Genomic DNA, 126,880 nt, shown 5'->3' with positions numbered 1-126,880 from the left:
CACCGCCGGCTTTTCAACTTTTTCCCTATGCGGCCTCGTTTCCTTCTCTTTGTTGTCCATTTCCTGGTCCGGGACAACAAAGACCATGTCACAACAATGGTATTGGCGATATAATGGATTTGATCATGCTGCGATACCATCGTTGTCCAAATATGGTCAATCTTTCCTTTCGACACAAATTGATACGATCGGTCTGTCGCCACATCATCTGCACTATTTAAAAAATTCAAAGTGTTGAAATTAGCTTTCCCACGAATCTCTTCGCTCTGCCTGAGAAGTGTCGTAAAAGTCCACCAGTCCACCAGTCAATTTTTTTTTCTTTCTGTTGTGCTTTTTCTTTGGCTTTTTGGTGACACTTGTGGGCAGATTTGCATGGCCCTGCCTCAATTTCATATTTTCCACAAGATGTTGAGTTCAACCAGAGCTAATTCTCCAGTATAACCCCCCCACCCACCCACCACCACCTACAAAATGTGAGGTACATTTTACGCCAGCGGCGCCCCACGGTGAGGATCGGCACTCAGCCATGCATCCTTGAGCCCACTCACACGCACACGCACACACACACACACACACACACACACACACACACACACACACACACACACACACACACACACACACACACACACACACACAAAATCTATCCTTACTCACTTAGTTCAAATACAATTACCCGTCTTTCATCAGCAAATCAAACCAGAGCTGACAATCAAAATGAAAGTAACCTTCGCGCACGCAGCTCACGCTACAGCCGGCCTGTTAGCCACGAGACGTACGGAGCTATATTCCGGCGCCCACCCCGGGGATATGCAAATGAGGAGGACCTCCCGTGTGACTTATCTTGCTTTTTATCATGCAAAATACCTTGGCCTGATAAGCGAGGGGGCTCTTTTGTGAGCAGGTTATCTCATTTTTTTTTCAGTTAACTTTAGTCAAAAGATGTAAGAAAAAAAAATCTGGTGAGTGTAATTACAGTGTAATTACAGTGCAACATCAGCTTGTTTTGAATTACGCGTGCACATCTAAAAGCGCTATTGAATAATGAGGCACGGGATATGATTGGAAGTAACATTGGGGGAAAAAAACAACTTCTCCTTACGTCGCTTCTCCGTTTCCGAGCATCTCGGTACGTCTTTGTGTGTCGGACCACCCAGACGGCACCCCGGCCCTGGCGGGCTCCAGCTGTTCCCCTGGTGTAGCTCCAGTTTGTGTTACTTTGTTTTCGCATTGGCTAAGGTTGAAGCAGCAGCACCCACCCCCCCCCCCCCCCCTGCCGACACCCACCCGAGCGACCCACTTTCTCCGAAGGAAAATCGGGGGAGCTTTTGTGTCCCGTGCAGGTGCCTCGGCTATGGGGGGTATTCAGCCTGGGACAACCCTCAAACAAACCCTCCCTCACCATTCTTCCCCCACCTGTGACAGGTCTTGACCCACATGAGATCAGACCTGTCACCCCTTAGCGTTCCAAGCTTTTTGTGGAAGCGAACCGGCGGCACACTCCAGACCAGTCCGGTTTTGGCAGCCAGACGGTGCAATTTGGAACAGGTCAGAAGCTCAAGTGCCCGCCACGTACAGCATGATGCGGCCGAAACCGTCTCGTATTGGATCATCACAAAAAAATGACAAATTCGACTCACTCCCGCAAATTGTGAGATTTAGTTATGGGTGGCTTGCGGCGTTACATGGTGAGCCCGGGTAAGCTTTTGAGGGTGCACAGATAGCGTATTGTACTTTGTCACTTAAAACCAGAACATGATAAGCAATTTTGCTACAAAAACAGGACTTGACCGACAATAAAAGTGAGAGTGGGGCTATATTGACAGGTTTACCTTCCCCAATTCATTGCAATGGACCTGGCATGGTATGTACTTATTGGGTTCCAAAGTGTTTTTAGTCATCGGTTACATAAATCGAGATGGAGCTGAACGAACCAGTGATTGAAAGCCACTGTGAACTGAAAATAAATCTCTTGCGAATCGGTCACACCACAGCACTAATTGAAATGCAGTTTGATCAGAGGTGTTATGACATGACTCCTTCTTGTGACTGGCAAACAAGTCGGCCCTGAGCTTGTAAAAAAGTACACTGGGACAGTTCAGAAAGCCACACGTTTTGTGGCCCATTAACATTCCTACCCAGAAAGCCGGTTTAGTTCTGTTGGATTTGTTTTGATAACCGCAACAGTGACAAAAATTGTGCGAAACGATACTGGACAAATGTCATGTACATCAGAAAAGACTTTTAGCATGTTTCTTAACTTTTCCGGGCATGACTTTCTTCTTGCTTCTGATTGGCTGTCACAGCCTTAGTGGTTGTGATGCTTGTGATATATATATATATATATATTTTTTTTGGTGTTATTTCAAAATTAAGAGTCTCCGTGGATGACTTTAACGACGCGAAGTGTTTGCGGTCATAGCCGGATGGATGCTTATATCCCGTATTAAACTCCCAAATTGCCTTTCAGTCAAGCATTAAGTATATTAAAAAAAAAAAAAAAAGAATCAATTTTCCAAAGCACATCACATGTGTTAATCCTGCCTTGTTATCGAGCACATCAAAGCCAATTTATCCCGATTTAACATCAGTTCTCAGCCCGGCCAAGAGGAAAAGCACCGGCGTATGAATTAATGATGCGCCCCCCCCCCCCCCACCCTAGCCCTTCCTCCCACCGCCATCTTTATTAATACTAACCTCCCTGCTTCCACAAAAATGAGTTTCATCTCTCTCTGAAATGATGCAAGAAAACTTCATCAGATTGCCTGCAGATTAAGAAGAAAAAAAACACAGTTCTGAGGTAAACAACCTCCCCGCCGATCATATTAATTATCATTACTTTCAATTACGACATCCAGCCAGGGCCTGTCAACTTCCTGTGGAGGAGACGCCACCCACCACCACCGAAGCCGTCACCCCCCGCCCCCCGGCTAATGTCCCGGCGACCCCGCTGCAGCCACTCTGCCGCCGCCAAACAATTGTCAAGATAAAAGTTCCTGTGGAGACGCCGCCGAAGCCATCAGCCCCGCTTGCGTCGCTGCGCCATCCCCGCAGCCACGCGATCCACAGTCTGCCGACAACACAGGAATGCTGTCAAGAGGACCTCTCAGTAGACCGAAGGCCACAACTCACTGGTGCCATCCCAGCTGACGCCGTCACCGGCCCCTCCTCTCCATGCTCTTCGACTCCCGACATGAAACATCCATTTCAGTCATATGAAATATGGAAAGGCTCCTCATGAATTGTTTATGCGCCAGTGCCTGCCGGGGACGTTTTTTTTTTTTCTCAGAGTTAATATCTGTCCTGAATTGTCAACCACACTCCTGTCATCAGGTCATAAGGTCTTGAAAGCTTCTTTCACACCAGGGCTCTGCAAAAATAGTCGCATCTGACACAGTGACACAGCATCCCGCGATTACATGACGTCAAGTGGCACGTATGAAAAATCGATCCGACGGCAACAACAGGGCAGGATTAGCGATTGTCGGGTGTCAAAGTTCACCCTCATGTCCCACTGTTTCGGTAATCCCATTACACACACATCAAGTGGCATCTACACAAAGTTTAGCAATAGCAATACACCCCAAAAAATACAAACCGTACCAAGCAAACAAATAGCACCACTTAGCGTCAACATAAATACGTTCATGTGCTAATGCGCGGCGCAGTTCCGGCGTGCCGAGGATACGGCCAGAAAGCCGCCGGTCAGACTTTGGGGTTTTTATATTTCCTCATTATGTGATTGATGGCGAGCAATACGAGCACATCGGAGAGGCCCACTGACCCAAAGTGCTTCACTGCAACTCGTGCGGTCATAATGGAGCACTTGGGAGCGCAGCACTTGAAAAATGATGCCGATATATTATTCATCTCTTCCTCTTGCGCCCACCCCACCATTAGCGTATATTGCCGAACAGCAGCTGAGAGAGAATACCAATGTTGCACCTTCTATCCGCGGATGTCTCTTTCCCCCCTAACCACCTGTGTCCAGCAATCCAGCATGCGGCGAATGCATGAAGCTAACCTCGTCGTACATTTTCAAGAAAAGGTCGTGTACTGCATGTTTGACAAAAGTCATACGTTTCCGAGGGGGGGAGGGGGGAAGTGTAGATATTTTGAGGACAAAACTACAGCACAAAGTAAAAACCTTATTCCTGGCAATCTATCTATCTATCTATCTATATATATATATATATATATATATATATATACATACTGTATATATGTATGAAGCCTCTTTCCTCAATGAAAAACGACATTTTTCAATAGAAAATATAAAACATTTTCTTAAAAATATGGAACTTTTTTTCTAAAAAAAAAAAACAACAAAAAAACCCAACCTTATCCTCAGTGATATTCATTATTTCGCCTTTACAATGTAAACATATACACCATATATTCAGTGATAATTTTACAGTTTAACCCCAGCGAGTCCCAGGGACTCGCTGATCAGAAAAGTATGAGTCCCATTATGCATTTAGAGTCACAAATTTTGGATGGATGGATGGATGGATGGATGGATGGAATAACGCAAACAACAATAATATACATTGATAATAGGTTTATTTCTTATAAACAAATGCTGCAAAAATGTAAATAATTCAGGCAAACAAGAATTGCTGAGAAATAGGTTCTTACTTCATCCCACGGTTCAGTCTTTGAGTTCATAAATTCTCCTCTCTTTACTCTGCTTCCAATGATGCAAGGCTTTCTCAAAGTCAACTTACGATCGCAAAAAACTATTCAACTTGAGCTGCTTCCTCTGTGATGTCTCCACAATAAACTTTTGCAACAGTCGTTCGCAACACTTGTTATAACGTTACACAACTTGGCAATCGTCTGCTTTCCGTGAGGTTGAAGGCCGATCTCGCCAATCTCGTCACGCGAGATTACTTAACGCGAGATCAAAACAACAATGGCGGCGATTCTCAAACTGTGACACTGCGTTGCTGGAAAAAAGATGTACCGTAGGTTTTTTTTTTTGTTTGTTTGTTTTAACTGAGAAATTTCCTTGCGTCCCAAAAACGCACATTGTTCGGAACTGTGCGTCCCGCAGGAAAATTATGTGTCTATGACGCGGGATGCAGAGGTAACGAGATGACTGTATATAGATACACCAAGTCAGCGAAGGAAGTTGCCTATATGCCGCACCAGTATGTGTCTGAGTGTGTGTGTGTGTGTGTGTGTGTGTGTGTGTGTGTGTGTGTGTGTGTGTGTGTGTGTGTGTGTGTGTGTGTGTAAACAGCCAAGTGAGATGGGGGCATCAGGAGTCCGTTTTCTTGTCTGTCAGCTTGTGATAGCGATTCCACCGCAAGCATCAACTACTTCTCCCTTTCACTCACACACACACACACACACACACACGAGCACACACACACACAGACCTGCCAATTAGAGAGGAGCCTTCCTTCCGAGGGGCGTGGTCATCTGGCTGACCGTTGTCCAATCAGGCGTGACCTTTCCGGTACAAGCAGCCAGCCAATTGCTTGCGCTCCAGATCCCACCGAGCCGCCAGGCTGCTGGGCTAGAGGGGCTGGGCTGCACACGGCAGGACCAACTGTCTCCACACATGCTCGCTCAAATCTGCCCATTTAAGGACCCACTTCCCTGGCCAAAACGACCGCTTCAAACCAGGATGGCGGACTTTCTGTGGCTCTTCATCCATGCGTTGTTGTGACTTTTTGGTGGGCTGCTCATGATTGACATGGCTACCAAATTTCATGCTGTTATGGCAAACTGGCTTTGGGGGCTGTATTTTTCAGGATAATTTGGGAGGCAAAAGTTCCAGTTTGAAACGAAGCGTCAGACTTTCTGGGCAAGTGTCCCTGAGACTTTTTTGGGTGGCTCTACTCATGACAGACACGCTGAGCAAATTTTAAACTGTTCAATGAAAGTGATGTCAAGGGGTGAATTTTCAAAAACCTTTCCCACCCACATTCAATGAGGAAAACACATTTTGGCAATTTGGCAACGGCCAACTGTCTGGTGTAACTGACAAAATCCTTTGACGTAGCACATCTTCGAAGGACAATAAAACTAGCTCCCCGTGGACCAAAACTGACATTGGCTCGCTGACAATCAGCCATTTTGCCAATTCCTGGCAATAGATACCAGTAGGTGCCGAATTAGGTAATAAACGCCTGTGGGGTTGTTGTCCCCTCGCACGCAAGAACACTGAAGCAACACAGGTGCCACAGGTGCGCTAAATCCTGGACGGTCACAAGCCATTAACCTCTTTTGTTTTGGACATAAAGAAGGTTCAGGTACTTGTCCCCACACGAATCACGAGCACGCTATTTGTTTGGCCATGGATGAAAAGATATCCTTTGTTGATTTACTTTGGGTCGAAATACTTTTACCTCCCATCCTGTGGCAGTCAAAAAGCTCCAGAGGAAGTGGCTTGTGAGTCAGTGTCGGTTTACTTGAAGCTACTCGGCAACGGAGGCTCTGGAAGTGATTAAGGCTGTCGGGGCCGCCTTGGAAGCATTACCCACGTACACTGAACCGGCCGGTCTCGTCGTTAGCCGCCTTTGATGAGCCGGGCGGCTCATCAAACAGCAACAGCAAGGGTAGGCTAGCGGATGCTAATTGGCGTCCAAATGTTGATCGGAACAAAGGGGATAAGATGGCGTTTTTCTTTGTCGAGTAACATACGGCACATGCGGAAGCCACGTTGTTATTGTCGTGCCTTGATGTGATTTACCGCTATTGTTCTTCTCGACCAAAGGGCCATGTGTGTGGGGCGAGGGATTGGTCGCCAAGGAGCCCGATATGCTGACATTGGCTGCTATTCTGCTGCATGCCGGCTAACTCTGCGGTGATGTTAAAACCCACGACATGATGTCGAAGTATGCTTTTCCTTCGCAAAAACCATGAAGCTTTGTGGTTGGGTGGTCGTAAAGACATGCGGATGGAGAATCTCTGCAAAACATACGCCAATAAGAAAAAGATTGGGGGGGGCGGTGAAGAATGTAATTTGTGTAGAAATTACATATGAATGCCAAAGAGATTAATCCATTGAGTTGTCGGAATGGATTTAATCGGTCAAGAGCTGTCCAAGGTTCTTGGGTCCGTTTTTTTTGTGTCTTTTTTTGGGTGAGGCAAAAGCATGTTCGACCATTGATGAGTAAGGACACAGTTGCTGCAATATACCGCCCTTGCTGGGTTCTGTGTGAAAGGGTACTACAATTCCCCAGTTTTGCGGCTATTGTGCATTTGACGCCGTCGTCTCCTTGCAACAATGGCAAAGTGCTTTCTAAGGAAAAGCTCCCTAATGGAGGACACACTAGACAATACTGTACACCACTCTTTAAATTCAAATTGCGTCATTGGAGCTTTTTTTGTGGAAGGTCGGCCGCACCGAGGCCCCCTTTGTGCCGTTTATTACGACAGACACGCTCGGAACCCCCCCGCCCCCACCTCCACCCTACCCCCAAGCCCTTTTGAAAATTCCAGACAAAAGCCGGCTCGAGGCTTTTTGACACTTCTGCTGACGCTTCCTTGAGCGCGGCGCTAATTACATGTGGCGCGTCACACAACACTCTAATTGTGGCGGCGCTATAAATAGAGCGGCCTGTTGTGAAAGCATCATGTCGGCGGCGTTGTCGTGACAATCCGTCGATTAGATCCCCTTTGTTTTTCCAGAAAATAATACATTTACTATAAATATGAGTGAGTTTGAAACAGACTGTTGACATTTGAGCCCTCACAATATTCTCTCTGCCTCGTGCAGCCGACTACAAAGATCCCCAGTGTCCAAATGACGTCAAAATACATGTAATGCCAACTTGTTGTTATTTCAAATATTTTAAGACATGAGACTATGAATGGGAATTTTTGTTCCTGAGAGGCTCTAAAACGAATCCCGTTTCCTGGAAATTGTGACAAAATACACTAAAAATAAACCTGCAAGCATCTGAATAGGATCAGGGCGAATTGCCTCCAATGAATTCAACAAGGCTTGGAATTTGTCTGAAATGGGGGCTTCGAAACCAAAATGGCCAACTTCCTGTTCAATCTCCAGCATGGTGTTGATAATGTTTTAGGATTCCAAGAACTGCAGGTAACAAAAAGATTTATTTACAGAAAAGCACACCAAAAAAGTGCGAACAGAAATGGCAGGTCACAAGGAGCCATGAAAAAAAGCACTTGCAAAAGGCAAGGTAACACAAAGAATAGTGATGTTACAAATGGAACTGGAGTCGCGAGTCATATGCAAAAAATCATCATCAGGAAATCATATGCAAAAAAAGGAATCGACTGAGCCCCAACGCAGTCAAAATGATTTTATTCCTTAACAAAAATCAATAAAATACACCATTCCCTCTATCCAATGTGTGTCCCAGTTACACAAGCACATCAAGTAACTGAACTTACAACTGAAAAATATATGGACAAAACTTCCATTATTTTGTGCACAGATTTACTGGTTTGTTGCCTGTTAACCACATAACATCTGAGTTACATCAAATGACCAGCAGATGTCAGCACTACTAAATGAGCTATTAAATGAGGCCTCGACTGATCAGCCGTTTGGCGAAGCAATTGGCCCAAAAGACTCGATACATTCACAGGGCTTCATCCCGCCATCACTAACGGAGAATACAAACGAAATGACAAGGGTCCAATTTACTAAAAAAAAAAACAATAGAATCAAAAAGCCTAAATCATACCAATTCTTACAAAATGATTAACTAAGAGAGAAAAACTATGAACGAGATTGAGAGGTCTAGAAAACAACACTTGAGCATAAACAGTGAGCAAGGTCAATAAACCGACAGTGACGAGGCAGCTTGGCAGTCCTTCAATACATGGCAGGCTTGATTGGTAAATGTGGAACAGGTGTGCCTGCTGGAGGGAAACGCCCTCCACTCTAGCTGGGACTGAAAACAAAACCAAACACAACAAACACACAGACATGACACATGCGTCCTCGATACTTATTTATGATGTACATGTCAACCCAATTTCATGTTGATAGCTGAAACTGACATTAGGGGCTAAAAAAAACCTGTTCTCAATAAGAGTAGCCAAAGCTTTTTCTGTTGTCATCCACAACTTCCCCAGAGACACAAAACTCCTGATGATTCCCTGGTTTACTTTAAGAATTCCAGCCATCGGGCAAACGTGTCTGCAAGTTAGCAAAAATGAAGGATGAGGTGGCCAAGTAGGAGCAGCACAATGTACATTGAACTGGAGTAAAAAAAAAATGTGGCAAAAACGGTTTGACTCATTTACATTGTATTTCTTTGTATTATTATTCTATGTTGTTAGAATATATATATATATATATATATATATATATATATATATATATATATATATATGAGAGAGAGAGAGAAACAGTGGATAATACAACACTACCAAAAGTAAAATTCCCACACTGAAGCCATTCATTAAATTGTTAGCATTTAGCATGCATACAGAGAGAGAATGAGTGTCCCATGCCGACACAGTTTCACGCGATCCCTCCGCCTCAGTGAGACTGGCGAGCTCCTAATGATAGCTTTGCCCTGGGCCACAGACTAAAATCAGGGCTTGCTGGGTAAACCCATTCGGTCCCACCACTTAACCCACGCTCTCCCTGTCAAACAACCCCCACCATCACCTCCCGCTGCCAAACACTAAACATCGCCTGTGCATTCATATGCAAATTGTACGGGATCCCCCGACCACCACCCTTTGATTCGTGGCTCTCTGGAAATAACCGGTGGGGGGAAGGGGGTGGGGGTAAATTCGCTGTTACAGAAAATCTAATTACTGGGTTAGCCTGACACAAATGTGACTTCAAACGCACACCTCATAGTCCAAAGGAAGTGGTAACAAATTGAATGTGTAGCCCGCGAAAGCGTGTCATTCACTTCAAACTGAGACATGTCTCTCGTTTCGCATCTGGGGGAAGAAAACAGGCAGTCAGCTTCATGTTCCAGCTCAGTTCACAGTGCATAGACACGAGCGGTCACACAGGGACACACCAGGGTTCACTGCTGAGCCCATTCAAACTCTGTTGCTAATCAAACCAGCGGTACCTAGTGTGGCACGTCTTTGGAGCATATTGTGAAGGCAGGATCAAAAGAGATCTGACAATGGGTAGAGATGGTGACTTTCACCGCCATTAGCGTTCTGGTAGACTCTTGATATGGTGACCCCTCAATTTTAGATTGACAAACAAAACAGACACCTTGAACAATTAGGGTATCAGTCAACGCTTGACAGGTGGTTAATCCACAATGTTGTGAGCACCCATGCTTATGCTGTTAACCCTTTCAGGGACAGCGGTTACTTCAGTGGATAGCTTATCATGTTATCAGGTTACAGGATGCATGAAAGGGTTAAATTCCACTCAACAAAATACAATTTAAGACAGGATCGCATGACTGTTGTGTTTCGAAAAAAAGAAACGTGCACCAGCCCCGCCACCACTACATCAACGCTTGGGAGAGTAGCCAGCAGTTCTGTGATCCATGAAATGGGGAGTAAGCGCCGGAGGCGCGATGTGAAAGCTATGATGGATGGCAGGGATCAGGTAGCCGCTGGATATGAGCTGGGCTGAAACTAACCTGGGTGAAAACAAGTCTGCGCTCGACCAGGCGCTACCACAGACCTTTGGGCCAGGACGCCATGCGCACTTCCGGGTGGCAAGAGTCAGTGCCATTTTCCGACTATTGGAACAAAGCCGGCTGTGCCATTTGAACGAGGCGGAGCCCATTCACATGTGAATCCCCAGCCCGCTGTGATAAAAACACATTTGACACACCTGATGTAGAGGGATAGCGCTCGACTTTGAGTTTCCCAAACGTGTTCACGAGACGTAGCATGAGGCTGCACATACAGCTCCATACGCACAAGTACGCACAGCGCAGCAGCACTTGAGAGCTTCGCTAAGTGAAACAATGTGCTGAGTCCCATAATGTGCGGGGCTCTCCTTTGGATTCTGGCACGAGGAAACGTGACTGTGGCGTGCTTACGTGGCGCTCTAATGGCCTGGGAAAACAGGAAATTGCGGCCTGTCTGGTCACATGTAATGTTTACGCTCCGGTCACATTTACAGTGTGGGCTCACTCAGCGCCCACTCATTCGTCCGTATCCAATCACTTTTTTTTTTCTTTTTTCCTGGCTTTGCTTCCTCGGCTGGTTTGATGATGATGTGGCAACAAGCGCATAGATTCTAGGTTTTGGAGGGTCCGATTCTGTCCAGAACCTTCCGGACGCCTAATAGGATCAATCAAAATTTCAAGTAAGTGACTGACCAACAACCCCACCAAATCATGAATTAGACAACGAACTGAGCTGGTGAGATTGCCAGTGGACCGGCATCCAACTAACTAATGAACGAAAGAAATGGGATGGTAATTGGCCAACCGAAAAACCAACCAGCTAACCAACTAAATAACTGACTAAACATTAGCTAATGACCATCCAACCGACCGACTAATTAGCCAACTCATCCAACAACCAATCAGTTGTCTGACCTGGGTAACCACCCATCCAATCAACTGACTAACCGACCGATCATTGAACCTAACCCAACCAACCAAGTCGTCCAGAAATGAATGTACAGTGGTACCTCTACTTACGAACGTCTCTTCATACGAAATTTTCAAGCTCCGAAACGCCTCAACAGGAAAATATGGCCTCTCGTTTCGAAAGAAATTTCAAGAGACAAAAGGTAAAAATACAGTATGGCCTGCTACTTGCATCTCCGAGTTTCCTGAACGCAACATACTTTTAGCTGCTTTGCCATTGGCTGCTACCGAGCATCATCCTGGCATCCCATTGGCTAAGAGGACCTCTATCGTATGTGTCTATGCGTGTAGAGAGATACATAGATTGATACAGTACGTGTCTATTCAGCATCCTCGTCATTCGCCCCTTGGGCGTTCCGATAGTTTTCCGTAGATGTGAATCACCCAGAAAAAGTGTTCAGCAGTCGGGCGATTGCTCACGATGTTTGCCTTGGACATTTTCGAAGAATTGTTAAAAGCCGACAAAAGCAAACGCCCTGCCAACAAAAGCAAACATCCTGCCCCAAAAGCAAATTCTGAGAGAGAGAACATGAACTAAAGAAGGCAAAAAACGATGATGATGCACCTGAAAGTTGAATGACCGTCATTTTCATTCTTTATTCTATTGTTTTTTACATGATGCACAACTCTCATTTATTGTGGAATGATGTATTTGTCACATGTATTTGTTACATATTTTGATGGATGTTTATGCTTCAGGAAACATTTTTTTCTGAATTTTGGGGGGGCTTGGAGCGAATTAGAGCATTTACATGGAAAACGCTCGTCTACTTAAAAAATTTTCTAGTTCAGAAATTTCATCCAGAACCAATTAATTTCGTAAGTAGAGGTACCACTGTACTAAAGAATCAATAATCCAAGTAACTGCTGACCTCTTACTCCTGAGCTCGCTAAATGCCCAATCATAATATTGTTGAATTCCAATCATGTTATTAGCACAAACATAATCAATGCCTCCTATCATCTCCAGGTGAGTCAACAAAGGACGCGTAGAGAAGAACGTAAGGAAAGGACGGCAAGTGCCTTTTGCATCCCGTGTTTGTCAGTCGGCGTGTGTTTGTGTGTGCATGCGAGAGATGGAAACCCCCAAAGTTGGCCCCGTGACAAGTGACCACCCCCTGCCCTCCTGTCCCCCCCCCCACCCCCCCCCCGCACTCTCCTCTCCACAGAGGAAAAAAGGCGACCCCGGGCAAAGAAAGGAAAGAATGGAGTGAGCGGGGAAGGAGGGAGAGTCCAGCTGTAGGCAGCACAATGCGAGCGGGAACTTGGCACCGGCTCAAAGGCGCCCGGAGCCAGTGCCTCCCACTGAACCAATCCCCCCCGCGCCCCCTCATCCGTCCCTGACAAATGAAAAGCGTTTGGTGTTGAGGAAGGAAGGCCTGACGAGGGGGAGGGGGAGGGAATGTTTCGGAATCGGCAGCTTAATCCCAATGATTACACCCAAAATAAATACAAGTTATTACTACACACACGCCGGCGGCCAAAAGGTGAGATATTATCAAACACTAATTATTCATAACCTCACCAACTAGCTAGCCAGCTAACTAAGTACATGATTAGCTAACTAACTAACTAATTCAAATGATCCTCATTTGGTCTGTTGCGATTACGGCGGACCAGCCAGGACCAGGCATTTCATGCTGTGCTGGTGTTCATGCTAATGTGGCTCTTCTTAACTCAGTAACTAGCTAACTAAATGGCCAAACAGCATCGATCAACTACCAAAATATGACGGAGCTAACTAAACAACCAAACCACTGACAAAGTTGCTAACCCAGTAACCAACCAACCACTCGACAACAATTCAAAAAGAAAAAAAAATCTACTGTATGACTACTATGGATCTAATTAACTTAATTACTAACCAAACAAAGTCTCTGATTCACCAACAACTAACTAATCAATTAACTAGCGACACTCTAGGTCAGGTGTGAAGTAGACTTGGCCAACCATCCTTTGAGTAAAACTTAGGGCTAAAATTAGTTCACGCATAATTTCATTTTTTTTATGCATTGCATGGCAATGCAATAAACTTCAGCTGTTCAAACAGACTCTTCACAAAAACCTGGCATTCAAACAAGGGTGTACAGGCATTTACTCCCCACTGTGCCTGTCAGAAAATGTCAACCATGGCAATTTGATTTCCAGTCTATGATATGCTGGATTTAATGCAGCACATGGGCTGAGTCACCAGACTTTCTAGACAGTAAAAATAGACCAGTGGAACATGCACCGAACATCTGTACATCCCCCTTTTTACCACCGTGTGAAAGGGAATACTCTGCCAATGGGTGAGCATTTCACACACACACACGCACGCACACACACACATGCACACACACGCACGCACACACACACACACACGCACGCACACACACTCACATTCATTCCAGCACACTCCCTCAGAACGCCCATCGCCACCCCCTAAACTCTCTCTCTAAAAAAAAAAAAAAATGAGTCAGTGTGTTTATGCTCAATGGGATGATCGTCTGCACCGGGTGACTGTCTGCGCCGCGTTTTCCTCAGATGATTTAATTACACTCCCATTTACATGCGCAGCAGATTTCCAGGAAATAAACGCGTATGCGGCCACTTACGACCCTCCCAATTTATGGCCTGCATTTTGAGCGTTTTCAAAGATGGAAATCTTAAAAAAAAAAAAATCTGTTAAAATCAGCTCTCGAGAAGTGAAAAGGCAAAATATTCTCTCTAGCTCTGTTCACACCAATAAAGTATCCTGATTGTAGAGAAATATAATTCCGACGAAAAAAAATGTCAGGAAAAATTAACAAACACTACATGGAAAAAAAAGAATGAATTAAAAAAAAGGTGAAAATACCAAATTGTTGAATCGAAGAAAAAGAAGACAAAAATACACCTAAAATATTAAAAAAGAAAATGTGAAAAAACATCAGACCTTAAAAATGAGAAATTCTAAACATAGAAATAATTGTAAACAGCAAGTTTGATGGCGAGAAGCCCACGTCCTTTTGTAACGCCCTTAAAGTAATGACTCTGACTTTATTGTCTCACATTGTACTCGCACATTTCCTCTGCGCTTGAAAAGAAAAGAAAAACGACAGCCAGCCTGTGGAACAAACGCTTGCCCTGACCCACAAAAAGAAGACCAAAGACACCATCAGGACCAGCGAAAAATACATAAATAAAATAAAATAAAATAAACGCGTTTCTCAAGTTAGACTGCCGCACTTAATTATTTGCAGCTATGGAATCGCGCTCGCAAGTCTCTCAGGTGATGATTTCAGAATTGTTCACACATTGCAACACACACTCAGAAATCCAACAGGAAGCTTTCTCAGACCTGCATCTGCATCTGTCCAGGCTAAAAAAAAATGCAATTAAAAGAAAACTCATGAATACATAGAATATTTGAAACATCAGATAATACGCAAATGCTTGATTACTTTTTTCCTATGGAAACAATACAAAAAATCAAATATAAAAATTGAAGAAGAATGCCGAAATACTGGATGAATATATCCATTAAAAAATGTACATATAAGAACAAAAAATACATACAGAGTAGAGAGAGAAAGAGAGAGAGAAACAATGTGAGGTGCAAAAAAACAAACACTCACAAAACAGGAATTGCGCATTTTCTTCCATTCTGATACGTTGTTGGTGTCCCCATACTTTTGTCCTTGTCAACTTTCACCTAACTTCGGAAACCCTTCCACAATTCCCACAAATTCAAATTTCCTCCAATCTCGTCGAAAGAATTCTCACAAAGTGAGCCAAGTCCTTTTTGTGCCATTTGGCTTCCTGTGGTCGTCCCGATATGAATGACCCACTTTCCGGGGGAATTTACGCGAGGGATAAAGAATCCAATCGGGAGCGGCGACAGTGTTGTCGCTGTGCTAATGAGCAAAGGCAATTAGCGCTGATTAAACGGCAGATGAACGGCACATTTTCTCCCTCGATGTTTTTACTTTACCAGTCGTGAAAATATGCCTGGAGGCTTTTTTTAAGGGGCTACAGAATCAGGAAGAAACAACTGTCCTACAAAAAAAAATAAAAAAATAAATGATTTTTTTTACAATCATAAACAATAACAAAATATACTATATAAAGGATGAAAAACCCACAAAATGATTTTGAAAAAAAAAAACAACTAGGATAACTCCTACCGTGATTACAAATAAAACTGAAAACTGTTTTTTTTATTAACTCTGATAAAAAATACACAATGATATATTTAAAATTATATAACTCGGGCAAAACAGGAGAAAAAAATATATCAATTATTGGACAAAAAACGGCATAATATTTAGCAAAATTACAACATTGAGAAATCTGTTTAGCAATATTAGAAATAACATACTGTAAGTAAGGAAAAATGTTGTATATTAGAAAAAGACCTAAATGTTTCAACAACAAAACAACAACAACAACAACAATGAAAAATCGCAGACAAAATCCAAACTAACATTGCCAGTTTTTGGGGAAAGAGCAACAATGACAAATGCAAGCGGGAACTTAGCACCGGCTCAAATAAAATGCAAAAATATGTCAAATATTTCTGGGGTAAAAAAAAAACAAAAACAATACAAAAATATTTCAACAAAAATATAAAACGTCACACACAAAAAAAACAAAACCTGAAAATTATTAAACTAGGAAAATAAAAAATATCTAAAAAATAAAATACAAAATGTGACAGCAAATATTTAAATGTTACATTTGAAATACACAATGTATTAGAGGGGAAAGAAATGACAAAAATACTCCACAAGTAGAATTGTTTTTTAAATTGTTTATTTAAAAAAAGACATTAGTAGAAAGTGATTTTAAACAATTCTTGGCAAGAAATAAAAACCAATATTAGTAAAAAAATGTAAACATGTAATTTTTTAATCAAATGTTAGCGTATATTATTTTCCATCACGATATTGTAACTACTTATACATTTCTTATTGTTACTATAAGATATAATTTTTAAATTTCATCATAATGTATTTAATATTTTTTGCAAAAATGTATTTCAAATAGTTTTGTATTTTCAGATTTCTTTTCTAGTATTTTAATATATTGGGTTGTTCTTTTTTTTTAACCATTGACACATTTTTGTTCTACAATTTTTTTCCCCATTGTTTTCGACAAAATTTCTTATTTTCACTCCAAATGTTCTTGTCACAACATTTTTGCCATTTATTTTGTACCAATTTGTTATTTCTGCAAGTGTGTCCTTGTGTGGTGTGCGCTCCAAACCCCCATGCTACCGACGCTGCACAACACAGAGATGCGCCGTACTCCCTCTCTGCCAATTAGGAAATGCCGCCTGGCATATCATTGGCTGACTTTTACACTCATTAATTGCACCTAATTATTTCATTTTGGATTGATCCGGCGGCGCACCCACTCTGTCAATCCCCCCCTCCCCGCTCCCTTGCCGTCACCTCCTGGTCCTCCCGGGCTGATCAAAGGGAGCCATTTTAATTGGAGCCTTTTGCAGGCTAATTGTTCCCTCTGTTGTAAATCAGCCGCTGTTAGTGTGGCCGTATCCTTGCTAGCAAATCGTCTTGGCGCTTTCGTCTGGGACTCACCCCAGTTGGCGCACCCTCCGCACATGCATGCCTAAATAAATTTTATATCTAAAATTGTTGAAGCCACGTATCTTCTACAGTCACTTCTACAACCACCCCCCAAAAAAACATCCTTCATAAAGTTAGCCCATCCTAACAAAAAGAAAATATTTTATGACGCTACGCACCCCTTTTACACCCTTATATGCTCAATAGAAAGAATTGCAGCACACCCCACACCTCAAGTTACGCACCCCCATCAAAAATGTGACATACTGGTCCCACTCAAAAATAGAATTTCCCACATTTGACCCGACACACCCACTTCTAAAGCACCCAAATTTGGCACACTCCCCGGGAAAGGCTTTCCCAAACTTTTTGAAGCAACAGCCCCGCTTCTATTTTGCAACACAATCCACACAGGTTCAAAACAATTATTTTCCCAAACTGAGACGTACACCACTTTTATCATCCCCAACAAAACTGGAGTCCCACCCCACGCCCCTCCAAAAAAATAAAAATAAAATAAAATAAAGTGTTTCCCTTCCTTTTTAAGCCACGTACACCACTCAACATCACTGCAAAGTTGGATCCCCCATCCCCCTCCCCACAAAAAAAGACATTTCCTTCGAATCCTAACAAAATTGGCATAACTCCCGACAATCGCTTCTAAAGAAATTGTTTCCCAAATTTGTTAAGACACCCTTCAACTTCCTGACAAAGTTGGTGCGCACCCCCCACTTCTTTTCCTAAATCCCGGTCGTAAAAAGTAACCAAAGACGGTGTCGGCGAGGCTGTGCGCTGAAACGTTAGCCATGTCCGCTAAGCTTGACATCAATCAACAACTCAGCGCACCCCCGATCGCATTTCACAGATTAGAGCGCTGACGTGAACGAAATTGAGCGGCGAGGAGTTCCCAGACATGTTTTAATGCGCGGCAGCACACGCGGCGATTGAACAGCTGCTGTCCAATGCCCGACTACGGGTGACTCCACAGGACGTGTCGCGCTGCTTGTCGTCACGCACGACGGCGGCGGCGGTTTTGGGGTCCAAACGAGCGACCGATCCGGATCGCTTTACGCTTCCTGCCGGTCAGCCGGGCCCCCCTCCTCTGCCCCCCCCTCCCCTCCCCACCCTAAAAGTTAATCCCCGAAACGAACTCATGCGTACCCTCAAAGAGCACTTTGGTTGCCTTTCATTTCCAAGTCAAAGTCATTTCAGACTTGGTGAGATCGAAACAGGTATGAGCTTCCAAAGAGCATGCGCGTCTTAGTGGATTGCCGTTTTTGTCTGCGCTCTTTCAAATCGAGGTTTTGCTCATCTGCGCCGTTTGAAGTGACTACACAGAGGTACCGAAGAACGCCTTCATTGTCTCATCGACTCCCCTATGAAAGTTTGCTGTTTACATACGGAGACCCTCCCGCCATCCGGGTGTGTGGCGGCCAGCTCAGGGCGCTGCAATGGTGCCCCCACCGTGGTCCTATCGATCGCATTGAAGAGGAGCTACTGTTATCTTTTGTATGCTCCATTTCGTTCTCGAACATTTGCATCGATATTCTACTTTTTTTTTCTTCTTCTGTATACGAATGAAATGAAATGACGTGCGAATAGGTGAACTGCAAATATGCTGACGTCCACTGTTACGGTAGGGCCGCAAAAAACGCGAACTTGGATGGAATTGAGCAAAAGCAGTTTATTAATGCAAAAAACCCCCCCCAAAAAAACGCGAGGCCGCCAACCTATAACAAATGACGCTGGTTACAATAACCCGGAAAACAAAACAACCCAAAAACGCTTGATAATATAAACGGACATAGCTTGTCGTGAAAAGACAAGAAGATAGCCAAAACGCGAAGGATACAAAACCGAGACGAAGCTTAACAACAAAAATACTTACAATGACGAATGCAAAAACAAGGCGAGAAAATATGTGGCGCGAAGGAGGGAGATCGTCTACAAAATTCAACACTTAAAGACAAAATCATGAGCAAGGCGAGGAATAATCTGACAGAGACTTGGCAGCTGGGAAGTCCTTCAATACTTGTCTGATTATGATTGGCAGCAGGTAGACAGGCCGGAGGGCCGGCCCTCGTCTGCCACCTGCTGGAGACACACCAAAACAAATTTGTGACATCCACAGTACATACGGAGAGACTGATTGCTAGATTAATTGAAGAAACCGTTTTCAGGATCATCATCAGGCTCCTACAGAGCTTGCCGATGAACTGATCGGGCACGGAAAATCCTCCTGGATCCCCCGCACCCTGCCCACCACCTTTTCCAGCTACTCCCCTCAGGCAGACGCTACAGATCCATGCGCACCAAATCCAGTAGACACTTAAACAGCTTCTTCCCTCTAGCCATTAACTCCTTAAACAGTCACTGACAAACACTCTTGTCACTCTTCTTGTACTACAAATACTGCTACTGGTTACTCTAAAATGGTTCAATGATTTGTTGTTTACGATGATACTAATGCAGCGTGTTATACCGGAGACAAATTCCTTGTGTGTTCTACATACTTGGCCAATAAAGATGATTCTGATTCTGATCATTTGAGCCGGGTGTGTCGTAACAGGGAGAGATGGAAAACATGTGACTTTGACACTGTTTGGTTGAGGTACTTCCTGAAATTTCACCCCCAAAACCCAACATGGTTTACATTTTGGGGGAAGTGTGTTTCGGGAATCGGTGGGGGTTGCTTTGCTTCTACCTAGCCTCCATTTTGCATCCCAGCACTCGACCCCTCCCTTGGGGTCCCATGGAGAAAAAAAAGCAGTGAAATTGAATGCGGGGGGGGGGGGGTGTACTCAGCGGCACAATGCGGGGAGTGTTGCATTTATCTCCATACGTCAACCGAGCTCTCGCTTGAGTTGACGACACACTGATGGATGCTCAAGGGCAGCTGCTGTTTTTGGGTGGACAAAAACAATCTGGTTCCAACAAACCCAATCCCTGAAAGAAGGCATTTGCGATTTGCGCATATTTCGATTGTGGTCTTGTATAATCTCAAAAAGTGACACACGGATTGGCAAAGGCTGAAGTTCATTATGAGGTCATGAGGGTTTTGTATTTTATGGCAACTCATTCAACTTTGTCACAAAATCTCATGCATTTTTTGACTGTGAGTTGTTCAAATTTTGTACCAATTAGGCAAAATCTCAAAGAAGTCTGTCTTGGAAGCAAAATTATTGACTTCCTGTTACTTTTTCTGGCATGGCTTCTCAAAACGTTTTTGTGGGTCCACTCATGATATCCAAGCCAAACAAAAATTGCTAAGGGAAACTGCTTAAGGATGGGATTGAATTTTCACACACCCACAAAATCAATGGACCTAAATCTTCAAATTATAGAATAAAAAAAACACACACACACAAAATCGAAACACGATGAGGCTTTATGTTATGACCTAAAACGGCGGCCACGAGTGACTCGTCCATATGGCGGCCCTTTCCCACCACTCCGACCTCCTCGGTGGCTCGTACGGACCCAAAGTATTTGGAAGCAGGAAGTGAAAAGCACACCAGAGCCCGTCCACATCTGGATCCGGGCGGCCATCGCCGACGCTCGGCCCGCCATGAAAGAGAAACGTCGAGGCGGACCAAAGAGAAATGAGCGAGCGTCAACTCCCGGGGGGAGATGAAGCGCTCTTTGTTTCGCATGGGACGAGCCCCACGAATGCGGATGCGAGCGCGGCCATCGGGGGAGCATCGAGTGTTACGTCGGGGAAAGTCCAAACTGCTGCGGTTTTTGGATAGGGGCGCTTAAAAATCTGTCCTTAAATGGACCACAGCTGGCTTCTGTATCTTGGATCCTCCAAAGGCTCAAATGGATTATCGGTTGGGAGGGAAAAGATCAGGATGTTTGATTATTATTATTCTTTATTTATTAGTTTTTTTTAAATCTCATGTTTTCAGAGTAACCCTTTCATGCACAAATAATGATAACCTGTAAACTCATAAACTGTCCACTGTAGTGACCGCTGTCCCTGAAAGGGTTTAAAAAAAATATCTAAAAATATGGAGATACTGTTCATGCTTTTGAATGGATAGTGACAAGTACATTTTCATTCCATTTAATCTTACACGGGTTTGCCTTTCTAGACTGAGTTTGGGTTTCAAATAAGGTTGAGGCTTTCAAATGATCGTTTCAGAAAAGAAATTCAGATTAAGGTGTCATGCCTGGGTTAGGGTGTTGCGTTGGGGTTTGAAGTTTCCCAGAATAAAACTCAAATTTGGACTGAAAATGATATGAAATTGTTTTTGTTTTCCACAAAAATGTTTTGGGTTTTTTTTTTGCTCCATTAATTTCTCTACAGAGTCCTTGAGGTCAAAGGTCAAGTCATTCGTGTGATGCTAATGCACTGTATTAGCCCAGGGCCATGCATGCATGGATGGGTGCTGGGCTGGGGGGCCGGGGGGGGGATCACTGTTTCAAATGCAAATGCAACCCCCGCACCTCTTTCTTCAATTTCCCCACCAAAGAAAAAAAAACTTTCCTCGGTGGCAAAGCTTGTTCAAAAAAAAAAAAAAAAAAAACCCAGAAAGCGTGAGCCCCTGTGGCTTCTGTAGAAAAGCGTGAAGAAACTCCCCTCCCAGTACACTTGGTTTCACTGTGTCATAGGAAGGACAGGTAGTAGCGTCAGCGCATGTCAACTCAATAGATCTCGCGAGATTTTAGTTCAGTGAGGATCGTGAAGTCGGGTTTCAAGTCTAGGTCAGGATCTCCGATTATGAATCCAGCCAGGGTTTGGCATTCCAATAGGCTTTCAAACCAGAAGTAGGGTTTAAAATAAGGGTATCAAACCAGAGATAAGGATTCATATTCGACCCACTTGAGCTGCCAAGCTGGTGTTCCAAACAAAGTTAGGATTTTAAATTAGGATTCCAAGCCAGGGACAGGATCGGGCATTGAGTTGTTTCTTTTTTTTCTGATTTGTATTTTACGCTCTCTAAGTTGTTTGAACACAAAACGTTACTTCAAACAGGGCCTGCACCAAGAAGGACTCATGAGCACGCACACACACAGACACACACACACACATTGAGTATCCTTTTTATGAGTGTCGTGGGAGGCTAAGGCCTGAGAATCGCTGCATGTTCTCATCAAGCAGAAGAAAAAAAAAAAGAAGGAAAGCGAGCGTAATGGAAGAAACAGACAGGCACGCGTTCGTGCGTGTTGCCCTTGTGTCATCATCAGACCGCAAAAATGTTCAAATGGACGACCTCGACTTTGTTTCCTCAGGAAAAGCCAAGCGACATGTCGGGCCTTCGCGCCGTCTTTCACGTTTGCTTTTATTTTGTAGGAGTTGTCATTTCCTTTTGTGGCGGAAGCTTCACTTCCTGCCTCCTCATCTCCACCTGCGTCACGATTGCCGGTGAACGAATATTCCGTCCGTGTCCTTCATCTTTCAGTCTCGTCTTCTGTGTCAATTTATTCATTTGAGAAAAGTCACTTTGCCCGTGCATCAGTGATCACTTCAACTCATTTGTCATTTCCTGCCCGTCTGTATTCAACCAATCTACCTGTACGGGGCGAGTGTATGGTCGCCATTGCGACACAGCTGTCATTAATCAGAAGCATGTTGCTAATATGCCGACAAGTGCTTTGACCCCGAGCTGACTATATTCTCATTGCATTGTCTGATAATCCCCCCGCCCCCCTTTTCTCCAGTCGCCTTCGCGCACTCACACTCACACACACACACACACACACACACACACACACACACACACACACGCACGCACAGGCGGCATGTAATTGCCTCACTGACAATGCATTAAAAATGTACTGCTTAAGTAATCATGGCAGATCAGATCGGGATAACATTTCAATTAGCTCGTCGTCGTCTTATCTTTTGCCGCCTGCGTAGAGAACAATTAAAACGGCACGGTGACAGCTGCTCGTGTATGTATCTCATAAATCGCCAAATAGTGAAACACACACACACACAAAACGAGGGCCTGGAATTTGTAAGAAGAAATATTGCAGCAATCACTTCAACCTAAGAGTTATTGTTAGCCTTGTTTGTAAGCATTGGCGTTCATTCATTGCCCACACTTTGAAAATCGTGAACCACCCACACTGCGGGGCTGTTAGCACTGTTTGGACAGTTTGACAGAAAGCTACCGACACGTGCGCGTAAACACTATAAATCAAGGACGTCTGCGCAATGACGTAGTGCTCCACGATATTTTGCAGCATCATGCTACGCTTGCGCTTATCGCAGTGGAGTACAACTTGGAGATGACAACATAACAAGTCTGAAGTGTCGAGAATTCAATGGAGGAAATTCGCTGACTTTTTTTTTTGATAGCGTAGCATGTAATCCGGCCCAAGATGGCAGCCTTGGGGTGGAGGAGTTAGTTGGCTACGCTTCAACATAACAGCTGGCGCTTCATGCCACCGCCGCGGCCCCTTACTATTTTTTCTCCAACCCACCCGTAGTTTTTTTTGGGCTGTCCCGTCTCCCCACTGCCGCATCGCCGTGCATTTACGCTTGACTTGTAGCATCTTTTGTCCAGCGACTGGGAGGGGCTTGTGTTTTGTTTTGGTTTAGGGAGCGGAGTGGTTGGGAGGCAGGGCAGTTCTCTGGCTCTGGCTTGCCGTTATTCTTCTGCCAAAGAAATGAGTTTGGGAAAATTCAGTCCCCAAAGCCAGATTCAAGCGGCAATATGGAATTTGGGAGATATGTCTATTATGAGCAGACCCGGAAAAAAAAAGTCTCAAGAAGCCATTTGGCTATTTTAAAAGGCCCGGTAGATTTTTCTTGTCTTTGAAAATTCCGTCCACCAAACCATTTCACCTCAACAGCATACAATTTGGCAGACCATAAGACTCACAAAAAAAGTCTCCAAAAGCCATGCCCCCCAAAAATAGATTTAGTCTGCCATAAGTTTGAAGCATTTTGTGGTCACTTTAACCATTCCCAGAGGGCCTTCAAAGCAAACCCGTCCCACAAATTTTGTCTACCAAATTTGTCGGCAGTCGTCTATAACGAAACCCTGACTGAATAGTGAGTCATCACTTTGCCAGGATGTCATTTTTACCATCATTGGTTCCAATTTAATCGCAAACGAACACAACTTTTGAAGACAATTTTGTCTTTAAAGGACATCTGGAAAAAGTCCAAAATAGCCTGCTTCAAAAGCCAAATGCCAGACTTCCTGTGTCTTTAGTGGGTCTGGTCATGCCGACCAAATTTTACATGGAGCTGACTTCAGGGGGGTAACATTTTCAAATTTGCATGAATGGCCGAAATACTCTTTGAAGCACCACTTCAAACCAGAATTGGCAAATTCAAGTGTTTTCAGGCACGGCAACTTTGTAACTATTTTGAGGAGTCTACTCATGACTGACATGCAAAACAATTTGATGCTGCTAAATGAAACCGGCTTCGAGGATGAAATATTCAAACACCTTTGCAGTTAATTGGAGTTTTGCGGCTCGCGGCCGTCAAACAGCTTCAGGTATATGCTTCAAAATTGGTCGCAGTTGGACAAAACGGCGAGTCAGGCAAGGAGTTGTTGTTTGAAGGACACTTGGTCGGAGTGCAGAAAAAAAAGGTTGTCTCGCAAATGTTGAAAACAGGAAGCGACGAGAGGCCGCTGTCAGTGACAAAAGTAATTGGCGAGACACAGACGTTAACTGCAAAGGGAAGTGGGAGGAGGAGGTGGGAGGAAGCACGTTTGATGGGCCTCCACATTAAGAGTGCAAGCAGACTGTAAAACGGTGGAGACGGCGGGACGCCATAAAAAAAAGGAAAAAGAGAGAGAAGCCGGGGACAGTCGGACAAAGCTGTGCACTGATCAACCACGCGCGCCACATGCTAACGTTCCTTTCCTAGCATGCGATCCGTCCCCAAAACACCGTGGGCAATTCTGACATGGCTAAAACAATTTTTCCACGGACAAGCCTGAAGAAATCAGACGCCAAGTTGTCTTTACTACAAAGGCGCAACGATAATTCATCTACTTTTTACATAAAGTGTAACATAAAAACGATCTACTTTTTGAACAGTTCGTTCAAAACGGTGATGTGTACACGTCCCGTCTAATGCTCAGTGTGGCCACCTAGTGGCCTGGCATGCGTGTTACACTCCTGTAATGTCAGAGCGGGAAACTTTGTGTGTGTTTTGTCCTCCGTTTGATTGCAGCGGGCGAGGGGGGGTAAAGAGCAACAAGCCGAATCAGCCCCCCGAAGCGCCGCGTGTTGGCCATTGCTGGGGGGATAAGGCGGGGGGGGGGTTGTTTTTTTTTTCCCAGCAGCCCCCTTTGTGGTGTAATCAAAGGAAGTGACGCTCTGACTGCGACTCCCACCAGCACCATGGGTTAATGGCTAATCAAACAGGAAGGCTGCCAGCCACACCATCTGACCCCCCCGCCCCCCACCCATCCCCCAGTCCTTCTCTCTTTCTACTTGATCACCTTTTGCACTCAATCATTTTCTCCATGTGATGCCTTCAAGTGCTCTTCCATGAAACTGTGTCCACCCCCCCAGTCCAATTTTGCGAGTTTTGCCATGAGGTGAGGTTTGCGATCCAACCTCCCAATTCCCACCCAAGCCCCCCTCCCTTTGCTTTGTGGAGAGCAAGAGGCCAGAGGTGAAGGTTTAAAGGCTCCCTGGTCCGCCCCCACCGATCTTTTGAAATGCCACATCCCATCACGTCCCGCGGAGCATTTGGGGGAACAATCCCAAAGTCTTCAAACCTTCAAAACTTTTGAGTGTACAAAAATCTTCAAAAGTATTCAAATAAGCTAAAAAGTTACCATTAATCACACTGGTGATACGATAAACCGATTTTTCCGATTGTATATGGAATGTATGTGACAAAATGTAACATTTTTTTCCCCCAGTATTTCCAGTTATGCAACGTTGAAACGAATTCGAACAAAATGTGAAAAACGATACATTGCAACTTTCCATATTTTCAGTCGCGCAAGAGTCAGCCCACCCGCGGCTGCAATCTGCATCCCATTAAGGCTTCGCGAGAGGACAACTTCAGCAGTGCCGATTTGAAGCCATTGTGCGTTCTTTAATAACAACGCACTCCATAAAGGCCACGTTCCGAACGCAGCGGGAGTACATAAAAGTCAATTGGACGCCAAGAGTTCAATCGGCCACGGGAACAAACGACGTCAGCGCAGGTATTTGCTCTCGGCGCTTTTCTTTTTCACACGGCCTACTAAAGGTGGAGTTTTCCCACATGTCTGCTCCGTGTAAATGGCACCCATACCAAATGGGCTTTCCCGCACAAAAGCAAAGCACTGATGTAACCGGTGGTGTTAAAAGTTATTCTTCCGATAATAAATCGAAGCTTCCGAAATAATGTTAACCGTCCAATAAAGTACCAAAAAAAAAAAAAAAAGGAAAAAACATATCCCAGCTGAAATTTCTTTTTTCGTTAACCGAATGTCGTCTTTTTAGGGAAGGCTAACCTCGATAATTAGCTGCTTGGGAATCTCAAACAATGCCCGCTCGTGGGTTTCATGCATCGTTCCTTTGTCCAATCCAGAATAGAAATTATTTTTGTTTTTCTGCCGTTCATTTGAAAACTTTTTAAGTAAGTAGAGAAAAGCAGGCGTCTTTCTACTTGAAATTTCATGCACCCCGTGGGGGGCGCTCACCATAAATTCCACATCCAGTGCATGCAGCATTTTCGGAATCCCTGCTTCCCTGCGTGTTTGTCTTTTTTTAATGCGGGTTACTTGCATAAAGGCATCCAAAATGATTAACTTGAACTTTCCTTCAACGAAAGGAAGACTTGAAACCATTCCAGCTTTTCCCTTTAGGAATGATTCATCTCGGCTAAAACGCTGACAGCCAGATGAGGCCCGGGCAGGAATTGGGGTTCACAGGTTTTGGACAGCACGACCTTGATCAGTGTGAAAGGGGTCAGGGGGGCGGGGGCGTTCCCAAATAGCTCAAACTATCCAGATGAGCACCTCTGACCTCGGGCGTGCACCCCCAACAACCGGCAAGTGAAGGAGAAGTTGCCTCTGGCTTAGGGGGACCAAACCCCACTGTTTTGGGGCTGGGGAGTGGGGAGAGGATTAAGGTACACACACACAGCCTCTCCATTTTTGCTTCCCTTCCTAACAGGCAATAAAACACGTTGTGCCTCAATAACGGCCCAATCGGGGAACCGCATCACTCAGACACTGTTTGGATTCGTAGCCAATCCCAAAGTCAACCTGCCGTCCGCCAGCTTGCCTGCTGACTCGTACTCGGGGTCAAAAACAACAATTTAAATGTCATGATGCCGTGTCTAGCTGAGGAACTCCAGAGAACTGGCTAAATATATTTTGTACCTGTCAGAAAAATGGAACTTGGCCAGTCGAGCTGTAGTCTGCAGACTGTGAACAAGTTTGACTCAGGAAACAGAATACAGCGTTAATGGTCGCGGTTCCTGAGAGGCGACGCCACGCAGCCACCAGATGGATCACCTGGCAAAACGCCCAGAGGGGGTGACCCCAACAACCATTGACAATCGCCACTGCGCCATCCCGTGTCTTGGTTGACGAGCCGCTGGAACAAGGCAGACCCGCAGTTGAGAGGTAATGCCTGACAGGCAATGCCCTCTTCAGGAGACATGGAGTATGGAGCTCGTCTCTGTGTGGTTCCGGAGAGGTAGAAAGACACACTTTGATGGGGGGGGGTTTCCCATGGCACCGATCACTGCAAAGGACCTCTACTTTGGTTGAGAAGCAAAGCAGTGGTCTTCCATCCTCCAGAAACGAGTAAACCCCAAGTTCAGAGGTGGTCGTGTCCAAACCAAAATGGACACGAATCCATCAAAATGTCTTCCTGATGGCTTGAACAATCAGACATGGACTAAGGAGTTAGAAAAGTTTAGAAACCTAACAATGGTAGAACAAGTTTAGGATGATTTATCGTTGATTTCAGTGACACCACACCATCTGCTGTATTTTCTGCACTATAAGGTGCTTGGCCTATTTTAAAAATGTTTTCATCAATAGGGCGCACCACATCATAAGGCACATAGAATAGAAGCTACTATAGTGGCTGCAGTCACGCTATGCATCCACTAGATGGAGCTAGGCGGAAGGGAATACAATACGATACAATACAGTGTTATTTATATAGCGCTTTCACAACCGCTGCAGCTGCAACAAAGCGCTTTACAGAACATTTAAAATACCGTATTGGCCCGAATATAAGACGGTGTTTTTTCCATTGAAATAAGACGGGGGTCTTAGTGGGGGTCGTCTTATATTCGGGGTCTAGACATTATACCCATTCACGACGCTCGATGGCGCCAGATATCATTGAAGCGAATGCTGAACTTGACTCCCCAGGCCAAAGTGAACCCCTGCCACGAAGAATAAAAATAAAACTAGCGGTACCACTAACAAGAAAAATAAAACATAGCGGTAATAAAGAAAAGAGAAGAAAATAATAGAAGAGATAACAGAAAATGGAGAAACGTAGCGACAATCTGGAGAAAAGTGGGTGGAAGATCGGCCAGGTTAACCGGCAGCTGAGGAGAAGTTATGATGTCATTTACATTTCAAAAACCAGAAGCCATTCTTTGACGAATGTGATTGCACTTTAGTTTACATATTTAAATGTTCAGATATTAAGATTTGAATGAGGCAAAATAACATGCTTTTTCTCTCAAATATATTGTTAGAATCATTTGTTTCAGATGCACTGTAATTATTTTCTGTATGAAAATTCATTTGGTGTTCAAAAAGTCTTTTTTCAAACTTGAGTCTTGAAAAAGAGAGGGGGTCGTCTTATAATCAGGGCCGTCTTATATTCGGGCCAATACGGTACTACGCCCAAGAAATCAGAATATTGATCCATATAGAAGGTGCATTGGATTACAAGGCGCATTGTCGGCTTTTGAGAAAATCGAATGCTTTTAGGTGCGCCTTATAGTGTGGAAAATACTTGGAAAGTGATGTCAATCTTCCCATGCCCCCAACATGAAAAAGAAAAAAGTTGAGCAAGGGATTGGGGGCTCTGCTTCGAAGCATGTTTGGCACACGTGTTTCCCAAACAGACATAGTCTATGTTCACGGGAGCTTGCCAAAATCCCTGCCAGTCGTCAAACTCTCATATTTTTATTGCGCACCGCAGGCTGGAGAGTGAAGACGGGTGGTTGCAAGGGGGATGTGGAGGGGGAGGGAGAAGTGCAGGGGAGAAGGGTGGGGGGGGGGGGGGTGGGGGGGCGTATTTTCCAAAGTGTGGTGCGAAACCGCAGGAATGCGTCGGGAGGAGAAACGGGCCTCGGAATCCCTGACACGCGGCGCAGCAGCAGGTGTGAAAGAAGCCACTTGATTTCCTCGGGTGATGGCAAGGAATCAAGCAAAGCAGCCATTTTGAGCCTTGATTACAGACACTCGAGGCGCGCTGAATGACGTGTTGGCCTGATTAGGGAGTGCGGCGTGAAAGAAGTGATTTGTGTGTTCGCACCAGATTTGGGAGGAAATTGCCAGTTACGCATTCTGCCACAAACCGGGCTAATGTCGCCTGCTGACAAGGCTGCATTGTGCAACCGCTTCACACCATTTATGCTCAAAATACTCACTTTTGTACTGGCAGTCACTGCTGTAATGATCAGTGAAACAATTTTTCAAATAAATGTGAAGCACACAGTGATAATTTTATAGTTTGAGCCCTGCAAGTGCCAGGGACTTTTTTTTTTTTGACTGAGAAATTTCCTTGCGTCCCAAAAACGCACATTATTTGGAACTGTGCGTACCGCGGGAAAATTATGCGTCTAGGATGCGGGACGCAGAGGTAACGAGATGGCTGACACATGACAGCAAAGATAAACATCTTAACCTCTCCTTTTTTTTTTTTAAAGGAAACCTTAGTCTCCTTTTTGTATTGGTGACTGAAAAATGCAGTACAGTAAACAGCCCGAGATCATGTTCCAGACCAATTTTGGGTACAATTTAGCACAAACATATATTAAAAAGATCTATATATATATATATATATATATATATATATATACTGTATATATATATTTTTTTAACCAAATCAAGGAAACACCCAAAACACACACTTCTCTACTAATTACAGTCCCTGAAAATTTGCACATTGACAAAAGCAGTGCACGAATGCAGTTTTGCCACCTGCTAAATCCTGTCGGCACACAATTAACCCTTTAAGGGACAACGGTTACTCCAGTGGACAGTTTATCATGTTATCAGGTTACAGGGTGAATACGAAACGAAAGGGTTAATAGCAGCTACATGCTAATGCCCGCGTAAATGTATTCAAAAGCGGCCGCCGCTTGCGCAAATAGCCGCGCGGCAGCGACGCAGGTTTGACCCTGGGCGAAAGCGCGGCTAGCCTATTAGCGGCGAGCCCGCCCACTGACGAAAGATTACACGTGTCGGCGGTGTACGCCGACATCCATTTTACATGAGTTCAGCTGACCGCCTGGCGCCTTTCAAGGTTGCTCGCCTCACTTAAGCAGATTTAATTAGGCCAATGTCTTACGGGGTTAATCATTTTCACCCCTCCCGCTCTCGCATGCCGTGTTTGCCTTAAACACACACGAGCTCGCGCGCTGTTCCCTGCCGTTTATCTTGAATGAATCCTTGAAGCAACTTTGTGTGATTTAGGGCGCAGAGTGGAGGGTGGGCTCCAGCAGGCCCAGGTTAAGGTGATTAATTAATACGCATGTGGCTTCATTAGCGGGCGAGCCACTTTCATCTATCAAGTCAAGTCCAGATGCATTTACTTGTGGGTACTATTATGCTGCCAAAATGTTTCGGGTGCTCAGACGTGACGTGTGCTAGCGTCACTGGACACCAATAGGTGGACTGCGGGGTCACGTCAGGTCCATTTGAAAAAATAAAATAAATAGGTGCTTCTTAAATTGTCTCTCCCCATTGAAATGAATGCAAGCGCGATGAATCTGTTAAGTGTCCCAAAAAAACAAACAAAAAAAAAAACCATTAAAAATTTGGTGTTGAAGTGACTTTGCTTCATTTGGTAAAACCAAATCAACTTTAATTTTATCAACTTTAATTTTATTCTCGTTTACGCTGACTCCTAAATTCATTCAGAAGTGTCAAATTTGTACACCCCAAAAATGTTTGCGAAGTAAAACAAAAACTGTACTGCAATTGAGGAAGAAATGCAATCACATTGCCAAGGATGAAATTTAATATTTTATATTTACTGTATATTTTCTTTCATAACAAAATAACATTTACTGAATTGGCATTTGTAACCTTTTCCGCTTTAAAAAGATGGCAGATAAATTTAACAAGTCAATCGAAGTCATTTTTAAGTAATTTATTAAGTACATGTGATCATCTAAAATACATGAAATTAATCAAAACATTTCAAGTCATGTTTTATTTGCCAAATTTGCGACGTAATGCATGGCAAAAGTCACCACTTTCCTGGGGCACACAACTGTGAAGAGGGATTTTGCTTGTCATGTTTGTTTTGTTTTCAGCCCCAACTAGAGTGGAGGGTGTTTCGCTCCAGCAGGCTCACCTGTTCCGCATTTACCAGTCAAGTCTGCCATGTATTTAAGGACTGCCAAGTTGCCTCGTCCCCGGTCGGATTATTGACCTTGTTCGCGGGAGTGCTTCAAGTGTTGTTTTCTAGACCTCTCGTTATTCATAGATTCTAGTTTGTAAGTATTTTTCATGATTGCTTTTGAGCTTTGGCTTCATGTGATTAGCTTCTTGACATTTAGTTTGTTTATTTTTGGTGTTTTCCGAGTACCTTACCTCGTGCAAGCACTTTTGTTGATGCATTGTTTCTTCTGGCTCCTTGTGACCAGCGATTTTTGTTTCTTACGTTGTCGGGGCGCATTTCTGTCAATAAATATTTTGGTTATTGCACTTTGTTAGAGACTGCATTTCTGGAATCCCAAATCATTATTTGGTCTGGTCCAGAATCGGACAGTGTTGATCAATAGCAAAAACAATCAAATGAAAAAGGCATGTCATGTTTTTTTTGGACTCCCACTGAGACGATTCCCGCTGACTTTCCTTGTTTCCTTCTCTGGGTTCATCAATAAAAATCAATATGGCGGCTTAGTTTTCCGTGTGCATGCGGACGTGAATGGACAAGTGGCGCTAAGCCCTGCCAGTCACATGCTGTTTGTCAAGCTTTGTCAGCAGACAAAAAGACAGAGCCCAGAGGTGTGTGTATGAGGGGGGGGGGGGGGGGGGGGCTGCAAGGTGAACATGCAAAGGCAGTGAGGATTGGGAGGGGGGCAGGGGTCATAGTTTGTGGGGTCTCCATGGCAATGATGTTAGCTAGCGAACACACTCAGAGCCCCCAGAGGAGAGTGACAATGCGAGAAGGCTGGGAGCTCAGCAGCCACACTGCATTCAGAACATTTATCACACACACACACACAAAAAGAACAAAAATCCAGAAGTCAACAATGTATTGTTTTATATTACTTTGAAAAGAATTTGTAGCTAATTTCCTTGTTTTGCTAGTTGAGTAGTTTGCTAGTTTTATTTTTTCCCCCCAAATATTTTGATGTCCAATTATTAAAAATAAAATGAGACCATTTATTCAGTGAGTGCCGAATTTCAAATACTGTCTCCCTGAACTCAACTTCCCTGCCAAGTCTGAAATATCATTTTTCACCGTACAACCCTTCAATTGGCACTCCAGCCGACTCTGACATGTGCCCCCCCCCGGCCCCCACCACAATGTTCCGGCAAGGTATCCTTTCTTTTCCTTGATTGTGTCAGAGGTCCTATTTTTTGTTTTTGTGGGTAGCGCTAATACAAGGTGCCCCCTCAGCCTGATTAGGAGCAAAGGCCAGAGTTGAAAGTGCAAAGGGCGACCGACCCCTTATTGCCATGGTAACGTCACAAGCGGAGGAACCAAGGGGTCCATCGAGTCACCCCATGAAACAATATCGAGAGGAGTGTGTGTGGGACTCGGGGGGACTTCACAATAGATCTAAAAGGTCTGCACACCCCTGTTGAAATGCCATGTTTTGGTGGAAAATGAGACGAAGATCAATCATTTGAAGCCTTCCCCCGCCGCTAATGTGACCTATAACCTGTACAACTTAATTGGGGGGGGGGGGGGGGGGATCAAGAGGGCAAGTAAAAATAAACAAGGGAGAGAATGTGGTTGCTAAGTGTGCACCCCCTCTTGCAACTGCGATGTGTCCATAATGAACCAATCACATTCAACTCAGCACACCCCTGGTACCATTTCAAGTTCATCCCATATAAACTTAAGATGTGCTAATAGTCTTCTCACTATTTCTTTTTTTTTTGCAGGGGTGACTACTATTGTGTTTCGTTCATATTTCATTCGTGATCCGCTCCATCTTGAATAAGCACCCAGTTCTAGATGAAGAAAAGCATCCCCAAAACATTGAACTGGCGTGCGTAGACTTTTTATATTCGCATTTTATTTCCATATGCTACTCCCGAGTGCGTTTCAACGCCGCCTTGCATCTTGAGACTCAACTTTTGTAGCTTACCCGCCAAAACGGCTGTAGAGCAACAACAACGCACTCCTCCACCTTCACCCCTATGGTCCTGCGGGGGAGAAAAAGATCTGCAAAGAAAGACAAAGAAAAGAGCGATGACATTGGCTTTGATAGCTTCGACAGAGACTCTCTTCATCGACACACACAGTGGGGGGGAGGTCATGCAAAAGCCTCGACGGCAACCACTTCCTGCACACGTGCACACATGGAAATATACGTGTGTGGGGGGGGGGGTATACCCATCAGATACACACGCAGAGAAAACCACACTTGGAGAGATCAACGAAAGAGTAGCTGATTGAATTTCTAAAATAAATTCTGTTGATTGGTGAGTTAGTTTGTTCTAGAATTCAAAAAGAAAGAACTCAGTCAGTGAGTCGGATACAAATGCAAACAAGACAATAAACTTTGGGTGCCGTTAATTAACTCGAGTTAGCTTTCCACAGTGCAGGAGGCCCACTGGGCGTTTGTTTTGCGATTGCGTTGTGGCCCTCTGAGGTCACACAATCGCGATCTCTGTAGTTTATTTATAGGCATTGGAAGTGTAGACAACACAGATACCGTTTTTGTGGACTCAAGGAGCCGTAATCCTGCCAGAGACGTTCTGTTTGCAGCCCATGTGTTAGCGCTACACAGTGATGTCACCACTAACAACGTGAGACTACTGTACAGATATTTCATTTTCAAACTGATCAACAATAATGGGTTTTGTTTTGTTTTTTTGCAAATAATTATTAACTTTGAGTTTTATGGCAACGTCCCAACTTTATCGAAATTAGGTTTGCACCATTTTAGATATTAGGGACAGGATCCTTGGCTCTTTCCGCTTGTCGAACATGTCCTCCGCACACCGTCCGCCAGACTCGTTAATGTTTAATGCTCACTCAGGAAGCAGACAGACCCCGCCATTGGCCTCACACATGTACGCGCGCACACCACCCCTCCTTCATCCCCCTGGCAACACCATCCTCATTACCAGCCTGAGAGTTGACCTCTTACCCCATGCGAGACCAGATGGCTGGTGTTTTCCTTGAGAGGGACAAGCAGGACCCCAGTGAGCAGGCCGGAGTGGCCGCTGGAGTGCTGCTGAATCACAAGCGGCCTGGAGGGCTTTGGGCATCAAAAGGGTCCGACCAGGATGAGGAGGGACGTGGTGCGATTAAAGCAAAGCAGACATGTCGTCAATGTGTCACTGTGGGAAACATAAAAGGGTGTGAAGGTGAGAGAGGGAAGAAAAGTAGAAATCCCCGGTCCCCTTTAATAGCTTACTTTTATGTTGCAATGGCACCCTGTAGTGGTCAGCTATCAAACTGTCACGAACACAACAACTGTACAGTACTGTATACGAACCACACAGTGTGTGCTATACCGCCGAAGCACAGGTGAGCATTACTGCCGCACCAGAAACTTAAATACGACATTGTTAAGTAAAAATTCAACAAAATTTTGTTTTAAAACATTTTGTACAAGACACGGTGCAAAATGAGAGCACGTTGACCTTGCGTGGCATTTCGGCCTTACTCAAATGACAAAAGCAGGGGAGTCATCCGGAAAAAAACCCCTAAACTTGTCTCTTCGGACTAACGTCATCAGGTGGCTATTTTCAGTTGTTGTTGGCTGCTGTTTGATGACGCTAGTTTAGTGCGACACTCGTTTAAGAGGACTACAACTCCCAGATGACTGAACTTCTCCTTTTCCGCCGAGCGGCCATACAGTACTGTACTGTAATTTCGAAATAAATACATTGAAAAATCAACCGCCAAAGTCTCGTGCATTCAATTACTTTGCAACAACGAAACCTAATGACAATTTTAGCTATGATTATCATTTGTTTTATGAACGGAAAATGTTTTTCAAAGCTTTTTCGTGGTATTGTATTTTGTTAACGAAATTGTTTTTTTCAATTTTAATTTGAGTTATTCCGTTAGTTTCGTTTACTAAAATGACACTGGATACAAGTTGATGTCGTGATGTTTCTACCATTGAAGGATCATTATATATTGCTAAATTCGTCAAAGGCAGCCCAACTAAACATTCTACACATAATTGTGAGTAGATGCCTTTCACGAGACCAATAATAGTGGTTTGGCTCCCCTTAAACCGTTCACCTTTTGTGGACCCCAAACACAGTCATCATTAGTCATGGAATCGAGTTCAAGTTAGAGGTAGTTATCACTTTGTCATCCGGAAGTATCCCGACGCCTACTGTTGGCAAAGATAATGAAAACGTGTGTTCTGTTGAAATGACAATCCAAGTAAGGAAACACACGAAGCTGTGAGACATTTTTTAACCTCTTGGATGGAAAATTTTACGACTTCTCAAAGTTCTTTGTATGATGTAAGTGTATAATGCTAATGTCGTGATGTGGTTCTTAACTCAAATTGAACAATCACTTGATTCATGACACATTAATAGTTTTGTGGTATGCTTACTTGTTATTCTCTTGGACCACTTTTTGGTCTTCATCCAACTTGTCTTTGCTTTGTTTGATCGTTTATTGACACATGCTGGCGAATCTTGTAAACTGCATCCACTTGAGCTACGAAAAGAAAAGTGGCGTTGGTGCACTACCATCAGTTGACCACGGCATAGCGCCATGTGCTTAATTATGATATTTTAAAATTCCGTAAACTGTAAAAAACTGTCGCAAATCCAATTCAATATAAAAATATGTACGATCTTTTACAATTTAAAACTTGTAACAATGTAAACCATAATATTATTAAAATAAAGTAAGAATAATGTGAAATTATATCCCTGTTTGTATATTTAGTTTGAGTCATTCATCAGTACGTGGCAATCTGCCCAATCATCAGCCGTTGTGCTCGAAGGTCGTAAAAACAGTAGTAACGTCAGTTGCTTGAAAAGATGACTCGCAAAAGGACAACAAACACTAACTACCATGAAATTATTCTGAGATTATTTTTCAATTTCGCCCGGTTATTTCCTGAAAGTAAGTACTGTAAACGGCGTGAGTAAGTGTGTTGCCGTAAACTAAAAACGAAAAATGCTGCGTTTATGAACAAGAGTAATTAGGAAAATTCACGTTTTCGCTTGCGTGGAAGTTTTTATTATTTGGTTGATTATTGTTTTTCTTCTGTTTCAGAGAATTTAAGATGTTACTGTATCGAGTGTATATCTATTCAATGCATGATCATGGACACGGCAATTTGATTTTTTTCTGTGAGAATGTAATAAACGAGTTACACTGAAGGCAGCTTTTTTTCTGGAGAGCTGACGTCATTTCAAAACTTAAACCAAGTGTTAAACTCCACACCGCGAGTTGCGCTTCACCTTTTCTGCAGGAAAGTCGCCTTCTCAAAGGCGGAGCCGAGTTTCAGTCCGATTTTTTTTTTAAAAAAAGCTTTTGGGAGCGGAAATAATCTAAAGAAACACACCCGAAGGACTTCATTGCATTTGGGAGCCCCCTTTTCAGCGGGCACAAGTTTTCCTTTCCTCATCTGTTCGTGTGTGTTTTTAAAACTACCAAAAATGAACCGGAGCTTTAATCGGTCTCAACCACTGCGGAACGTGGATCTTAACGCCGTGGAGGTGAAAAGCAAGGTGGGCGAGATTGAATTGTTTGTTATGATCGAATGTTTGTTTGGCGTTAAAAGCCAAAATGCGATAACTTGATTCCCGAGTAGGCGGAAAAAGTGAGAAAAGGTATTTGCACTGGAAAGCCTATTTTTTATTCCTTATTTGACATACTGCATTCATTTTTCTTTTTTGGCGAATTGTAACCTGATTTCGAGCTGGGGAATGCGAATATATAATTTTCCAGAATTTAGGGAGTATTTCCGTTTGAATGCCATGTGTCAAATTATTGTACATTGTGTTGAGTTCAACCTTGTTGTTTTGGACGCTGACTGACAAAAGAGATGAATCGTGAAAAATAACCAAATTGGTTGAGGGATTATCGATTTTTGTGCCGTTGAATCCAATGTTGATCGTTTTTGTCATCGTGGCGTGGCTGAAGCGCATCCACCGTATCGTGATAACAACTGATATGGCTGGCAAAAAGCACATTGCGCGTTTTCTCCGGTAAATCAATATTGTATGTCTATGATACATATATACATTTCCAATATCACGAGCTTGTCAAATCGACCGTATTGTGCTACATCTGATCATCAGTATCACACTCGTGATGAGATAAAAATTAACAGATCTCTTGCCATTATTACTGATTGTCACAATGATGATACCACAACAATACTCTTGTTCAAATATTGCGGAAATTTGGCTTTGCAATTTCTTCAGTTCCTCTGATCCATCATGTTATCACTGGTCAAATATCAAAGTATTCAGTTTTATTCAATTAAAATTACGATCAAATAAACTGTTGTGTTCGGTGGGATGTTGATGCCATGACTTTGATTTACGTAGATTTCCAAAAACAAGTGATTGTTAGGACACATCACTGGAACCCAACTGATTCATTTTATTTATTTGATTTAGTAGAGGTGGCCATCGCAAAGTAACTCGCCCTTCCATATGATTATGGGTGGTTCGTCGCAGAGTACACACACACTAACATTTTTTTTAGAACATGAGACGATACACCCTGATAGTTATGTAACTGAATATCCACCATACCATATTGTTGTGATACTATTCAGAACCCCCCACCCCCAACAGTATCATGTCACAGCAAGTGCACAATCGTTGATATCTTTGGAGAAAACGCATCTTCAAAAACACTTGTGAGGAGGTGCGCTTGACCTCCATCCACCCAAACATGGACTCTTGCATGCAATTCCAAGGCAATGAGGAAGCTGCTTGACAAACTGGTTTGTTGGAGATAAAAGTGAATCTCCATCGTAATTTGCCATGAAAAACGGAAGACAAGCCCGCAGGGGGCAAACGTGCCTGAACATGACGTGATGAATGTTCAACTGAAGGATGCATCACTCCCAGGTGTTACATCACCAGCCATCCTACATTCGGACTAGTTTACGGCTATGAAGGCTGTGATGTGATGGATTCAATTTTTTTAACCTCGAATGGTTTTTAAAAAAAAATACAATTTCAGACTGTGAGTTTTCTTTCGTGACATAGATCTCACCTGTGCTTTTTGTCCAGTAACTCAATTAGAACAAGATCCCCCGTATTGTGATGCCACTGATATCATTGACAAAATATTGTGTGAATATTCCATCATGTCTCATGTATGTAGTCGATATAGAAAAATGTCACTGTCATATTGTACAGGGAGTTTTCATTTACTTTGTAGATAATGGTTTTGTTGCAATAGTATGTATATCTATCGTACTACCATTGGTATCGTCTGAAAAATGTCAGAATCATATTTTATAAGTGATATGTGTAGGAGGAGATGTATCATGATACCATTGATATCCTTGGAATGTGTGTGTGTGTGTGTGTGTTTGTGTATAAATTGGTTATATGATTCTTGCGTAATTGTGCAAACAAAATAGCACTCATTTTATACTACTCCTGTGTCTCTTCTGTTCTTTTAATGTTAGCTTGTTCCTGTAATGGTGCATTATTTTGGTTTAGCGAGGCGTGCCTTTGTACCTCAACGTGACATCTCTCGCCTTTGCGCCAAGGTCTGTGAGTCACATGATGACCTGGCCGAAACCTTGTGGCTTGTCTGTTTGTTCTTGTGTGCGTAAGACAGCTCAAAATGAAGCTCCTTGATTGTTCAGTTAACTCGGGCTGAAGCAAGTTTATCATAAAGTGTAAACTAGCTCATTTTTTATTTTATTGGACTTGTCTCCCCTGTTTTTAAAAAATATATATATATTTATTTATTTTAAGCCTGTCTTTCAATCGTTTCAGTACGGCGCCGAGTTCCGCCGCTTCTCGGTGGACCGCCTCAAGCCAGGCAAGTTCGAGGAGTTCTACAAGCTCATCCTGCACATCCACCGCATCGCCAACATGGAGGTGATGATCGGGTACGCCGACGTGCACGGAGACCTGCTGCCTATCAATAATGACGACAACTTCTGCAAGGCCGTGTCCACTGCGCACCCTCTGCTGAGGATCTTCATACAGAGACAAGGTAAGGTCCACGAGGAGCTATTGTGCGGTATGCTGGAGGAAAACCTACAGTACATGACATTATGTGACTGAAGGAAACTCTGTTTAGAAGAACAATATTTTGCCAAAGATTTTGTGGCCTAAAAGATTGATATCATCTACTACACGGTGAAGCGCTCAGTTAGCACGCGCTACAGTTGTCAAACTGCACCGTTATCATAACTTGATCATGGTACAGTATTTTGACACTATATCGCAGGGGTGTCAAACTAATTTTTGTCACAGGCCGCATTTTAGTTACGATTTTCCTTGCAGGGCCGTTATGACTGAAACCATATAAAGAAGTCAAGAATAAAGGTTCCTTTCACCTATTGTTTAAGTTACTGTAATGAGGGTTTTGGTAAAAAGAAAATGCTTACAGTATTTATTACAAATGAGAATTTTAAATTTTGGTCGAGGTTTTAGCAAGCATCATAAGTTGCCATCTTTGATTTGCTTTCGCGGGCCACAGAAAATGATGTGGCGGGCCAGATCTGGCCCCCGGGCCTTTGGTTTGACACCTGTGCTATACTGTATCATGATCGATGATGACACAGTATGACATTTAGTCCGACCCCTCGCATGGCCATTGCTTTTCATTATTTAGTTTTGATCGTACAAGCAGTCAACGTTTTAAAAGAAAACATTTATCGCATTAAATGCATCTTGGCTCGGAATAGCTGCGCTGGACCAAAGTCGAGTTTCCTGTTGGAATATTTCCTAATCCAATTACGTCGGGCCTTTTTGTTTACCTCATCTGAGACTTCGTGTGTGTGTGTTTGTGTGTGTGTGTGTGTTTAATGCCCTCTGATTGGCTGGATGTTTCTGTCTGCCCAGTTAAGCCCTGTGTCTTATCCAAAGGAAGGACACGCACGCACGCACGCACGCACGCACAACCCCATAGAAATCAGGTCATTGAGCAAAGCTTGTATCCTGGCATACCAGACATTACTGCAGGACAAAAGATGGGAATGAAAAGCGAGCCTCCCTCCGTTTGCGTGCGTGTGCGCGTATATATAGACGACACCCCATCAGCCGAGTGGGAACTACTCGTCTTATTGCCCACCCGTTGATTTCGACGTTACAAAATAAAACAAAACGTGAGTGCGAATGGCGGCCCACTAACTAGCCTGCCAACGAGTATGCAAATGAGCCCCGGTATACCAATGTGCCTAATTAATATTAATTTTCCAGCACTCTCAAAGCTAGTCAGTCAGCTGAAACTACCACACAATGTGCAAAAGTTCTGCTTCGACTTTATCACTACCGTTTCTTTCTCACACACACACACACACACACACACACACACACACACACAGCGACCCAGCAAAAGTACAAGTAGCATGAGAGCGGTCCACTTTTTCGGAGACGCTGAAGAATGCGGAAAGTGTAAAAGCCGTCTTTTGACATGTCGGAGGTGGTCTGCACGCCAACCCTGAGCCCATTGTGATGACCTGGACGAGTGGCACTGGCTGACACCGCCATCTCACACACACACGCACACCCCTGATGCATGAGGTAGTCATACACTTTTGGCACACACACACACACACACGCACACACACACACGGGCGTGCATGCCTCTTTGTCTAACAATGCAACAATGCGCTGCACTGACGACTCAAGATGCCCCAGCGTCCTCCGTCACTGTGACATCACAAAAGAAATTGGGACCAATTGGAAAACATGCTTACTGGGCGGTCACTTGTCCAAATCAAAAAAATAATATTTTTTTTTCTTTCACATGGTGTCAAACACTCCAAACTTCAATCTGTTTCCCGCTTGAGATCACACGCTTATCTTCTCGTCTTTCATCAAGAGGGGATGCCATTGTTGGGGAGATCAGAGGCACACGCGCTGGCTAAAAGGATACCTGTTGCTACCCCGCGGTGGGGGGATAATGGAAGACAACAAAGAAAGCGCGTCAGTGGCTGATCAGACGGTGAGCCCTGGATAAAAGACCGTAGCTGGCTTTTTACAGCTTTGACTCACTCAAAAGCCCAAAAAAATCCAAATACCTGAAAGGTCTACTGAAGTACATTGTTTTTTTACTGTACTATTCCAAAAATGGCCCTCACGGCTCATAGGTTTCATCTCCTCGAGTAAATAAACATTCCTAGCCTACATTTCCGGCTATGGAATACTTACTTCCATTGCTTTGCTTTTTTTGCGATGCAAAACATGTTGCTTTGGGTAACCAGCGTAAAAAGGCTAACTAACCTTTTTCCCCTGTCTGCGTGCTTGTTTGCATGCATTCACGAGCACGTCCGCCTCAACTTTCAAGTGGAGCCAGTCTGCGTTGCGCCAAAAAAGGAACACCGGCGCGATGCCGCCGCCCCATACGCGCGTCAGCCGCAAAAATGTTGCGGAGCGCTAAAATGACGTGTTGTGATTGCTGGCTTGATGAGGAAGAGCTCAAATGGTGAGAAGAGTGGCACCGTCACAGCGGGATGAGCAGGCTCTTTGTTTTCCTGACGCATTTCGTAATTCATCTGGCTAAAAGAGGAGCGCGTGACGCCTTTTGCGTGAATTTGTCGACGTTGTTGTTCAGTTTCGATGACAAATCCTGTAAATTGGGACGTGGCCGTATGAGGGCGGGCTGCCTACGTTTGTTTATTTTGGGCCAAAATTAACTGGGGACAGGAAGCTAATCTAACCCAGATCCATTTGGCCCAAAGGCTTCCTTGCTCATTGCGGCAGACTAAAGGCAAAAAAGGTGACATAAATGTGCAGTTTTCACAGTAACATGGTCCAAATATACAGTAGTTCCCCCCCCCCCCTCCCCGTCCTCAAAAAAATGTACCTGCATGTGTCAATAATTGATATCTTAGAACGGGGGTCGGCAACACGCGGCTCCAGAGCCGCATGCGGCTCTTTAGCGACATCTAGTGGCTCCCTGGAGCTTTTCTAAAAATGTTTGAAAATGGAAAAATATTTTGATAGTAGGCTAATATAGCTCAAATAGATATAGATGTTGCAGCTCCGAAAAAGGAGAGCTGTGGTATTGTTTTTTTTTTAAGACGCACACTTTATTTATGCTTTTAACAGTCTCGACAAACACAAACACGTCTGCGTCCGACTCCGTGCCTTCTCTCCTCTCGTTCAACTCAAGAGGCGTTCAAAGACGGCCTCCGAAAAACGGAAATTCATGATCACTTCACTGACACTAAGAAAAGCGAAAATAATGCACCAAAACAAAAAAATCAAGCGAGGAATCACAAAATAAAATCTACACACAACAAAGGAATAAATAACAAACAATTCTGAGACAGTCCAGTCTCTTACATACATACATCATGTGTTTCCTTCATTGTAAGTTTTATAGAAGGCTTTTATTTTTTTGCGGCTCCAGACATATTTGTTTTGGGGGGTTTTTTTGTCCGATATGGCTCTTTCAACATTTTGGGTTGCCAATCCCTGTCTTAGAACAACCTTAAAAACACCACGGTATCCGTCAAACTGAAGAAAAAGTCCACGATTGTAATTATTTTCCCAATGATAACAGCAGTATCAACACAGACAAGAGTGTGATAATCGTCGTGGCAGAAAGAAAAGCCATCAACGGTTCCATCGAACTGAAGAAAACTCTTGTAATCTTGTGATCTTTTCTCAACAATATCAGTCACCCACCATTCAGGCATTGTGCAATCACGAATATCATGGAAAGAAAACCCGTTTATGGGGTGCGTTGATATCGAGCCATCTGAAGAGAAAACGCGATACGATGTTGCGCCAGTTTACGTAATTGCAATATTTTGAGAATGACGCTATAATAAGATACCTAAGTGAGCAAGACCACTGCACAAAAAGCCTTTGAGGGCAAGACAAACGCCACTACACAGTTTCCCACATGGCGGCATTAGCAAAAGTGAGCAGGCGTTGCGGCCAACATTCCCGTCTTAATTAAGACGCCACACACATTCCAGTCAATGCCCGTCTCTTATTGTAAATGGCGTCTTGTTATCTAATCAGAAAGACGCCGTCAGGTGTTGGCGTCGAGAGAAGCAACACATCAATTATCTCATACACGGGCTAGATAGCTTTGCGTCACCCTTCATCTTAAAATATTTTGGCCTTCCGCTTCTACGTTGGGTGTAAAAGAACTTGGGACCGGGGATTTTCTGATACGTTAATCCACACAGGATCTACCCTTATCCTCCGCGATAACAAACGATATACAGAGTGAGTTCGCAGATATGGTTTTGCCCAAGCAAAACACCGCCGCTTGTTTTGCTAGCTCCGGTTAGCGCCGGGGAGCCGCACGGTTGAGCTCCGATTAAACTTTTAACAAAGGGAAGAGACTGGGGAGGCTGAATGTTTACGTAAACAGAGCGGCAAGGCCAAAGACAATCGGAAAGACTGATAAGAAAAGAAAAAAATGGAAGCAAGTGCAGATGAGCGGACCAAACTGCTGTTGCTTAACTTTGCAACCGAACGCAGCTGCTCTGGGATCAAACAAAATTCACGGGAGCCAGCGCAGTGAAGCCAGTCCAAGTTTTAGTTGGTACTCGGGCAACAGCAGAAACATCGCTGGAGACATGTTTTTTTTGGGGTGGGGGTGGGGGAGGGGGTCAGCATTGCATTGCATAAGAGCCTGACCTTCATGTGACTGTTTAACTGACAGAGGAGCCAAGAGGAAGCGCTAAATGTTTTCGCAGCCTCCCTCCATCTTTTATTTCATAACACTGTGGAAAAAAAGTCATGTCCAAATGATGATAAGCGCCCATTTGTTGCACTTCGATCGCCAGGAGTTATTATTATTTCCTTTCTGAAGCACGAAAAGAGCGCAGGTAGACATCCAATTTCCTATGGGTAGGGACGTTAGCTTACTTGTCTTGGACCCAACTTGTTTTTGTTCCGTACATTCCCATCATATTATCTTCTGTTTTGTTGGCGTCATTGTCGGTGTACGCTGGCGCGCACCGCCGGAGTTTTAGCGTGTCCTTTTGTGTGTGCTTTTGGACGCGGCCAACCGGTGTACGTCTGGCCTCTCTCTGTATGCCAAAGGGCTCGTGTGAATTTGCGCTTGTGTCCACACAAGCTGGATGTCGGGGGAGGGGCATCGGGAATTTCTGGAAAAAATAGGGGCCTTTTTCCCCAAACGGCCGGTAGATTTCTGGGCAGGTGTTGGCCATGGCGGCCGTCTGGCCCGCACCTCCGCCGCCGATTACGTTTCGGCACACGATGACAAGACAACGACAACTTTGAATCTCTACAAAACTCCGGTCATGCTTTGTTGCTTTTTTTGCATGTTTGAAGCCTCCCAGGGGATGATTAACTCGCATGCTCGCCATACCACGATGAGAGTGAAGGCCGTCTTTCCTCATACCAGGCATGGGAATGTGATGACTCTTGGTTCCATCTGATTAGAGGTTGTGGTGTCCCTTAAGCAGGCGTTCCTGTTTTGTTCTTTTTCTATTTATAGTCGTGTTCAAGTAATGAAAGATAATGATCGGTTCTTGACACCGGGTACAGAAGAGGTCAAGCACTGTAGCCTCTTTATCTTATATCGCTGTTGTGTGTGAACCGCGACATGGATGACAAACATAATGCGACAAGGTGCTATTTCACCTTCCGTCCTGTTTTATTCGAGGACTGACACAGTGTAGCGCTTGGAACGCCTGGAAATGTACAACCTATAAAACGACTTGTTCTGTGAAGATTAGGTTTTTTTTTTCGTGTTTTGTTGGTTTTCTATTTCCATTTGGGCTGACTAGAATGCCTTTATTTTTTCACTTAAGTAATGGTTAGCTGTGCTAAAATATGACTTTCAACAATGCCTGTACGGTACTTTAAAGTTTTGTGGCATACCGCAGCTGCTTGAAGCTCAAAGGACACGGCTGTGAAGCCAGTTCTTTGTTGGTTCTTGGGCAGGAGCAGGATTTTCTGGTGTGTCCAGTATTTGAAGGTGCTACCGATTTGCAGTGAAACGTCCGAGGATATCCTTTGTGAACTCCTACTTAAGGTTTCTGGACAGATGAAGAGTTAAGCTCAGAAGTATCGTGGCAAGCAAAACTCTCAGGCCTTTGGCTCACCTCATCTGTCTGACCCCCTTCCCAACTGCCCCCCCCACCCCTCCTCAAGCATTTAGCTACCCAAAGAGACAGACACTAGAGCTTAAGCGTGAGTCAGTTGTCAAAGCCCACGTCTGCAGACAGTCCCGAGTGGAAGCAAGAGCAGCCAGGAAGAAGGGTCGAGGAACAGCTCCCGCATTTTTATCACTCCTGGGGGGGTTGAACAGGGCGAAAGGGCGGATTACGCCCTGAACTGCTCACCAGCTAGTCGCAGGGCACACATAGAGGCGGACAATGATACACATTTCATCTGTGCTCAATGTTGCCCATACAGCACATTTGACAATAAAGTTGTACTTGACTTGACTTGACACGCTCATCCGCAACGTCACCGAGCGGGAAGCGATTCCACGCTGCCTGCACGCAAGTCAGGCGAGTGTTCGAAAATATTTTCTAAATAGATTTCAGAATCCAGTGAAACTCCTCTACAATGAAACCTACATGGGCGAAAATACCGCCTAGTGTGAAAAATATTTTCATGCATGAAAGCCATTCCCACTTTTCTGCTCTCCATAGGACAAAAAGTCCCCCTGTTCCGTTATACGAAATCTTTTTCTCTGCTCTTGCCTCGCTACGAGATTCACTACAATGAAAACAAGCCTTCCGCAAAAGTCTAATCCAACCTCAGCATGCCACAGCGGCCTCTACTGGTTTACACATTCACAGTAGTCCAGGAATCATTTGATATTGTTATTTTCAGATGCATTTTGAACGTTGCATTGCTAAAATGACTACGAAACGGACATTTGCAGACCAAGGAGTTAAGAAAAGAAAAGCATTCACGTTTGAAGACAGGATAAAAGTAATAAAAATGAAAGCTGGAGGAAGCAAAGTAAAAGACATTATGCAAGAAATTGATGTAAGTGAAAGCAAATGCTGATCATAAATTTCGCAATTTCGTTCCCGTTTTTTTCTTTCTACACTGGCTATATGAAGTGTCAAATAAGTGTATGGTCATATTTATGCACTACGTATTGGAATAAAACTAAAGAGTACACACATACGTTTGTGTGTGTGTTTACATCTGAGATAACATTTGCTACAGTGAAAAGCCCCCTGTTGTGAAAAATGTCTTGCTGCAAACATGATTTCGTTGTAGAGGAGTTTCACTGTATTGGCTGAACTGGGGCTACACAGATTCCTGATGTGGGGCTGTAGCCGCCCCACCCGCGAGCTCTGGTGTTAGCGCCATTCCTGAGGAGGAAGAAAGTTGGCAGGCTGAATCCACCGTGGGCCATCCTGTGGTTTCAAGGCTATTTTTTGCCGCAAAGGAAGTTGAGTGTCTGAAGAAGAGTAAAAGTTCCTGTAAGCACAAGGTTAAAACAAACACACACACAAAAAAAAAAAAAAACGTTATTCGGCTTTATGAATTTTCTGGGCCAACAATATGGATGTTTGGAATAGGGCAGCGGATATAGAGACGTGAAACGTATGCAGAAAAAAAGAGGAGTGTCCTTGATGGCTCTTTGCAAGGGTCTGGGGTGGTGCGGTGGGGGGGGGGGGGGGTTGGTTCTTTCCCCCTTATCGGGTTGCTCACCGGGATACTTTGAAGCACAAGGCGGCAGCACAGACCCCCAAGCTACCTCTGGAAAGGCTTCAGCATGGCTCCCCTCCCAAAAGGTGTGTTGGAACGCTTCCCACCAGCTGCGTGCGCACGTGGCTAGAGAATAAATCCAGGTCCCTCCTTGGAAGCAGGTTTGCTGATGACAAAGTGTGCGAACGCCTCTTGAAGTCGGAATGGGGCCGCGACGTACAGCGGGGTGCCGTCTCGCTCTGACTGATGAAATCCCAGCGCGATCCGTCTTGTAAATAAGCAGGAGAGGAAAGAACGTGAATCTGCGGCCATTTGAAAATTTGACTCGGATGGCTTGTGATCATTTACTACCGTCACCCTCCACGACCGCCACTGGGGAGGCCCCCCCCGGTCTTTTTCATTAAACTCGCTAGGTTTGTTGTGTTTGCCAAAGCTCTGGTTGGTGTTTGTGTCTCCTTCAGGCTTTTCATATTGCTTTACGACCACGCTTTGAACCGTGACCCGCCCAGCACCAACCTCCCCCTCATTCCGCCTCCTACTCCCCTGCAGGGAAATTTCCAGACATTGTTGGGCTAGTTGGAGGTTTTGGTTTATAGTTCAGGCGTTTGCTTTAAGCTGCCAGCACGTTCTTCCAAAATTCGATTGGTGACTGACAAGTTTCTTCATCAATCGTCTCATTACCAGTGGGGGGTTCACACACGCCCTTATTGAAAACGGAGATGATAACCTGTAACCTGATGACCCGATAAGCTGTCCACTGTAGTAACCGCCGTCCCCGAAAGGGTTAAAACAGCTGTTGAAGCATCGAAACAGTGTTTCAGAATGATTCAAGTCTGGAAACTTAGCAGATGATGTCAACTCACGAAAGCTGATCTTCCCATATGTGGAGGCTGTTCCTGCGGAGGCTGTTCCTGACCTGCGAGGACTTGTTTTATATGATCTTAATGACGGTGGCAACATGCGCAGCTTCATGTTTGTGGTCCAGGGGAGCTATACGACCTCGTTGATTCGGTTTTTGCCTTTTTTTCTGCACAACTCCATATTTATTCTTTGATTGAGTGGTCTAAAAGTCGAGTCTCACTCGACGTGTGTAACCATTGACAACCCACCTCTACCGTGGTGTAAATTATTGAGAATGGGAATATATTGGTCCACGTTAAGATTCACACTCGATCAAGTGTACTCTGTGAATATGACTTGCAGTTGACCTAGTTCTATCCCATCTCTGTTTTTCTCTATGTGGTGATTAGTTGTTCCTTAAGCTACAAATAAAACAACTTCCCGAGTTAGTGTTGAACTTCAAAGCGCAAAAGAAAAAAAAAGCTGTGCTCTGTTGCTATTCTGGGCCTTTTTTTTTTTTCATGGGTGCATAAAATTGATTTTTGACGCACGCGTCTGACGTCATGTTTTAATTTTAGAAAAGCCAGCAAACAGCCTGGCCGTGCAAAAAGGATTTTGCAAACTCTTGTTCAGTGCTCTAGCTCCAAGCGAAACATGGAACCATTTTCAATGAACTCATTTCAAGACTTATTTTTGTTCTATAATTCGTTGAATGGATGAGCCTTAATTAGAACAAACCCAAGTTTGTTAGTTTTTTTTTCCCCTATCGGAGCCATGAACAAGGCGGTGTACGGGTATTGCGCAAGGACACAGTTTTAACACCCGACACGCCTGGACTGACCGATATTATTCCCACTTTTGACACGCTTTCGCAGTGTCGGTAAAAAGTGACCTTGAAATTGCGATTGGATGAGGTCCACCCTGTGGCAGTTTCCGCCTTTGGAGGTAGTATCAGACTTGTCACGGAGCCAGCGTAAGGGTAGAAACTCTGCGCTGAAAGAGACTAGGTAGTTCCTGTAAAAGTTAGTTCTTTGGGGGATTTTCAGGAAGGTGAAGTGGACCTGGCAGTTTTCCTACTTTTTTTTTTTTTTTTTTTTTTTGGGAGGTAGGCTCAGACCCGTAACAGAGACGCGAAGATGCTTGTGTGTATTGGGGACTGAAGTGTGAAGGTCAACACCAGAGACTCTGTGATCCCATCCTGTTGTTGGTGTCCATCAAGTCTTTTCTACGTCATACCGCATTGAATCATCTGCTGACTGTGTGCAAGATCCGGCTTTTTTTTCTTTTTCTTTTCTTTTTTTTGGGGAATATAGGCTTCTTTGTTGTCCGGATTTTTAGAACAAAAAGATCCAGTTTCCTGACACTGAAATTTGGAGTCCTGATCCCAGGAGTCTTGACCTTCTTCGGGAAAGTCCCCAGATAAACTTTAGAGCAGGACCATGGTTGAATAAGGCTGAAGTGAGTCAGTGAAGAAAGGCAGCTGGGCTCACAGTGGGTTTTTAGTGGGTTCTGCGAGGGAGGAGTTACTGGTTTGCTCGGAGGCCGCTCGCTTGCTGCTCCTCCTTAATTACAGCTCAACTCCAAGCAGGCCAGGCCTGGCACACTGTAACGATACATCTGAAATGTCGCTCAGCCGCAAAGGCATGAGTTAAACATTTCTGCCTGTCTTGGAAGAATAGCCTTGCACGTATTTGAAAGAACCTTTTGAATTCAAGCCTTAATAATCTTTAAAGCGCCCATAGGCCTGCATCCAAACGACGGGTGGGGGGATGTGAACTCGCTCGCATTACTCGCGCAGAAGGGCTATTTTGGGAGGCCGTAATTACAAAGTGGCTCGGCTCGGCTGCGCTGGCAACCCAGCCCACCTTGCTGCTTCTATAAAAGACGTTCGTGCACGTTGAGAGCGCTGTATATTCTATCACAGGGCCGTCCTGCTCTCTCCTTTGAAGCATGTGAGGTCACTTACTGCCTTGTTAAATTCAGAGGCACAAACATAAGAAAGCCCGAGGAGGTTGGATTAACTCATTCACTCCCAAAGACGTTTTTAAACGTCTTTTCAGACTTGGTCCAGAATTGGCTGGTACTTGAATAAGTTAACAGAGCCCTTATGTCCTCAAGATTGCATCCATGCGCGCACCATCTTTTCATCTAAGAGTACACAAACGCATGTACCTTCGATAAAGGCTGGGCAATTTTTATGCACGGCTGCAGATCACAAGTATGTTTTTTTACTCTGCCCGCCCGTTGTTTTGATGTTGTTTCTCTGTACAATGTTGGTTGTGTTCACGTGAGCAGTCACGGATCCTTTCGTGGGTACGACGTCCATCCCTGAGCCAGGTTGTGGTGGCCATGTCAGAACTCAACTCAACTACATTTATAGAGCACTTTAAAAAAAACACCACTGTATACAAAGTGCTGGACATGGAGCAAATATCATATATACAACAATAAAACAATAAATTAATTACAAAAACAGTAGAAAGCACCAAACAGTAAAACTAAGATCAAGTCTGAGTCATGCCGAGTCAAATGCCAAAGAATACAAATGAGTTTTGAGATGGGCAGCGAGGGGGCTTGCTGAATGTTCAGTGGGAGGTCATCAAAGAAAGGGACCAGCAACGGAAAAGGCTCGGTCCCCTCTGAGCTGCCGCTTAGTTCTTGGTACCTCTAATAATGTGTGGTCCGCAGACCTGAGGCACCGGGCAGGTGTGTAGGGGCGGAGGAGCGCAGAGAGGCCATTTAAAAATTTGAAAACCAAATAATAGGATCTTAAAAAGAACTCTAAAGTGTATAGGGAGCGAGTGAAGCAATGCCAGAGTAGGAGTTATGTAATCCCTCTTACGAGTACCAGTCAAGAGGTGAGCAGCAGCATTCTGGACCAACTGGAGATGCTTCATGGAGGATTGGCTGACTCCTCTGGAGAAGAACCTGACATTACCAAACCTTTTGTGGACATTTCCACATCTCATTTGACGTCACCTTTTGTGGGGTTTAGCGCCCCAATGAGTATCCAGCTCAACAAGCATACAGTATATAGGTCATGAGGCTAAAACAACGGGACAAGCTGTCGCACTAACACCCCCTCCCATCCTGAACCCCCCCCCCCCCCCCACCCCCGGCTTTACCAGCCTGACTATTGTACTGCTGTAACACCAGAGGGCTGTGATTGGCTCGAACTGAGCCAATTTTATTGTGACCGGACAGTACAACATCACCAGAAACAAGTGGCTAGCATCATGGCTATATGAGAGGGTCAAAATTTTAGGAAAGGGGGGGATGGACTCCCACTGTGATCGGACGCGCAAATCTTTTCGTCCATGAATTATTGTTCGATGCACCAAAACAACTTTTTTTGTGGGTTGCCTATTTGGCAGCGTGAATCGGACAGCCTCAGCACTTTAGGATGGAAGAGGAAGGAAAAGGAGCGCGGCGTCGGGAGGACCCTTGCGGGCTCTGACTCTTTGAGCCGGTGAAAAACAATAGACGCATGACAACTCGTGTGGAAATACTCCCACTGACATGTTTGCGGGCAGGCCGAGGAGATGAAGTAAGCAAACGGAGTCAGTGAAGCAAAGGAGGCGGGGGAAGGCAGGAAGAGGCCGAGGATGTGTGTCAGCACGCTCAGGAAGTGATCTTTGCTTGTGATCCTTTGGTTCAGGTCTAAGTGTGAGTGGCAGGCTTGGGAAGGATTTCTTCAATCGGTGCGCTGCAAGAGATTTAGGCTCGGGTGGCAAAAGTACTCACAGGTGGCAAAAAAAACAAACAAAAAGTACGACTGATTCAACGTTTGTCCTGAAAGTGTCAAGTGGATTCAGAGATTTGTTTCTTGAAGATGGTGGCTGAAAACAAGCGCAAAGAGTGAGGACTACGTAGTTCTCAACTGTGTCGACATAGTGTTTAAATCAGGGCAAAAATGAGGACTTGTTTGAGTAAGTCCCCCTCCCCCTCTGCATAAGAATTTGAACGCCTCCGTTCGCATCAGCAGTTATGCGGCACAATTGCGACGTGCAGCTTGTTTGCTAGCTGCCTACAACCCCCCCCAAAAAATGCATCTTGTATCTTGCCTTCAGATAGTCTGCTGCCGCTTTAGAGTGCCTCGTTGTCACAGCGAGTGTGAGCACTTCAAATACATTGCTACTTTCTGTAATGAAAAATGTCGGGGGTTTGGGAGGCCGGAACCAATCAATCGAAATTCAATTAATTTCATTAACTGGATTTACAGGTAAAAGGAGTTACAAGCTTGATAACGGAACAAATCCAACTCTTAGGTTAAAGTCTCGCCGTACCTTCAAGTCGCGGGCTTGACTTTGGCCCCGATTCTGTGTCTGTGCCATCGGAACAGAACATCAATATGCAGGGAGAAAAGAGGCGGGGGGTCAGGGGGGCTGCCAGATTTTACAGGCAGTTGACTTGCGCAGAAGGCGCACGCCGAGTCAACTTCAAAGGTGAAGGTTTAGCGTGGCAACAAGGAAAAGCTTTTATTGGATCTATGAGAACATGACAGTCCTCTTTGAACTTGAAATAACAATATTTTCCCTGGCGGGACACAAATCAAGTTGCAATACGCACGTCTTTGCTTGATTCCTTTTTTTTTTTTTTTTTTTTTTTCAGTGAGCAAATGTGCTGAAGGTCTCCAGATGTGGCTGCACTTTCGACACATTACGTCATAGTTTAGTGCTGCTACGTTCTACTCGATCGCTACCTTGGGACAGAAGAGCGCGAATGGTAAAAAGTTGTAATATCGTACATATTTGGGCGAGTAATCCACTATTATTGCGATATTTTGCTCGCGTTAGCAATATCATGATTTTTGGGCGCAACAAAAAATAATAATAATTGGACAACCCCGTGTCACGCTGTCTGATGTCGCTGTCTCGACACGTTACATGACGACATTCAAATATTGCGAATCCCTTTGGCGAACGAAAAAAAATGACTTCACTAAACCACGACTTGTTTGATGAAGAGTCGAATTATTACAATAAAACAATAGTGACATTTGATACTGTCACATCGATCCCGCATGGGCTTCGATATACAGTATTTTAATCGGCGGGAGAAAAAAAATATTGTCTTATCTTCCGAGGCCGTCCCTTGCTAACACGTCACCTGTTGGTCAAAGGAAATGAGTCATTTGTTCATTGGTATCGGATAAACTAATCTTTTCGGTCGGACCTCACAACCTTTTTGCATTCCCGCTGCATGTGTGTTGCTAATCCCGTTTGTCTGCTTGTTGTCTGTCATCTGCCAGCCAGCCTGTCAGAAAGATTAGAAAGTGACTCCGGCGGGTGGGGTGGGGGGCTCGGGGAGAGAGAGCCAGCCGCGGAGGTTACGAACTCTGTGGATCACTGTTACTTTAGCGGCTACAATTAGCAGCTATTGAGCTGTTAAGCTAAAGCCAGGGAGACATCCAATAGGGGCATTGTTTATTTTTATGTTTTTCCATTCAGCCTCTCCTGCTGCTGCAACCAAACGCTTTAGTATGAACGTGTGTTTATTCCGACTATCTCTCCTCATGGCAACCGGGTCTCCACCGCAGCTACGTTTCGCTTCATCCTCCACGAATGTCTTCAAAGGAATTTAGCTGAGTGGTTTCCGAGTGGTTCCCATTTCAAAACCACTTTTTCTCCAAGGGAAATCATTCAAGTGGAGAAATGAATTCAAATTAACTGTACAGGCCACTTTTTTTTGAATGAACATGCTGTACTTCAATTCTAAAAATAGGTTAAACCCTCTATTATAAAACAGGAATACAGAAGGCACCTACAGTGGTACCTCAACTTATGAAATTAATTGGTTCTGGAAGAAATTTATAAACTAGAAAATTTTGTAAGTCGAGACGAGTTTTCCATGTAAATGCCCTAATTCGTTCCAAATTCAGATATAAATGTTTTCTAAAGCATAAAAATGCATCAAAATATGTAACAAATATGTTAAAAATACATTATTGCGCAATAAATGAGAGTTGTGCATCATGTAAAAAAACAAGAGTAAAGAATAAAAATGATGGTCATTTAACTTTTAACTGCATCCTCATCATTTTTTGCCCTCTTTAGTTCGTGTTCTCTTCTCGGAAGTGGTTTTTGCCTGCCGTTTTGTAAAGAACTGTACGTAAAACAATCGGAACGCCTCATGGCTCACTATTGTTTCAATTACTGGAATGAGGGGTTTGGTTCCATACAATGCTTATGATATGTCTTTTATTTATTAAATATGAGATGTAATTTTGGTCAAGCAAACATCATGCAAGTTGACAAGCTTGATTTGCTTCAGCGGGCCACATAAGATGACGTGGCTGGCGGTATCTGGCCCCCGGGCCTCCAGTTTGACACCTGTGGTGTAGGGAATGCTCCTGCTTCGATGTTGAGCGTGTCCGCTACTCCTTGAAGCGCCCTACGCTTGCCCTTAACCGCTGTCGGTGAACCGCTTATGTCGCTGGGGGGTACCTACGGGCACCTACGGAGAACCTGAAACTCCCTTCCCCACCCCCCCGTGTGTCCAAGGTTGCCTCGTTTTAAGTCGTCCCAGATGTGCCGGGAAATTTGCTCGGGAAGCGAGTGCGGGGGTGGGGGCTGCTCACAAATGGGGGAGGGCAGTCGGTGTGATATGCCTCCGAACAGCACGCGTGCAAAGACGATCAGCTTTTATCGGGCGAGAAAACCTGTTGGTGCTCATTGTCACCCGCGCATTCTTTTCACCTGACCAACCTGATTCGTGAGCGCTTCCTTATCAACAAATACGCACCGCCGAAAAACAACCAAACACATTTCCGTGATTGCTAAACCAAAAACTTTGAACGCCGGGGACAGCGGAGGCAAAGGCATAATGAATTTGTCAATGTGAACGTCAAGAAAGAGGAAACGTCTCGCCAACCGTGAAGATTTATCCGACACAAGGCGTCCCGAAACTGTCTTGAAAGTTGACATTTTAGAATTGTTTCTTCATATCGCACTGAGAGTGCAATTTAATCTGCGGTTTGAACTCAATTCGCCCCCGCCTTGCCAGGTACAGTACATTGCGCACTCAGGTATGCCTTTCAAAATAAGATCATTCCAGAAGACGAGGACATTCCTTTTGGTGTTGACTTACATTCTCCGAAGGGGACACACCTGCGCCACAACCCGTGAAGTGTTCTCGTATTTGGCACGAACACATTTCGTTTGGTTTATCGAGCCCCTCCAATATTTTCCATCCAGGCAAGAATGTCAAATATGTTTGCCTGTTTCAAGTTTTTTTCGCTCTGTCTGGGTTGCTTCTTTTTTTCCTTTTTTTTCCCCCCCACTCGCTTTGCCTTGGCAGCAATTTAATCTCTAAACACGCACTCAAGTCTTCCCGTGATGTCTCCAATGTGAACTCAATATAGCCCCCCTGTTTTTTTTCTTCCTCCCCCCCCTCTCCCCCAGTATGTGTCCGTTTGGCTCAAAGCAATCACCCCTCGCTTAGAGTGCTCAAAATTGCAGGTTCATGATACACTCCTCCAAATCCTGAGCAAATGCAGAAGAGCGCATTTCACTTTTGAGCTGGCTGCTTGGGATTGAAATGTGGTGTTTGAAGGGGGGGGGGGGCACGGAATGAAGCCGACCACTACTGCAACTACCGCAGCATTTACTGACCTCATGCTTGCACTATTCGCGCTTTACCCTATGCCCCCCCCCCCCCGTTCCAGTGATTATGGGCTCTTCTGTCACTCAGCACTTTGTCACGCCATCGTGAGGGAGGTACAGATTGAGGAGAAGGGGAGGCGGTCCAAGGGGTTGTTGGGGTGCAGGAATGCGAATGAATGGGGCTGCGGGTCGAAACGGGCTGGACGGCCTGGACAGCATGTCACTGCTTGCTGCTTACGATGTGGTCTAGAAGATCCGCGTGGAAGCAAAACCGTCTGAGCACACCGATTAGAGAAGTGCCATGTTTGACTTTTGCCATCCGTTAAAGGTAATATCACACTACCTCCAACTTTTCACCAAATGTCCCACCCAGCTGAGGCTGAAGCGTTGGTGCGTGGTCTGGCCCCAGTATGTCACCGAGTGACTCCTGCGCAGTTAGCAGGAGCTCATTTGTTGACACATGTGCTTCACACTCTCGCTATTTTTTAATTTATTTTTTTTTAAGGCACAGTTCATTTCCCTAATGTCAGCAGCGAGTGTGTGAAGGCCGGCCAGCAGCATGTGAGGGCGGGGGGTGGCTCGAAAGGAGATTTTTTTTTTTTTTTAATGAGTAGGGCGGAAGGGTGGGTGGGCTATATTCGTTTTGAACTACCTTGTCTTAAAAATATTAGCCTGCGTGTAAAGAGGCGTTGATCATGTTCATCGACGGTATCTTTTGACTACATTCCTGTGGGGGGGGCATGCTCACATGGAAGCCAACTCGTCCCCTCTGACCTTGCGTGGGGTTGCAAGGCCCAATCTTGCGGCCTCAAAACAGTGCGGAAAAGAATCCTCTTTTCAGGTTGTTGGAACATCTCGGGTCTTAAAAACCACATTCCACCAGAAACTGTCGGAACAATCCGACAATGGAAACCTTCACGGTGGAGAAGATAACAATGAGAGAGACGAGGCAGCGAGTCGAAGCATGTTGATTGGGGACAAAAAACGAGTGAAGCGATGCACCTCGAGGTGGAACGCGACAGGAATGGACTTGTTTGAGGAGAGCCCAAAAAAAAAAAAACACTATCTAATCTTACCTCCTCAGACAGACAGGAAACGGACACAGGAAGTGAACATCTCTGATTTGAGACCGTTTGGAAAAACACGATGACTTGCACTGCTACGGGACACCTGCGTTATTTGCTGAATGACTCACCCTTTTTTTTAGGGGGGGTGGGGGTCATTTTTGGCCCCGTCTTCAAAAAGGTGCACAGAAGGGAGGAAGAGTGTAAAGTCAGCTGGCTTCTCCAAAACTTCTCGTAGCCTCAGAGAGATCTTTCCAACAAGTTTCCTGTAAAATATTCCGACTCATCATTTAGATAACACCTCTTCCTTCGAGGGGCGGGCTAAGGGTGAACCTTTCCATCCGGTGTACCCGTTCGATCCGGCGTGGTTTGGGGATTTTGAAATCCCCAGCACAGCGAATGTCAGCAGGATGGCACTCAACGCACCAGGCCGATCTGAATGGGAAAGCCTGATTTTGTTCGTCTCGATAGCGTACAAACTCGTTAACTCATTCACTCCCAAAGACGTTTTTAAACGTCTTTTCAGACTTGGTCCACAATTGGCTGGTACTGAATGAGTTCAGTATTCCAGTTCAATCTGGCATGGTATCGAATGCTTAATCCTGATCTGCCCTGTGTTTCCATTGCGGGATCGTATGTTTCCAACAAAGTGTTCCAGTTTGTACCTGCATGGCTTGGAATGCGAAATCCTAATTGATTTAAATTTAAAATACATTAAAAAAAATAAAAGATTGAATGACTGTTTGTGTCTTATGTGTTGTGTTGTATTCTTTTGTTCTTATTTTATTATGGCTTCAAGATGGCGCCGCGAGAGTGGCTGCCTTTCCAGCAGCTCCTATACTTTTTGTTCTTCTGCTTTCTTCTTTTCATAACTTTGCTGCTGTAAATTGGGAATTTTTCCACTGTGAGACGAATTAAGGTTTTCTTATTTTTCTTATTATTCTTATTATAGTCTTCTCGGTCCAATCTTGACATCATTCGGTGCGGCTTATGTTCACCCTCAGCGTTTTAGTTCAGTTTGGAACAATACATCCTGATCTGCCTTGATTTCGAGAAATCCAGTCAAGATAGTCGAGAAGGCTAAATCATGATAAAGACCAATGGAGGACATCCATCAAGAGTGCTAAAAAAAACCAAAACATTGACTGTAGAAGCTGAGCTGTGTTTGGGTGGGAAAGACTTTTAGTCATCCCAGAGCTGCCTCCTGGTATCTGAAAGGAGGATCGCTCGATATAGAGCGTGTACGGGAACGCTCTGCACACTCAGCGATTCCTCGACATAGACGCCTCTCTCCTTCCTGAACAGTGTGAATACAATCACCATGTCATTTCTAACTTGTAGTTTGAACTTTGTTTACAACACGGCTTTTGAAGTTTTTTTTTCTTTAAGGGCCTCCGTAATAAGAGCCAGTACAATCTGTGGGAATGATTAACAGGACTCTCCAAGGAAAATTCCTGGGGAGTACATCTGTGTGCGATTTGAGGCGGGAGCTGGGATTTAAAGGTGTACTTCCCTTTCGTAATTTTTTTTCCCCCTTTCATCTTTGCAGAAGAAATGGATTACGCTAACTATGGCACCAACACCATCACCCGCAAGAAAAAGACCGTGGCGGCTCTACGCAACAACGACATCAACCGAAAGAGGGCGCACATCCGCATCGGCATGCCGCAAGACTTCCGGCCGGTCTCCTCCATTATCGACGTGGACATCCTGCCGGAATCGCATCGCCGCGTTCGACTTTATCGCCACGGCTCAGACAAACCCTTGGGATTTTACATCCGGGATGGAACCAGCGTCCGCGTGACACCCCACGGCTTGGAGAAGGTGCCGGGGATCTTCATATCCCGGCTGGTACCCGGTGGGCTGGCGGAAAGCACGGGTCTGTTAGCGGTCAACGACGAAGTCCTGGAAGTGAACGGGATCGAGGTGAGCTGGAAATCGCTGGACCAGGTTACAGACATGATGATTGCCAACAGCCACAATCTCATCGTCACCGTCAAGCCCGTCAACCAGCGCAACAATGTGGTGCGCGGCAGTCGCATCTCCGGGAGCTCGGGCCAGTCCTCGGACAGCAGCGGTTCCACCGGCTACCCGGTTCTGTCTGCGCCCCCGGGGGCAGCGCCGCCCTCCGCCGCCCAAGGTTACCAGGACGACTTGGAGAGCGACGACGAGACCGACATCGTCATCGAGAGCAGCCTCAAGCGGCCGTCGCGGAGGTCCAACGCTTCCTTGGCATCCAACGCGTCTCGCTTTCATCAACAGCAAACGCCGAGCGCCGCCACGTCGGGTCCGGCGGCGCCGCCCAGCCCTCCGTCGCGCCCCGCTTCCGTCGTATCCACCGCTTCTTTTCACTCTCAGACGAGCCTCAACGGGGGCTCGCAGCACCACCAACACAGCAGTCTGAGCTATCAGCTCCTCAGAGACCTGAACCTCCAGCAAAATCAACCCGGCAGCCAGCTGCCCTACCACGCAAGCAATCCGGCACTCCGTCACAGTAACGGGAGCCTGCACAAAATCCTCAGCTCGCTGAAAACGGACCCGCGGCACAGCCTGGCCCTGCCAAGGGGAGGGGTGGAGGAAGATGGCACCGTCATCACACTATAATAGCGGCAAATATCCCGCTCGGACAGGGGAACGCCATGACGGAGACTTTTCTCCCCCCAAGATAATTACTGTAATAATAGGAAGCTGCACGCCAAGGATCACAGAAATTGGTCGTACTGTATATACACCTTGTATTTTTTAATGTTTCTCGTCTTATTTCAAAAAAGCCTATGTGTGTTATAAGCGTCAGAACAAATGATGTCTTTTTTAAAACTTAAGTGACCACTTTTCTCGAGATTCTTTTCATTCTTAATCCTGGGACCAAACTGTGGCTTGCATATCGTCATTGTCTTTTGAAAGAGTAAATCTATATTTCTGGGATGCCCGGCGTATGCTTTTTTTAATTGATCTTTTCAATGATTGTGATGAAATAAATTTCAATAAATTATTCTTCATTTTCGCAGGGTGTGCTGACTGTGTTCACTTCTGATTTCATATCGACACGAACAAAGCTTTTTGCAAGGTACAAACCCTTCTTCCTCCTCTCACCTCTTTACTGATAAACTTTTTTTTCTGCAGTGTTTACAAAGCACGTCACATTGTCCAAACATAATAAATCACCCTCAAGGCCAAAGTGGTTCGCTTTAGTCTGCACAGTCAATCAGCATACTGCCAATATTGAACCACTTGTCACACTTTTATTTAGTACTAAAAAGGAAGGCTAGGGAACTTTTCCCTATCCCTTTGCAGTTAGGTTCGTCGCATGTTAAATGGAGGCTTTTCATGGCATTTTCTGATGCAACTGGCAAAAAAAATGAGTGACAATGCACTTCTGAGCCAAAAATGCAGAGCATTGATGAGATCGGGGCAGGTGGGAGCATCCACAGCACCCCCATCCCCGTCTATGCTCGAAAATCGTTCATGAAGGTTCATCCAAAAATGTGGAGGGGAATCCACCTGTGATTGATGGGCATGAAGTTAGAAAATCTTGCACCCCCCCCCCCCCGCCAAAATAAAACATTTCTGGGGCATCTACTGTGCTTTGAACCCCCGCTGTTTGTATGTGATTAAGGATGACGCGGTCGCTGAGGCTCCTCATTTCGCTTTATTCCCATGAGCGGAGCAGAAACCACATCCAAAAGCTGCCATTGGCAACGGCTCATGTCCAGCGACTCCACACGCAGACCGCCTCGCTTGAGACTTGAGCCACCGCTCTCTTTTGGCTTTCATCTGATTTGTTTCTTTGGCTGTGATCTTTCAAGACCTCATAGCCACACTCATGACAAACCGAACACACGCTTGGTTCACTGCAACTACAGTATTTACAAAGTGCAGTTTCCCCATCGTGACAGTATGTTGACACATCACTCATACACTTCAAGCTTCATTGAATTTATCATCGAAAGAGGTACAGCACCAAGATTTTTTTCTCAGCCAAGGCTAAAGGGGGCTTGGCTGATACATACGGTGGTGGGGAAAATAACAAATATATTTCAGAATATCAAATAAAAGACCGGATGGTCTTAAATGTGTCAACACAGATTTCTGAGGGGGGGTTGTAGTACACCGTAGGCCCCGGCTAGCACCATCCCTGCATCTAAAAATAAATAAGAGAATGAAAAATAGCGCAGCTCGATGACCTTTGACTGAGCCATGTAACAATGAAGGCTGCCATCTGGTGGGCAAAACTGCAATGCTTTCAAAACTCAAAACAAACCTCTATAATCTTCTAATAAGTCACTTTTACTGTGGCTACCTTTTTTACGCTCGCTTGACCCCTCGGACTGAACGTTAGGCAAGGCCCCTTGCTACCCATTTTTGAAACATATTTTTATTCTTTGGCTTTTGACTCAGCATGAAATTTGTTTTTTAGTTTTACTGTTTTTGTGGCTTCTAATGTCTTCATTATTAATTAGTTTTATTGTTTGTTATTGTATTAATTATTGTTGTTCCATGTAACAGCATTTTGTATCAAACGGTAGTTGTTTTAAGGTGCTCTATAAATACAATTGGGTTGAGTTGAGTTCATCAAATGCAACGCAAAATCGCCTCAGGTATGTTTTATGATTGTTCCATTTTAATATTAAAAGTTAGGTCCTTTTTTTTCTTTCACAGTGTGAACAGCAGGTAAAAAACGGAAGAAAAATCACATTCACGTGACATCATTGAACGTTGTAATGCTATGTTGACATTTTTACAATCTGTGTTTCCATTTTAAAGCGGTGAATAATTTTTACAGTGTACAGAGTACACAAAAACCTATCGACGTAAATCAAACCTCTTTTTGCAACGAGTACGAAATATCTAACGATTGATTCTATATTTTAATACGTGTTCAATGGGCTGTCACTTGTACTTTGCTGTTTTGACCCTCGCGAGTCGCCATCGTCCTACCAACCACGTGACTACTCAGTCAGCTGACTAGCGTAACGCGGCTGTAATTTTGCTGTACCGCCAGCTACGGTCACCTCACCAGCTCACCTCCAGTGAGCCAAGCGACATGGACCACCGTCGCGTGGACAGGGTGGGCCTTCTGTCCCCCCTGGAGGAGTCGAGCGCCGAAATCAGCCGGGACAGCGGCATCGTGTCGCAGAGCGCCAGCAGCTTGTCCATGGTGAGCGACATCTTCAGCAGCGGCACTGTGTCGCAGAGCCCCAGCTTCGGCGCGGCGGCTAACGTGGTCGCGTCGCCCAGTCCGAGCCTTCACGAAGCGACGTCGGCGTCTCAGCAGGGCTCAGAAGGACACGGCGACGACGACCTGGTCCACACCGCTTTCACCTACTCCTCCTACGTGAAGGCAACAGCGGGAGAAGAGGTAAATATTCGACAAAAACAACCACTTGGCCAGCCTTAAAAAGTGGCGACTAAACTCTCTTTTAGCGTCTTTTTTAACTCCGGTTTCTGAAATAAAAAATATAAAAACTTTTGAGGAATATGAGTTTATTTATGCATTTGTTAATTTGGACATTCTTTATTAAATAAAAAAACATACACTGGACTGTTTGTTGTGTGTGTGTGTGTGTGTGTGTGTGTGTGTGTGTGTGTGTGTGTGTGTGTGTGTGTGTGTGTGTGTGTGTGTGTGTGTGTGTGTGTGTGTGTGTGTGTGTGTGTGTGTGTTTCCCCAGCTTCCTGGAGAAAGATCCAAGCCTAATTTATTGAATTTCAGCCAAAGATTGTCTTGTCTGACGCAAACTATTCCTCATTCAGATTCTGTGCTTGGAGAAAAGCCTGGAGGAAATGCTGACCAGAGTAGACGAGTTTGTCGGCATGCTAGATATGGTACGGTAAAGGCACTCCGGGTCAGAGACATCACAGATGGGTGTTTATTTTTTTTGTTTGTTTATTTTTTATTTTTTTGCAGATTCGTAGCGACACATCACAGATCGTGAGTGAAAACATACCTCAAATTCAGCAGAAGTCTGAGGAAATAAGACAACTCTACAGACGCATCGACCAATTAGAGGTGAGCGATGGTCACTGTCGTACATTGGTAGTTGTCTATCGGGAGAGTAAACTAAGCTTAGTATGGAAAGGCCAGTAGACTCGCTTGCTTTCTTTTGTTTCTTCTTTTTTTTTTCTTCGATTACAATTGATATTAAACATTTTCCAATCTCCTCAGATGAGGGCTAACAAGTTGAAGAGGCTTTGGATGCAGTGGCAAAGACACAAAACTATAACGTAGCCATCAAAAACAACCACATAATTCAACATCAATCCCGAATGGAATGTTCCAGTGTTGGCATTTGTCTGCAGGGCTTTGTCAAGATGGTGGGAGCCAACGTTGGCGCCATGGAGGAGCAGTTGACCCAGGCGGAGGGAGAACTATCCACACTACCGGGCGCCTTCAAGAAGATCTTACGCACGATAAGCGTTCCCAGCTTCTTAAATGTGAGGCGCACTCATCTTTGCTCTTTTTTTTTGTTTCATTCAGTATCATTGGCAGTTTGGGGAGTTTGTTTGATTTGTTTATATTCTGCCCTCCTTGGACATGCAGTGTTTAATTCGGCAGATAGGGAACAGTTCTTCAAATAATAGGCAAAGTCCGCATGCCATAAACGATTTAGATAAAGGAATGGAAATTTTAAAAAAGCTGATGCTGATTAAAATAGTTGTTAGTTTCTGGCCTGTTTGGAAATTTAGTTGTTTTTTTTTAATCCAATTCAGCAATTTAATCCAAAAAAATTATCAACAGATTAATAAATTATTAAAATAAATGTTAGTTACGGCCCTAAATTACGTGTTACGAAACCACTTCATTTCCTCACATTCATCTTACATTGTTGTTTTATATAATAAAGTGCAATTTTCATGATCACAAATGTACAATAACAAAACATGGTGGTGTTTTTGGTGAGTCAGTTCAATGGGGTTAATCAAATTGCATGTACCGTGGGTTACGAGCTTGATCAAGGAATGAACAGAACACGGAAGTCAAGGTACCCAGTACCTTTAAGAAAGTGGGGGGGGGGGGGGGGGGTTGGATGTGTTCTGCAGTTTCAATCTTTTTTTGGGGGGCTTGGGGTGTCATAGAAACCAAACAGCCCACGAAGAACAGCGCCACATCAGCAGCATCAAGAAATCCCTCGAGTATTCTGCACGGACGACTACATCATCACATCACAGCAGGCAGAGCAGTGACACGCCTCAGAGGCATAAAGATGACCCCAACGTCTACAGCCAAGCAATAGCCAACAAGTCACTGGAGGTCCGCGAGGTGACACTGAACTGTAGCAAAAAAAAAAAGTGATTTTAGTTTTTAAAAGTGCCTCAGTGGTCTTGTTTTCCGCTGTTTGTTAGCTTTGTAACAAGCCTGACGCATCATCCAAGCATTTTTTTTAATTAATACGGTCTGTTGTGATTGTTTAAAAATAATGCATGCTGTTGTAAATCCATGTCCAATTAGACCAGGCATGTCGAGCTCTGGTCCTCGCGGGTCGCTGTCCAGCCTGTTTCTCCCTCCCTGCAGCCTGTTTCTCCCTCCCTGCAGCCTGTTTCTCCCTCCCTGTTTCATCAAATCTTATTCCAAGGATCAGCTCATCAGCAAGCTCTGCAGAAGGATGAGAACGATCTTCATCATTTGAATCAGATGAGTGCAGCAGGTAGAGAGGGATAACAGCCTGGACAGCGGCCCTTGAGGAACGAGTTTGGACACCCCTGAATTAGACTAATCAGTCACTGCGAGCAATATGGACCTCAAGTATTACGTCTTCCATTTAATAATACTAACTGTATTTTTAGCTTCATGTTTCTTACTGGCTGCATATTTGTCATTTAAAAAGCACATGACTCCTGTGTTTATTGTGGCTTAATAGTGAAACAGTGCCTGACCTTTTGGGCAGAGAAATGGACCTGGTTGGAATCACATCAGCTTCGTTTATCACATTGTTGACGTCTGATTACTAAAAATCGGACGTTGCAGGTTTATTTTTGTCACATTTTCGACAATAATTAAAGTTTTGTATGATGTGACGTCGTTGTTTATGTCGCCTTCCCATGACTGTTTCAAAAAATATTTGAAGCGTATAAAATCCCGGAAGTCAGTCTCACTATAGGGCCAATCAGATGTCAGGATGTGGTCTGCGCACGCGCAGAACACTAGTTTGTCACTGTTGCTATGGCAGCGTCTGCACACATGGGCTAATATTTTACTATTCTCCGAAGCATGAGAACAACTCGACGCTTACGTTAACAGGTCTTTTATTCTCAAATTAAGAATGAATTGATATCAAACACGATATTTCGAACCGCAGAACACGACAGTCTGTTCCATCCGTGTGCAATGCATCATGGGCTAAGTAGTTAAATAGTTTCAAACTGTTTCCTGTAGTGGGGGCGTGCCAAGAAAACGTCCAGCCAATTACATCAATTTGACCAATGTGAGGGGCGAATCAACGAGCCGAACAATGGGCACGTGGAGCGTTATGCGAATACCCATTGGCTAGCACGTTCAGTACGTCACGGGTTGAGGTGAACGGAAGTTGTTCATTTGCCTCGGCCCTCCCCGCCTTACTTCCATGCAGGCCTGCCTGCCGGCTCTCGAACAAAGTGGCATAAAGCTTGTGAGTACCTCATTAGCTTGTAAAAGGAGATACTCTACAATAAGACTTGTGTTATCTCATTGAATTGGGTCCATCGCTGGCGTTAGTTTGGGGCTGAATAGCGAAAAGTCAAGCGTAAACTCATGGCAGCCATCAAGGCATGAGTTAGCATGTTTTGCTAAGAGTTTTTGCTAGTTTTTTTGCGCTGCTTTATCACACAAGCTTGAATTGATCAAGCGTCTTTCAGGAGATCCAGGGAGGCTGAACAATAACAGCATTCATCCAGGAAGATTTAATATTGCTTTGACTCAGGAGACTCACGGCTGTGGTGGAGCCAACATTCCAGCTGACTTCCGGCAAGGGGCAGGGTCGTTTGGGGTAGAGTGGGGTGCAGGGTCTGAAATATATCTACACACCCTGGACTGGTCGCCGGCCAGTCAAAAGACACTAAAGCCTACACATGGAACCTGAAACTGCAACCTTTTGCAGGTGTGAATTGAGCAATCCAGACTGGGCAAAAAAAAAAAGAATAACAATAATAAAAAAATAGGGCCGTCCCGATTGCATTTTGTTGCACCCGAGTCCAAGTCACTTTATATTAAATATCTGCTGATACCAAGTCTCGATCCAATACCTCTCTAATAAAATGCAATCAAGAATATAAAGCATACCACATCCAAATTGTCTTCCTTATCATAATTTCTATTTATTTGAATAAGGTATCCTAATATGGTAAATTTGTATATGGCTGTAAGTCAGCAGTGGTTTCGGGTCAAGTTAAAAAAATTAAATCATTTATTCTTGACTTAGTAATTTAAGAAAATTCAAAAATCCATTCTTAATATTGATCAGCCTAAAAGCATGTTAGCCTGATTTCCATTCATGTGATTGGATTTGGTCAACTCTAAAGAATAATAATTCCTGGTCGCAGTACAAAGCCTTGTGATAGGCCCAGATTGTTGGGAGCTGAGTTTATCTGCATTTGTTTGGACCTTTTGAGCGATTCTATGAAGGACCTGTCAAGTCTCTCTCCAAAGTGTGCTTTTAGAGTAGTAAGGGATCACTTATTGTTCTTTTCTGTCTTTATTTTGTGGAGATTTTTCACTTGTGCCTCACTGATTATGCTTCTTCAATAAGATGTGACAATATATATATATTTTTAAATAAATCTCCATTTTGCAGTTCCACGGTGTCAATCATGCAGGGGGGCGAAATTGACTGTCAAAGAGTTGGCGAAGGTTTCGTGCAGTGGTACTACAACCAGTTTGATCACACCAACAGGATGGAACTGGTTAACCTTTATGTGAGTGTGGTCCACCAGCGTCGCCTGCAGTGTGTCATCAATTGATTGTGTAACTGTATTTTGGTCGTTTCTTAGGCTGAAGGCGCTACTCTGACATGGGAAGGAACCCTCTTCCATGGGAGAGAAGCCATTGCTGGCAAACTGACTGTAAGTATTGCATGCAATGTATTGATTTAGAACAGATGAAATACATTTTAAAAAATGTTAACTTGAAGCTGTAACCAGACATTTAAAAAAAGAACAAATTTGGACTAACTTCACCCTCCAAAAAAAGGCGGGGGGGGGGGGGATGTCTGCTTTTGTGTTTCAACTCATAGTTCTGTTTGGAACCGCACAGGGTATGCCATTCCAGCAAATTAAGCACATTGTCACAGAGCAAGATATCCAGCCCACAATAGACAACAGCATCCTCATCATGGTCTTTGGACAGTTAAAGGTAAGATGGATGTCCTCACTAAAACAGGACTTTATTTCAACTTGACGGTGCAGAGAACACGCGCATTATTTAGGATTGTCAGAAAATGGGCTTCAATGTTGATCATTGTTTTCCAAAGTAAAAGCTAATGTTTTATTTTGATTTAAAACAAAAACATGGAGAGCTACAGAAAATGTTGAATGCTTCCTGGCGAGAGGCTGAAATTTTAAGGATTTGGACCATTTGTGAGTGGTGCCTATTTTGAGCGGACAACAGGCTATCCACAAACTTGGGTTTTTTTCTTTTCAGCCATTCACCCCCCCCCCCCCCCCAAAAAGTCAAGATTCTCCATTGACCGTCTTGTCAATTACACTTACTCCTGAAGGGAGGTTGTTATTTGGGAAGAGGCGTTTGTCTGATGGGAATGACGCACCATATTTAGGTCGAGATTTGTCTTCAACATCCGCGTGTGATAAATAAAGCGTCGATGAACTGGAGTAATTTCACTTGAAAAGGAAAAAGGAGTCCTCTATTTGAGGCGGGGGTTTTGATTTCCATATGTTTGGTTTGCCGACAGACCGACAATGATCCACCTTTGGCCTTCCATCAAGTTTTCATGCTGAAGCCGCAGAACTGCAACTGGGTGTGCACGAATGATGTGTTCCGCCTGGGTATACATAACATAGCCGTGGAGCCTCAGTAGCAGACAAGACTTCAAACGACTCTCTGAGTCCACCCAGCCAACCACCCAAGCCTGCCCTCCCAATTGCTCATCACGTTCTCCTCGTATGTCGTGTCGTCATTCCCCCACCCCAGAGTTTAAAAAAAAAAGAAAAATGGGACAACTGAAATCTTCTGTCGTCTCTGTTCATTTGTGGGAATTCTACGATAACATCGGAACATTTAGAGCACAGTAGCCCCCCAAAACTTTTCCAGAAATTTTTTTTAACTCGCTTTATCTCAGTTTTATTGACATATGTCATTTACTCTACTGATGACAATCTCTTGAGAGGCAATTTAACAGCCTTTTATTTTTATTCATTTTCTTGCCCTCGTACCTTTAATTGATCCGTGGTACGAAAAAAATGTAGGGGACCAGTGAGTGACAGGATCCACTTGGCAAACACGGTAACTTAATCACAGAATAGAAAATAAAGTGCAGATAAAAAAAAAATAGAATAAACCATCCTGTTACGTTTCTTGGGCAAAAATGTTAATGAATCAGCATGACCCGCTATGTTTAGTAAATACAAATATAAATTAAAGATGATACAAAGAGATAGTTTATTATTTACCTTTAAAACTATTTGACCTACACTAGAACAGGAGAGTTGACTCAATGAAATTCACTCCAAACGTTTTTAAAGACATTGTTTGGCTTATAAACAGATCTGGATGGCTTCTATTTTTTTTCCCCCTCAATGTTTACGTCAGAATCCTTGGTTAACGACGGATTCCATTTATGATGACGGAGACGTAACCCGAACGTGTACGTACGTATTTAACCTTTGTTGTAAAACGAGGACTTCCGGTGTCCAGTCGTTTAGTGTTGTACCTAATGTCGTGTCCGGCCGTCTCGTGCAATACGACGACTGGCCTCCACGGGGCGCCGTGTTCCCATCACCTGCCTCTGTCAAAGGACGTCCCTTTAAATCGCTTAGCTCCAAACCCAAAATCTTCAGGAAACGACAGCGTCGACTCAATGTGCCGGAATGACACCGACCAAGAAGATCTCAAGACATGGACTGCTTGAGTGACGACCTTCGCGGAGAACCGGTAATACAATTAAAGGCATCTTAATATTAGCCTTGCGTGCTAACGCTCGCTAGCTCCTAAGCGTGACACTGGAAAGACGAACACCGGCGAATTCTAGTTCGAACCTTTTTCTAAAAATGCACCGGAGTTAACTCATGTGTCTGTTTATGCTTGTATTTTTGGATTGTTGTCTCATAGTGTTACTAAAGCACTCGCCCGTAATAAATGAATAAAAATGGGGACATATTTGTAGACACTGTTTTTAATCCTAGTTGATTACAAAACGACGCAAACATTCGAATGAAAATGTTGGATATCATTGTCACCGTAAGCCTTTTGAGACGTTCAAAAAAATCATTCTTATCACTCAATTTACGTATATGTTGAATTATTTATTTCTTCGACCCAATCAAAAAGTATTTAATGGGTTGCAGATAAACGATACAGTATAGCAAACTATCCAGAAGAAAAATACCTTTCAAAATATCTGGTAATAAAACATGTTTTTCAAGGAATGTACAATGTTTTTGTGTACATCCATGCTCCTGGGGATTAACAATAATAAGACAAGAAATTTATCATTTGGTACCATTATCATAAACATTGTGACATAATATTTTTGAATTATTTTTCTGCATAGAATGGCGTAAAAGACATCAACGCCGACTGCCAGGAGGATGAGCCTCTGCTCCGAGAGAACCCCAGACGCTTTGTCATCTTCCCCATCCAGTACCTCGAAGTGTGGAAGATGTACAAGCAGGCCCAGGCTTCCTTTTGGACAGTGGAAGAGGTCCGCATCCTTTTCCACATCCTCGCCCACAACTACTAAAATACTTCATATAAAACACTCTGCCTCTTTCAGGTGGATCTCTCCAAAGACCTGGCGCACTGGGACCGGCTCAAACCTGAGGAGAAGCATTTTATCTCGCATGTCCTGGCCTTCTTCGCTGCCAGCGATGGCATTGTGAATGAGAACTTGGTGAGATTAAAGGGTAGTGTTGGAAAGTGGAGGAATTAACATTTCACACAAACAAATGCTGCCAGGGCAGGGAATCCCAATGTAGTAGTCAGGTGTAGTAGTAAATTGGCTGAATGATTCGGAATGTCCAGTAGCTGCGTTCCCAGTACATTAATACACTTTTTTTCTGCTACAACTTCTCTCATGCTGAGAAACAATAACCTGCAAACAGAAAATGATTTTTTTTTTCTCCGATATGGACACTAAGCCGTCGTGGGATACATTGTGGCCTCTATTGCTCATTGTTGTTTGCTGCTTTTCAAGACTAGCAACAACTTTTGCTCACGACACATTGGAACTCCGCTACATGATAATATAGTCTCAAATCAAGTACCTGAAACCGATACTTGACCAACAGGACAAGTGTCTGAACAGAAGAAAACGGGAGTCAAAGTGAAAGGCTGTGACTTGAGTAAAAGTCTTAAGTATCAAAAGGTTTCTCATATTTGATGTACTTTAACACTGGAAGTAAAACTTTTTTCACTTTTTTAATGAGCGGTTAGAATTTTGAATAGTGTTTCTTTATTTCTATGTAGTGAGTTAAATTAAGGGGTGTTGATGAAGATCTGCATGTTTTTCACATAACGCTGCTGTAAGAAAGAAAGAAAGAAGGGTCGCGGGGGGGGGCATCGAAAGGCTTCCTGAAAACCACTAACTTCCTCAGACCGTGTTTCATTTTCATGACAGAGAGTTAAATTCACTGGCACCATACAGCGTCCGTATCTTACATTTTAGCTGCCAGATCAAAAAAATTAATAAAAATACAAATCCAGTGCTGTACTATCACATGTGTTTACTCGTGCAACCAGGTGAAGAGATTCTGCGAGGAGGTCCAGGTCCCCGAGGCACGTGCCTTCTACAGCTTCCAAATCCTGATAGAGACGGTGCACTCGGAGATGTACAGCATACTCATCAACACCTACATACGGGATCTCAAGGAAAGGTCCGATTCTGCCTTAATTGTGTTTGTCAAGCAGTTGTTGGTTTTTTTTTTCCCCCACCCCTTCATCAAACACAAAACAACATCAACAGCTCAACGGCGGCTCAGAGGAAAGAACCGTTTTCAGCCGTGCAGCTGTTTGAGAATGCGATAAATCCTCTAGACCACTTTACCGACTGTTTTGTGGTCGCAGCACCTGGAGCGATTTTGGGGGGGGGGATTTTTGTTTTTGTTTTTTTAATCGCCATACAAATGTCAAAGAATAAATTACCCCCCATATAGTGATGGAATCACACAAAAAAGCTCAAGAAAGACCAAAACTTAAGAGTATGTGGGACATCTTGGAGCTTTTTTGTGATGGCACCACAGAGGCGACTGGAAAGAGGAAGTGCAATAATAACCACAATGCTGGAAACGAAACCAATTTTGGGGAAAATTCACTTGTTTACTATCTTGTCGTATTTCCAGAGACTCTCTCTTCAACGCCATTCAATTGCTCCCATGTGTCAAGCGTAAGGCCGACTGGGCGCTCCAGTGGATAAATGACAGCCAGTCCACCTTTGGTGAGAAACGATATCAAGTGCTTATTCAACTCCTGGACCTCAGTTAAACACACACACACACACACGCACACAAAGGGAGGACACATTGAAGTGCACTCACATACAAAAGTAAAAATGAATTTTTATGTCACTGTCATACAATACTCAAAATGTTGCTCAATAGAAAAAACTTCACATAGTTTGCTTCTTTTATTATTTCTGATTGTGTTTGAACTGAGAAGAGAAAAAAAATTGTCACATGTGCAAGAGCGAGCCAACATTGACCCAATTCATCCTGCCCCACTGAAATGAATGAAAATGCCATTCATCCGTTCCAGCACCACAAAAAACAAAACAAAACAAAAAACAGCGATAACTAATTAAAAAAGGAATTCCAAAGTATTTTACTTTATTTCAAAAAATGCAACAATAATTTAATAGAATGGCAAAGAATGAACACGTTTTTGTATTTCAGGCTGTCATTAACATTGTGGGCCTACTGGTATGTGTACCTTGGCGACCACGAAGCAGTAATATAGAAGGCATGCATAATACACGAAGAAGCATAAACTGCAATCAAATTCAGCGTTGCTCTGGAAAAACTCACCTCATTTGTATGTGTAGAAATTGCCTAACAATTCGATTAAAGTAGAATAACAAAGTCTTTGTTACTTGCCACCACTGATAATCGGTAAGCTAACACGTGTCTTTTGTGCTGGCAGCCGAGCGACTTGTGGCCTTTGCAGCGGTGGAGGGCATCTTCTTCTCCGGCTCCTTCGCCGCCATCTACTGGTTGAAGAAAAGAGGCCTCATGCCTGGCCTCACCTACTCCAACGAGCTCATCAGCCGGGACGAGGTGAAGTCCTTTGCTCGCCCGAAGTCACAAGTGATAAGCACGCGGCGGCTCATGCAGCACTCTACATTTTCTTTAGGGACTGCACTGCAACTTTGCCTGTCTGCTGTACAGCTACCTGGTGAAGAAGCCTTCCGAGGACCGTGTGAAGGGCATCATCACTGAGGCCGTTAGCATCGAGCAGGTCGGCCAGTTTAAGCGTCTTTTCCCAATGGCCTGGCATACTTAAACATTGCCTGGTTTTGCCGAGTCAGGAGTTTCTGACTGAGGCCTTACCGGTGGAGCTGATTGGAATCAACTCTTCCCTCATGAAGCAGTACATCCAGTATGTGGCTGACCACCTCCTCACTGACCTGGGACTAGCAAAGGTAATCCTGCTAAATCAAGTGGTTATTTAGGCCAGCGGTGTCTGGCTCATTTAATTCAGGGGTTGCATTTGCCCCAATTTTTGATCAAATGAGCCGAACCAGTATATTTGACCTAATAAGCTTTAAATATTGTTGTAAGACGCAGGGCCATGATCCCAAATGTTTTCCATCTCTCCCGGCTGCAACACACCTCATTCAAATGATCACGAATAATTATCAGGCTCCTGCAGCGCACGCCGATGAGCGGAACATTTGAATGAGGTGTGACAATAAACCTGACAAGTTGAGATTCACTGCCTAACCTTGATCTTCCATTCAAAAGCTGTGCTGATCTCCAATCTGAAGTGATTCACCGCCGCCATCTCCTGGTAGCTGTGAGTCATAACGGTGGTTAAACCTGAATTTCACCGACAACTTGCGTGAGACCCCCTTCCACGCCTGCCCGTCGAAAAACACACTGGACAAATATATTAGTTGGTGGCAGTAAACGATCAGATTCCAGCTGACCAATAGAATCCCAAAACAGGCTCTTTTATGTCATTCTGTAGATGCTGCTATTTTGGTTCTCAACAGAATTCAAATGGGTTCAGCATTTCACTGACCAACAAATGTGATATTTGCTGAATGTTCATGAAAATGAATGCGCTTCTCGATGTTATTATTTTTAACTTTTTTTTTTTTAAGGTTTACTTGTCCGAGAACCCGTTCGACTTCATGGAGTCTATTTCCCTGGAGGGGAAGACCAATTTCTTTGAGAAGCGAGTGGGCGAGTACCAGAGATTCGGAGTCATGTCCAGCATGATGGACTGCGAGTTCACTCTGGACGCCGACTTTTGAAGTTCCATCTTTTTTTCTTTTTTTGAAATGTATTTAAGTCACGCATTCAGGGTCACAAATACCAAAAGACAAAACATTTGCATCTTCTCGTGTCCAGCCAGTCATATAGTGCAGTAAAACTCATCCAGGATATTCAAACTCATATTAGCAAAACTACAACAACTCTGTGATTTTGGTCTGTAGCTCTTACATGTTTTTGGAATGTGGGAGGATGCCAGAGTATCAGGAGAAACCCGTGCTTGCGGGGGTTTTCTCTCAGTGCTTTGGCAAACGTACAAGGTCCACACAAGAAGGTTGGAGCCCGGTTTCAAACCCCGCAACCTCAGAACTGTGAGGCGGATGCGCAAACCACTCATGCATCATGGTACCAAGATCTTATTTTAAAAAGCAGGTATTATTTTAGAGTTTGTACCCCAAAAAAGTACTATCTTTATAAAAGTCTTTACCTTTATAGATTCATCATGTCTTCATTGTTAAGGTAAAACGAAATGCATGTCTGCTTCAATTAACTGTGTAGAAATTTGATCAATTTAATTAGATGAATCATTACAGTACAACAGATTTGATATAGAGCACCCTTGTATTTACTATATGAAGATGTTTTCACTAGTTTATATGCTGAACAGAGAGTAGTTTCACAAGCAAAATCAAAATAATTTAGGTCTTTTTTTTATTGTACAGTAGAGGGACTTTGGATTGGATAAACTTTATTGTCAAATGTACTGTATCTGTAACATACAGCACAGATGAGTGGATCACGAAATGTGATATATACAGTATATATATATTTTTTTTATCGTGTGTTCCAATTGATACCTGAAGCAGTATTTCGGCTATTTTTGCGCCTTCTCTCGGTCCACACTCCTGTGCACAGAGTGGCGGTAAAAGAATAGTAAGGCGCCCAAAAAATCCACCGAAGAAGTAAAAGCACGACGTGGTGGAATCCTGACGTCATCGCTCCGTTAGCATGCAGTTGCTAACAGCTAGCAGCTAGCAGGCTAACACTTAGCCGTTTGCATCTCCGGTCCTCGGCTTCATTCGTACCCCGCCATGGCTGGAGGAGACTGGCGAGGCTTTGCGATGGAAGAAGCTGAGCTCCTTTCTGGGCGCCTGAAGGACCTGCTGTCCTCCGGCCAAGCGTATGTCCGCAGCCACCTGGGCTTGGACTTGGGTCTGGCGCCGGAACTGTACCCGACCTGGCTCATGTTGGCGACGGCAGGCATGGGCGCGCTGCTCCTGCTCGCCGTCTCCTGGGCCGCCATCTGCGGCGGCGGCGGCGGCAGGAGTAAACGGAGCATCCGGGTGGTCACCCGCGGCGGCCCGCCCGTCGCTAAGACTCCGGTGACCAAGACGGTTAAACCGGAAGAGACGAAGAAAAGAAACGCCAAGAAAGCGGGGGAGAAGGTCTGACATTTTAAGCTCGTCGAGTCTTGAATAACTGAGCGTCGGATAACGTGTTTAGCTAAAATCAATTAACTTGGTTTATTCGCAGCACTAACGAGGACGCCATTTTGTAATAAGATTCAATCGGCAAGGTTTATCGTTGAGCTAATGGCATGTCAGGTTCAAATTCATTCCGTTTTGATTTCCAAACCGCGGAAGAATCCTCATGAACTGTCATTACATCAATCGCTCATTATTCAGCCAAGATTATAGCTTTACTAGAGAAGGTGTCTGGTTGGTAAACAATTGAAGTGATTTATTCATACCGTAAATATACTGTGCTGTCTAACACCCCTCATAACTATAAACACGAAACAATTATCATTTTAACTCGAATCATTCTAAAGTCAGTTGTATGAAATATGTTAATGCCACATTTCAGCAGAAGCTTCAGCCCAACGGAAAGCCTGCTGCTGCGTTGGTAGTGCAACAGGAAGTCAAAGTCCCGGATGTACTTTCCAAACTGCAACCGCCGTCCACCAAAACCCGGAAGGTACATTTGCCGGAGCCTCTTTTAGCTCAAAAATCTGATTATGCCTTAGTTTGCGTGCTTGTCGACAGGCGCCCGAAGCACAGCCGCCTGTGCAATTGAAAAAAGACAAGAAGAAAAGCAAGATCAGTGTTAAACCAGCACAATATGTGATCACGCATGATGGGAAAGAACTCGACGAAGGTAACCTCCAACATTGTGTTGCTAACGAAAACGGAAGCACATAAATGGTGAAAGTGTGGCATTTTACCACAATTTGTAAATGTGCAAAAGATGATCTCAAGTAGTGAAATGGCTTAAGACACTTGTTATTTTGGCCTGTAGGCGCCTGGGAAACCAAGGTCAGTAACCGTGAGAAGAAGCAGCAGCGGCGGAAGGACAAAGGCGCCGACTCCTTCAGTGGCCAAGAAGGGACGCCCGCTGCCCAGAGCCACGTGGAGTCCAACAGCAATGTGAAGAAGAAAAACAAAGGGGCCAATGGTATGTTTGAGTTTCGGAGCGTCAATGCATGTGTACCTAATAAAGTGGCATATAATCCCACTTTGGACCTCCTTTCAGACTCTCAAAACCCCAAATCAGCCGCCAAAGCCTCACCCAGCCAAGGAGGCGACGGCGTCAACAGCGGAGGGTGGACCGACTTTTCTGCCATGGTCCCGCCGACTCACATGGGTTCCACCGAGCCGAGCAAGTTTGGTTCTCACTACCGCACCCGAGCCGAACCCCGGTCCTGGTCCCAGGAGTCGCAAGGGGGCCAGACATGGGTGGCCAACATAAAATCGGACCATGACCCGGTCTCTTTGTCCATGCTGCGCCTGAATGCGACGCCAGGTAGGACAGATGATCAATACCTCGTCACACTTTCTGTTTGAAGGCCGTACCTCAATCCCTCCTGTTCTGTCCATCTTCTCTCTGCCAGACCCACTGTCCAAGTGGACAGTGGATCTGCATTGGACCACCCATGCTGACGATGAATGGGGCGGTACAAGTGAGTGTGTTCAACCCGCGCCCTTCACTTGACTTCACTCAAAAGTGTCTCTGCCACAGAGGGTGCGGACTCCGACTGGAATGCCCCCGCGGAGCACTGGGGCAACTACGAGGAGCCCCCTGTGGTGTCGAGGCTACTGACTCAGCTGAAGCAGCGGACTTTGACCAATAAGGTCTCACTCTTCAAAGTCGTAATGTCAGATTTTTTGGGAAGGCTTGGTTGCTTCAAGAAATACATTGGTGGTCTTGTAGGTGTCAGAGGACAGTGACGATCCAGCAGAGGGCGCCGCTAAGTCCAAGAAGAAGAGAAGAAAGAAGACCGCGAGCAAAGAGGAGGGCATACCTGAGGCTCAGGCAAGACATGTTTTGGTTATTACGTCATCATAAGAGATTAAATTGACAAAATATACAGTATGTATCCGCAAAGTTTGCTTCAGGGTCTCTAAATTTGACGTGTCACTTGATGGGGCTTTGCCGGAATGCTGGTGAATTTTGATGGTGATTTTTGATGTTTGGCGGCACAGTTAATCTTCACCTCAATAGAATCAGTTAAGCAGCTGTCCACCAAATTTGGAGATGGTCCAATAACAAGTGTGGGGGAGGGGATGATTTTTTTCCCCAGGTTTTAATATTTGATCCTCGGGTTTAAATTGCCCTTGAGTTTAAATTTCAAAAGTCGACCCGAGTCAAACTGGAGATGCTACGCGGTGAAGATCACATGTTCCCATGCACATTTGGGGACGTTTTGGCAAGTTAGCAATGTTTACTGTTTGGTAGGGGGAAAAATGTGTTAATGTTTCTTGAAATGTACGCAGCAGGGAGCGAAATGTGCTTCTGTTTTGTGAAATCAAAGTGTTGTGGTTGACCAATATTAGGCGGTAAACTCGCTACCCAAACCTGAAGATCTTCCGGTCGCTGCCTCCAAAAAGCCGAGCATATCATCAACCCGGAGTAAGTCTGAATTTCTCTTGAAAAAGGAAACCAGCAAATGAGCACGCTGAACCGCATCCGTTTTGTGTTTGGTAGAGCGACCCGAGAAAAACGCTGGCAATGACGGCGGCGGAAACGGCAAAAAAAGACAAGAAAAAGGCCAGAAGGGAAACGTAGTAGTCACCTGACAACCCGACCCCTTTTCTGACCTTTTTATGCAAATGATTGTGGAATTTGTCAATATGCAATAATGAGCAGCTTCTGTCTGGAATTTTTTTTTAATCCAATTATTGATTAATAATAAGACAAAGATGATCACTTACTGGGCGACATGAAGTTTATGGAATGTGTAGAGGAGGGAGTCTGACGCACTCGAGTCTAATTTGCACTATTTTTACTGCACACTGGACTTTTGCTGTGGTTTTTATCATTTGAGTAATTTTAGGTTGCATTTTTTTTGCACTTATTTGTTTACACTTTGAATGACTTCCCTGCTGTCCTTGTAAAAAAAAACTGTACTATTGACTTGGGGACATTATTAGCCGTAAAAGTGAAGTCAATTGAATTTGCCTTGAGGGATTATTGTATGTCAGTCCACAAGGGGCGCTGTAACGTTAGGTGTGTTTCAAAACTAGAATCTCGTTTTTAAATCCAGAGAACTGATGTTCAAAATTATGATTTCAAGTTGAAAACTGAAGTTATCGAACAGCCGTTGCGGGTAGTTGGAATGTGAAAAAGTAGATGTAATCTTTTAATTTAGTATTTCATAAGTATGTGAAAATAAAACATGAAATTTACTGTAAAAATGATAAAACAACAACGTGAACCAAATTAAGAGCCCCCATGGAGTCCTGGATTGTCAACATTAGTTCTTGAATACCAATTAAAATGAAGAGCTACCAGGGGTTAATAAATCGCAGAATCACCAACTGTTTTTTTTTTTATGGTGGAAAATTAACAAGATTTCATCGACCACTACCATGTGTCAGTGCAGTGCAATAAAAAAAGATTTGTATTTAAAAATGACAATTGAATTTAAAACCACTAGGGGGCAGTGTAATGCCAAATGAAGTCAAAAGGGAGCACTGTAAAGACACTTGAAATGTACCGAACCATCCATCCGTTATCCGAGCCGCTATGCTGTAATATAAATAAATATTGGCATATCTCATTTATCATCTCGCGTTTCAACTACATTTGGATTCCCGAAGGTTGACCCCGCCCCTTTGTGGATGGTGACAATACCTAGCAGGAAAGTTTGATTCTGATGAACCTGAACTGGCCACCGATGTGGTCAAAAGGACGCTCGCTCGCACCTGTTTGCGGACTTTATGATGATGATTTTATTTTTACATCATGATCTGGCTGTAAAGCGGAACATGGAAAAACAAGCAAACCGCGGGAATTTGATTCCGTTGCCTTAACCCGCCGTTAGTCGTGTATTAAAGTGCACGGCGGCCCGTGTTTGGGTTTTCACCGCGGTTTCCTTCCAATTGTTAAGTTTTGATGTCAACCGAGTCTTGCATGACTTTGAGAAATAAGAATAAAAGAATAGTGAGAATGATGAATTGAAAAGAGCAGCTTTGCCTACTTGGCCATCCAGTGTGTAAAATAATTTTTTAATGACCAAAAAAAAAAAAAGGTTGTTTGTCGATTAAAGAGAACAAAAATAAATGTTACTGATGATTCAATCCATGTATTTCTATTACTCGTCTGGAAGAAATGTTTATTCAGGTGATACAAAAGATGTTTTTATGTCTCAACATGTACAAATAAATTGCTTGATTTTACCCGTGGAAGCGCATCAATATGACTTTATTTTAAATGTCCCGTCTTTACTTCTTACCAGTATGAAAAAGAGCCCATGATGAAGATTTCTTGATTAAAAACATGTCAAATGTTTATTGCAAAACAGTATGTTTGAGGGTGAAAAAGTGTCGATGGAAAAAACTGGCAAGAGCTTCACACCGCCATCTGCCGTCACAAGTCTCTCAGGTAACTTCAGACCGACTTTGATCGATCACGAGCTGATTGCGAGTTGAATCGTTTGCAATTCTGGCTCATCTTCGTTGGAAGTTTTCGTCCGGGTCGCGCTGGCCTTTTCATTATTTTGAGACTCTTCTCTTTGTCGTTGACTCAAAGACGAGTCGCCCTGGCTAAATAGCAGCCGAGTAAGGTAACTTGGGAATTCATTTGAGCCTGGGGGGGGGGGGAGATCCTTGTCATGATGAGACTGCTGATTTCTTACAAATTAAATGAACACAAGAAAGCAACTCAATCAAATCTCCAAGACACCAAAGCCAGCAAAAAATAAAAATAACATCCATCCATCCATCCAGCTTCTACCGCCGATCCGGGGCCGGGTCGCGGGGGCAGCAGCTTTAGCAGGGAAGCCCAGACTTCCCTCTCCCTAGCTACTTCTTCCAGCTCTCCCCGGGGGATCCCGAGGCGTTCCCAGGCCAGCTGGGTGACATAGTCTCTCCAGCGTGTCCTGGGTCTTCCTCGGGGTCTCCTCCCGGTGGGACATGCCCGGAACACCTCACCGTTCAGGAGGCATCCGAATCAGATGCCCAAGCCACCTCATCTGGCTCCTCTCGATGTGGAGGAGAAGCGGCTCGACTCTGAGCCCCTCCCGGATGACCGAGCTTCTCACCTTACCTCTAAGGGAGAGCCCGGACACCCTGCGGAGAAAACTCATTTCGGCCGCTTGTATCCGGGATCTCGTTCTTTCGGTCACGACCCATAGCTCGTGACCATAGAGGAGGGTTGGAACGTAGATCTACTGGTAAATTGAGAGCTTCGCCCTTTGGCTCAGCTCCTTCTTTACCACGACATAATATATATATATATAATAACAGCAGTGCGCAAATCATCTCTGAAGAACAACTCCGATCTTTTCCCTGTTTTGAAATCCAAGCCTGACAGGAAAGCCTTCGGATGGAGGCCCCTCAGTTGTCTTCCAACACCTGGAGGAAGACGAGCACAGCAAATGGCACAGCTGAATCTTGAGAGAGTCCCAAGAACACGCGGAGGCCATGTTGACGAACTAACTCACCAGGTGAAGGTGGCTGCATCTCACAGGGAAGTGGGCTCGGAAACGTGTTCGGAAGCGGGCTCGGAAGGAGGCCTGGGAGGGAGCTCGGAATCGCCGTCAACGGCTGCGGGGTGCAAACACAGCGTTGAGGCTTCAACGCTCATTTGCGGCGGGACGAAAACAGGTGACGTTTTACTTACATGCTGCCATGTATTTGGCTGCAAGGAAAAAACACACAAAAAAAAAAGAGACAAGTTGCGGTTTGTTTTGGTGCCAAATTTTGCCGACCAGACACACATTTGCGTCCCTCACCTCGTCTGCTTTTGTGAAGCTTGACGAGGACCACGAGCAGCAGCGCCAGCAGAACGAGGAGCACGACGGGGATCGCCACGGCCAGCGTCATCTTCCTGACTTCTTCCTCTGGACGAGAGCAAAGAAGACGTGAGAAGGAAGACATCGGGGGGGGGGGGGGGGGGGGGGGCGGCTGGCTCACCTCGGTCGCGCTCGTTGCTCAGGATGAGTCTTCTGTCCAGCTTGGTGACCACGTCGCCCTCGACGCCGGACAGCTGGAAGACGCATTCGTAGCGGTCCTCCGCGTCGGCCGGCAGCTCGGCATTCAGGTGGGCCGTCATCTGGAAGGTTCCGTCGTGGTTGGGGAGGGTCTCTCCCATCTCCACGTCCTCGTAGAGCTCCGTGCCGTCCTTCCTCCAGAAAAGGGCGGCTTTGTAGGGGTAGAAACCCGTCACGTGGCAGGTGATCGGAGACGACGGCGTCTTCTGCAGCAGGGACATCACCGGGAGCTCTGCGCGCAAAGGAGAAAAAGTGAGACGCTGGCGAAGGGAATGTGTTGAGAGAAGAGAGAGAGCGGGTTGCCGTGGCAGCCGTGTTGCTCCAGGGGAGGGTGTCCTGGTACCTGTTCTCATCACAAAGTCCCTCCCATGTCTCAAAAACATCTTCAGCAAAGAAGGACAAATCTCCATGTGGTAATGCTGCTTGTAATGACGATAGGCGTCCGATCGGTCCCATGCGAGTTTGGTGGCGAAAGCTTGCGGCTGGACGGCGATCCATGTCAGCGTCTGCAGGTCAAACGTCAGGTAGTCTTCGCCGTCGTAACTGATGTGAGTTGAACCGTAAACCTTGTCAGCCTCTTCGTCCCAATCGCAGCCAGATATTCTCTGCTTCATGTGAACACCTGACACAATGACACACACACACGCCTGAGACAGGATGTGCTGAGATCGGGTCGAACTCGCATCTTCTGGAGTAAAAAGAGAAGTTCATCCATCAAGCCATTCTCTGAAGCATTTCCCCTCCTGATGGGTCGCGGGTGTGCCGGAGCCTATCCCAGCTGTCTTTAAGCGAGAGGCGGGGGGACAGCCAATCGGTCGCCTGCCAATCGCAAGACACAAGTGAATAAAGAACTGTTCACACATTTGGACAATTCAGAGTCAAGAGTGAAGCTCCCGTGCGTGTTTTTGGAATGCCGGAGCAAATCGTTTAGTATCCGGAGAAAGAATTATTTGGAATTTGACCCCGCGACTTCGGCACTGTAAGGCGGATGTGCAAACCAGTCATTCACCGTGCTGCCCAGGACAATTTTTTCGCTAATTAAAAATCCAATGCAATTTTTTTTTTTTATTCCCCAAAAGTCCCTGAGCAAGCAGTCGTCCCTGTCGACCCGTCTCTGAAAGTAAAAAAGTGCGTGAGCACATGAAATGTCTTTTTCTCGTAGAAAGTTGACGGTAAACAAACCTCCAGTAAGGTTGAAGCGCTCTCTCATCTTTGCCAAACTGAATTTGTTAATCTCCTGGTTACGATTAGCCCTGTCTCTCATGCTCTCCCAGTAGTGGGGATCGTCGAGTGTGACATTGTTCATCCACTCCTGTGTGGCTTCAAACGTCCCGCTCTTGCTGTGGTAGTGAAGGATCTGAACGTCGTCAAGATAAGAAACCATCCAATAGTCGACCTTGTTTGGAGTCGGAGAATACGCAGTCTTAAAATACTTGTACGAGTGGATCACTGAAAGAAAAACACAAAAACATTTTTTAATGCTCAAATCGTTCAACAAACTCCAAACATCTTCTTCCAGAAAGGCAAATCATCTGCATCAATTCCATGTTTCTTGCTAAAATGACAAAATTGCAAATTGTCTTCACTTTCATTAACATGCAGATGTTCCAAGCATTTTGTGTTGTTGTTTCTCATCACCCGTTTAAACATTTGACAATATATCGTTTTTTTCTTTACTGGCTTTTGATTTCAAAATGAGTTGTCCTTCACTGTAAATGTGTTATATGAAACATATATTCATTTTGGCCCTCAGACGGAAGCCATAACGACGATTTGGAGTTTGACATCCTTGAACTTCGTGATTCAATCGATGATCCATTTTTGGATATTGAAATCGATGAACTCAGCGCGGGACAATTTCCAACAAAACTAGTGCAAATCTAATCGTAATTATAATGCGTTGTGGTGAAGGAACTTTGTCCTGAGCAGTGAAACGGTTGTTTCCTTCAAGTGCGTCAAGCCGAGAAAAAACGAAACCGAAAGGCAGAATCCATGTGGCGCACTTACCAGGCCTCACAACTTGGAACTGCGCAGCCACCACAAACAGCCCAAATAAAATAATCATCTTCGACATCTTCTGCTCCTTTCTTCAGTCCAACCACAACAAACTAAAATAAGATGCCCGCCTCATCCGATGATGACAAGCCAGCCTGGCGATGACGTCACTCGCGTCAAGTCGGGTTGCTGCGACTCCTTTTCCAAGTTCAAATTGCGTCGATTTGTTTTGCGGTTCAAATTCAGTGGTGTCCGCGTAAGAAGAGATGAAAACCAGCGCGTGTTTTTGCAGGCTGTGCAGAAACAGCGACGCTTTCATTCCCAGTGTCTGGGAACCGTCAAGACCAGAAGCGCAAGCACTTCGCTCTATTGGGAAAATCACGTGACCACTCAAGTGGACTCTTCCATGCTCGTCGCGGTAGCTGCAGAGCGAAGTTCAAGGCCTGCTTGTACGTGGGCGGGATCAAAACGCTTGACCCCCCCACACGGATTGGAAACTCTTTTCTCCTGCGGTTTAAATGAAATGATGCGCCATCTTAATACGCCACGGTATTTTTAAAAATACTTTAAAACATTGAAAATTACTCATTCTCAGCCTCCATTCGGGGCGGAGCTAAGCTTTTTGACGGAAGTGGCAGAACCGGCCATTTTTTTAATGTCCATTTTCTTTGAACAGGGCGTTGTCGAGACACAGAAGCACATCCAGCGTGTTCAGGGACCCTGAAATCGGGGCGTGGACGTTGATTCTGAATGTCTCAACCATTGGGTTCAAAGGTTGTGGTCAAAAGACGTCCTCCACATAGAAATGAGTGGGATGGGATGCAGTACCACGTTTACACAGCAAGAGGCGCACTTATTGTATATGGTGGAGGTAAGTTGAGGTCCGTTGTTTTTCAGTGGATGGCTCTTCTTTATGAATGACAAAAGGAGAGATGGAATCCTTTAATGCAATTTATTAAATGAAAGAGAGAAAGAAAAAAAAAGCCTGCACCTCCGAACGGATGAACGAGAACACAACCCCCTTTCACTGACGAAAACACTTCCTGCTTCTCTTTAGCCAATCAGACGCAAGCAACATAAGAATGTTTCAACAATTATTAAACAGAATATAATTTAGATAACTATAATATAAAAGAATATAATGCTCAAATATAAAATGAAAATGTTTAATAATTTAACATAAGCTTACATGAATATTTGGGTTTCGGTCTTTTGATAGTTGTAATTTTCGATATTAATGAAGTGAAAAAAGCGAATTAACTAGATGTCAATTCGCCAGGCCTCAGTCAATGGCAACAAACACACAACATACAGAAGTAAAGGAAGAGCAAAAGGAACATACCTTCCCACTGCGTTTATTTTTGTCTCAATTTGTTCACTTTTTAATATTGAATTGTTGACTGATTTTGATTGATTTTTTTTTCCTTTTGGCTTCGTCGTCACCACTTTTGGACAGTGTGAAACCCATTAATTTTTTTTCATTCCTTATTATTTGCTGTAGTGACTCATTGAATGTTGGTTCAATGAGTTTCATTCTTGATTCAACACATTTTCGACCAAATTACTTATAATTTCAGTTAATATTGTTAGTTTCCAAAACAGGCTTACTTAACTCCGTTGGAGAAAATGAATGACAATTGGGATTCTAAGAGGAATTACATTTTTATTTAAAAAACGGAAGCTCCCTCTGCTGGCCGTAGAAGGACTGGACCGAGGGCGATGCAAAAACAAGTACAGTATAATACAGTATATCAAATATATTCAAATTTAACTTTGGACATTTTAAACGACCACCCATCGTAAAAACAAACGAGGATTTTAAAGGTTAAAAAAACAACGATGTGGACGTCAGCGTCGTCTCGTTCTCATTTTTGAGTGTCATTCTAACACCCGCTGCAAGTGAAGCAGCCATTTCATGTTTTTGAGGTTTCAACGCAGCCCAGCAACACCAGGCCTGCAACGAACCCAAAAGGGAGGATAGAGAGAACGAGAGATGGAGAAAACGTGAGACGGCAGCCTCTTGGAGTCCTGTAAGTAGACTTTCTTCGTCAAAGACCACATGCAGCCGTCTAACTTTTGCACGTTGTTTTGTTGTGGCGCAGTGATTTATGGACATATCGACCTTTATCACTTCGGGTAAAAGACAACAAACTTTCCGTTCCTCCGTCATCACAGCATTGCGAGCTAGCTAAGGCTCTTTCTAATAGAGGGGTGTGTGTTTGTACTACTTTCCCCTCTATTAATGCTAACACACAATTTTGCTGGTAACATCTTATATTGCGCTTCTTCTCTGGGTAATAATGATTTTCTAACCATAAACTGTTCATAAACGAGGCAGTTTGTAACAGGAAATTGTCAAAAGTACATATGTGCCCCACTTCCTTTTATCAACAATCGTATGTTCCATTCCATAGAGCAAAAAGGCTTTGAAATGTTTTTCAACTGTTTGTAATTATTTGGCATTTATTTTCATTTAATAACAATTAATAACAATAATTAATTGATATATTTCTTTTTAAACTGGTGGTAGCGTTTGGATAAGTTTCCCGTTGTCACCACTAGAGACCAGCAGAGGCCCGTTAGTCAAACAAAAACCTACACCCATGAAGTGATTTACAGCACCGGCAATCTTTCATTTCTTCATATGGTTTTATGTGTCACAGATCACATATTTGCTCAATATGTGTCAACTCGGCCCCCTTTTGTCCGCATATAACCCCTCGCTCTCTTTCTGTGTGTATGCTGACTGGGCTTGGGTTGCATTCATGTGTTAGGTATGCCGGTTGTAAAAAGGATTGTACTTGGTGCCCTGGTGAATGGAGGCAGCGAGGCGGACGACGATGGGTGTAATTCTAGCATCCGGCAAACGCTGACCTCCGTAGAACACGGCAGACCTGCAGGGATTACAGTACAGATGGCTTTTGGGGCGTCGGAGGTCAATGGGAGAAGTAGCGTCAGCGTGGCGCAAGGTGGCCAAAGTTCACTCGGAGAAGGAGAGCAATTGATATTTGCTTTCCGTGTTTCATAAGAAGTTGCAAGAGAAGTTGTTTGTCCTTCCAAAGGGGTTTACATTAAGAAGCTGTTCAGTCTGTCCTTGATTGATGTCTGTTCCTGTCCCTGCGTGTTACAATCATGGCCAGAACTCTGGAATTGACAAGTTTTGCAAGTACGGTGGCTGTTGAGGGGTAAAAGGCATTTGTCAACGCAGTGTCATTCTTCTAAGTCTCCCCTATTGGACTCATGTGTTTGTTCTGTGAATCCATTTTGGAGTTCACAGTGTCCTATAAAGGTCATGATGGGAACAGTTTGCTATGTCTGTGTTGCCTGTTAGGTCTTTTACAGTCTGGGACATACACTGAAAAGGAACAAGGACACTCAATCATCCCTGTTGCGCCGAAATATGTCTATTTTGACTTCACCGGGGTCTCGTTTTAAGCACATTTTCAGTCCTTAAATGCTTTTTAAAAAAAATTACATTTACTGTTATATAGCCAACGCATATTGGCTCAGAACAAGGGGCGAGGAACTTCTACTAGCGTTGCAGTTAGCAAACATAGCATGAATTAAAATGTCATGTAGACTTTCCAATATTTCCACTTTTTTTTCGCAATTTTGGTTGTTTGTGCGTGCCACGTCCAGTCTCTCGACATAAGTATGTGGGCACAATCTTTCTATTGGTCAATGTTGAAGAATGAATCGAAGGTGGAACATGTCACAGGATGCGTCAAGACCAACAAAAATTCTGACTTGACAGATATTGGTCATCACTTGGGCATGAAGCATCCCAGATGTTGCTTGAGTATGTCACACTACACGGGCTACAACACTAAATCAGCTACGAGACACCACGGTTGTCTGCGACATGTCTGTCGGCTAAAAATCAAGCTACATTCGTATAGTATGACGTTGAAATTACGTCCGTCCATGATGCTTTTAGTCGCAAAACGTTTGTCAGTGTAAGCGCTGCCTGAGAGCGCTCTCAAACCAGACAACGGGAAGTGGAAACCTACCCAAATCCAAACGGCAATGGCACTAAACGTGGCTAAGCAGAAGAAACAACTCTCTGAAAATGCTCCCAAAGGAACTGGCTTCATGTTTGGCATTTGGAGTCTCTGATGTGCTGTTGGGGATCATTTGGAATCAGCCCCCTGTGGGAGCAAGGAAATTCTTTGGCCTCATTCCAGGCTGCTTTTCTGGCTTCCTTGTACAAGCTCTGGGACTGCGGCAGGCTCGGCTTTAAGGAATGTTGGTGGGGGGGGGACAAAAGAAGGGTCACTGACATCCCATCTCGAGTGGGAAGGGGGGAGTCATGTGATTGTTAATTACTCAAGCGGTTGAAATCCACAATGGATCTACTCCACTTACCCCGTGTCCAAATTCTTTACCGTCTCAAATTAATCCCGAGGTGTCACGCAGAGATGAAGGGGATTGGCTGTGTTTGGAAATCCTTTATTCGTTTCGTACTCACTCGCTAGGGATTTATTTATTTTTTTGGGGAGTGGGAAACAAGGGGAGGATTGGCCCGCCAGCGGTCAGTCTGTCTGTCTGTCTTTTGGTCCGATGGTTCATGAAACGACCATCAGTCAGATGCTTAGTCTGCCGGTCTATCTGTCTGTCCACGGGTTGGTCGGTTGGACTGTCTGTCAATCCGTCCCACGGTCAGTTCTTCAGCCAGTTGGACAGTCGGTCTGTTGGATGCTCAATTGGCCTGTTGTCATTATGTTAGTCTGTCTGTCCTTAGGTTGATCAGTTGGTTGGTCTGTCACCTCCTCAGATGGTCACATTTTGTCGGGTTGTCCGTCTGTTCTTTGGTTGGCCTGTAAGTCTGTCTGTCTGTGAGTCGTCGGTCGGCCTGTCTGTCTGTCCGTCCAGTGATTGGTCAATTGTACTGTCTGTCAATCCGTCCCATGGTCAGTTCTTCAGTCAGTTGGACAGTCGGTCTGTTGGATGCTCAGTTGGCCTGCTGTCATTAGGTTTGTCTGTCTGTCCTTAGGTTGATCGGTTGGTTGGTCTGTCACCTCCTCAGATGGTCACATTTCGTCGGCCTGTCTGTCTGTTCTTTGGTTGGTCTGTGAGTACGTATGTCTGTCTGTCAATCGTCGGTCGGCCTGTCTGTCCACAGGTTGGTCGGTTGGACTGTCCGTCAATCCGTCCCATGGTCAGTTCTTCAGTCAGTTGGACGGTCGGTCTGTTGGACGCTCAGTTGGCCTGTTGTCATTATGTTAGTCTGTCTGTCTTTAGGTTGATCGGTTGGTTGGTCTGTCACCTCCTCAGATGGTCACATTTAGTCGGACTGTCTGTCTGTTCTTTGGTTGGTCTGTCAATCGTCGGCCGGCCTCTCTGTCTGTCCGTCCGGTGATTGGTCGGGTGGACTATCAATCCCTCCCATCGTCAGTCCATCGGTTCGCGTTTTTGTCTTTATTCCGCTTAGTCAGTCCGTCAGTCGGTCTTTCGGGTAACCTGTAAATTGATCTGTCTGTCTCTCCCTCAGTAAAAACAAGCCCGAAAGTGTTTGCTGTTTTAAGCCGCAGCTGTGCGTGGCCGCCATACAGCTGGACGACGTCCCGCTGATTTTCCCACGGGCGTCGTCTCCGTCCTGCCCTCTCGACTCTCAAGGGCGATGGTCAGATTTAAGAGCTTTTGTGAGGCCCATTCAAAAGACGTGTTTGCAAGAGCAAACAATTGCTCATCCTGTGTCTTAATGGCTTCTCGGGCTGCCCGTTACCTCCGCAGCGCGCCGATGTCGTCTCCCGAAAAGTGTGTATGAGGTCAACCGGCCCGAAGGCCTATTGTTTGTTTGCTAATAGCGCGGCGGGGTCAAGGCCGCAGAACTGTCTGTCTGTAGCGGGACAGTCTGCTTTGTTTGTCCGGACGTGAGGACAGCAGAGGGGGGAAAATCTGAAGTTTCACGTTCCAAACAAAGACGGCGGGAGCTCACGCCATCCCTGGAGAGGAAACTGTGCTCTGATATTATTTATTTATTTTATTATTTTGTTTGAGAAGAATTTGACATAAGAATATTAAGACGTAGAAAACAAGCTCATGTGGCCCCTTAAATTTCTAGGAAACCTTTTGGGTGACAGAAGTGGCGTACGAAAAACAGACATCCTGTGGAAGCCTCACAATGAGCCAGAAGTTCTAATCAATGGTTGGGATTTTTCAATGCCCTCTAAATAATTAAATAATCCTTAGAAGCTTGGTGTATCACAATTGAACAGATTTCCTGGTCTAGGAAGTAGGATCCACTCAATTTCAGTAGCGCTTTCTTTCTGATGATAGCTCATGCGAAGTCTCGAAATTGTCAGACAAGCAAATTTAGCTTTGGTGATAGAAGTGGGGTGCCAAAACAGATTTGCACACCTCATTGTGAGGCAGTCAAAATTAATTCTGTATCAATGAATATTTATGATGATGAAACAGAAGTCACATTAATAAAATCAGATTTGCATCAAACCTACTTGAATTTCTTGGTTTTAGAAGTAGGATCCACTTTTTTTTTCTCACAGGTTTGCTTCCAAAGGTTGCGCACAACTGATCCATACCAAACGTTTGTGCCAGAACTTTCTGATTAAAATCTATGAAGCTGTGTGAGAGCCATTTTGGGTGAAAGAAGTGGGCAACCAAAATACACGCTGCCAGCATGAGGCAATTAGTGAAATGTTTTAGAATGCGCTTGTATTTATCATAATGGCATCAAATTTGTAGCTCAGCAGATCGGAACTTCACAGATTTCTCATTTAAAAAAAAAAAGTTTAAAGTTTGATTTCACCTGTTTTCTGACTTTGGTCATGTGACATTCGCAGGGTGAGCTGTGATTGGTCAATACCTCAGCAACATTTTCAGTCAAACTGTCCGCCCTTGAGATGGATCAAAACGGTTGCATTTTGCTGCTTCCTTCCTTCTCCGCCAACGCACTATTCATCAGAATGTGTGTTTAGACGAGCGGGATCGAATAGGAAAATGTTTGACTTGACTTCCCCTTTAATTTTTTTTTTTTTTTTTTTGGGCGGTGACACTCTGAAATTTTTCCTGCTCGGGAAGATCATGCTGCGTCCATACAATAAGGACAAATAAACATTTCCGCGCACTCCAAAGAGTTCCGCACAAAGGAGTCTGGCCACATCTACACAAGCGCATACGCTTGTTCTGGTGTCGTCAAAACCCTCTCCGCATTACTGGTCCCATGGTTGAAAATTGTGAAGATGCGGCAAAATGAATAAATAAATAAATAAAAATAAAAAAGCGGGGGGGGACCAGCCGCTCACCTCCTGCTGACTAATGTCTAATTTTGTTTGCAGCAGCAGTGAGCGCGGGCCCGAAGGCCATTGTGTTGCATTTGTTTGCGTGGCCTCACTTGAAAGATTTCTATCGTTCTATACGCTAGGCACAGCGGGGACTGGAAGGGGAAAGCTCGGGGCTCTGCTCTTGCAAAATTTCGACCTTTTTTTTAATGGGAATTTTCTTGAGGGTTTGTTTTTGTATTTCTAGGTCTTTTTAGTTCATATTTTGTATGTGTTTGTTATCGTTGTATCTCTGGTGCCATTTCTTTTAATCTGAATATATCATTATTATATACAGCATTAAATTATTATGACAGTGGTACCTCTACTTACAAAATTAATTAGTTCTGGAAGAAATTTCTTAACTAGAAAGTTTTGTAAGTCGAGACGCGTTTTCCATGTAAATGCCCTAATCCGTTCCAAGCCCCACCCAAAATTCAGACATACAGTATATGTTTCCTAAAGCATAAAAATGCATCAAAATGTGTAACAAATACATTTTACAATTCGATTTATTGTGCAATAAAAGAGAGTTGTGCATACCTGTCATGTAAAAAAAAAAAACAAATAATAGAATAAAGAATAAAAATGATGACATCATTGAACTCTCAACTGCGTCCTCATCATTTTTTTGCCCTCTTTAGTCCATGTTCTCTCCCAGAAGTGATTTTTGCATGGCGTTTTGTAAAAAAGATCTAATCCAAGGCCGTTTGCTTTTGTCGGCTTTTAACAATCCTTCGGAAATGTCCAAGGCAAACATCGGCAAAGTGAGCGATAGTCGTACTGGTGTACACTTTTTTGGGTGATTCACATTTACGTAAAACTATCGGAACGCCTCACGGCCCGAGGGGCGAATGACAAGGATGCTGCATAGACACTTATCTATCTCTATACACACACATACATGCGTACATCCCGCTTAGCCAATGGGATGCTAGGAAGATGCTCGGTAATAGCCAATGGCGGAGCAGATTTAAGTATGTTGCGTTCAGTAAACTCGGATATGTGACGAGCTGCCCATACTGTATTTTTACCTTTCGTATCTTGAAATTTCTTTTGTAACAAGAGACAATATTTTCCTGATGAAACATTTTGTAAAAATTTCATACGAAGAGACGTTCGTAAGTAGAGGTACCACTGCACTCATCATTCTGCGTTCATATTTGTAGCGTCGTATTGTTCTCCGTCTCGTCAAACTTCTGGTGTGAAGTTGAGGACAAGCGGAGGAAGGGCGTCCACGCTCCCAGTCAAATGAAGCTTTCCAGATGTTTGCGCCGAGGTCGTGACACCGAGCCTTTAAAACGAAAACAACCCCGCGCCGCCTCATCCAAAATACACCGTCGTTAACCATCATACTGCCTGTTATAGAACACGAATGCTACTTCATCCAAGGTTGGATCTGTAGTATATTGCGTCATTCGAGTGAGCCATCTCTCATGCCGCGCTGTCAGGAGGGAGTGCATACGCATCCGCATGTTAGTGAAGAGACAGACGGCCGAAATGATATAACCAGACAAGAGTTCAAGTCAGACAACTTTGATTTTGGTTCTGAGGGTGGAGCGGTTACACGGACACAAAGCCAGGTTAGGTTGACGGGAATAACACGAAGCAGCTGCAAGCGGCCGAGCCCCTCCGACGGCGGCCTTCTCGCTATCACGCTGCTTCCTGTGTGGCTTCCCTGTTTGGGCGGCGAAACTTCCCACAAAGTTCCCTCCCTGTTCGGACTAGCGATAAAGGTTCAAATGTGGGAAGAAAAACAGCAGCCAAAACATGAGGTACGCCGGCGCTGCCGTATCAACGTTATTCCTTGAACGCTTTCCCGCGTGGCTCCCGCCGGGTTGTCGGCTTGCGATCATTCCCAAACAACGGGATTCCCCCGGAGGAGGTCTCGTCTCGGTCTCCCGCTGCACCTGCGAGTCAACACCGAGCAGATGTGAACTTTTCAAATGTTGGTAACACGTACACTTGCCGAGGAATCATACGGGATCGTTTATGATGCGCGATTCTAAATCAAACTTGGATCTGGACTACATATCGTCGTTAAAATGACTGAATTTTATTGTTTAACCCTTTCATGCGCACTGTAACCTGATAACATGATAAGATGCCCACCGTAGTGGCCGCTGTCCCCGAAAGGGGTTCATTTCAGGATGACGAGTCATAATGCATAATTTCATGTTTGCATGATGCTATCGCTAACGTTTGCTCCATGGTGTTCATTCATTCATTCATTCATCTTCCGAACCGCTTCATCCTCACTAGGGTCGCGGGGGCGCTGGAGCCTATCCCAGCCGTCTTCAGGCAGTAGGCGGGGGACACCCCGAATTGGTAGCCAGCCAATCGCAGGGCACACAGAGGCGAACAACCATGCACACCCTCACTCACACCTCGGGACAATTTAGAGTGATCAATCAGCCTGCCATGCATGTTTTTGGAATGTGGGAGGAAACCGGAGTACCCGGAGAAAACCCACGCAGGCCCGGGGAGAACATGCAAACTCCACACAGGGAGGCCGGAGCTGGAATTGAATCCGGTACCTCTGCACTGTGAAGTCGATGTGCTAACCACTGGACTACCGGGCCGCCTGCTCCATGGTGTAACGATCCCATTTTCAATTTCTCGCATTCTGCCTCGCGATAGGGAGCACATACGTACACACGAATATGCATGCCCGTGACTAATCATACTGAATATTATATATGCATGGCACTCCATCCAAGGTTGGATGTACAGTACATAGATTCAATTCAGATTTTTATTTTATTTATTTTTTTAATCTCAGCATGGAGAGCATACACATGAATGATGTCACATTTTATTTTGTGGTCATGCTACTACTATATGTCATCTTAAATCCATACTACATAGTTCAAGTTACCCAATTTGGACTTCTAACCCAGGATGAATCGAATACGCAAGATAATACGTTTGTAAATCTCCGTACTGGTTTTTATGATGGCGGCCCGGTAGTCCAGTGGTTGGCACGTCGGCTTCACAGTGCAGAGGTACCGGGTTCGATTCCAGCTCCGGCCTCCCTGTGTGGAGTTTGCATGTTCTCCCCGGGCCTGCGTGGGTTTTCTCCGGGTGCTCCGGTTTCCTCCCACATTCCAAAAACATGCATGGCAGGCTGATTGGACGCTCTAAATTGTCCCTAGGTGTGAGTGTGGGCGTGGATGGTTGTTCGTCTGTGTGTGCCCTGCGATTGGCTGGCAACTGATTCAGGGTGTCCCCCGCCTACTGCCCGGAGACGGCTGGGATAGGCTCCAGCACCCCCGCGACCCTAGTGAGGATCAAGCGGTTCGGAAAATGGATGGATGGGTTTTTATGATAGTGTCATGGTGTGTGCTGGTGGATATATGCTTGGTATGCAAATAACCCAATTGCAATTTTATGTTGACCATTTCATGCACCAAGAATGATCACCTGTAACCTGATAACACGATAAGCCATCCATTGTAGTAACCGCTGTCCCTGAAAGGGTTAAGTGCAGACACGCAAAATCCATTTTAGTGGCTGTACATGTGTAATGGGAAATGTGTGACCTCCTGGATGTGAAAAGGGAAAAAAAAGACATTTCCTCACTGCGGTCCCTGCGTGACCCTCTCCACTGGACATTCCTGCTGCCAGAGGGAATCATACATCAAACCTTTGAAGTGTTTAGTGTTTAGCGTTGAAGCCGCCCAAAAATTGAAGCGAAACAAATCAAAGGCAGGAAGCCATTTTGGCTCCGGTTGGCTTGATTGTCATCACAAATGAAAATGACGCTTTGACAAATGAGCTTTATTTGAAATCTGCACAATTTTAACAATTTGGAGGCAACATCCCCGCCCCCACCCCAAAGAAAAAAAAAATGACGCTCATGAAACTGAGCCTGTCAGGGGTCCGGCGAGGCGGCGGCGACACGTCATCACGCCTCCCTCACGTATGTCCTCACCGCCACCACGTCTCCCATGATGCACCTCTGCAGCAACACACACACACACACATATACAACACCATGAGCCCAATGGGTCACAATCACTACAGATTACAAATACTTTTGAAAATGTTGATTTAATATCTGCAAAAATTGTACTCTAAAATAACAATTTAATATTCTATAAATATGTATAATTTGTTAATGGGAGGGAATACTCATAAACTCCAAAGGAACATGTTATCTCATCAATATGAAAAATAAAGTAAATGCTTGTTGCACATTTAAAGTTATAGCCATTTCATCGTTTGAAAATGTATATTAAAAATATACAAATATTACTTTTTTGGGGGGAGGATTTTTTTTCCCCATATTAAAACATCTTCATTTTCCAACTATCCATCTGCCCATTTTCTAATCCACTGATCCTCATGTGGGTGGTCTTTGGCAGTAGGCGGGGTACACACTGAACTGGTTGCCAGCATCTTCAATTTGTACTTATAATATCCTTATTTTGTATCTTGACGATATGGACTTTTACCAGATTTAAATTTAAATTCCTGGAAAAAAACGAACTGATCGTAATTTGAAGAAACATAAAAATGTCTTCCTTTAGTATTAGATGTCATTAATTTCTTATGTTTACATGATAATTTTTAAGAGAACGTATGGCTCAAACAATAAGAAAAATATTTGCTTTGCATCAAGTGTTTGTTCACTTGTTGATGTGACTAACATAATTTTCAGTACAGTATTCCGATATTTTTTAAGACACAGGATTAAAAGAAAAAAAATATTTTCTTCCCCAAGCGCACGATAAATCAAAGACTTCAATGTCCTGGTTGAATTACTTACCGCTATTAATTTGCCATCGGTCACTTCTCTCTCGATGCTCGTCTCTTTGCCGTCCCAGCTCTGCTTCTGCACAAGTTTGCCATTTTCCAAGCTGATGACGGTCTAAACACGCACACACACACGCACACACAAAAAGAGAGACCATCCCTCCGGCTAAGTGGACGCACGTATGCACGCATGCATGCACCCACTCGAGAAGAACGAGAGAAAGCAAGTGTGGGGTTCGAACCAACCCGCGTCTTCCTGTCGTCGGCGGTGGTCTCCTCGAAGGGCTCGTTGAGCTTGAATTTGATCTCGGAAGTCTTGAACGTGCTCTGCGTCTTCATGCTCACGGTGCCCTGCTCGTCCACCGTGACGATCAAGTTGGGCTTGGTGCGGTTGCCCACCTGCCGGATGGCGAAACCGACGCCTGCGCACCAGCACAAGCGCGCAGCAAGTCAACGACGTCCCATTTGTGAGGAGAAAAGCGCAGGTACGTGGACATAAAACCAATATTGCAGAGGGGATTTCGTGAACTATTCCTAGTTGCAGGTTAACAAAGTTCGAAATTAAAAAAAAAAAATAATAATAATAGGGTGGCTCATACTACCTTTTACTAAGATTTTTCCAATAATAATAAAACATAATATCTTACCAATTGCTTTCATATAGTCGTCGAAGTTCTCGCTGGAAATCATCTTCCACGTCCCGACAAACTTCTCAACCATTGTTGCAAGTGTTTGTTTTGGTTTCTGGTGATATTCCAAATTCGCGTGTAAACTCCCAAATCTGACAGTATAGTAAACGCTCTCGGTATTTATGAAGGACGAAGGCCCAATCAGAGCACGAGACGTCATAGCAATGAGACGGGAGAGAAAGCCCGCCCCCCGGCTTCACCGGGTTGCTACTAGCATCTTTGGCTAACATTGCTAGATGGCAAAGTAACGGCAGTAGATTCAACTTTATTAGACATTAGCGGTAAGTATCACTTTCGACATATTTTACAAAAGTACAATGTCAGAAACGTGTGTTTTGACCATATATAGATATAAAATTCTAAAGTGCAAAAGATACAATTGTAGTGATACAATATATATAAAAAAACAGATCAGTCAAGACATCCAGAAGATATGAATATAAAGGAGAAAAAAGTTACAATGGCAAAGAGAGAAAAATATTGTGCTTCAACATGGGGCATAAAAGATTATATGAACACCTTTAAGTTACTGCAGATATATAGTTTTTGAGAAAATGCACTGTATTGTCGAAATGATTAATAAAAGAAAGTCAAGGATTTCTTCCATGGAATTTACAACAATGAATATGATATTTTGACATTCGTACCAAAAGATTTATCAGATAATACGCATTATTGTTTTCCATGCAATCTTAAAAAACAAATTTTTGCAGGCAGTGATGACACCCTTTTCAATATTATTGTGAATAAAATCACACCATTTCTGCTAAAACAAACAAATATATTGACTGTTCTCACATAAATGAACAATAGGGGTGTTCAATGACAGTCGTAAGGAACTCTGTACTATGACTTTGTGTGAAGTTGATTGATAGACTTTTTAAAATGAGTACAATTTTCTTGTCATTTTTAACATGCTGTTTTATAATGATAACTACACTCAAAGTATTTTATTTTTTAGGGTTGAGGCACAACATTAATTGCTCAGGACATCCATCCACCTTCTAATCCCCTTATCCTCACGAGTGCGCTGAAGCCGATCGCAGCTGTCTTCGGGCAGTAGCTGCCTATCCCAGCCACCTTCGGGCAGTAGGTGGGGGACTCCCTGAATCGGTTGCCACACAGAGACGAACAACCATCCGCGTCCACGCTCACACCTAGGGCCAATTTAGAGTGTTCAATCAGCCTGCGATGCATGTTTTTGGAATGTGAGCGGAAACCGGAGTACCCTGAGAAAACCCACGCAGGCCTGGGGAGAACATGCAAACTCCACACAGGGAGGCCGCAGCTGGAATTGAACCAGGTACCGCTTCACTGTAAAGTCGACGTGCTAACCACTGGACTACCGGGCCACCTGCTCAGAACATGTTGAATAACAATCACAGCCTGCAAAGTACCAAACTCGGGCACTTGTTCGTTTTTAACTAGCTACTAGCATCTTTGACTCACCTTTCTAAACGCTGAAAATACAACATATGTTTAATTTATCGGTGTCATGTTAACTTAAATTCCTATTTTGTTGCAGATGAGTATTATGACTGGTTTGTTTTAAATATGTAGTTTGATGAAAGGCCGGGAAATATAGCCTCAAAATAGTTTTCAGTGGTTCAAAACACACAAAAAACCCCCCACTTGTGTATTAAGGGTCACTGCTTGCAAAATGTCCTCCCTAAATGTTTGGAAAATCAAGCATGAAACAACATGACCCTCTTTGGATCGACTTTTCGGGGAGGGGAAAAAACTAAGCAAAACCAAACAATCTGCTAAACATCCAATGAGACATATTTTATTATAAATATCCAGTTATGTAGACAAGAGTATGTTGATTGCTATTTGGCTGCAGTCTTGGCCTGCGGGTCCTTGGCTGTACATCGGGCCTGGAAGGCGCTGAGCATCTCTTTGCTTGTCAGGTTGGCGCCCTTCATCAGCAGCCTCTCGCCGTCCACTGAGGAGGAAAACAAAAAGCAGGAGGAGCTCGTCAGGACAATGACACAATGGCCGGACAAAGTTAAGTGTGAGTAAACGTCAAGCGGTGCACACACAATAGGACGGCGAGCTGCTCTTGACCTATGGCATAGATGCATGTGTTTTCACTCGCAAAATGATGAATTGCAAGGCAGAGGAGTGGAACCTTAGTTCAACACAAGCCGGTTGTTGGACTTCCAAAACGAATGTTTCCCATCAGAAATAATGGGCCTCGAAATAATTGGGTTCATTGTCAAGGCGAAGAAACCATCAACTAAATCAAACCTAAAATAAACAATATGAAAACATGAGATATAATCAAAAATGTTTCATTAACCAATGCCACAAAAAAAGAGGAAGATACAAATTGATGTATGGTTACAGTTCAGTTATATTTAACTTTTGATGTTTTAAAAACTTTCCAAAAAAAAGTTCATTTTGTTTTCTCATAACAGTATAATTGAAGTACTTTTTCTATTTTACTTTAAGTTTTCATTTTCAAACTGTGCTCGGTGTTTCACTGGCGTACAATAATATGAAATAATTAGCCTAAGAGCATAGTGGCCCCAAGTCGTTTTTAACATAGTGTCACCATATCAATAAAAATAACATGTTCGCGATTTTTTTTTTTAATCTATCGTCTCAATCTCAAAGGAAGGCATTTTTATGTTTCTTCAATTTACAATCAGTTCACTTTTTTAATACGACAGGATTTCAATGTTGGTCATTATGAAAGCACTTGGAGAAATTAGCTTTTTGTTCAGGTTTAACATGTAGCTTATATTTTAATGTATGAATACATCGCAAACTATTATCAGATAATACGACTACTACTTATTTTGATGTTATTCGTTTTGCCATTTTTTTTAACCAGAATGTTTTCTCAAATAAAAAAATTTCTATGATTTTAGGGTGGGGTTCCTAGTGTGTCAAGCAATCTATTTCATTAAGCATCCCCCCCATTATACATAAGTGTCGCTCTGGCGCCATCTTGTGACATCGTGGACCCAACAAACTATGTCAAAGTGAGTTAATGAGTTTAATTTGTCAAAGGTTGTGCTTTGCTCCCATCTTGATGGCTAAATAGATTTTCACTTTCTGTGTCAGGGGGGTTCACTGTACCAACATGTTAGCATTTGCACCTTTGCAGCTAATTCCGCTCAGGTTACAGACAGCTCAGCAAATAAGTGACAGCCGAGCTGTCACTTATTTATTTCACACACTTACCATAAGTGACATCCACAACAGGTTCCGACTTGTCGTGTTTCACCATGGATATGACCTCGCAGTTTAAATTGGTCGATCTGGCCCTCTCCGAGCCCACCATGACCAGAAATTCCCTGCAGGAGATCGACCAAGACACAGTCCGTAACGACACTGAGACATTTAAGCAAACTGACTTTTATTAATGTATCAGTAGGATTGGTCAAAACTTAACGACATGCAATAGTTAGCGTTTATTCAATCGGATAACACGGCGAAGAGGTCAAACCGTACAGTACCACCATTTTATATGCATATTGCACATAAAAAAGTGACAGACATTATTGACTTTCGTGTAAAGAGAAGGCTAATTGGCAACATGCTAACCCGGCAATCCGCGGAGAAACTGTTTTTTCCTGTCGCCATTTGCGGTTATTAGGCACGGCGCGAGCGCCCAAAATCCATCCACGGGCGTCTTACCTCGTTGAGCGCACGTTAGCCTCGAAGGGGCAAAAGTGGACGGCGATTTTCTTCACCGCCTTCAGCACCACGGGCGCTTTACCGGGGGCCGCCATGTTTGTTTCCAGCTGACACGCCGGGACGAGCAGCGCGATATTTGTCAGTGGCCACTGGAGGGCGCCAGACGACCTGTGTAGTTTAATAATGTGGCTTCATAAAAATACACTACGTACAATGATAGCGTAAAACGGCGCACGCCAAATTAAAATTTGTTTTACTCTTAATTTTATTAATAACTATTGTATACTTTGGGGGAAATATTCTAACAGGGTTTGTAAAGTAGAAGCAATGGCTTTTGTGCAATGTTTGTTGCGTCATTTAGAGCTTTTCCTCAGATTGGTTCATTAAAATGTATTTACATGAGTTCTATTAATTTGTTTAATCATGAATCATTTCTTGATTTATGTATTTTAAATAATAAATTCAAATCAAGGTATATTCCTTTCGCAGTTGGGATGTCTTACATAATTTGTTCATCCATCCATTTTCTAATCTGCTTATCCTCACGAGGGTCGCGGGCGTGCTGGAGCCTATCCCAGCTCTCTTCGGGCAGTAGGTGGGGTACACCGTGAACTGGTTGCCAGCCATTCGCAGGGCACAGATAGCTGAACAACCATTCACACTCATAATCACACCTAGGGACAATTTAGAGTGTTCCATTAACCTGCTATGCATGTTTTTGGAATGTGGGAGGAAATCCCACGCAGGCACAAGGAGAACATGCAATGTAATTTGTTCAATAATTATTATTCAATTAATAAATGAAAACACAAGAATAAACCCGTGCGCAGGTTCTACATTGGTTTGTGTGCATTCTGTCATGATGAACACACATGCCGGATTTCAAAAATGTTCTTCCATGCGCCTGAGGGGATTTTGGGTGGGGTGGTCTCATTCGTGGAGACAATATACTGTATGTTGCAAAGATAATACTTGTGTTGTGGCAGAGTCCCTGATGGGTGAAGTGCTGCATGCCAAAAATAGCCAGTCCATTCTTTCAGGTCATCCCGCCCCTCACTTGAGGATTTATTGTGCCACACTGTCGCCGCTTTCTTACAGTAGGAGCCCTAAAAATGACTCAAATAACCATCGACAGTACTTTGTGTGTGTGTGTGTGTGTGTGTGTGTGTGTGTGTGTGTGTGTGTGTGTGTGTGCGTGTGTGTGTGTGTCAAGGAAATGCTGGAGTCTCCATCTAAATTTAGCCGGCATTTGGCTCCACTGTCCAACTGTCACAGGCGGCGGTTACATTTGTGTTTCAGGAAGGAGGCCGGAGGCAAGATAACGACACGTTACACCGTTGGTTCTTTATGCGCTCTTGAAAAAAAACTGTCATGGAGAAGCGAGTAAAAACTTGTTCTGACTTCTCCGTTCCTCCCCAGACCGCAAAATGGACTTAACTGCAGGAAGCCCCCCGCCATTTCTTTCAAGACATATGCTCAAAATGCGGACATTCCGTTGGTGGATGGAGGATTGTTTCCGTTACAATGGGAATACAGTAGAATGCGTTGTTCGGCAAGTATGCAGTTCCATTCACAGGCAGAGTAGGAAGTGTGTTTAAAACCTGTCGATCTCCCGCTCTATCCTGCCTTCACTCGTGAACAAGACTCCCAAGATATTTAAACGCCTCCACTTGGAGTAAGATCCCACCCCTGCCACAGAGGAGCTTTTTAACTCCCTCGGTGACTTTAACCCCAGAGATAGGAGAGCCCACCTCAGAGTTCTCAGACTCTCCTTTCCTCTAAAGAAGGTGTGTTGGTGGACTTGAGGTCTACGAAGTATTCTGCCCACTGACTCACAGTGTCCCGAGTCGAGGTCAACATTGCCCCATCCCCACTCTAGACGGTGTTTATGTTCTGAGACGTCAGACGGTGGACCAGAATTTCCTCGAAGCCGTCCAGAAGTCGGCTTCCATGGCCTCCCTGAACTGGAATCCATTTATTTTTCTTACTTGATCGGATTTAAAATTGATTAGTTGATTTACTGTAAATAATACAATGAACTGTGATTAACTGGCAACCAGTTCGGGGTGTGCCCTGCCTACTGCCCGAAAACAGCACGTCTACGATCCTCACGTGGATATGCAGATTAGATTGGATGAATGGATAAATAATATAATGAAATAAGAATAAATAAATACATAAACGGAACAAATTTAACTCTCTTTTATGAAATACTTACTTAATTGACTTGACTATAATGAAATAGAAGTAATCCAATAAAAATAATTTCTCTATTAAAATCAATACACATTTTACACATTACATATTTAACATGTTTTAATTGCTTTAATAAATATTTGTAATGGTTGATTATTTATAATAGTGTAAAATATGAATATTGCCAATTAAGAAGTTATAATGTGATTATTAGTAAACCTTTTTTCATGTACTTGAACATTTTTTGGTTTTGTTAAACAATTGGTTATTTATCACTAAATTAAAATAAATTATTTTGTTATTTAAATAGCCAGTTTTACGTGTACATTTAACATTTGTCGTCCATGTCATTAAATAATTGCTTGATGAATTGTAATATTTAAAAAGTAAGTTTGGGGTTTCCCCCTTTTTTGTAGCAAGACTCCATTACCCACAAGCCCTTGGGATAACAATGCCCTCCCTGATTGGCTGCTTGGCTCCCGGCTGAGGCAGCGCGCTGCTGGCGGGGCAACGGGAGAGCTCACTCGGCCAAAGCATCGGCAACGACATCGGCGCGTTTTGCTTTTCACTTCCTCTGGTGAAATGTACGCAATTTGAAGACAGCCAGAGACACAGCCGCATCCCCATTACGACAACACCTCCATCTTACGCCGGGACGTGACACCACGACAACGGGGGAACGTTTAACGGAGCGATACGACGCATTCCAACGGCGGGAAGCTTCTGCGGAGAAGACCCTTGCGAGGTAACAACCGCTTCGTGTTTATTTGATTCCCTTAGTCGCATGCCAATGTGTGTGTAGTAATGTTTAGGCGAGTTATAGTGAAAGTGCCGAGCCTTCAACGGTGACTTGTTGCCGGTTTCCTCATTAGAATGCAAAAAGCGCTGTCAATTACAGTGACATTGAACGCATCTTCAATCGCCCCCACCGCGCGTGTGTTTACATTTTGACCAGGGTTGTGGGTGGGGAACCTGTCACTCACACTGGACACTTTATTAGGTATAACTGCAATAGTGTCAGTACAAAGCCTCGCCTTTTACTCTTTGATAACCGGGGCATGTGTCATGGATGCTGCCGCAAAGTGTAGGGGGCTCGCGAGTGTGCCGTGTGTTTGGCTATTGTTTTGAATGCACTTTCAAATAGGGTATTTTCCCCCTCTAAATAAGACCCTCAACTCCTCCCCATGTCATTCCAATCCATGCGGACACCCTACACCCCTTCATCCGCCTCTTGGCAGCACATCTTCGCTGCAGCAGCCCCATTAAAAAAAAAATCGACTCAGGCCCACACAATTTGCACTTTGTCGCACTTTTGCAACCAAGTGTCCTTGTGCTCGTCAAACAGCACGCGATAGGTGCAAAAGAAGGTCCGCCTTTTGGGAACAGCAGCGCACCAGGGGATGTTGCAAGACGGCAGCTCGTGGGAATCCCGAGCATGCCGGGGATGGAAGTCGATGATTAGTTATTACTGCAGCTGTTGCATGTTAGACGGGAGCAAAGGTTTCCAAGAATGTTCTCAACAAGAAAGATTTTGGTCTGGCAAATCTACACCGTGTGCGCGCGTTTCCTCCATCTGTGGCTTTCCAAGGTTGTTCACTTAATGGTTGCGGGTGTCTGCGCTTTTATTACGACTTCCATCAATTATTCGACGCGGTCGGAGGTGCATCTAATTATTTCAAGTTTTCCCGCAAGCCCCTTTCACACTGTCACTCAAAATAGACTTTTTGTCAGGGTCGCTGTTCTGTCTCAAGGTGCAGAATACAAAGTCGAAACGCAAAATTCCGTACAAGCGCTGTGTGGTGGCAGTAGACTCAACTTAACTCTAAAGTAGCCGCAATTAGGTTGATTGTGAACAATACTTCAAGAAAGAGACATCAAACAGAAGGAGTGGCCCAATGTCCTTGAGTTGAAGCAAATAAAAATCAGGTAAAAAGTCTTTAATTCGTTACGTGTAACTATTACTGCAGTTGGGTTTTTTTTGGTGCTATTCTATTTATTTTTTATGCTAGTTTACAAAAATGTTTTTTGAACAGATAATGGGAATTTCCATTCATTTCAGTCAGATGATTTGCAAATTTCCCAGCTTGTGAGGTAGTGTCATTGGAATTTCACAAGATTGGCGTGAAAGGAAAGGCAGAGAAGTCCGGCATCTTCTTTTACAAATTTTAAAGAAACTTTAGGCCCCCTTTGGACTTCGTTTTCGTACTTCCTGGTACCATTCTGTTGATGAAAGTGCAAGGATAATCTGCCTCTGGATCTTCTCTTCCTTGTCAAAACGTCTTTGAGCCGACCACACACACACACACACACACACACACACACACACTGACACACATTTTAAGGGAAGCTCCAGGCAGATTTATTTACGCATAAAAGAATACCTCTCGCAAGGAAACCCAAGTTGGCACCTGTCGCAGGTATGGGCTTCCCTCGGAACCGGTTTGCCACAAAAACCGACGTTGTCTTGTATTGGCACCGTGCAGCCTTGACAATACAAGTTAGCGTTAGTTGCTAACAAGCCCAACATGTTGTTCCAGGTTTGTTCGGCTACCCAGCTCTTAACTCATTCAGTACCAGCCAATTCTAGACCAAGTCTGAAAAGACGTTTAAAAACGTCTTTGGGAGTGAATGAGTTAAACGTCATTGATGGTTATCTGTATTTATCATTTAACACATTCAGAAAGAGAAAGACGAGCCTAAAATAAAAACCCTCAGCAATTGTTTTATTGATCAATAATTTTCCACCTGGTCCGAATAGCTGATGAATACTAGACCTTTTTTTTTTTTTTTGCTCGTCAATCCTTGAAGGATGGAGCTGGTCATGCTGCAGTCCGTTGATTGGTGGGTAGACAGTCCAGGAAAGCATTTGAATAAGAAGACAAAAAATAAATAAAACAACAACCATAAACATTTAGCTGTGGGCACCCATGTCACTCACAGATGCTCCAGTTCTAGACCATGATGAAGGCAACCCCAAGTGCACGAAAATAATACCTGCCCCACACATGCATATTTTGTCTGTGTATCGCTGTTTAATCATGCAAATTCGTTTTGTTTTTTTTACCTGACCACATCAATAATTTGTGAATAATTGCTAGAATAATCAATTCTAAAAATATTCAATGTCTGCAGCCTTACTTTCATTCCAAAAGTTGCACATTTACTGCTCCATTTTGACCCTGCCATTCCATGTGCACACAGAGCAGCAAAACTGGGAAATTGTGGTCCATCGACCTGACCGGGAGGAGGTAACTTCACGCAAAATGTGACTGATGAGGACAATGAAAGGGCGGGAGGGCGGTTGTAATCATAAAAAGAGTATATTGATATTCAGCGCCGGAGCTGCTGACCTTCTGAGAATTGATTGGTCGTTTGTGACGCGGAGCACTTGGCAAGCGCTCCCGGATCCCATTTTGCAGGAGCTCGCGCACCCGCAGCAAACCTCGGTCCCATCAGGAAGCGCTCGCGGCCGTAAAGGGGAAGCCAGCTGACCTCGCGCATTAAACATTAGCCACGCTGATTGCAAGTTGACACGCGGTGAGCTAACACCTCAAAAGCCACATCAAACGAGTTGGTTGCTACCACTGCAGCGCTCTGAAAAGCAGACCCGTTTGTCCTGATGTACACTGGCCGCATTCCTGCCCTGCGCAATACCTCCGAGCACCCAGTCTGAGCTTCATACTTGCGCTGTGTGTTTGCAGTGAGAAAACGTGCCGGATGCGATTAGCAGAGATTGCTTCTGTGAGGCTCTTGTGGGAAATCAAGAGTCCCTCTACTGCGGCTCGAGTCACCACGACACAGAGAGCAGAGCGGGGCTTCCTGTCTCGTGCTTTGTCGGAGGATGAATTGCCCAAAGGCCAACAAAGAAATGAAAATGTGCTGCTAACCTTCTCCCTTAAAGTTGTTTGGTCGAAATTGGTCTTCATATATTCGATTAGCTCATGACAAAAATATCCAAAACGTTCACAAAAATAAATGAAGCTAGGTTCATTGAAGATGAGGCGGGAATCAATTTTACACAAAAAAAAATGTCTTTATACCGTATTGGCCCGAATATAAGACGGCCCTGATTATAAGACGACCCCCTCTTTTTCAAGACTCAAGTTTGAAAAAAGACTTTTTGAACACCAAATTAATTTTTATCCAGAAAATAATTACAGTACATCTGAAACAAATGATTATAACAATATATTTGAGAGAAAAAGCATGTTATTTTGCCTCATTCAAATCTTAATATCTGAACATTTAAATAGGTAAACTAAAGTGCAATAACATTCATAGATGAATGGCTTCTGGTTTTTGAAATGTAACTTACATCATAACCTCTACTCAGCTTCGACCCACTTTTCTCCAGATTGTCACTACGTTTCTCCATTTTCTGTTATCTCTTCTATTATTTTCTTCTCTTTTCTCTCTTACCGCTATTTTTTATTTTTCTTCTTCGTGCTACCGCTATTTTTACTTTTATTCTTCGTGACAGGGGTTCACTTTGGCCTGGGGAGTCAAGTTCAGCATTCGCTTCAATGATATCTGGCGACATCTAGCGTTGTGAATGGGTATAATGTCTAGACCCCAAATATAAGACGACCCCCACTTTGTCTGTCTTATTTCAATGCAAAAAACACCGTCTTATATTCGGGCCAATACGGTAATTTATAAAAAGTTGCATTTGTTCTCAACTCAAAATTGTCTGATGACTACAAAAATACAAAGGTTCACAGAAGACAGAAATGTCAAAACCTCTCACAAAAACACATGCGTTTGGTCAATAATGATTACAAAAAAAATCCAAGTGTGTTTTCACACGTGAAGACAGCACTTTATCCACAGGTTGCCAAATGAAATGAATCCCGCCAAACATTTCAGTACGTGCCGGTTAATGATTACCATTTGACATGCGCATCCGTGCGGTTGCTGTATGCCAACCCTCGCTTGAAAATAGCGGATCTTTCCCGGCTTAGTTTTGACAGTCAAGGGCGCCGAAACTTGCTGCGATGTCACAAATCAGCCAAATGCAGGCACACTTTGGGAAGGAAGCTCATAGCGAAACTTGCTTGCTAAATTTCTCATTTGATAGGTTGGAAGTCCCTCCAGAGACTCAGTACACAAGCTGTTAAAAACAGCAGAACCCCCTCACCCCTTCCTCCCCCCTCTCGGGAGCACCGCGGCAAGTCTGCAGCACGAATGTCAAGTGCTGCATCAGCACCAGAAAGAACATTCCGCCTCGTCACCCACTTGCGCGCACTCAGCAGTGCCGTCAATCTCTTTCAGCCTCGACCGAACAATACCGGACCGTAATAATTCTTGCCAAAGAAAGTGAAAAAAGCAGGCTTTGAGTGCCTCGCTGTTGTAGCGCGGCGCGATGAAACATGGATGAAGCCCAGACATCTGGGGAATGTCGGCCGTTGACGGTATGCCGAGTATTTCCACACGCGCTGCCAAACCAGTGTTCTTTTAAGGCAGGTCATGAGATTGTTACCTGATGACAGCACAATTTTCGACTCCCAGCACACTCACAGTTGTACCCTGTATTGTAAAATTTTTTCAAAAATCACCAATTAACAGATCGTTCCCAAATGTAGGTTAGCGACCATGTCAAAGTGTCCACTTGCTCTCATTCGCGAGACATTTTTTTCAAACATTCTCTTTCCCGAAACAAAGTCAAATCAAGGACTTAGAGGCTGTACAAACTTGCAGTCTGTCAAAGCTTCCACGCTCCCGAGAATCTAAGAATAACATCAGGGATCAAGCATCCAGGAAGTGAAAGGCCTCTCGCCTTCCTCAACAAGCGACTCTTTGTTGGACTCTCTTTCGATGTACTCTTGCGTCCTCATACACTCCGCCGGACTCTCCGTTTATCTTCCTTCCTTTGAACATCGCCACCGTCTGCACATTTTGCAATCAGGCCCACCCGTCTCATCCAGACCGCAACATGGCCTCATTTGATTTGATTTAATTTCACCCTCCCCTGTCTCAGCCGTATAATAGTTTCTGTCAACATGTGCACTCACGGAGTTAAAAAACAAAACAAAAACAAAAAAACAAGCCCCCCCCATCTAAGTAATATTTCTGATCAAAGAGATGCTGAGGTAGAAAAAAGGCAGGAAGGGTACAATACCTCAAAGGCTCCCTTTCCAGTTTGATGGCGATGAAAGGAAGTAAGATGGACAATATAATGGCTCGACAATAATGGCTGGCATTACAATGCTTCATGTCAAACAGAAGTTATGAATATACCACTTGTGGAAGAAGTTAAAAAGTAGATTGTCCAAAAATGGAATTTTCTGAAACGGCAAATGCGGGCGGTGGTATGCACGGTGGGCAGAGAGCGAAGATGGGGCGGGGTCCTCCAAATGAGACATGACACAATAAACGTCGGCCATGCAAATGAGCTGCACTTCTTATCCCGACCCGTAGCGTTAGTGGCCAATCGGTTCAATCTCGCATCGGCGTTTGTTCACAAACGCGTTTGCCGAATAGCGGCGTGCTTTCGAGGACAACGGCAGACGTTTCGAGTTGACTGTTCTGAATCAACAACAACAAAAAAAATCTGAGCGCCTTGTTGCTTGAAGGAATCTCAGCAGACAGGAAATAAAGCGATCGGTGCGTTTTGGGAGACATCCTGCTGAGTGGGCATTTCCCCCTCGAGAGAAGAGAGAGTGAGAGAGAGACCATCTCCAGAGCAAAAATCCAAAATGTGTCAATGCAACTGTGTGTCACTAGCGACACAAACATTTCTTTGTGTTCTTTTTAAAAGTGTAATTTGTATCCATAAAGAGAGACATTCTCTTGTAACAAACACTTCAGTCCAACACCTGCTCGGAATGACACAAGAAGCCTCATGGGAGGTTTTCAAGGGAAGCAAAGCCTCTCTGTCTCTTGTGAAGCCTTTTTAAGATAAGATAACCTTTATTTGTCCCACATTGGGGAAATTTGCAATTGCAAAGATTGGGTAGAACAAAAGAAACTAAACAAACACAAAAAAAAATCATTCAAATATGATCTGGATTGAAACTGACCTCAGGGAGTTCAGTTGTAGAGTTTTACATTTTGGGGCATGTCATCGACTTTGTTACCAATCGTCAGTCTGTTTTGGAAAAGGGCCAACATGACCCCGAAATTGTCTCTTCCAACCAAAACATTTGATCTCCCATGTCATCAAACTTCCCCGCGACAGACTGCCCACGCTCAATGACACAAAATGAACTTTATGAGTATTCATCGGTCAGCAATCGGACAACATCCCGGGGACACGTTCGTCTAGTCTAGTCTGGGATGCCTGGAAATTACAATTTACATGCTTGCGTTGAGGCAAAATGGCACGCTTCCTGTATCTTTGAAGGCCTTGCTCCATGATCCTTTTTTTTTTTTTGTGGGTCTGCTCATGGTATCAAATATCACGTTGCCAAGTGAAACAAGCTTTGAGGGCAGCATTTTTCTGAAGAATCATGCTTGGGCCTTATTTCACCCTTTTAGGCACAGCGGTTACTCCAGATTAATAACGGTCGGGGGAAGCGCGCGTGAAACAATCATCCGCATGTGTTGATGACCAACTCGGAGGTTTCATTTAGCAAGTCTTCCCCTTTGCTTTGACCCGTGACTCTTTCTTCCCTCGCTCATTACGTTTCATCGTCACTGGCGGTTCTGCTTCATTGTTCCGTTTGAATAAATGAGAAAACGACTGCCTGTCGGGTGGCCCGACAATAAATACCCACTACTGTATACGCTTCCTTCGCTGCTTTTCTATGTGAAACGCAGGAAGAGAGATAGGGGGGAATTCCAACATGGCTTCACTCCCATTTGCATGCTTCATACATCATATCTTATACACACACACACACACACACAGACACTGAGCCAGCGGTAACAGACGCTGCCAGTTGTTTCCAGCTGATCACCCCCTTCATTTGTGCGGCAAACAGAAGCAATGCCGCCCGTGATTGTAAGCCGCAGACAATCCCCAAACAGCCGGCCCATCTCCGCCGCAGCGCCGGCCCAAACAAGGGCAGCGCTTGTTGCGCCGAGTTCACGTCACATTTGTGTCCGCCGCTGCTGTGCGACGCATCCAATCCGAAACCCTCGTTGCCGACAGGACAATGACAGCGTCCGGTTTAACCCTTTCATGTACCAATATCGAAACATGTACCGGTAACCTGATAACATGATAAGCTGTCCACTGTAGTGACCGCTGTCCCAGAAAGGGTTAAGGCCCGTTTTCTTCCAGTGGTAGCATGCAAAATGTGATCAAATAACAGCTGAAAATAGCATGGTTACGTTTTCCTGAAAAAGATTTCTGAAATCTTTGGCTTTTTTGGGGGGGGAGGGGCGGGGGCTCCCATAAAAACATGACATTCTAGATCAGGTGTGTCAAACTAATTTTTACACATTTTAATTCCCATTTCCCTTGGGGGGCCGTTGTGACCGAAACCAAATTCAGTCATACCTCGGTTTTCGACCAGAATCCGTTCCAGAAGGCTGTTCGAAAACCGAAACCACTCTCTTTTAAAAAAAATTTAAATCTCTATTGAACACATCTGCTCACAATGGAACGCTACACGAGGAAGCGTCACTTCCTCGTGTAAGGGAGGCGAGAGGAGTCAAGTGGCGCATTCAAGTGCGCTCATTTTGGTCGAGAACCGATTTTCGGTCGTAATCCGAGGCATAAAAAACTCGAATTTTATGGTCGAAAACCGATTTGGTCGAGAACAGAGACGTTCGAAAACAGAGGTCTGACTGTAATAGATGTCAATAATAAGGGTTTATTCAACTATTGTTGAAGGTACTCTAATGAGGGAGTTCTTACAATATGTCTCATTTATTACATATGAGAATTTTAAATTTTGGTCAAGATTTTAGCACGCATCATGGAAGTTGACATATTCAATTTGCTTTCGTGGGACACATAAAATTCTGTTCCAGGCCAGATCTGGCCCCCGGGCCTTAAGTTTGACACCTGTGTTCTAGCTAAAAAATGTGCTTGCGCCGTCTCAAATTTTAGGGTGAAAATGCCACCATAGGGGCAATGCGCATAGGGCCCTTTATTCTAACCATGTTGGGTTCAAAACCGAAAGAGATCCAAGATGTCAAACCAACAGCTAGCCAAAACTTTTCACTTTTTAACTAGTTTTGACTAAAACTGGTTCTTCGCCACTTGTTCCTATTCTCGGGAGGCTCTGAATAATGCAGCGAGGGATGCTAAACCCCCGCTGCCGCCATTGTTGTGCGGCTCATCCTCCAGCCCACATTGCCACCTGCTCTAGAAGGAACTTTCTGGGTCGCCGGGGGATTAGCAGGTCCAAGCGGAGGGGTGTGCTGGCGGATTGGGGGTCCACAAATAGGTCAGAGTGCGACATTTCAAAGCGAGGCGACGTGACTTTGAAGGCGAGTCGCTAAAGCGGGAACACATGGCTCACTTCCTGTGTTCGGGCTTCATTCCACTTGTTAGCATGTGGCTAGCCTCCCATTGATCGACAGCTATTAAAAGCGAGTTCACATTAAAGGAGACTCATCTTAACGATCAACGAATCGATCCGTGTATGTGCATCCAAAGCCTTAATAAAAATGTAAAAATTATATACGCAAAACATTTTCGACACAGTTAGGGCTAACCATTCCATTGAAAGCCTGGCTTGTAACTATTGTGTCTGCTGTTGCGACGATCGGCCATTTTAGCGGCCCCCCCTGCCAAAATCTACGCTAGCCGCTAAACGCTAAGCCTATAAAAACCATGGCGCGCAGTATTGCGGCGTAATCCCAGCAACATTATTACAGGCTACAAACCTGTGCTTAACGCTCACGTCCTTAATTCCATGACATGGCTGCAACCGGAGAACCGTATTTTCCCAGGATTACGTTTTGTAAATAACCGCTTGATTGAACCAACTGAGCAACATTCACTCTTGATCAAGTTAATGCAATGGATTCACTCCGCATCTCCGGTCTTGTCAAGCATCCCCAGAAGATGTTTTTAAAAAAATTTGCCTCCCCTAAAATGGTTTTTCGAGGCTCACCACACGCCATAATAACAGCCCAACGGCTGTGATCTGTTCTAGTTTTTCCCGCGCTCAGTGGGACTTGGCGGGGGCCGCGAAAGGCAGCGTTCCTTCACCGGCAGGGGAGGGACAAACGCCCATTCACGGGGACGCGACACAATACGGCCACAGATTAGGATGCCAAGCGGCACATGAGGATGAGGATGCCAGACCTCCTTTCCCATCCCCCCCCACCCCCACCCCCAAGCAACCTCGCTGTGTGTGTGTGCCGATGCGCAGACACAGCACCAGTCTGATGATCATGATGTTGTCGTCATGGAGATTTGCATGCTTTGCTTTCTTCCTTCTTTTCTTCGCTATGCCGCCTAATTCTCTCTCATTGTTACATTTAATAGAGCCACCTGTTCAGAGAAATTTTCACTTTTTTTTAAAAAAAAAACTTGATATTTACGTGTAATATTCGACCAGCTCCACACCGTTGTAATTTTCCTCGATTGAATGTTGCTACCGAATTTATTTTCTTCTGGTTTCCATTTAGCCTTTCTCCGTGAACCTTGTTTGACACGCTGACATTAATTTGTCCCTGCGGTCTGCGGAGAACATACTTTCTGGATGAATGAGCACCTTTACTGTTAATATTTCATGAAATTGTGTGTCGCCCCCCCCCCCCCCACCCACACACACACACACATTATGCGGCTTCATTCCTGTCCTTTCTCGCGGGGGCCTTTTTGAGGGCGTTCGGCACCGATATTCCCCTGGATGTCGTTTTCTTGATCAGGCCCGACACTTGTTCCGCGTCGGCGCGCAGCAGCAATCCCTGGCACAAATCGCGGGATTTATCCTCCTTCACTTTCAAGGAAATCACTCGTGTGGGGATTACGACAGACTTTTTCAAGCCGCTTAAATGAGGCACAAGTTGATCTTGCTGCGGCGTCCCCTGCTGTATGCGCTTTGCTTTCTGATTAAAAACAATCGAATTTTAAATATAGAGAATACTTGATTTCAAAAGGATGACTCAACATCTTTTTTTTTTTTTTTGCTTCTCCGTTGTTTGATGGTGTAGATGAGTTTGACACGTCCTCATTTTGCTTTATGACGTACGGAAGTAAAAGTGCTGCACGTGAGAGCGAACGGTGGCCAAATTTGGATCGTCAAGTTCAAACTAGAAAAGAAAAAAGAGGAACATGGCACACTGTACTTTGCATTTGTATTTCCTTTGTGAGACACACCCTGCCGCAAAGGAGCTAAATGTGGACGCGTTTTTGCTTGACGTCCTCATGAGGGTCACTTGGGGAACAGCATGCTTGGGGTGTGTCCATCATTTGACCATTGACCTCTTTTTGAATGTGAAAATAATGAATTTGTCCTCTCTTTTGGCCGCCATTTAGGGGAATCCAAATGTTTCCTCTGTCCACCATTTTGGGAGCATGAACGAATAGTAAAAGTCCAAAGTCATCTAAGCGGTGCTTTACAGTCCATAAAGGGACAGAAAACTGACCGTTTTCCCAAAATGTATCGCATGGATGAATAATTAATCACCCAAGGGGTCTGGTCCAGGCGCCCACTTGCAGAATTGATTTATTAATGGGCACGTTCGTTACTTTTATCCATAAGTGTAACACGAGCATGGCTAAATGATAGTTATCCTGTTTCCTGGTTTCCAATAAGACGGCTCCATTTGTCACGCCGAAATCATCAGAGCTGCTGCCGGGGCGGTGTTGCCATGGCAACAGATGTTCCCCGCCGCCAGTTCGACATGTGCGATGTTTGCGTTTGCCGGCGTTGTCCTATTCCGTCCCACCCCCACCCACCAAATGGCCTTCATGGGGTCAGGGCACAAGATGGCTGCCAGCATGTGTGAATCTGACTGAGGCAGGTTACTGCCAGAAGCGCGCTGCTTTCAATGCATCAAATGAAATGCATTTTCATCCAAGGGGAGACTAAGGGCAAACTTGTTTGTCCCCTATTCGAAATAGTTCAGCAGGACACTGAAAGCTTTGCCGCATCGAATGCATCAATTGGTACGAGAAGGGGATGGGTCGCTGTAGTTAGACCTTCGCAATGGTGAGAAAACATTTTTTTTTATCCAAGGGGAGTTTGGGGGCGGTTTTGTTTTTGCTGCTTTACAGTAGTACAACTGCGAAAATCTCACTGGCAGGCAGTCATTATGAAAACGAGGGAAATCTGGATTTAGTTCTGAATTGTGATTTATTTATTTTGCATCATTTTTATTCGAGAGGAGACTGAGGGCACTCGTGTGTGTCTTTAGTTTCCAAATTGCAAAAACCACACCACATTGAGCTGACCGCCCTCACAAGCAAGACTTGCTAACAAACAACAGCGAGGCCGAACGAATTTCTCCTGTATGAAGGAGGCCATTTTTAGAATGAGGGCGAAGTGCAACAAAGTGGAGACTGTGGAGCACAATGCTGCAGTTTGAGTAAATCAACGCTCTATTGGCCGAACACACACGCCACCCACAGCTTCATGCCAGGGTGTTGCTGTGGCAACGCAGCGCCGGAGCTGACTGTCATTATTCTCAACCGCAAACCGCAAATCAATGCTCAGTGGCTTATTCTTCATTCCTTTCTCGAAGAAGCAAGGAGGTCACATGTTGGCATCAGTTAATTCTTCACCGAAAATGTTGCCACAAAGTTGAACTTTTTTTCAACCTTGAAATTAAGCTTCCTACCACAGATGCGATGGGTCCATTTGGACGATGCGGTTCGCTCTAGCCAGCTGCCGCTAAAACCTGTTGACATTGCGAACGCAGCCCACGGCAAGGACAGGAAGTGCCATTGCTCATGCCCACTAAACGCAATCAACTCCATGGACAAAAGTCTCATGCTAGCCGAGTTTCAAGTTTGCATTTGCCCTGGCATGCGGGGCCGGAGTGTTTTGGGAGTCAAATGGACGGCGGATGGAGATGTGAGCAGGTTGCTGATGGTGACTTGTGTGCAGACGCTGCGGCACTCTTGCAGTTTGTTCCACTGCATCGCTGCTCTCTGCTGCCACCTGCTGCCCAATCCAGACTTTGTTTCACATGATTGGATAAACTTTGTCAAATGTACTGTATGTGTAACATACAGCACAGATGAAATTTCTTCCCTCTCAACATAAAACAAGATGAAGGCGCGTGATTGCACATTGTATGATGATGAACAGATGCATATTTTTTGAACAAAACTTATGTCTCCATGCAGGAGGGAGAATAAAAATGTCTGGGTTTTTTTACATGTAAAAACAGATTCTTTTTTGTGGGGGGGGGGGGCTTTGTTGTCTTTACATTAATGTCATATTTATTGAAAAGTTCAATTACATTTGCTGTGTGATTATCTGGGAGAAACATGCTGAGGGGAAAAAAACATTTTAAAGTCATTCTTAATAATTTGTACAATTTCAAATAAATGTTGCTTTTTGATTATCTGAATAAAAATGACACAATAATAAATTATTATTGTCCTTATTTCAAATAATTAACTTTTTGTGCAGTTGAAAATAGAAAATAGATTTTTTTTTCAGTAAAAAACATTTTTACATGCAAACTTGAAAAATTCCTTCAAAATGTAAATGTATAACTGTGACTATATGTACATTTATTATGTTTGCATGTTTTTCAAAAATAAAAACATGAAGTAAATAATAAATGATATTTTTTGACAAAATTAATGTGAACATCACACTATCCAATGAAAATGCCACTTTTTTTTCTCCGTGGCACAACAACAAAAAATGGACTATTTATGGATTTCAAATCTTAATTCAAATGCATCCTAATAGTGGGGAAAAAACGCTCAGTGTGTTATTTTGGTTTCCAGCTGGCGCCTGTCCGATGTGCTCTCCTGTCCTGGTGTGATGCGTCATGGCCCCCTTGCTGAGCAGCGTGTGGTGGGGGCCTGAGGTGGCTATTGTGGGCACGGGGGCGGGGGGCCGGGCGGCAGCCTGGGTGGTCAGCGGCGGTAGCAACGGCGCCCAGCTCGCCCTGGTGGCCGCCCTCAGCACCCTGGCCGCCCTACTTCTGGTGTCCGTCTTACTGCTGCTGTGCACCAGTTGCCGTGGGTGAGTGCAATGCCTGATGGGAAATGGAGTCTTCACCTTGCACAATCTGTTCAGAAGAACCTCAATAGAAATTCTGATTAAAAATGCTCCGTTTTGTCTTCTTTTACAGGCAGAAGAAACCAGCCATTGGGCATCCGGCAGGAGACAGAGTGGACCTCATGGATGGAGTGAGTACAATACACACACACACACGCACACACACTTCTTCAATATAGGAACAAAAAGATGTCAACGAATTGAATGAGTTACATCCAATTCAGTTGTCTTTTTACATTCGTCAGCTGATGTGACACGTTTGTCCTGTTGATTTTAAAAAAAGGTCATTCACTTGAGTTATTTTTACTTTTTAAAATTACATTCCTACAAGCAAATGAAAAATATGCAGGGATATTTGTTAAGTTCAGTTATCTTAAAGGAAACATTTTTCAAATATACAAAATTGCTCAAATTAAATCGGCTTGAAATAATATGAAATAAAAACTCAAAGAAAACGATTGATCAGGCAAAAATCATTTTTTACGAGATTTAAGTGACACCATAAAGCATTTTAGAACGGCACAGTCATTAAATAAAATCTAGCAATAAAGACAAATAATGAGTTGGTTCAGTCACAACTCATTTAATCCCCCCACCCCCCAAAAAAAGCTAATATTTATACATATGACTTCTGCCAGGTTCTGTATATTTATTAGTGCAACTGTTGTATTTAGCCGCTTCTCCTCCACGTCGAGAGGAACCAGATGAAGTGGCTCGGGCATCTGATTAGGATGCCTCTTGGACACCTCCCTGGTGAGGTGTTCCGGGCACGTCGCACCGGCAGGAGGCCCCGGGGACGGCCTAGGACACGCTGGAGAGACGATGTCTCCTAGCTGGCTTGGGAACGCCTCGGGATCCCCCGGGAAGAGTTAGAAGAAGTGGCTGGGGGAGGGAAGTCTGGGCTGCCATGCTGACCCGCCCCAACCCAACCCCAGATAAGCGGTAGAAAATGGATGGATGGATGGACGTCAGCAAAGAGTGGCTTGATGGAGCTAAAAGATGACGTCATTTAGAGTGGAGCTTCATTTACTGCGTGCGTCCACTGGGTGCCGCTTTTGTCCCAGCCTGTCTGTCTCGAGCTCTTAACTCTGCAGAAGGGGGGAGAAAAAAAAAAGAATCTTCCTCGTCCTCATGTGAACTCCTGACGTGTGCGTTTCTCGCTAATGATGAAGCGGAGGAAGAGGGGGACGTGTTGTTTGATTTCTTTTTAACTCTGCAGAGGCTGACGCTTCTCACCTGTTTGCTTAGCTAAGCCTCTACAGAAGGAAAAAAAAGCCTTCGTCTTGCAGGATGTCTTCTCTTGAGTTTCAGGGTTGTCGTTGTCGTAACTCTGCCAAAGTGACGCGTTGCAGCTGTAACTGAAGACCTGACATTTATCCTAATCTGTTTTTTTACCTTTTAAACAGAACCCAACAGGTCCAAAGGATATTGCAGCAACTGTGTGCGGATTAATGCAAAGACACGGTTTTGTGTCGAATTATGACAACCAGGCAAAGGCATGTGACCATTTTCAAGGACTGTTCAAAAAGTCACAGTGTTAAAAACCACCAAAACGTTTTTAATTTGATTTATTTTTGTTAGTTTTGTTTTTTGTGTGTTTTTTTGCCATCAGTGTGGGCGAATTAACACAAATCCTCCTGGACAGAAAGTTGTTAGGACGGCAAGCCGTGGCTTTGCTTATTATGAGAAGATGGAGACATGAAATAAGTGAAACGTGTGGCTATGCTATATGTTTTATTTTAAGTTAACATTTTTATTATTAAAAATGCTAAAATCAAGCCCCTCCCACTGAAGTTTCAAACATGTACTCCAATCTTTTTTACATATGCTACTTTCAACCAATCTCGTATGAAACATTTACGATGCGATGAGGCTCACAATGTTTCTGTCCTTTCCAGGTGTCGGACAAAGAAACCATCAGCCAGTCGGCCGACAGTCCGGCGACGGACGTTTGCGTGAGCGGCTCTCACAACGGACCTTTCACCAGCGGTACAAGTACGTCACGGCGGCTCACTTTCGACCAATGGCGGAGCTCGAAACTTAATTGTGTTGCGTGCTCGTGAAGTCTTCACAGACACGCAAGCCAGCAGTCCTCAGCCATCGGAGGATGTACCCTTCAGTCAATTGGAGCACAGGTCCTCAAAGTGTCCGCAGGGACGTGAGTTGCCCAGCATCCCGCCCAGCAGCTCTGTAGTCCCGGACGGCGCCCAGCCCACATCCGGGGACAGCACCTATGAGGTTAGCAATATATCAACATTGCCTATATGTAGCTATTATCGCCTATCAGATAAAAATACAATTAAATTCATCCATCCATTTTCTAATCCGCTGATCCTCACGAGGGTCGCGGGCTTGCTGGAGCCTATGCCAGCTGTCTTTTGGCAATTGGCGAGGTACACCCTGAACTGGTTGCCAGTCAATCGCAGGGCACACATAAATGAACAACCTTTCGTGTTCACACTCACACCTAAGGGCAATTTTGAGTGTTCCATGAAGCTTCCACGCATGTTTTTGGAATATGGGAGGAAACGCAGGCACGGGGAGAACATGCAGACTCCACACAGGAAGGGCGGAGCCGGAATCGAACCCTGCACCTCTACACTGTGAGCCCGACGTGCTAACCAGTCATCCACTTTGCCATTGCTAGGTTTAAGTGCCACTGAAGGGAGCGCACAAAATGCATTCAAAGTGTTTTGCATAATTACAAATATCTTTTGATTTCAAAAACCTTGAAAAAACAATGAATGAAAATGAATTAACGGTACTCTTCCTATTATTCATTTATTGAATTTTTTGAATTGTATTATGTATTGTGTACCTCGATTAAACAAAAAAATGTAAATTTGAATATATATATATAATATATATATACAATTTTTATGTGTATGTATATTTCAGAAAATATACATATTCAGTATGTTTTCTATTTTTTTCTATTTTTTGCATTTTTTTACTTTTATTTAAATGTACATTTTTTCCCCCAACATCCTTTTTTAATGAAAATGTTTTTGGATTTTGAAAAAAAATGGGCAAAATGGCTCTTTATGACATACATGGCAAAATAATGGGCAGAAACATTTTCCATGTAATGGTTTGGCCTTTTTTTGGGCGGGGATGCAGGTGGTCAAAGACATGTCGACGGCATCCCGCGACGTCAGTGTGGAGGACTCCCTCTACGAGACGGTGAAGGAGCTCAAAGATCCCCCGAAGAAACTGGGCCTCCCCAACGGAACCGCCGGCCCATCTCCCGGCGACACCCCCCCTCCTCCGCCCCTTGTCAACAGCCACGCCGGCGTCCCTGCCGGCAGCCCCGGCACGCCCGAGTACGCCTCAGTAGACCGCAACAAAAAGAGCCGCTACAGCATCGACTTGGAGGCCAAGCGGCGGTCCGAAAGCGCTCCGCCTCCCGCGCTCAAGGTCGAACCTGAGGATATGCCCCCGCCGCTACCGGAGAAAGTTTTGGATGAAAATGACAACCAGCCCACGCTCTTAAACGGACACGCCGGCCCCGAGCTGCACAACGGGAAGGTAGGTCGGCCGTTAGTGCTTTATGAGGCGACAACGTGTCGCTGCCATGTTTTACGGGCGCACTGTGCCCATGGGGCTGTAAAACTCCTAAAAGTCACCGTTTGAAATGCAAATAAAGCTTTTGGCAGATGCTTCCTGTTCACTTTGCCCTCCTCCACGTACTTACAGGGCTACTTGTCCAAATAAGGTTCCTTACCCAATTTAGTTACTAGTTAGGTAATTGGCCCTCAAAATAACCAAAATGGTTTCTTGTCTGACTACTAGTAAAGTTACCAAATGTGGTTCCTAGCCTTTTTTATTATCTTACCCAATATGGTTCCTTCTTTTTGAAACTAACAATCATGATTTCTTGTGCAATCAAGGGCCAAGTTACACAGGGTTCCCACAGGTCCTTAAAGTGCATAAAAATCCATAAAAAAGAAGTTGTAAAATTATGTTCTTAATTGTCCTTAATTTTCAGGGAAAGCTTCTAAAATCAATAAAAATCCTTAAAAATGTATTTTTACTCAAAAATAAATTGAAGTTTTATATTTTCTAATTTCAAATGTATCTTAGTATACTTTATTTGAGAATGAATTCGGGGGTTTTTTTTCATTTACAGGTAGGAAAATGAAAAATTGACATACAGTATGTCAATTAAAGGGTTAGCTGATTGCCCCTAAAAATAAAGATGTGCCCTTCCTTTGGCAGCAATGATTTGAACACCTGCTCAGTGACATGTGGCTTTTTGTTCAGCCCGCATGTTGCTGAGCGGGCATTGAATCCACCGTGAATCCCCTGCTGAATGGAGAAAAGGTCCTTAAAAATGGCTAAATTATATATGGACCTTTTAAGAACTCAAACGTCCTTAAAAGGTCCAAAAATAAAAAGAAAGTGGAAGAGTGGGAACCCTGAAGTAACCAAACAGGGTTCCTCACCTAATAAGGGCTATTTGACCAAATATGCCATATTTCCCAAGAAGTACGATTACCAAATATGCTTCCTTTCCCAGAAAAGGGTAAAATACCCAAATATGCTTTCTGGTTCAGTTTATGTCAGCAAATCTGGTTCCTTGTCCACATAAGTTGCCAACTGTGCTTCTTTGCCTACTTTGTTAGTTATCAAATACGTGTCCTTGCCAGATAGTTAATTTATCAAAGATGCTTCCTCGCCCAATTAACGATCTTCCCAGAGTGAGTTATTTCCAGGCTGAACGACACAAACCACAACAACAAGCATGTTGTCATTTAAACAACAGCTTTGCTCAGATGTACCGAATATGGCCGACCTCCGGCTAGTCCACTGGTTCACTCAGCAGGAATTCTGGCTCTTCCACCCTACCCCGCACACACACACACACGTATACAGTATATATATGTGCATGTTTTCATGTTATTGTGCTGCATGGCGACCCCCCCACCTCCTCCCTCCGGGGCCTGATGTAAGATTAACCCTGTGTGGTTCCGACTCCCTGCAGTTTACACTCGCGTACGACCAGGAGGTGATTTGTCTTGTCAGATCTGGTGTGTGTGTGTATAAGTGTGTGAGTGTTGGTGTGTGTATGGATCGAGAGAGCCAGCTGCTACAGTATTTGTCCCAGTGACAGTTGTTCCAGGGCCATGATGGATGATGGCGCGTACTCGGCTTCCGCGCCGACATGCCCGCGCTGTATGTAAATTCCCTCCGGCGGCGGTACAGTAAATGCACGCACGGTCCCCCCAATCGCTCTCGAACATAAGCAAACGTCGCAGTGCCCGCAGGCCTTTTAGCAAATGAGTTTGACCCACCTGATGGGCTCCCGGGACCGCCAGAGTCATGGTCCCTGCCTTCGCTATTCAACAATGTTTATTTTGCTTAGACTGGTATTGTTATGATAGACCGAATGAGCTAAACAGGAAGTGAAGATAATAAGTGTCAGCGTGGACGGCATCAGGAAGGACTTGTCCAGAGAGCTAAATTTAATCAGATTAGTGTCATTCACACGTCTCTGTGTCACTTAATATGTATAAGCAACATCCATAATCCTACAAACATAATCCGTATACAGTGCATGGCATGGCAGTGAGGGCACTCTGCCTAATTGGCAGGCCAATTCAAGCCAAATGGAAAAGCAGATCCATAAAAGTAATCATGCGTCCATAAGTGTATTGATTAATACCCCGCCAAAGACGCGGTGATGAATGACCACCGGGTCTCACGTCGTCTTTCCTAAAATGACGATGAAGCGCGCCGTCATCCATCATCATCATCACATCCTCCTCCGCCAGCCGCGCCGAGCACTTATCCATACTTTGATAGAATAAAGTGTGGGAACGAGTTGGTAAATTAGCCATTTCCGCGCGACGGCGCAGGTTCCTGAGAGACTTTTGTAGCCCGAGGATTGTTCTAAACGTGCGCTTTGTACTCCTTTCACATAGCGTCGCTCTTTGCGGTCTCCCGAGAGCCACAAGAAGGCGCTGTCAGGAAAAAAAATAAAACGATCCCCGATTCCCCAAACGCAAGCTGTTCACACTTTTCCCCCAGACGGAAGCACTTTGCTCAAGGAGAGCACCGAACAATGAAAAGATGACAGAGGATCAGACGGTATGCTCCAAGGTGGGGGGGACCCACCAGGGAGTCCACCGTACGCACACATCTTTAGTTTAAGCGTTTACATATTTTAACCGGGTTAAACTTTTATGGAACAGAGTACTGAGATTTATGTCTTGGTGGAGTGTAATAAAGTTTACAAATAAGCTTTCTTTACCACTAACCAGTAAAGTTCTCAAACGTTTGGTTCCTGGTCCACCAACAGACTCATGACCCTTTTCTACTGCGCTTGTGCTTGTCCTAGTTCCGGGGCAGTGTCCAGTTTAGCACCAGTTCTTTCTTTTTCCACCGTTGAAATTGTCTTTAGCTCTGATGCTTGAAACTGATGCTTAAAATGGGTCCATATTATTTGTTGGGCCAGACTCTGGCACCAACTGCGTCAAGGGGCGGTGGGCGGAGTTATCATGACGATCGCAGCTGTAGAGGAATGCCTCCCAGGACACACGGAGGTTTTGCACAAACTGATGAGTGGTGAACTCCGGCACAATTGTGTCCCACCAGAAGAGCGATCGCCAACGTGCTCAGACAGCAGGCAATCAATGACTCGCAGCCAGCCTCGTGATCATCTACACTGATTAAGATATTAGCATTTGCTGACTGCAACCCTGACTGTTATATGCTACATACAAGTATCATTGATGCTATGCTAAATCGGCTAGCAGATGATTAAAGCGCATTGTTGTTCTTATTATTATTAGCGCAGGCGCTCTTGGGTAAACGCTTTACGATGATGTAGCTCAGGGGTGGGCAAACTTTTTGGCTCGGGGGCCGCATTGACTTTTAAAATTTGACAGAAGGGCCAGGTCAGCACGAGCTATGGTACATTAAAAAAAATAAACTGCATTTGTTGACAGTCCATATCAAACATCAACAGAACAAAAGCATGAAAGTACTGTATTAATATACTTTTTTAAAATGACAACAGTGTTGTTGATGACCTATTTTAGCCTGTGCATTTCTGCAGATGGGTTGTGATCAGACCAGTAGAAGTAGAGCGATACAGAGGTCCTAGGTGGTCGAAAAGCCCCCCCCCCCCTCCCCGTGTTCTGCAACTTCAAGTCAATGCGCCACCTGGCGGTGAAATGACGGTCATTACAAGTCCAATTGAAATGAATGCAATCATTCACATCGAACCTTAATTGTGGACCAACCTTCGGCGGGCCGTATTAAAAAGACCAACGGGCCGAATTCGGCCCGTGCGCCGTAGTTTGCCCACCACTGATGTAGCTCCTACTTGGCCTTTCGCCATTGGAAAACCAATGTTAACCACTGTTAAGCATCAACTAAGCACAGCATTATCCCTGGCGCCGAACGAGCACCATTTTGGGGGAGGTGGAAAAGGGGTATTAATCGCTAAAATGTGGTTTCTCTCCCGCTGACTGGCTTGGTTTGTTTAGGGTTTATAACTGGATGAGTCGGCACTTTACAAGCTAACCAGCTGAGTTACCAAAATCTGTTTCCTTACCTGGCCGGCTTAATCCATCAAATGTTGTGTTTGTGTTTCAGTCTTGCAAATACTCCAGTGTGGACAGAACAAAGGTGGAGGACAGCAGCGTGAGCCGTGAGGACAAGGAGCACGACTACAGCAGCATCGCCGAGCTCAAAGGTCTGATCTCGGCCGGATCCTCCGGGGATCTTTACGCCAGCGTGAAGGATGTCTACGCCCAGCCGACGGGGGACACCACCCAGGATGGCGCCGACCCAGGCTACGAGAGCATCTGCATCCCAAAGAATGGCAGCGGCTCAGACGAGGCGCGCAGGGATTGCCGCGGGGGTGACGACTCGGAACCAGACTACGAGAGCGTCGGGGAGTTGGGTCTGGGTCGGGAAATGTCTCGTCTTTGAGCGACTGGTCATCATCATTATCATCTTGTCGGTTCGTCGGCATGTTTTGGTACACCTGTCGTTGGTACTAATAGCCGCCCGGTCGTAGCAAATACCTCACAATGACATATCAATCCACACATGCTGCATTTCAAAGGTGACGCGTGAATAATCTCGAAGGATTTCAAAAGTTGCCAAGGCCAGTGTGGATTTCCAGAGGACTTGAGCAAAGGTTGGCACGCCGTTCGGATAAGAACACAAACCTGTGCCCAGGCATTTGTTACTTTCATATCAAGAGCATCTGCATTCATGCATCCAAGATTCAAAGTCTTGAGTAGTGTCCCAAATTATGGGCGGCACCCTTCGCACCTCCTACATTTGGGGTCCCGCCCTCTGCGCCAACCTTTAAATCCACAAAAGGGGCAGTGCCCGTCAAGAACACACCTCAGCTGTCAACCTTTGACATCGCACCCCTAAAGTTTGAGTTGGAATTTTGAGCAGCACACTTTGCAGAGCCCCGCGCCAAAGACCCATCCTTGAAGGCAGCCTTTGGAGATCCATCCTTAAATTTGAGTTGTCTCGTTTCAGGGGAAGCACCCCTTAAGACCCCACTGTAGGTGCCTATCTTCGAGGAGACACCTTTATCCCAATTCAGGGGTGGTAGCCTTCAAGGGTCCACCATGTGTGTCAACATCCAAGGACCCACCCAGCTAGCCCACCTTCACGAATCCACCCCTAAATTTGAGTTCCTTGACGCTTCTGGGGTAGCACCCTTCAAGGACCCACCCTTCCCACTAATGTGGACCTAAATGAAAATTGGAGTTGCAATTCAAGAGTGGCACTCTTTAAGAACTGAGCCAACCTTTGAAGGCCCACCCTAAAATCTACCTTGAGATCGAGGGTGGCATTCTTCAAGGACTCACCCTGCAGACCAACCTCTGCGGACTTATCCCTGAATTTGTGTTCCATCCCAATTCTTCAATGATTTACCCCAAAACATTTGTTTTGTCACAATACTGGGGCGTCCTTCCAGAACTCACTCTCCACAGTAATCTACAAGGACCTTCATACCAACAATTAAATCTGAGTTGCAATTCAGGGGTGGCATCACTTTGAGAACACTCCCTACCTGCCAACCCCTTTGAGAGCTCACTCAATTGTGCCACCACTCCATAAAAGTAACTGTCTCGCCTTTCTAGAGATTTCCTAGACGTCCCCGCCTGGGTCATGATGCTAGGTGGCCACTTGCTAGCGCTGTAGTTTAGGTCCCACAGACAATGGGGACAACACTTCAGTAGCGTAATAGTTGCCTTTCCCTAGTTTTTCCCGATGGGCCCACATGGGCCTTTTCCTATGGATTTGCTTATTTACAACAACGTGCCAATGTGAACGTGTGCCTGCCTGCCAGAAGAAAATTCCCTTTGGATTTTTTTTTCGATGGTTTCTTGCGCTTTTCTAGACGGGAGAACATTTGGTACATGTGACCTTAACTTTAATGACTTCATCTTTCAGACGTTAATTCTTAACGGTTATCGACGCAGACGATTTGTACGGGATTTTGCGGTACATGATATCGTCTTCACTTCCTTGATGGCATCGAAGCACAAGGTCTGCAATTGCGGTACGGTATTTTTTGTTTGTTTCCTCTGCACAATTTCAATATGTTATCGCTTAAGTGTATAGTAGCACAACATAACTTACTACAAAGCACTATGTTAACCCAGCTTTACCCATGGGAATATCTTGCGTTTGCATCTATTTGTCCTTCTGTTGTTGTTGTTATTATTAGAAGAGCACTGATGTATGTGTGCAAACAGCATCGTCCACTGGCTAGTCACTATGTTATGAGCTAGTAGACAATCAGATGTCTGGAAAATTGGTACATTGTGTTGGTACATTTTGTATTTGTGGTACGTTTATTTAAAAAATAATTCTACTTTTTATGTGTGCTTTGTTGTGACAATGACGTTTTGTGTAAGTATCACGCAACCCCTGAATGTGTTTTTTGCAGTCTAGTATTAGACTTGTGGCTATTCAAGTAAAATAAAAACACATGCAGCCTAACTGGGCTGCTGTCATATTCATTCAAAAGTAGCCTAGACTCCCCATGTTTTGTTTTGTTTTTAGCAGGACATTTTTCCATAAGGTTCTTGGTCAAATTATTAAGTGTGAAGAATTCCAAAGTGCGGATTCTAGTTTGTTCAACTGTAGATCTCGCAACACCCTGGCAGATCGAACTTGGAAGTTTTCTACAACTTATTTTTCCCAAAATATTTGGTCCCAATTCTGAACTGCAACTTTCAATGTAATTTGACATTGTCAGATTGAACTCTGAAGATATTCCAAACATTTGGGGTCAAATTCTCAAGTGTAAAAAACATGTGTGAATGCTGAAGTGCTATTTCCAAAGTGCTTTTGTGATCCTTAGTGACATGACTCCATTTTGGTGTCGCCATCGCACACATCAAAACACACACGAAGCCATAGACGCCTGGGGAAAATGATGTGCCACATTGAGATGTTTTAGTGCCATGTGGATGGATGCACAACGCAAAAATCCCTTATTCACTTCATCTACTGATATAGAAGCACACTTACACACCATAAACCAATTGAACCCCCCCTCAAGCCCCTAAAAGGTCCCCGCCGCTGCGCCCTCCGCTCACTAATGATCCCATTTGTCGGCCTTACAAGCATCCCACATTTCGCCGCTGTCCATCGCACATTCTGCTGTGGCAGTTAGCGACACATCTGTCACTAGCCGCTCCACGCCATAAATATTTGATGACAACAGGCCGCCTGCTATGGAAATTTATCCACCTTACGTGTTAAGAAAAAATGGGGTAGGTTTTCTTTCATTCTTCCACTTGTCATTAATTTGGCTATTTTGTTACAGCCACAACGCTAAAGCTCGTTGGGGGGTAATTAGCAGGTCGTTAATATTCTGATTGGAAATGGGAGAAGAGAAATTTGGAAAATGTTGAGGTTTAAAATCAGTATTGAGGTTTAAAATCAATATATATTCCCATTTCTGAACACAGCAGATGCATCACTTTCACCAACTTTGTGACACCAATTACTACTTGCCTATTTAGCGAGGGCTTTAGTGCCATATTGTGGCATTTTAGGCGATACAGATACAGTTTAGTCAAAAACAAAAAGACTCATTGACGATCGGAAAAAACGAGAATATGTGAACAAGGGTTTCACTTTAATGTTGGAAAGAAATGTATCTTGTTAGACTGAAACGCACATGAAATGTCTACTTGGTTTATAGTCAGCCCTGCGATTGGCTGGCAACTGATTCAGGGTGTCCCCCGCCTACTGCCCGAAGACGGCTGGGATAGGCTCCAGCACCCCCCGCGACCCTAGTGAGGATCAAGCGGTTCGGAAAATGGATGGATGGATGGTTTATAGTCACAAAAACAAGAGCCTGTCGGGGGGTTTTTTTGTCCTCCAATCTCGAGCCTATTAAGTGGTAATTTGGTAAATCCCGTGACACATAAAAAGTAGGCTACACGTCTGCAAACTGGGTTAAA

At 44.3% G+C, this 126,880-nt stretch overlaps 9 protein-coding genes and 2 long non-coding RNA genes across 14 annotated transcripts; 6 read left to right on the top strand and 5 right to left on the bottom strand.

The window, feature by feature from the left end:
* Window positions 1-31,578: 31,578 nt before the first annotated feature.
* Window positions 31,579-35,072, bottom strand: LOC147191128 (uncharacterized). Its single transcript, XR_015103845.1, has 4 exons — window positions 34,809-35,072; window positions 34,539-34,731; window positions 33,531-33,607; window positions 31,579-31,884 (listed from the first exon to the last, which is right to left on the bottom strand). It is a non-coding gene; the product is annotated as an uncharacterized LOC147191128 (long non-coding RNA).
* A 1,763-nt stretch (window positions 35,073-36,835) lies between these two features.
* Window positions 36,836-59,705, top strand: pard6gb (par-6 family cell polarity regulator gamma b). Its single transcript, XM_086136784.1, has 3 exons — window positions 36,836-37,104; window positions 39,346-39,568; window positions 58,251-59,705. Exons 1-3 carry the CDS (start codon window positions 37,033-37,035, stop codon window positions 59,303-59,305), a joined length of 1,350 nt encoding a protein of 449 aa, XP_085992910.1. The 5' UTR covers window positions 36,836-37,032; the 3' UTR covers window positions 59,306-59,705.
* Window positions 59,706-61,659: 1,954 nt separating this feature from the next.
* Window positions 61,660-64,714, top strand: bloc1s4 (biogenesis of lysosomal organelles complex-1, subunit 4, cappuccino). 2 transcript variants are annotated; one of them, XR_015103843.1, is made up of 6 exons: window positions 61,660-62,060; window positions 62,453-62,524; window positions 62,607-62,708; window positions 62,865-62,923; window positions 62,999-63,133; window positions 63,776-64,714. XR_015103843.1 is itself a non-coding variant. In XM_086137619.1 (5 exons), exons 1-5 carry the CDS (start codon window positions 61,746-61,748, stop codon window positions 63,881-63,883), a joined length of 732 nt encoding a protein of 243 aa, XP_085993745.1. In that variant the 5' UTR covers window positions 61,660-61,745; the 3' UTR covers window positions 63,884-64,714. The 2 variants fall into 2 exon arrangements, 1 of the variants encoding a protein (XP_085993745.1); XM_086137619.1 differs by lacking the exon at window positions 62,865-62,923.
* Window positions 64,715-65,206: 492 nt separating this feature from the next.
* Window positions 65,207-67,852, top strand: LOC147191125 (nuclear transport factor 2-like). The gene is made up of 5 exons (XM_086136924.1): window positions 65,207-65,304; window positions 66,466-66,586; window positions 66,662-66,733; window positions 66,924-67,022; window positions 67,579-67,852. Exons 2-5 carry the CDS (start codon window positions 66,482-66,484, stop codon window positions 67,702-67,704), a joined length of 402 nt encoding a protein of 133 aa, XP_085993050.1. The 5' UTR covers window positions 65,207-65,304; window positions 66,466-66,481; the 3' UTR covers window positions 67,705-67,852.
* A 144-nt stretch (window positions 67,853-67,996) lies between these two features.
* Window positions 67,997-73,765, top strand: rrm2b (ribonucleotide reductase M2 b). Its single transcript, XM_086136923.1, has 9 exons — window positions 67,997-68,777; window positions 69,397-69,546; window positions 69,619-69,735; window positions 70,584-70,717; window positions 71,183-71,277; window positions 71,979-72,112; window positions 72,189-72,293; window positions 72,364-72,477; window positions 73,162-73,765. The coding sequence occupies exons 1-9, from the start codon at window positions 68,742-68,744 to the stop codon at window positions 73,312-73,314; spliced, it is 1,038 nt and encodes a 345-aa protein (XP_085993049.1). The 5' UTR covers window positions 67,997-68,741; the 3' UTR covers window positions 73,315-73,765.
* Window positions 73,766-74,236: 471 nt separating this feature from the next.
* Window positions 74,237-78,960, top strand: LOC147191123 (protein LYRIC-like). 2 transcript variants are annotated; one of them, XM_086136920.1, is made up of 10 exons: window positions 74,237-74,718; window positions 75,143-75,250; window positions 75,319-75,430; window positions 75,572-75,727; window positions 75,806-76,075; window positions 76,164-76,232; window positions 76,292-76,404; window positions 76,484-76,585; window positions 77,107-77,182; window positions 77,258-78,960. In XM_086136920.1, the coding sequence occupies exons 1-10, from the start codon at window positions 74,365-74,367 to the stop codon at window positions 77,347-77,349; spliced, it is 1,452 nt and encodes a 483-aa protein (XP_085993046.1). In that variant the 5' UTR covers window positions 74,237-74,364; the 3' UTR covers window positions 77,350-78,960. The 2 variants fall into 2 exon arrangements, with proteins under 2 accessions (XP_085993046.1, XP_085993045.1); XM_086136919.1 differs by having other exon boundaries at window positions 74,238-74,718; window positions 75,140-75,250.
* On the bottom strand, window positions 78,871-83,138 carry LOC147191122 (major histocompatibility complex class I-related protein 1-like). Of its 2 annotated transcripts, XM_086136922.1 has the most exons (8): window positions 82,773-83,128; window positions 81,948-82,214; window positions 81,109-81,387; window positions 80,689-80,997; window positions 80,508-80,615; window positions 80,396-80,413; window positions 80,217-80,319; window positions 78,871-80,127 (listed from the first exon to the last, which is right to left on the bottom strand). In XM_086136922.1, the coding sequence occupies exons 1-7, from the start codon at window positions 82,837-82,839 to the stop codon at window positions 80,237-80,239; spliced, it is 1,131 nt and encodes a 376-aa protein (XP_085993048.1). In that variant the 5' UTR covers window positions 82,840-83,128; the 3' UTR covers window positions 78,871-80,127; window positions 80,217-80,236. The 2 variants fall into 2 exon arrangements, with proteins under 2 accessions (XP_085993048.1, XP_085993047.1); XM_086136921.1 differs by having other exon boundaries at window positions 80,689-81,387; window positions 82,773-83,138.
* Window positions 83,139-93,799: 10,661 nt separating this feature from the next.
* fabp4a (fatty acid binding protein 4a) lies at window positions 93,800-95,578 on the bottom strand. Its single transcript, XM_086136342.1, has 4 exons — window positions 95,446-95,578; window positions 95,045-95,220; window positions 94,812-94,913; window positions 93,800-94,001 (listed from the first exon to the last, which is right to left on the bottom strand). Exons 1-4 carry the CDS (start codon window positions 95,516-95,518, stop codon window positions 93,948-93,950), a joined length of 405 nt encoding a protein of 134 aa, XP_085992468.1. The 5' UTR covers window positions 95,519-95,578; the 3' UTR covers window positions 93,800-93,947.
* Window positions 95,579-97,251: 1,673 nt separating this feature from the next.
* Window positions 97,252-99,251, bottom strand: mrpl53 (mitochondrial ribosomal protein L53). Its single transcript, XM_086136343.1, has 3 exons — window positions 99,136-99,251; window positions 98,680-98,792; window positions 97,252-97,432 (listed from the first exon to the last, which is right to left on the bottom strand). Exons 1-3 carry the CDS (start codon window positions 99,228-99,230, stop codon window positions 97,317-97,319), a joined length of 324 nt encoding a protein of 107 aa, XP_085992469.1. The 5' UTR covers window positions 99,231-99,251; the 3' UTR covers window positions 97,252-97,316.
* On the top strand, window positions 97,371-125,432 carry pag1 (phosphoprotein membrane anchor with glycosphingolipid microdomains 1). The gene is made up of 8 exons (XM_086136341.1): window positions 97,371-97,501; window positions 101,748-102,076; window positions 115,145-115,385; window positions 115,495-115,552; window positions 117,320-117,416; window positions 117,487-117,659; window positions 118,542-118,949; window positions 123,024-125,432. The coding sequence occupies exons 3-8, from the start codon at window positions 115,189-115,191 to the stop codon at window positions 123,360-123,362; spliced, it is 1,272 nt and encodes a 423-aa protein (XP_085992467.1). The 5' UTR covers window positions 97,371-97,501; window positions 101,748-102,076; window positions 115,145-115,188; the 3' UTR covers window positions 123,363-125,432.
* On the bottom strand, window positions 117,150-120,971 carry LOC147191119 (uncharacterized). The gene is made up of 2 exons (XR_015103668.1): window positions 120,716-120,971; window positions 117,150-117,652 (listed from the first exon to the last, which is right to left on the bottom strand). It is a non-coding gene; the product is annotated as an uncharacterized LOC147191119 (long non-coding RNA).
* Window positions 125,433-126,880: the final 1,448 nt, after the last annotated feature.

This window comes from Hippocampus guttulatus, chromosome 18 (genome assembly GCF_054856545.1).
Source record: "Hippocampus guttulatus isolate MCC_2025c chromosome 18, RoL_Hgut_1.0, whole genome shotgun sequence".
Classification (NCBI taxonomy): Eukaryota; Metazoa; Chordata; class Actinopteri; order Syngnathiformes; family Syngnathidae; genus Hippocampus; species Hippocampus guttulatus.
This window is presented reverse-complemented; position numbering and strand designations above follow the sequence as displayed.

Excerpts from the sequence above, each read along its gene's own strand:
- pard6gb (XM_086136784.1), top strand. The coding sequence starts at position 37,033 with ATGAACCGGAGCTTTAATCGGTCTCAACCACTGCGGAACGTGGATCTT. Across the intron at positions 37,105-39,345 it reads CCGTGGAGGTGAAAAGCAAG|TACGGCGCCGAGTTCCGCCG; the intron begins GTGGGCGAGATT and ends CAATCGTTTCAG. Across the intron at positions 39,569-58,250 it reads GATCTTCATACAGAGACAAG|AAGAAATGGATTACGCTAAC; the intron begins GTAAGGTCCACG and ends TCATCTTTGCAG.
- bloc1s4 (XM_086137619.1), top strand. The coding sequence starts at position 61,746 with ATGGACCACCGTCGCGTGGACAGGGTGGGCCTTCTGTCCCCCCTGGAG. Across the intron at positions 62,061-62,452 it reads AGGCAACAGCGGGAGAAGAG|ATTCTGTGCTTGGAGAAAAG; the intron begins GTAAATATTCGA and ends TTCCTCATTCAG. Across the intron at positions 62,709-62,998 it reads GACGCATCGACCAATTAGAG|GGCTTTGTCAAGATGGTGGG; the intron begins GTGAGCGATGGT and ends ATTTGTCTGCAG.
- LOC147191125 (XM_086136924.1), top strand. The coding sequence starts at position 66,482 with ATGCAGGGGGGCGAAATTGACTGTCAAAGAGTTGGCGAAGGTTTCGTG. Across the intron at positions 66,587-66,661 it reads TGGAACTGGTTAACCTTTAT|GCTGAAGGCGCTACTCTGAC; the intron begins GTGAGTGTGGTC and ends GTCGTTTCTTAG. Across the intron at positions 66,734-66,923 it reads CCATTGCTGGCAAACTGACT|GGTATGCCATTCCAGCAAAT; the intron begins GTAAGTATTGCA and ends GGAACCGCACAG.
- rrm2b (XM_086136923.1), top strand. The coding sequence starts at position 68,742 with ATGGACTGCTTGAGTGACGACCTTCGCGGAGAACCG. Across the intron at positions 70,718-71,182 it reads ATACGGGATCTCAAGGAAAG|AGACTCTCTCTTCAACGCCA; the intron begins GTCCGATTCTGC and ends TCGTATTTCCAG. Across the intron at positions 71,278-71,978 it reads TGACAGCCAGTCCACCTTTG|CCGAGCGACTTGTGGCCTTT; the intron begins GTGAGAAACGAT and ends TTGTGCTGGCAG.
- LOC147191123 (XM_086136919.1), top strand. The coding sequence starts at position 74,365 with ATGGCTGGAGGAGACTGGCGAGGCTTTGCGATGGAAGAAGCTGAGCTC. Across the intron at positions 74,719-75,139 it reads CCAAGAAAGCGGGGGAGAAG|CAGAAGCTTCAGCCCAACGG; the intron begins GTCTGACATTTT and ends GCCACATTTCAG. Across the intron at positions 76,405-76,483 it reads AGCGGACTTTGACCAATAAG|GTGTCAGAGGACAGTGACGA; the intron begins GTCTCACTCTTC and ends GTGGTCTTGTAG.
- LOC147191122 (XM_086136921.1), bottom strand. The coding sequence starts at position 82,839 with ATGTCGAAGATGATTATTTTATTTGGGCTGTTTGTGGTGGCTGCGCAG. Across the intron at positions 82,215-82,772 it reads GTTCCAAGTTGTGAGGCCTG|TGATCCACTCGTACAAGTAT; the intron begins GTAAGTGCGCCA and ends TTTTTCTTTCAG. Across the intron at positions 80,616-80,688 it reads GAGCAACGAGCGCGACCGAG|AGGAAGAAGTCAGGAAGATG; the intron begins GTGAGCCAGCCG and ends GCTCTCGTCCAG.
- fabp4a (XM_086136342.1), bottom strand. The coding sequence starts at position 95,518 with ATGGTTGAGAAGTTTGTCGGGACGTGGAAGATGATTTCCAGCGAGAAC. Across the intron at positions 95,221-95,445 it reads CGACTATATGAAAGCAATTG|GCGTCGGTTTCGCCATCCGG; the intron begins GTAAGATATTAT and ends GCTGGTGCGCAG. Across the intron at positions 94,914-95,044 it reads CCGACGACAGGAAGACGCGG|ACCGTCATCAGCTTGGAAAA; the intron begins GTTGGTTCGAAC and ends GTGCGTGTTTAG.
- mrpl53 (XM_086136343.1), bottom strand. The coding sequence starts at position 99,230 with ATGGCGGCCCCCGGTAAAGCGCCCGTGGTGCTGAAGGCGGTGAAGAAA. Across the intron at positions 98,793-99,135 it reads GCTAACGTGCGCTCAACGAG|GGAATTTCTGGTCATGGTGG; the intron begins GTAAGACGCCCG and ends GATCTCCTGCAG. Across the intron at positions 97,433-98,679 it reads TGTTGTGGATGTCACTTATG|TGGACGGCGAGAGGCTGCTG; the intron begins GTAAGTGTGTGA and ends TTTCCTCCTCAG.
- pag1 (XM_086136341.1), top strand. The coding sequence starts at position 115,189 with ATGGCCCCCTTGCTGAGCAGCGTGTGGTGGGGGCCTGAGGTGGCTATT. Across the intron at positions 117,417-117,486 it reads ACCTTTCACCAGCGGTACAA|TCTTCACAGACACGCAAGCC; the intron begins GTACGTCACGGC and ends GTGCTCGTGAAG. Across the intron at positions 118,950-123,023 it reads CCGAGCTGCACAACGGGAAG|TCTTGCAAATACTCCAGTGT; the intron begins GTAGGTCGGCCG and ends TTTGTGTTTCAG.